The sequence below is a fragment of the Sparus aurata genome, chromosome 16 (genome assembly GCF_900880675.1).
Source record: "Sparus aurata chromosome 16, fSpaAur1.1, whole genome shotgun sequence".
Lineage (NCBI taxonomy): Eukaryota > Metazoa > Chordata > Actinopteri > Spariformes > Sparidae > Sparus > Sparus aurata.
Genome location: NC_044202.1, coordinates 20,841,469 through 20,954,634, shown reverse-complemented (window position 1 = coordinate 20,954,634; position 113,166 = coordinate 20,841,469). Strand labels below are relative to the sequence as shown.

Sequence of the window (113,166 nt, the reverse complement as noted above, 5' to 3'; positions counted from 1 at the left end):
TAAGCGTTTGATTGTTTTTTATATATTGTATTTAGTATTTTATTGTTTCTATATTTGCCCATATATTTGTATTGTATATGTACTGAATGTACCTGCTGCTATGATAACTTTAATAATCCGTGAGGGGAAATTAGGTTATCTATCCATTTATCCATCTATTATCATTATCATAATTCACACCATTTTTACAGAAGACAGTAAAAACAAGGTGAACGACTCTCAAATCACTGCGTGAACATAGTGAGGGGTTTTTAACTATAAATGTAATCCCGACACAATTTAGTGAAAAAAAACAAACAAAAAAAAAAACAGCTCTAAATCAAATGTCACCCTAATTCACATAATCAGACTGGAAAGACTGTGTGCATGTTACACATGGTGTTAAAGATGTGTACACCCTCTGTGGATTTTTAAGGCTGCCTCCTCAAATGACCAAATCCAACGTTGTGCCACATACACACAAACAACTGATTCAAACACAGACCGTTTATTTTCATTTTATTTTCATTTTATTTGATCAGAATAAAAAAAAACATTGGTTAAATACGAGCCCTCTTCGAATAATATGACGCATTCTAGTCTTTCGCACAGTTATTAAAATAGAACTGTATCCTCTTACAAAACAAGCTCACTTCTCATGATGAATACCTCGATCTGAAGCACACTGGCATTTAGGACAGCTTTGCATTACAATTGTACTCACACTGTTCCAGTGACAGCGTCTCTTCTGTGTTTGTCACACATACTGTATCTAAAGAACCAGTTGCGCTCAGGAGATTCAAGTCATTTTATATGTTGCATATAGTATCAATGGAAACACAATAATGTAGGATTTGAGCCAGACGTTGCATAGGCTTCTCTAAAGGGACACATGCATAATAGAAGAGTAGTGCAACAAGCAGCGGAAACATAGATCCTTATCATCGACAGCATGAACACACAGGACAGCACTAAACCTCATATTTAACTGGTTATATAACTGTTACAGTACATTGGCTGAGAGTGCTTACGAAGCTACATACTGACTACATACATGTGGTTATGGCACTGAGTACAGCTCGTTAACTGGATGCTATACATAAAGCTTTAAGGCAACGATTAACTGTATGTCTTTTGTTCTGCTATGTGGTGCTACATGTAGCATATTTACACATTAGAACAGTGGATCATAAAGTCGAGTCCATCCATCAGTAACAGACTCATCTGGTCATGAGTTTCATACACTTTCACTTATAACACATCAGAAATCTAAATACTCATCAGAAGGGGAACTGGGACCAAACCTCATCCAGCAGGGCTCTGTGGTCTAATGTAATGTGTAGGGCCCTTTAACATGATGGAGCTGGAGAACCACAGCATTAGAAGAGATCATCAGCATAAATAATGTTCAGTCATACACACCAGTGGAGTTGTTACAGAAAGCATGTGCAATAGTAACTTTATGGTTCTATTACCGATTGTGTTGTTGTAAAGAGGACTGTATTAGAAGGATGTCTGATATGTAAAGACAGTTTGATTCATCTCTGCCTCGATTCATCTCTCTTTATAGCGTTGACCAGAAGCTGATTTAACAGCCGGCCAGCCAATGGTGGATAAACAAATGCTCATAACATAAGTGGAGTGACATGACGTGGCACTAAAGACTAGCCAATAGGAGATTGAGTTTTCTTCCCTTTCACCAGATGTCATGCTCTCTCCCATCATCTTTGCTGAAGTGACACCTGTTGAACCCTCGGGTGTCTTCACTCGTCCTCTTTTCATCCTCAACAAAAGCTGATCTTAACACTGGATCAGAAACATACGGGAGTACTTTTGAAATCGCAGTAAAAACAGACTGATGACGCAATAGATTAATTTAATTTGTTTACTGTTGCCACGGAAACACGATAAAGTCAATAACACACATGAACTAAGCCAAAAAAGGCAAAGTTACCGTGTGTGTGAGGGTATGTGGAGGTGTTTGGGTATTTTTAGGGCTGTGCGTGGTGTGAAAAGAGAAAGAATTCAGGATACAAAAACTATTTAAAGTTATTTTGGGTTTGGACAGAACGAGTGACTGCCAAGGTTTACAGCTCAGGCGCTGGCACCAAGAGCACACTGTGGGCCAAAAAACTGTCGGGGGAACGGTGCACAGCTCTCTAATTGTTTTCACTGGTGGTTCAGGCTGTGAAAAAGACAGATCAGGGTGTCTAAGCTAAAATAGCACCTCCAGAAAGGAAATATAAGTCAACAGCTCTCATGAGATGACTACAATTAAACACCACTGGAACAAACAGAACAGAATGAACCCGCTTCAACCCTCCCGACTCCTGAACAGACCTGAGGTATGAAGATCAGAGAAACCCTGTATCAATAAACGGAAAAGTATAAAAATGTTAAGCTCACACGCAGGACCACATGAAACAAGGAGGATTTTTGGTACGTTCTTTAAATATCATGGATCCCCCTCCTCATGTACTGTATGAAGCCACGCACTTAAACTCTGATACGTGTCTGACTTGATTTGTTCTGGGAAGAAGCATAACTATGACATTAAGATGTCCGTCTCAATGTGAACTCAGAGCTGTGGATTTGTTTTCTGTGTGTCAAACTACGAGCGGTGATCAGAGTGAGAGGGAGGAACATTGTTTTCTGTTGAGTGCTCATGATACTTCACGCCTTTTGTCACTGAATCAGTGAAGCACGTGTGTGAACAACATGTTCAGTGACTGATAGAGAAGACCTTCAGGATCAGGTGTGAGCCGTCGTGTTGCATGAAGCTACAAGCTGAAGAACCAAAACTTCAACATCACACTGACATCCTGTGACAGAGCTTCACCATCTCCACAGTGTGTCATATAGTTCCCTGCATCAGTGTAGGCATAGCCTTTAAAGAACACCATTTCCCACAAGACCATTCTTCTAGGGGTTAAAGGGTTATTTTACACATTAGTGTGTTCACAGGTCGTCTTGTGGAGTACCACTACACACAGTAGTATGAAGCCTTTTGTGGCTCCAGAGGACACTGCATGAACTCTGATTAATTTCCTCCAATGATGTCACCTGGCTATATAGCATTTTGGGTAATGTAGTAACCAGGATTAGAAAAGGAAGAAGAATGTGTGGAATAAAAAGATGATATCTGTGTTCTGCTGTGTGTTGGAAGAGAGCGGTGCTGGACCAGTGGACTGATTTCAACATCACACTTGCATATGAAAAAACACAATGGGCTTTATATAGCCAGGATGTGAGGCCCATCATTACTGGTGCACAAACTGAGTAACTGCACATGAACATTATGTTAGCTGCTAGCATTGCACTGATGGCTATGCTGATCTGATCGCTAGCTCACTGCTGGCCAGAGCAACGTAACGTCAGGTTGCATTTCTCTACAGTTGGTTCTTCACATCCTTAACCTGACTGTGGGAATATAACCGTAGGAAGAAATATCACAAAAAAACAACAATGACTTTGGTTTACAGATTTTACACCTTCGCTTGGCTCGTTATGATACTCTGAAATCATTAGAATGAGCCTGGGACTGGAGTCCGGTTGATTGTTCATGACAGATTAACAGTTAACATGATTTATAAGGGTTTTTTCACATTAGGTACGATTCTTTGGCACCGTGCTAGAGTACGACTGCCCCCCTCTCTGCCTCTCTCCTGCTGGTCAGTTTCACCTTGGTAACGCCTCTTCACACTCAAGTACACTTCTGTATGCAGTGAGTGAGCTTGCCGTCCACCAACATAAAAAAAAGAAGAGGAAGCAAACACTCGTTTCCAACACACAGTCGCAGCAGTCCACTGCCATGCTTTGGTACAGTTGCTTTCACACCTGAAGCAAACCGTACTCAAGTACTGTTTATGTGTACTCGAGTACGGTTCCTACATGAACTAATCGGAACACTTGTGTTCACACTAATCACACAAACTGGACTTTGGGGTCAAGTGTACTCAGATCCGGACGAGAGTCCCTGATGTGAAAACACCCTGAGCTGTGCGGGATGTGAGGACATTAGTCACAGCAGTCCCAGTGTGTAGAAGCAGAATGAATAGATGATCAGGGGTATGATAGATTTGTTGTTTGCATATCTGAGTACTGCTTTAGGTCTGGTTTTCCTTCATAAACTGTGGTGCTTCCTAGCAGAGATGATTTAAAAAAGAAGTGTTACTGATTCACTGAATGTTTCCTTAAACAGTTAAGTTTTGAGTTAGTTTCTGTAGCTGCACAGCCTTCTGGTCCTGTTTGTGGTCTGTTACAGTCACGCATGATAACAGGGTGAGGCGATGTGGGATCCTACAGAAAGTCAATGTTTCCTACATAACCCAGGGTCCATTACAGTAACATAAAACAGGTATTACTCTCCCTTGTGCCGCCCAGAGAAGGATCCCTATGTAGGTGGAGGTCCGTCGTAACGAAGCATGACGTTGAAGGATCGGGCGAAGTTGTTGGAGAGCGAGCAGCTGTTGCCTTCATCCATGAGAGGCAGCAGGAAGGCGAGCAGCAGCAGAGCGAGGAGGAGGAGCCACAGAGGAAGAGCCAGTCGACAGACCCGCTGCAACAATCCGGGCTTCTGCAACACAGAAAAGACTCATTAATGCACAGACACACACAGTATGTCATTCAAAAATACAACTGTGGAAATGACTAAAGACTTTAAAACTGAAATACGACCCAGTTGAGTTTGCTATTTTCCCAGCTGCTCATGACCTCATCCTAACTGTTTACAGCAGAGTCCTATCACCCATCCTCTCAGCTCCTGCTGTACTTCTGAATCTGGTCCCAACTTCACCTTAATGATGTATTCCCTCATCCTGTACTTCATAGTAACAGGTACTGGTTACATGGTATTCTACCTTAACAGACTGCACACCCACACCTGCCTCTGCTGCTCTTCTGGGTTTCTGCTGCAGATTCCTCAGAGTGTTTGGGATGTTTTAGTTTGTCAGTGTGTGAAATACACTAACAGTGACGGGATCATTGTGTGATAAAATGCTCAGAAATCTAAAATCTAAATGTGAACTCCTCTGAAGACGGAAGCAGAAGCATCTCGCCCACACAGTCAGAAACATCATGTCCCACCGTCCACTGATTCAGCTCAGTCCTCTACACTCAGACAGTTGTTCTGTGACTCACGATTACTGCCCACGCTCATCCCTCACTTTTGAAGCCACCCTCACTGGAAATAATCTAATGAAAAGCACAACACTTGCCTGCGAAGGCCCAGCGTCGAATATGAACAGATGGAGAAATCGTTAATGTGTTTATCTACAGGACTGTTGTGTGAATATTTGTTAAAACTCCTCAGAGTGGCTCGCTGCAGTGCCTCATGCACCACAGTCCTGACACAAGACTCAAGAGTCTCCATCCACTCATTACGAACATGTTCATCATGTCAGTGTTCAGTTGATTCCTACAGCTCTCATGTTTCTGTGATCAAGTGGAACACACACCACTTTGTGACAAAAAACATTCATGAAGTTTGGTTCAGTAATTAATTTATCATAGGTCTTCTGAAAATGTGACCAGATCTGCTAGAATCCTGAGCCTGCTGTGTTGAAGAAGCCTCCTGCAGTGTTCACATACTATTGGATGGATGGTAGTGCAGGGAAACTACTTTAGTTGTAGAGTTTAGAGACGCTTGTTGTTTCTATCATCTTGATCATTTGAGCTCAAGCTCAAGATCTTGACGTTTGTCATTTATTGACACCAAACCCTTCTTCTGTGTAGCCATTTTCATGGTGATGGCGTCTCACAGCAGGGAGGAAACTGTAGAACACATCCAAAGCTAACAGCGTGGTCAAACACTTGAGATGGACAGAGTCTGTGTGCTCTGTTGTGGACACAGGGACAGAGAAGGCATGTGGAGTGTGTTGGACTGTGTGTGTAAAGGTTAATGACTGATGGAAGAGGAAGTGAAACTAGATTACCATACCTCCATGACAAACACTCACTGGGCAAAGGTATGTGTGTGTTTCTAAGAATCAACACACACTCCCTCAGGCTACTGTGACAGAATGAACACGACAGGAAACAGAAGACTCTGGTCGTCAGGCCTGCAGTATGTTAGGCATCTGTGCTGATGGTGACAGGACTGTGACTGTCCTCACTGTAACAACTCACTACTTCAATACATTTCAACTACGTTTTTTGATGGTTGGGTAGTGACCTTTCTTTAATTTGTTTTTTATTTTATTCTCTATTAACATGTAACATGAGCCAAATGAAGAATTACTCAAAATGAATTAATGAATAAATAAAAACTCACTCACTAATTTTTTGTCAGCCATTCTTAGTCTGAAGAGGTCCTTAATATTTTATAAACTCTGTAACTCTGTCATGTGTTTATGGAAATAGTCTAAAGAATGTCTGTTTGACATGAGACAACATCATATAGATCCTGATGAAATAAAGTGCACAGAACAGAACTGGGTGTAAGGTGTTTCCTCCATCACAGACACACAGGAGGTGATGTAGAGTGTGGTGTTTAACTCTGCAGCCATGCAGACGCACATGAACAGTGTGTTAGAGACAGATTTGATCTCATCAGCACTATTCTTTAACCACTCATATATTATATATTTCATTGTGTTGTTAACTTTCGGTGTGATGACAGGTCATTAATAAATGTTAGTAATCTGATTAAGAAATAGACAAAAATGGGAATACTGGCAAATGTTTATATGTATACACACTGTTCAGCACACTGTGCTTTAAATCAAGAGCTGACCAGCAGACAAAGATGTCCGTCATTCCAAACTGAATGTAAATGATGTCTTCATTTAAAGACTCAGCTCTCTACACCTTTAATTCACAAAATGTCCCGCAACATCAGAAATACCATGACATATCATACATAGCTGTGTGTTTGTGCTTCATGGCACTCGAGAGAAAAGCAAATGATGTGAATCAACAAACCATGTCGTCATTAAGCAGTCAACCCCCTCTCCTGAAGATAAAGGCACCCTCAGTCCGTAAAGACCGTGTGAACACAGTCTGAAGAGGAATGTTTGGAGGGCTGTTTGAGCCGGACCGTCTGAGGGGTCAACAGGGAGGCTTTCTTTAATCTGCTGCTCACCACCCGCTGCTCACTACATGAGTGGGGGGTTGGGGGGCTGGTTTCGATCTGCTTGATTTGATGCCAGTCCTGGTTGGTCAGGTCAGGTGTTTGGCTCTCTGCAGCCTGAAGACCTCTGGGAGATTTCAGTGTCAAATGAATGAAGGACAGGCTCGGTTCAGAGGTTTAACACTGACCCCAGGTCATTTTCCTTCACTAATCAAGTACACAGGAAGAACACTTTTTATGTTCCTAGTAGCTTTGGAATAAATAGAAGTGGGGGTTTACCATAGACAGCAACAGGCACCTGTTTATAAAACTAAAGAAAGAGCGCCATCTGCAGGACATGCACCTCTTGAACGCCTCCAACAGGTTCAATCTCCAAAACAAAGCAGATGAACAAACTAACTAATGAAATACCAATCAGCACGCAGCATTACAACAAAGAACCTCAGACCTTCTAGCATCACAAAGAAAGACATTTGTGACTTACATGTCAAAGATGAACGTATCACAGTGTTTGTTAACTTATATCAGAGTGTTTACATCTCTGTCATCTAAAGCACGTTTGATGCTTCATACCTCAATAATGCAGCAACACCAGATAGGTCGGAGCACCGTGTTAAACTACACATCTTCAACACACATTTTACCAGCGTATATCATCACACAGTATGTATGTGCTCCTCCACTGATCTGATATTAGTGATGTCTATGTTCATGCTACATAACTAACAGCATCCAGATCATCATCAGGACTTGATTGGATCTACAGTTTATTGACTTTATCAAACTGTTAATTATAGTTAATATAGTCACTAATCTATTAATTACAGTTAATTATATAGCTTGGTACACCAAACCAAGTATTCAGTTATTCAGTTAATTCTATAAAAACATGTGTCTGTGTGAGGAAAGACTTGTGTAAATGTTCTCAGTGAAAACTATCTTCACCATAATCACGCTCAGTTCTGTTTGTCATAAATACTTCTGTGTTACCTTCTGCACCTTTGCTGCGACGGCTGGCTCCTCCTGTTTGGCTTGGACACTCTGCAGAGTCAAAACAGTTCTGAATCAATTCACAGTGGTAACTGTGATGAAACATGTCAGCCAGATTAACAAACACAAACACTGTGCCCTGTATCATCATACTGAAGTCAAAGCACACTGAGTCCTGCAGGACCACACTGCTGCACAGCCTGCAGAGCTCTGAAGTTTGTGAAAACATCTGGTTTAGTCACATCTGGAGAAGACTCACTCACTGAGTCTACAGGGCAGAAGATACTTTACAGATATGTGACAGGATATCTTTACTGAGCAAGCAGTGTCTTAAAATGTGTTAGACTGCCACCCTGTGGTGAACAACAGCAGGGACCATGACAACTCATCCCACTGAACACGCAGTGAGGAGTTAATGCTACTATCTGGAACACAAGAGCATTTAGAGACATGTTTCCAAATCAAGCTCACTGACTTTGGTAATAATACCTTAATAGTATTTATAAAAGTATTTAGACCTTTAGTAAATCATCTCAAAAGATATTTACATTATTGAATATAAGCCTGTCACATAGTATAGAACAATGTGCAGCCTGCAGCTAGAAGAAAAGGTGAGACCTCCAGACAGGCAGTGACCCAGGTGTTGATGGAGCAGCTGCAGTATGAAGACAGGGTTCTCTACTCTTTGAGCTCCATGTTCTCTTTCTCTACATCCCTTTCCATTAACTCGACTCTGCCAATATCAAATCTAATGCAAATAACACAGAGAGGAAGCGTTATAATGATGATGACACACTGCCCCTGTTAGGCTTGCTCCTCTCACCTTGGCACTGGTCCTGGTCCTGATGTCTCTCAAGTCCTTCAGTTTGGACTTGTGGAGCATCCAGCGGTAGCGAAGTTCCTCCAAAGACACATCCTCTGCTGGGCCTAGGCCAGCCTCGCTGCCCTGACTCTCCTCCAGCAGCAGCTGGAACTGCTCCTGACCCCAGGACACTCCTGCCCTCAGAGCCTGCACCAGGACAGAGGAGAGTTTCAGCTGTAGTGGACTAGTTCAACAAGTTCCTGAGGCTGTTCCTTCTGCTACAGCTCAGAAATGATGAGTAATAGAAGGTGCAACAAAACTGAGCCCTTTATCCACAAAAGCTGCTTTCCAATCAGCAAAACAAGAAAAAAAAAGAAAACATTACAGACTATCAAAGTTGACAATCAAAGCAGATCACGACAGATAATGACTTTTCTCCAGCATAAAGAAAGAAAAACATTCAGCAGAATATTCTACTTTCACAAAACCCTCAGGCAATCAAAACTTTAGTTAACAGTTCAAACAAGCCGATGAGTGAAAAACGTGTTACTAAAAACCAACACAAGCTCTACAGCATGCTCCAGTAATACTGGTATTTTTCTAAGAATGAAGGTTTAGTTCATTTCAGATAGTCTGTTCATATTTCTAGCACCACCTGTGAGGATGGTTGTGTCAGGAAGCACAAACAGAACACATTTCTACAGCAGTACATGTGCAGCTCTGGTGTGGTTTGCATGGATTATACTGTTTACTACTCTGTTAAATCTACTCATACATTTATACATGAGCTCTCTTATCAGTGCCTGACATGTGGCACATTCACACAGACAAACACACAAGTGTAACTGAAGCATGATGACACTCAGTATCTTACGGCAGTACTGTGAGCTGCTGTTAAGTCTCAGTGTACTGCTACAGGTGACTGATCTGAGCAGCAACTGCACATTCACTACCATCAGCTTATCATTTGAGACATTATCATCCATTACATTTTGGTAAAATGGGATCCAGGGTCCTCTACTTGGCCTCATTAATTACTTTAAGTGCGCTCACATTGAAATAATGAGATGTGTCGGGAGAACCGAACATTATCATCCCATTAGTTCTGTCTTAGCGACATAAGTTGGTGGCAGATACTCATCAGCTGCTTCTGGCCAGCAGCATGTTAACAAAGGCCTGTCAGTTCACCCCCCCAAAAAAACTACAGCCATGGACAATAGCATGACTCGTGTGGCCAGAGTGTGGAGGCAGTTCCTGGATGATGAGGGCATTGATGCCATTGACTGGCTCTCTCAGTCTCCTGACCTAAAGCCAATTGAGCACCTATGAGATGTTATGTTATCGGTGAGTCAGATGCCTCCAAGTACCATCACAGACTGTCCAGGAGCTCAGTGATACCCTGACCCAGGTCTGGGAGGAGATCCCCCAGGACACCGTCCACAGACTCATCAGGAGCTGGTTAAAAAGCTGGTTAAAAACGTACAGTCTCCAACAGTGAGAGGTGGAGTCAGTCTACAACTACCCACTGACTGTTAACAGAAACCCACCGTGAGTGTGTCCTGTCGGATCTTGACTTCTTTGGCACTGAGTGTTTCTCCCTTGGTGCTGAGGATCCCTGAGAGGAGTTCATTCTCTTTGGACAGCCAGGCCTCAAACTCCCTCCTCCTGGATGTGTGCTGTCCTGTGCCTCCCTGCAAAACACACAACAACTTAGAAAACTCTTACACAGCGAAACACCACCATTGACATGGCAGCAGTCACTCTGTGTCCTTTTTGTAAGTAAGGATTCATCGGTGATATGGTGTCTGGTAACAAAGCAAACAGTAAGAAATCACCAGCTCCACTGTTGTCATTATGATACATTCATTGGAGAAAAAAGTGAACTTCGGTTTGCTACTTCTCTTCCCAACTCTTTTCATTGACCATACAGTGAATTATCTGTAGTTCCCATTACAGAAAGTTCACCCAGCAGCCTACAAATGACACCTTCACCAGTTTGCCTTCAGGCCCTGCCATCAACCACTAAACATACATTTATTTAGGAAGATGCCCCCAGTATATTAAATCACGTAGAGTTGAGCAGATTCTCTGTCTAAAGTGAGGGGGGCTGTGATGTCTAATGGCTCAGTGATCACTGAGCTGGATCTTGGATGATGGGATGGATTTCTAGCAGGTCAGAAATGTTCACGTCATTCACGTGGCTGCTGTTAAAAGATATGTTCTGAAAGTTTGTGGGCCTGCTTTAATGTTACTGTAGTATTCTAAATGTGGCTGAAACTGTAGTGTGGACTGAGACTGTACTGTGGTAAAAATAAAACATCATCTTTCCAGGGATTTGACTGTGTACGATTTTATCAGGGAGTGAAAACAACAAAGAACTTGAATCTGTCCAGCTTGCCAACAGTCATGTATTGATTTCTGTTTATCTTGAACTGCCACGAGGGAGAGCCCTCCTCTGTCCAGCCAGTGTAAAATCTTCTGCCTGTCAGCAGGGTTGACAGCCCACAGGAGGGACTTGGAACAATGGATGTGTGAACATGGACTCCAAACTAAAGATTGTGGATCAGTGACGAAGTAGAAATACTATAAAATGATCAATTGTACAGAGTGACCCTGCTGTCTGTTTCTCCAACATGGTTGAATTAACTTAACTTGAATATTCAACTGACAACATCAAGTTTAGGTTCAGTGTAAGCAAACATGTTGTGACCAGTCAGCTGGTCAGGTTTGAACATCTTTTATCAACTCTGCTGGAAAATTGGTTTAGTCGTCTTCTCTCGAGTCCTTGTGAGCATTGTTGTGAAAACGTAATAAATACTTCCAGCTGTGTTTTTCAGATCATTAAAGCGTTGCAGTAAGGTGAGGTGTTTTACGACAGCCTGTAATACTCATCAGTAAAGGAGTATATAGTCCTGCATTCAGGAAGGAGAGCCATAACATAACCCTGTAGAGGAGGCTCCTGTCCTGTCTGTGGGAACACTGGCTGCATCACTTTGAAATTAAATGGACAGGTAAATAATAGTGGCCCACTGGACACAGCCCTCTACACAGTGACCTGACAGGCAGGAAACATGAACACTGCACAAAAGTACCATTGTTTGTTCCATTGGTGCTGTCGGTGACGTCTTGGCTTGGTCTCTTCTGAACAACACGCTTCTGAACGCCCCACCTCTTCCTGGACTCAGGCCTTCCCCTGCCTCCATGTGACCTTCTCTGGAGCTCAGTCTTCCTTCTTCACCACCGCTGACCTTTGTGGAAAAAGATGTTGCACCTCTGTCTCCAGCCAGGACGCTGCTGTCGCCCCCTGCTGGTTTATCACTGTGGGGACTTCCTTCAGCAGTCAAGTCTTTGGACACGTTTTGGCCTGTTCTGCTGCGAATGCTCCAATCGAAGGAGTCTACTTCATCTCCTTTAAAGGAGTGCCCACTGTCTCCGTCTGTCCTTGACGGACTGAGATGACCAGCCGGCATCATGTGACCCTCACTATGTCCCTGGAGCCACCCACCCTCCCCCATCATCTCCCCTGCTCCCACCGAGCCTCCTCCTCTCCCAGCCCCAGAACTAGCCGAGGCTCCATACACCTCTGCTGGCTTGTCTTGCTGTTGTCCTCTCTGGCTCCCGGAGCTCCCTGTCCTGGCCTGACTGTCCCCCTCATTCAGACTCAGCTCTGTTATGGACGTGTTGTCTACAGACAGGCCTCCAACTGTCCATAAGGTAGACTCTGCTTGCTCTGTGGAGCCGTTCAGCAGCCTGGGTGAGAGAGAAAGACAAGTTAAGTGGTTCATACCTCACCGTGTATCTCTGATAGGTCTAACACATGACAACCCCAGTAACACACTGTGTTGTTTGGTATGTTGTTCTCTGTTGTTGCACACACACTCATCATCCTAATGTTCCAGGTACCTGTGTAGATTGAGACTCATGTTGTACAGCGCCAACCAGGACTCACGCAGGCGCTTCATGTCTCGCACAATGTGGACCTGTCCCTCTGCTGAGGTCTTCTCCAGAACCCCCTGACCCTGGACCTCCATCTGCTGCAGCTGAAGCTCCTTCTCTGGAAACTCTCCCAGTGCTCTCTGTGGACAGGACGAGACTTTCATATACACGGTGGGCGGTCATATGGAGAAGACTGAACGTCACAAGATCTCCTCTCTCTCATGACCATGACCTTATCATGCAGCAGTCATGGTTTCTGTCAACATCAACATCAGAGACACCGAGAAGTTCACTAGTGTCAATGATATTCACAGAGCGTGACTCTGCATCGCTGCAGAGGGAGCTCCTCCAAACTGATACGTGACTAATCATTTACAGTGATCAGTCACAGGTAGCACACCTACACTGTCATTATCTGCCCAGCTGTTGGCACTCTTGTGAGGTAACCCACTGGCCCATTGACTTAGCATCAAACCACAGCAGATAGACTAGCTCCACAGCCAACCAATAGCAGAGAAGAGATCAGTGTGTGATTTTCACCAGAAGTGTTTAAACTTTACTTAATATTTAAACATTTTCTCGAAATCTCTGCCCAGACAGAAATAACAGCAGAACAAGGATTCAACCCTTAAACTTATTTATACGACCACAACTTGTCTGATCATCCCTCGGCTCGTGTTTTTTTACCTTATCTATCTCAGCAATTCATTCAGTGACAGCAATGTTATTATTAAAATTAATAATAGGATCTAAAGTGTAATTAATCACAACTCTGCAGAGCCTTGGGCTGTTTTATTCACAGACTGGGTGACAGTCGCTGTCTAACCTAAACATAAATATATTATTACTTTTCAGAATACTAAAATGTACTGAGGGACACCATCATTTGGCATGTCAGCTGTATTTTAAGGGATCTATAACATGTTCTATAACCTGTTCTATGACATATAATCTATAATAATGTTCTCATGAAAAATGTTTTGGCAAAATAGATTGTTTGTTGTATCCACCACAAATATGTGTTTCTAAATGTGTGGAGGAGAGCGTCTGTGTTCCAGGTATACAGATGTGATGCCAATGAGACATTCTGTGGATTGCTGGAGAACAGATGTGCAAGAGCACACACACAGACACACACCTCAGCTTCGTGCTGGCGACCCTCTATGCTCCACTTTCCTGCAGGGCTGCGGAAGGACTCCAGCTTCTGCTTCATGATCATCAGCCACTTCTCTATGTTCAGCAGACTGTCGTGGAAGCTCTCGTGGTCATCGATGCTGTCCTCACTCTCATGCAACTTTGCCTGCAAACAGCAGAGAAGGATCAGTGGGATAGTCAGAGGTCAAAGGTCATGATATGCATTGGCAATATGTGCAATAGGTTCAGTCAAGTAAAACGTCTCTTTAAATTCCAATATTGTGATAGATGGTGCACTACAAGTTTTAGCGTGATCAGTTGGTGGTTGAGGTGGTTGGTTGTGGTGCGAAAAGGAGGATGCTTTTAAACCTGACACAGACGTGTCAGTGGTAAAAGGGTGACACCGTTGGAGATTGATTTCAAGGCAACAGTGAGCAACAGCAGCAGCTACAGTGGTGAGCTAATACGCAAATGCTGCCTTAGACAACACTGAGGACATGCTGCCTCAAATCAATAAACAACGATGTCAATGTCCATCACAATGTTTCACTGTAAACATCGTCATATGGCAATTCAGCAGACATCTCCCCATCCTTGAGAGTACTACTGCATCAGTGGCAAAAGTTGTATTTAGCCTCAAGTGTTTCCAAAGGGAGCTATGTGAAGTGTGATGCATGCTCTCAAGTTGGGTCAGATTTGAAATTTGAAAGAAATCTGGCTGTGGAGTATTAGTCACACATCCGACTCTTATCTCAGCCACACTGTCAGAGGTCAAGTTAGATCTTTTGACAGGGTAGAAGAATGAAGAGAACTGGAGGGAGTCCCGTTCAGTCGTATGAAAGCAGATCAGTGGTGCATAAAGCCAACACAGTTAGACTTCCCAGAGATAAAATGACCCAGATCTTCCAGTTGTGGGTCCTGTGGAGCATGCTCACTGAAGACTCCAGCCACGTCGTCTAACTTACAGTTTCGCTCTGGGCAAACTGAAATGGCCATAACTGTAAAACAAGTTAATCATGCAGCCCTTCCAAACTTTTCAAATGTTATCAGACCAAACTGGATCAAATTCGGGCAGTGAATTAATACATTACAAGAGGGTTGTGACGCTCAAAAATTAAATGTTTCAACGATTTTAGAGCCACTTCTTTCACAATGTAAGCTTATCGTCCCGCTGGGGCCCTGTGCATCACATGATGTTGTAACTATATGGTTTGACCACTATGTCTAATTGGCTTCAAAGCCCAGTGCTCTTCCTGGAGGCACTGGAAGAAGAACATGAGGAATAACAAGGACAGCATTGATAAAAAAAAACTGTCCATTCTGAAGCCAAAAATGGTAGAGGAGCGCAATGCTAGACTGGTGGGGTTCTCTCTTAGAGCTCTGTTGATTCAGTCTAATGTAACTGAACAAAGCAGCAGTTCAGCTGCAGGCCGTAAAACCAAAACATGACCTGAAAGACACAGCAAAGGTCAGAGAAGCGGATGCGGGGATGATGTGAGTACCTTAACCCATCACACAGTCATGTTAATATAAAGAAAATGTCTGGTGCCACTTTAATGATGTGTCGACGCTTGTAGGCAAAAAAAAAAAAAAGACTCCATTTAAAACTCTGTCCTTTCTTACCTTCACTGCCGTGTGCAGTTGTTTCCACTCAGCACACAGCCTCTCATACTGAGACCTGTTGCTCTGACTGGATGAGACCAGAGTCTCCAGTGCGATGATGTGGGCTTCACAGTCTTGCAGGTCCTTCTGGATCACCTGAGGACACACAACACACAGCGTGACACAGTGTGGAGGTGGGGAATGATACAACAACACAACACTGTGGTTTAAGAGAAAACTCTCAGTTCAAACTCACACAAAGAGAGTTCATCCACATTAATCAAAAAGATCTGTTCTTTCCTGAATACTACAATTCTCATGATGTCGCAGCAAAATCTCTTATAATGAATACATCTATCAATTTGACAACAATGAATGCAGACACAATAATTACTATAGTTTCAGGGCTCTGCAGTCAGATCCTCACTGTGAACTGTAATGAACTGAAACCAATGACTGCCTGAAGGTAGCAGAACACATTACAACCCAACAACAAGCTGTGAAAATATCTTCTATATATATATATATATAAATATAAATGTAGGAAATCAAACACACAGCATTATTCTTGTTGTTGGTCACTGATCCGACTATGAGAAAGTCATTGAGCCAGTGTCTCTCTGATTGTAAAATACGTATGTTTCACATCACTGAGTCACTGTCTGATGTTTCACTGTGGTCACGGACTGTAGCTTTGGAGCAGCTGCACAACACACTAGAGGCTACGACATGACACAGCGAGCCTCGTGCTCCAGCAGACATTTCGGCTGACTCTGGCTTGGCTCTGCTCTGACCGGGGATTAAACTCACCCTGAACTGGTCAGACTGGCTTTTCTTAGCCAGGATGTCGGGCTGGGGGCCTTCAGCTGCCATCAGTCGGTGCCGGACGCTGGCCAGCTTGGACCGGATCAACTCATAGGTGTCATCAAAGTCCTTGGTTCTGGAGATTAAGCCCTGTGAGTGGACAAAATGTCATTAAATGTCTTGTTACTCAGCCAGTCATGGCAGGATTGTACGTTGAAGCCAGAGTATCTCCTCCCTTGGATTGACTGTTTGCACAAGGAGTTTTACCGCTTCAACCTCTAATGATGTGCAGAATGTAATTCTGAGCTCATGTGCATGTTTCACCTCCCCAACTGCACATGACACATGAAATAAATGAAAAACTACAGCGCATGTGTTGTTTTTTTTTTAGATCCTACCTTCTGCTTGTCTGACGGCCTCAACTCTGCTGTCATATATTTCATTTTAACACAGTAAATCCTCCCTCAGGAGGAATATTGACCTCACTGTGTGCCTAATGACACGTTCTGAAACAAGTTACAATCACACTCTAAAGTTTGATTTAGGGCTGCAAACACCAGATTATGTTCATTAATGATTAATCTGCTGATTGTCTTTGCGAATCATGGATTAATCCTTTAGTCAGAAAATGTCAGAAATAGTGAAAAAGGTTCATCACAATTTCATGGGGTTTACAAGTTTACAGATTTCTAGATTTAAAAAAAAAAATCATACTTGAAGCAGGACAATTGTTTATTTCACACAATTTTAAAGGTTGATTTCTACTCAACAAGGTTTGCTACATGCTCTGGACGGTTCACACTCACATTTATCATATAGCTTAGCCCAATGAATGACAGTCACTGTTTGATACCTGCAGTCTGCTCTTCCTCTGCAGCAGCTGAGTGTGCAGCAGCTCTCTGTTCCTGATGGCAGCACTCAGCTCATTCTGCAGACAGTCGGACCTGTCGGGGCCGAACACAGAGTCCAGCAGGTCTCCCTTCCCCTGCAGCTGACTGAAACGCTCCTGCAGCTGGACACTGTCCTTCAGCAGATGCTAACATAAAGGACAGAAACGGAGGACACATGAAGTCTGCGGTTTTTAAACTTTTGTTCAGGCAACCCCTCTTAAATGCTCCACTGCTGACCAAAGCAACGAGGCTCCTAAATATCAGTGCAGCGATAAAACATCTGTGCATTTTATGATCAAATCCACACAGATGCCCATTCAGATATGTTTTAATAACATCCAGCCCCAGAAAATGTCTCCATACAGAACTTCATACAGAATCTCTATGACTGTACATTGCTGCCACAGTCATGCAACTGTTACATAAGCTTGGTGATCTAATATTAGCAGGATGTTTCTTTGTCTTTCTCTTGGTGACCCTGGGATACAGTCATCCAGATCCCATCAGTGTAGTTAGTCATATTGTTTATCACATTGGTTTTCTGTGGTGGTGTAACTGTAGAGTGAAACAAGACGCTCTGGGAGGAAGCTGAACTGGTTATTTCAACTTAAATAACTGGACCCTAGTGAAAAACCTTTAAAGCTGGGCCGGTCCATTCTGGTCACATGCATTCATGGTGAATTCAAACACTGTTCCCTTAAATATAAAATAATTATAGCCACTTGTTGGAAATGAGTGTGTTTACCTCTATGTTCTGGACCAACATGGCGATGTGGGAGAAGTCAGTGACCTCAGCAGAAGCCTCCAGAACCTGAGAGACCATGTGGCTCCACTGAGCGTAGACCAGCAGAGGGTCCTGGAGAACGTGTCTCAGCCCCGACTCGGACTCTGAACACAACCTCGTCGCTCTACATTTCACGCTGCAACATGAGAGAACGTTCTGTAAAGGACCAGTTCAAAACTGATGCTAAGAAGTTGGAGGGAACTTGCAGAAGTTTGAGACCAGACAGTCAAAAGCAAATGTTTCCAGGAGGTAGTGTGCAGAGGAAAGAACACAAGGTGGCGAGGATACTACACAACTACAAGGGCACCTTGAGAGCACAGACCATCACTCAGGCCAAAGTCTAATCTTGTGTCACATGTGCAGACTTCACCATCAATATCATTGCTTGTTCTCGTGAATCATAAACATTGTAATATCTCTGATGTAGTTCATTTATTTTTCCATAGCCACACCTTCCTTTAAGAAAAGAGCCATCAAACACCTGCTCTGTGAGTGACTACATGTTTTAGGGATCTCAGATGACTGTTTCTACCCGTGTTTCTGATTCTAATAAGGAGTCATCTTATACCTAAATTTGACGATGTATTGTCACTATCGAACTTCACTACCATCTACTGGGTTTTAAGGTGTTAAATTTGGTGCAAATAAGGTGCAATTTTTCCTCCAGGGCCAAATGACTCATCTCTCAGTGTTAACAGTGAAAGTGAAAGACAACAATGGTATCTGCCCTGTGATACAGATCAAACTCAGCTCTTCCTTAGCCAACAAGTTTCCTGAAAATCAGGCCAGTGATTATTCTGTAATCCTGCAACAAGCAAACTAAGGAGAAAATCCATGTCTTCCCTCTCCAAGAGAGCACAACTATTAAAGATTAATGTGTCGGGTGCAAATATTCCTCATAATGTCCATTTAATTTTCTAGGAGGTTTTGTGGGAATGAGCAGATGTGATTTTATATTAATTACTGATAAAACACAGACAGTCAAATGGATACACTAGCAGTTAATGGAAACCAATTAACTGATAAGCTAGCGTAACCAATAGTTTCCAAAAATGGAATGTGAAATGTAGTTACAGGCAAGCATTCGTTTAAATGTTATCAATACATATTCAGATGGGGTTTAAAATGGAGCTGTTAAAGATGCTCTTCTGTAAAAACAAATGATTCTACACCCAATAGAACTAACTAAATTCACTCAAATGTCTCCTTAGTAACTTTACTGAAGACTTTGTAACTAAAACATGATATTACTTCGGTCATCATTACCTCCCAGCTACAGGAACACACATCTCCAAACAGCTAACTCGTGTCTGAGTTTTGAATATCCAAAACTGGAGCACTCCACTCAGCCCCACACATCTCTGAAAGTAGCTTTACAGCTAAGTAGGACAGCCTGCTGCAGGGACTCAGAGTCCACACGTGTGGAATATTTACTTTTTATTTGGCTGGTTTATTCAGTAAAAAGGCAAAAGAGGGAAAACACATTCAGTCATAACCACCAACTGTTGAATCATTGCTAATTCATCATACGCACTACCAGTTAGTCGCAGGCCGCCCACCGCCCACCCCATACCAGCCTCCAGAGGCCCCAGACCCCAGACCAAAGACCTCCAGAGGCCCCAGACCAAAGACCTCCAGAGGCCCCAGATCAGCCCCCAGAGGCCCCATACCTCCCAGGCTCTATTGTTAGTTTGCAGTATTCTGACTGACAGTTATTTGGTTTGGTAAAATGTGAATATGCAGCACTATGGAAGGTGGTACTTTACATTGGGTCATATTGGGGTCACAGTCTCCTCCAGACGTTTTAAGACCTTTACATTTGAAATCCAACACATTGTTGAAGTTTGCAGTACGCACGCACGCGGCTGCAACATGAGCATGACTGTTAATAACATGGCCTCGTCTATGTGTGTAATTAAAGGTATATCCACTAGGTGGCAGATGAGGACAAACTCAACCCGGGCTGACTGTGTTCATAGAAGTTCTTAACATTTTGCATATCGTAAATGTAACTAAACACTGCAACACTAAATGAGCTTAACATGTTGTTAATGGCAGAAAAGCGGCAGCAGTGAAGAGCTACATCAGCTTCTCTTTCTGTCTGTTTGTTTTTTACAGATGAGATTGTGATAAGTGGGACGATCGTTTGTCATAACATGTGTTGGGTCTGTACCAAACAAACACAGACCAGGACATCTCTGCAGCTCCTCAGTACTTCATTATGATGCTGTTTGTCTCACATTTTACCTTCAGCAGAATCCTGCAGCTCTGGATTTGGATTTTAGCACATGGCCGTATTGCCATGTTGATTATTTTGTGACTAATTGTGCCGCGAGGAAAGAGTAAAATTCTTCAACATTCAAATTCCTCCTCCTGCTGCTGCCTTGATTTTCTGCCTACAGCTTTTTATCAAAAACATGTCATCAGATGTGCTAAACATCCAAACTTCTCTAATCTCAGACTACTTCACACACAGCATTAAAACTGCATTTATGAAGCAGCTCACCAACGACCATTATAGACCCATATATAATGGATATAATCTCCTATTTGTATGTATAATCATAGAAAATAACAGCTTTGCATCTCCCTGACTCCATACAATGCTTCATGTTTTCAGGCTGGAAGTCAACAACACCACAGCACTGACAGAGCAAGACTGCTCTGATCTGATCTCAGTGCTGCAGTCAACACGGTCGACCACAAGATACTACATCACAGTGCTACACTGGTTTGAGTCCGGGACCTGTTTTGTGTCGATCTGTAAACAGAGTGGACAAAAACGTCCCCCAAGACTCCATTCAACATCAACACGCTCCCAAGAGCTGCAACCATTAATCAATCAGTTGTCAACCATTTAATTTATCACCAAATACTTTGATAATCAGTTCAGTAACATTTGAAGAAAAAAGTCATAATTGTGAAACTGCAACTATTCTGTGGTGTTGAGTATCTTTGGGTGGAGGACAACAGCAACAGAACATCATCTCGGGCTCCGACAAACACTGACATCTGATATAACAAACAACTAACTGACATAATAGACAGATTAATAGACAATGAAAATAACCAGAGTTACTCTGTGAGTCAAGCATATAGAACGCTACCAGTACCAACGAAGCAAACCAATCAGAGGTGGAGACGGGCGGGTCTTATGAGTCTGTCTTCTGGAGAAGTATGACTTGCCATCTGCTGTTCAAACAGAACAATACAATAACAAGGAGAGAGATACACAGGTGTTTCCTCTGATACCTCTTGTTAGCTTCATGATCTTTAAGACCAAAATAACCATGTGATGTGGTGGTGGTTCTCGTCATTAGGCTCGACTGGGACAGCTGCAGATAATTCACAGCACCATGGCTGAGTCCTCACTGAGACCAGGACAGTGGATCACATCACCTCAGCTCTCAGATTTTCACACTGGCTTTATGTGAGTCAAACATTTACATGGTTCATAAAGCTGTGAATGGTACAAGACTGAACTACATGTCTGATCTGCTGCTCTGTTATAAACCATCTAGTTCTCCCGGATGTCTGACAGTGTGAGGGACAGAAATCAGTCATCTGACCTGAGAAGCTGCATTCGTTTTTTATGCTCCACAAGCTCTGAGAAACCCTCGAGTCTGCTCGACCCCTCAGCCATTATGATCAGGGCTACATTATATTACATTAATATTCCAGACCCTTTTCTTTATCCATCGTCCTGCACTGTAGTCTTTATTGTACTGCTTCACATGCATTTGACTTTATCTATAATGCCTTTGTCTCTCTGTTTCAAGAAAGCAACGCTCAGTAAAATGAGTGGGCTCAGTTTCGAGGCCAATCCAAATAGTTGGTACTGTGACTTAGTCTCCATGTGATCCACAATGTTGACTTTAATGGTTTTAACACAGCAGCAGGCTTCCAGTCACATACCTCTGATGTTCTTTGACAACAGCCAGGACGTCGTCGGAAAGGTGGCGTGAGTCCTCTGAGAACCTGAAGAGCTCTTTGAGTTGAGCCTTGAGAAGTTCCACTTGGGACTCCTCCCCCGCCAGAGTGTTCCTCACACCCTGTAGGAGATAAACACAGAACACAAGCAACGTGAGCTCAAGCCCCAACAGCAGCAGACACAAGGGTGTGGTTTTTCCTACAGATAGCTCTATATTGTTATATACCATGAAGCATAGATACGAGTCAGTCACAGCTCTGTGGTTCTTAGCCGGAGATGTTAACAACTGACAGCTACAAAACATCCAAGTCAGCTGGAAGAACTGAAAGATGACTGTGGAGTGAAATACAGGATTAACACTAATACAGTCATCCAGTTAAACTGAAAGGAGACGGACTCAATGTCCGAAGTAACAGTGACGCTGACTGGTCTTCTGGACCCACAGCTGGTCATCTGAGTGGGTCACCAATAAAACTAAACTAGTGTTTGATGTTCTATAATCATGGTTTTATGTTTGATGAAAATAGATCTCAAAATTAAACAAATCAAATCCCAAATCTGAAAAAAAAAAAAAAAACCAGTGGCACATCTACAGCTGCCCCATAAAAAGTTAATGAGTCAGTCAGCCAGAGACTCATTACAAGTCTATTACAGAAACAGGATAAAACACAGAAGCTTATAAAGTGCTCAGGGATAACTTCTCAGTGAGAGATTATATATTAAGTTAACAATAACTGTATTTTTATATTAGCTGCAGCAGTAGTTAACACAAATCATACTGACAACACGTGATGCTGGTCAGCTGATGAGAGAAGCTGCAATTCAGCAGAATCCTAATCTGGCCTAAGGGCCCCAAAATGTGTGGAGGCAGCCGTGCTGTGACAGAGGAGACACTCCGACAGGAGAGATGCTCTGACAGGAGAGATGCTCTGACAGGAGAGATGCTCTGACAGGAGAGAGGGATTCTATGACTGAACTATGAGCAGTAGTTTCAGGTTTTCTTCACTTTGTGGAAAAGTGATGTTTTCACATCACAGACAGGCACATAGACATATAGACAGACATATGTTGAAATGTGGACCTCTTATTCTGTTTGGCTGACCAGATATGTAGCCTAACTCAGTGTTTCCTCTACATTCATTCCTAAATCCTAGCCGCCGCCCCTTCAAATTTCTATTTTTTTTCTATTTCTTTTTTTTTTTTAATTGTTGCAAAAACACCACTGCCGCATCATATCTCCACCTTCACTGGGTCGGGTGTCGCGAGTGCTGAGGTAAACTAGATAACTATCTTGCTCAGTATCTACTCTTTGGAGTAGATTTTCCGACCCCCCCAAAAGAACACTGGTGCCATTGACGTTAATTACTCGTGAGAGCGCGGCCTTGAAAGCGACATCACGTCAAGCACCCAGGCACCAGGTCGGAGAGTCAGAGGAGTGTCATCTTGAAAATAGGGCAACAACTCACCGGAGAAAAGGAAGACTTATTAGCTTAAGAAAACTTATAATAGATTTTATAAGTTCAATACACATTAGCAAAAATATTGATGGCCAGCTAAGGTTACGTAACATATCGGTAGCTTAATTAATTGGGCCCGGTGCCAACTCAACTCAGTGTCGCTAACGTGAGTAAACTAATTGATAGCATTAAGCGAATATATACACGCCATGATGTAACTGCTGACTGCATTTTCAGATGAGCTTGTTCAAATATTTCTCACAGAAGAGAAAGACACCTGATGAAGATGAAGCTAGTCAGGTATCATTAGCCTTTTACTAACTCAAATGATGATGGTTAGGTAAAAAATTGTGTTCACACTTGTAATCAGATGTGATGTGAGTGTAAATTATCTAACGTTAATGTTTTATGTAATTGTATAAGACAATTAACATTAGACCGGGAGGAGCAGTGGAACAAAGTGAAGGAGAGCAGAGTACAGCAGGGGGAGAGCCGAGTGAAGGAGCAGGAGAGCAAAGTGATGGTGCAGGAGAGAGAGATGAGAGTAGAGGAGAAAAACCCAAAGGGAAGCACAGGCTATCAGGCTGGGACCCTAAATGGGTTAAAAAAAATAGCCATTCCACTCATGGCTCTACCACACTGAATTTTTTATTTTATTTTATTATTATAATCTTTTTTTACATTCAGCCTTTTAAAAGCCATTTTCCATGCCAGCCATTCAATAAAAAGAGGGATTATGCTGGGCATAAAAGTAAAATCTGCCGTAAAGTGTCATTTGTTTACGCCGCCACGGCTCCCCGAAGAGCCTGCCCCCGCTGCTGAAAAAAAATCCTAGAGGAAACACTGTAACTACTTCAAGTACATATTCAGCCGTCACCACAGAGGAGTGAAAACTATTTACTGAGGTCAAAACTTCAAGATGGCTTTTTCCCAGATGTTGAAATGTGCTCCTATGAATTATTAAAATCGTTCTGTTTTCAACAGCACAGGGATGTACTCCGCTTAAGGTTAGAGCCATTAGTGCTTTAAGTCCAATATGTCCTATTACGGCATTTCTTTCCGTTACCTGTCTGAACAGTAAAACATATTTGAACTACAGTGGAATATTTGGGATGCAGATAAATTGAAGCAGTTAACAATCCATTTCACGTCTTCAAGTAAAAGTGAGAAGAGACTGTGTCACAGAGAGGTGACAGTCTGTCTCGACTGCAGCAGATGACAGACAGATGAGTCCACAGCGTCATTATGCATTCCAGTCACACCCAACACAAGCAGCTCCACAGGTCTGCACACAGAGAACTATTCCTCTAAAAGATTCTGTGAACGGTCCCCTGCTGGTTCCTCATGTTCATCAGTCACATGCTGCAAACACTTACATCAAAACATATGAAAGATACATTCTGTGCTACTCAGTGGCAGGGGACAGCTTAATAATCCACAACCAGTCGTGACTTGTGAGAAAAAGAGGTGGATATATTTGGAATGTCACAGTGTGAGGCACCCAGATGGAAATGATAATGACTCTGTGGCTCCACCACGCCTCTCTGAGACACTCAATGGATCCACTAAAGTGATAAGCAGCTTCAATGCCAGGGCCTCTGGATTGTGTTTCCGGTGTGCCAGGCATGTGAGATAGGTTGTAAAATATATTCTGATGAGAGAAACAATGCAGTCAAGAGTCATCATGTCAGGGCACGTAGATTTTATCACCTCTACCGGGGACACGCGCAGGAATGATGTTTGTGTATTAAGAAAAGGCATCCAGAGGAGGCAACAGAAAGTTAAATAAAGTGAAAGAAATACAAAATGAAGTTGTGCAACCTTGGGGGAGAATGGATAACAGAAAGAAGAATATAAGAGATGGGGGAGGATAGATTGAGTGCCAATTGTTTTAGTATGCTGTGAAGGAGCAGAGTGACACTGACGCAAATGGGAGTCAAACCAAAGGCTGCTTTCTTTCTCTCCTGACTAAACTGTGTCGCAGGCCTGAGCACCATCGACTGACAAGTTCTGAATTTGACATAAAGCGTCTGATTAGATTTGCAGTCTTACACTGTTAAACTGTCTTTATGAACAGAGAGATTTGTTTAAATAATAAAAGAGGTTTTGAAGGGTTAAAAAGCAAAAGCAGACTAAATGATGGGTCTTCTCTGTGGCAGGATTGTTTAACAAGGACCAGTAATAACCACAGTTTTAATACCACATATCATTAAGTGTTGATAATAAAACAGATAGTCATGTCATATGTTTGAATCAAGAGAGCTGAGGGTTTGCTGTATGTTTCAGACTGTAAACGTATACATCAGTGCATTTACATGTCGGGTTAGGGTTTTTCTTTCACACCAGGTAAATGAGAAACCTGGTGACAGTCAGAGGCTGGGGAGGGATCAGATTTATGACCTGTGGCATGTAGAAGAGGACGTCGGTAACCAGGCTACAAGTTCATGTATATAAGTTTCAGTGAGTGCATGTAAATTCTCTAATTGTCTGGCAGTATTGTTTCATCGCCCACCAAAACCCAGAAGAGTAGCACAGTTCTGTTGTTCCTGACAGCCACCAGCTCTCTGTCTTCAAGGATCTGACACCATCAAAAGAGGAAATGGCAACAAATTAAAAGAAAACTAGTGATGGGAAAGTTATGGCACATAAATCAAATCAAATATTATCCTCAATGCTGCAATTAAGGTTCTGGTCTCCAGTGTGAGCACTGGGTGAAATCCTGCTGAGCAGCCCTCCAGAAGGAGGACAGAAGGAAAGGTCCACCATGTTGGATTGTACATTGCCTGTATTAACACCATATCAGTCACAGACCACCATCGACCTGTTTGACTGTCCTGTATGGTCGTCAGAGGCTGGCTTACTGAGCCACAGAGCCGGTGTTAGTTTTAACACAGACGTGCTGCAGTGTACGTTCAACATGACAGCTCATCTCTGGAGACCCATGTATGTACAGTATGGCAGCCAAGCCCCAGGAAGGCCCGTAAACAGCAGCATCAATATGAATACATACAGAACATCCACTGCACATTGACCCAATATCTTCTGAAATGATGTTCACCTTCTGTTCAATGGGTCCAGTTTTGTCTGACATAGACCTTTATGATAAAATGCCAGAAATGAAACTTGAATAAACATCCAGGATCACAAGTATCTCCTGCATCTAGACAACATTTCCACAGTCTTAATGATACCATGTTTTAGAAACCTACCATATATTTATTGTACTGGCCCACCATCTGCTCTTCTGTGCCGTCAGTGCGGTCCTCGGCCTCCCGGCTCTCCTCCAGGTCCTGGTCCAGCCCCTGCATTAACAGCCTGAGGCGGCTGATGTTTTCTCCTAGCCGCTGACACCTGGCCATGTACTGACTGTGGGAGTCCAGGCTGGAGCGCAGGCCCTCGTCAGCCTCACAAAAGCCCTGCCTCAGCCTTTGCCAGCCAAGTCTCAACTCCTCAGCCTCCTCCACCACCAGCTCCGCCCCAGCAGGCGAGGTGTTGCCCCTCACCGCCTCCGCCACGCCCTCAATATGCTGCAGCGTCTTCTCCTCACTGGCCACGCAGTCATCCAGAGCCTGACTCAGGGGCAGAGCAAACATTACAATGTGTTACAATCGAAGTGTTAGGACATATCTGTGTCCACTGAACAGCTGATAAAGAAATGTTAATGATGAACAGAGATTTTCCCCGGCACACCTCAGTGAAGACCGCGCTTCATGATTTAATTAGTGCTGACACACAGAATGTTGAATGTGCGTCCTCTCTGTCTCCATCATCATAAGAAACTGGGACTTTGCAGTGAGGTTAGACAGAACTTGGTGTATTGTAATGGTACATAAGCTTTCCATTTCTTTGTGTCTCAACAAGTGATGCTATAATGAGCTGTGAGTCAAACACAAATTTATGATTCTTCCAGGTTCCGTTCATCAGGATAATCTCCACAGATGAACACCGCTCTGTGAAGCTTGAAGCTAAATCAAATGTGTAGCAGTAAAAGCTTATGTTAGGCTATAAACAGACGAAATCACGGTCACATGGTCTTACTACACAATTACTATACAGGTTTTAGGACGGTGGCATTCTGTTTACCACGAGGACAATCATATTCACTGTTTATCTAGTTACAATCTTTAGAGTACAAAAGTTGCACATCTGAGATTATTTATTCAAACTCCAAATAGAATCTTCTCCCGTTTCCACCACTGAAAATAACAGTGACAGCTGTTGAGAATGTGAACATGGCAACATCAAACAGCAGCACCCTAATGCACTTTCAGTGAGTCTCACTTGTAGGGCTTTGAGCTTGTTCTCGGCTGTATCCTCCCTCTCCATCAGATCAGTTAGCTCCTTGGTTTTTGACAGCAGCCAGGATTGGAACCTCTGAACGCAGCCTTGGTATGTCTGGTGCTCCTCAGCAATCTTCTGAAGCAGCGACAGGCGCTCCTAGAACAGCAAGAGACAACAACTTGTGGTAATTTTTAGCATCGCACTGTTCAGAATGACATCACAGACTTCACATCTGAGTATCTGAGCGAGGAGCCCGAATGTGAATTGTTATGTGAGACTCTCTGTTGTCTGTTTCTTCAACTGCACAATTCTTAAGAGCCTGTTCAGAGTTTAAACACCACCACAGAGACTAGAAAGAGCCAGTTCACAGACAGGAGCTGCTAACAGGAGTCATTATCTCATTAAACACACCACTATTCAAACTGTCAACAGACTACTTTCCCCACTTCAACTGCTTATTCTGAAGTAAAACACCGTTTGAACAGTGTGGTGGCTGTACAAAAGTGACACCCTCCACATAAAGTTCACTATAAACTCACTTTCACGGTGACATTCGGCCCACCAAGCATGATTTCTCCTGCAATCCTAAAGTCAGATTACAGCACAAATGAAGCGTGTCTGCCATTGTACAGCCAAAACAGGAGGAGGCATTATTTTCCCCGGTCACTATCCCCAGGTAACTAACTCTACACTGGACAAGAAGAAGAACCTGGCTGATAGAGAAGGCAAAGTGAAGAGGGAGAATGAACGAGACTAGATCACTAGGTAACAAACCAGCATACTTATTTATACAAGCGGCTGTTTTCCTCTGCTTCTCACTGCACTGACTTTTGGGTTTCTACGTCAAACTGGGATTCTGACAGTTGGTTTTGATTTGGACAGTAGCCAAGCTGTCAGCAACAGCCGTGTTGCTAACACTGCCTTTGTGTCTTTGTGACAGTAGGAGGGGGGGGATTGAAAAAGTTGCCTTTTTCCTCTTTAAATCAGAACATTCCCATTTAGTGTCAAAAGGATAGATTTCATGTGAACAAAAGATGTAATGAGACCGATTAAGCGTGTGCATGAATCTGAATGACAGTGTGAAAGAGCTCTCTCTGGTACTGTTGACTAATCCAGCAGCATCTTTACACTGAAAGTAAATCATTCATTTTAGAATTCAGCAAACAGTCGTCTGATTACATACACTGAATAAACATCAGTGTGCTTTACATTAAATCAATCTAAAACTTATGTACAGTTGTGTGCCTGACGGATTTGTTCAAAGAAAGAATGAAGCACAGAAGAACACACACACACACACAGGTATTGTTGATGAAGTTTAAGGGGGGGATGGGGTGTGTGTGCGTGTTGTAAGGAGTCAGAGAACGAGAGCAAAACATCTATTTGAAGCCACAGCTTTTGTAACTGCAAAGTTTCTCAAGGCTTTTCCTTCCTGTTACAAAAAGGCTGTTCCTCGTTCTAACAAAGGAACTCTTTTGTCTGACTTTAGAGGATTAACTTGCTTTCATTTCCTGCTTTAGTTTCATTTGTTGTCTTCAAGCGTTAATTTAGTTTTTCTTTAGTTTTCGGTTACTAGTCTTATCGCATTCTGTGCTTCCTGCTTTTTAGGTATTATACTACACACACACACATTTGTGTGGTGTGCATAAAACCACAAGGTGCTGTACTGTTGTTTCTCCTGCATTAACATAAGCAGAGCTGTCACAGGCTGCACACAGACAAGAGTGCAAGACCCTGATCATGACGTGCATGAGCACAGTGGTGCATTATTGAACAACACATTAAAAGAAAATGAACTGACTGGATTAACACCTGATTTTATATTCTAGGCTGTAAACCCTTCACCATGTTGCAACACAACCAACTGAGCCAGGGATCCAATCTCCTCATGGGCCTCAGGTACCAGAGTGTCAATTCACCAAATATAATTTGATTAAATACAAATGTGCAGAAACAGTCCTGTCTTGTAGAGGGGCTCTATGTCACAATCTACTTTTTGTACTTCATGCATCCTCCTTCATAAAGTGGTGCTGAACAGAATAAACTGACCTGGTAGCATTTCATCACTGATGGGAGGTCTCTGTAAAATAATCACGCTGCTATCTATGTCATTAAGATGTCTTGATGTGCAATTTAGAAACTACATTTTTTTTTTTACCAGTTAATCAAATAAACAAGCACAAGATTAATCAATAATACACATAAGTCTAACTTGCAATAATTTTCACAAATAAGATCTTTGCACTCCAACATGGACACATGTACCCTCAGGCTCTGTCCTGAGGCAGCGATGTGCAGCAGGACCGTGTCACGAACACACTTCAGTCTGAACCACTAATCAGAATGCAACACAGATCATCAGTCAACAAACAGAGCAACACTGCAACAATCACACACTTGAGTATTACATTTCAGAGTGCTGAAAAGTGAGCATGTATAATATTCACCAAAACACAGTTTAGAATTCAGAGTTCAGCAAAAAACAAGATAAAAGATAAAAACACAAATTCAGTCCCTCCAATCTGTCCCTAGTTTAAACTCTTCCCAAACAAAGGGGATGATAGCAATTACCTCCATCTTGGTTTGCCTTTTTTGTCGCCAGCCTCTTGAGAGGAGGGGGGGGGGGATTATTCAGTGGGTGCCAGACATTGTTAGAACAAAGAGGTATGACCAGGCTGTGAGCTGAACGTTATGTTAACAGAATAAACGATATTTGCGGCAGATGCTCAGAAAGATATGAAGTCGTGTGCAGTAACTCTGCGGGTGAGACCTCGGCTCACCTCAGCTCTGTCTCGGACATTGTTGTAGGCCTCCTGCAGCCTCTCCTGGGCCTGGGGATCCACACTGGGGTCCTGGGTTCTGTTGTGCAGGGCAGCGGCCTCGTCCAGCAGCCTCTCCAGCAGCGTGGCCTGGCTGTGGATGTCGCTCGCCACCACCCTCTGCTGGTCCACCTGCCAAAGCTTCTCCTTCACCCCCAGCTGAAGCTCCACCCTGACGTCCAGACCGCGCTGCTGCTTCGTTAGCCACTGCTCAAACTCCTCATAGGCCTTCAGGTACTCGCTCCAGTGGAGCCACACCCACTCGATCCGACTGGGTGTGAAGTAAACACATGAAGAAGAGTTAGGCTGAGCAGTTTGGGTGTGGTTGCTTTCATTGTGTTTGTGAGCATGTTTTCAATTCAGGGATATACCTTATAGTTTAAGATGGATTTATTTTAAAAGCAAGTGTCTAATAACTAAACGGTCTGTCTTAAAGATCATTCTAGTACTTATAAAGTCTGCATGTTACATATCTATATCGCTAAACAGCAGTACTGTATGTGCACAGTCTTTTTGTAAGTGTGGAACAATCCCAGAAGGCACACACCCAAAGAATGTGGCCAGAGCTTCCCACAGAGCGAACAAAATTTAAAAAAATGTCCTCATGAAGTGATGTTAGTGAGGGTGCAGCGGGTGGAGCAGCACCTGTGACAGTGGATGATATAGGTGCTGGTCTCCTCCCACAGGCTCTTCAGTTCTTTGAGTTTAGCGTGGGTGTGGTTCCTGAGCTCCTCATCTCCGCTCTGCAAAAGGTTCTCTGCAGCCACCAGCGCCATGTCCATCTTCACACGACCCTCATGCTCCGACTGATGGATCTTCTACACATTGAGCAGGGTGCAGGGGTTTGTGTGAGCAGCATGTGAACCCATACAAACTACACACAGTGTATGTTAGAGTGAACATGAAGCTAACATGAAGCTAAAATGCAACAAAGTGTTGTTGTAGAGTATTCAAGAAGTCTCCAGGCACATCACTCATTTGGATGTTGGCATTAAACTTGTGGACCAGTTTATCAGTTACATGTTAAAACATGATGTACATGAGTTATACACGCTTGTGTTTGACTACTTTCTCAGAGGCAGTTGTTCCAAACGCCAAGTTAGCTGCACTGCACAGGTGACACCTGTCAAGTGCCCTCACCCTCCTAACTTGTGTTCTTCAAAATAACTCTACATTTTACTGCTGTTCAGTTGCAAAACATTGACATACTGTATGAACCTGTTGGGCCATATGTAGTGAGCCTCAAGTCTGTATTCATTTATGATTTTCAGTAACTTTAAATGTTTTTATAAGGACCAAAATGTGTTTACTGTATGAATGAGGATGTCTCATTTGGTTTGTCTCTTTAAATGACTGTGTGTCTGTGAGCATGTCTCTGCAGCTGTCTCCACTCTGGAGTCTGAAGACTAAAGTAGCAGCAGGGGTCAGAAGTGAAGGGTCAAACAGGAAGTGAAGTAACTCACCTCTGTTTCTTTGAGCCGAGCTTCGAGGGCATCGCGGGGCCCCTGGGTGTTGTCGTTGGCCCTCAGCCTGTCCTGAATGGCACGCATCCAGGAGAGGGCCACCTCCAGGCTCTCCATGAACTCCTGTTGCTCCTGCTGTGTCATGACCAGTCGTGGGCCTGAGAAGACGAACAGCACTCAGAGTCTATCAACAGGCACAAAATGCTCATCGTTTTACAGAAGTGGTCTGTACGGTGGAAACCAGAAGACACACTTCTGGTGACTCGTCATGCAGTTGCTGAGCAACACAGCTACAACACAAAGACAGCTCTGCTGGTTCCAGTGCCGTCAACCTACGCCAGTGCTCCCCACAGGGGTTGAGATGAATCTCAGGGAGATTACAGGGCCAGACGATGAGGAGAAAAACTGTTTCTACACAGAAAATCTTCATTCAACTGCTGAACTGCTCATACCTTCTACAGTCCTGCTCACCATTATTGGCACCCCTTCATTTTTTGCATAACCTCTACAATATCTTCAGAAATAAATGGAAAAGTACCAAATTTATATCATCAGGATCTTTTAATTGGAGGTCCAAAGTAATTCAACAAAGAAAAATGTTTTTTCAACTTATATATTGTCATTTCAAAGAAGAAACAGAAGCCATGTTTGGTTTAGTGTGCAGCGTATGGTACTTGTTGAAACCATGACCCCAGACTGTTCCAGGTTGGCCTTCAGGTCTTTGGATATTTACGTGGTGTTTTTTTTCCACCATTCACACCAACCTTCGAAGACTTCTCACATCAATTTTTCTCTTCCCCCCCCCCATGTCCAGGTTCTTGACAGTTCCATGCCTGGCAAACTTCTTAATAACATCACGCACTGTTGAAACAGGGATACTAAGGTCTTTGGAGATGGCCTTATACCTTTTGGAGGACTTGTGTTCGCTAATTATCGCACTTCTGATGTCCTCAGACAGCTCCTTTGTCTTCACCATTGTGACAAAGGAACAGGGGATAACAGATGGCTTTTCAAAACACGGAAGTCATCATTCATTGGCTGATTCATGTCACATGGGCACAGACAATTTATCACAGGTGATTCTCATTTCAGGTGATTCTCAATCATTTGTGATTTACTACAGGTGAGTCACAATGTGGCTCCATACTGATTCACAGCAAAGGGTGCCAATACCAGTGACACAGCAAGCTTTAAGTTTTTCTATTTTTTCCTCCCATTGTTTATTGTTTTAAATGGTTGTTTATCATTTGCATCAAACACGAGTTCTCTATAGAAAAGAAATGTTTCACTTGATTCATTTTTTTCAGAAGACATTCCACATTATGTACTTAAACTTCATGGGTGCCAATAATGGTGAGCAGGGCTGTAATTACAATGTACACGTCCTATATGCATTTCATACACATGGAACTGGTAAAATTCCATGAATTCCATCAACTGTAGTAAAGTCAGTTCAACCCTGCAGAAGCTGGCCGTGCCCTCAGGAGATGCAGCTGGGAGGGAAACCGTTGAGAGAACACAGTGACAGAGGTAGTCAACAGTGTGATGTGAGGGAGGAGTCCTGGCACCCGGGCAGCACAAAGAGGCACCACAGCTTTTCTTTGAGGGAAAATAAATTGCAGGCGGCATGGGCCATTTTCCTGAATGACTCATTCCTCCCCACCACAACATTCCTTCTACCCAATATATGCTTGTTCTGCCTCAGACTCTTGTTCAGAACTCGGCCCACAGTGGCGGCTAACAAAACATTTCAAACTTTTCTTTAAAGCCTGAACAACGACAACTAAATAAACTGGGAAAAATACTTTCTTTGGGGGGGATTTATGCTCTAAATGTGCGTTTCATGTTATTGTTCGTGTTGTTTAGATGAGACAAAGCACATGAACCTACAATGACACTGTAACAACATTAGAACAGGAGCATGGGGTTAGCTCAACAGCTAATCTGGACCTGCTGCAGCTAATCTGGACATGCTGCTACTGTGCTACATGCTACCACTGTTAGATCATGTAGTGGTTTGAACACAGGACATCTTTAATGTAAAGATGCGTCACAGTAGCTAGAGTTCTGGTAGGGTCACCGGTTGGATACAGTGTAGCAGGCTTGGTTCTGTTGATCACATGTTGGGTTCAGTGTAGCAGGCTTGGTTCTGTTGATCACATGTTGGGTTCAGTGTAGCAGGCTTGGTTCTGTTGATCACATGTTGGGTTCAGTGTAGCAGGCTCGGCTCTGTTGGTCACTGGTTGGGTACAGTGTAGCAGGCTCGGTTCTGTTAGTCACTGGTTTGGTACAGTGTAGCAGCCTCGGTTCTGGTGGTTCCGTGTATACAGTGTGTGGCATCCACGGTGAAGCCCCTCCCCCTGACTTTGACAGCTCGTGGAGTAAACTCGCATTAACTTTAATCCACTTCACCTGCACGTGCCGCTGACTGCGGGGATACGTTCACTGTCTGTGTGTTGTCCTGTAAGAGGTTCGGCTGTAGGACTTTTTGTTCGGTTCGAGGACGTGTATGAATGTTTACAGCACACACCACAGAAGTCTACATCTAACTTCAGTGTGCTGGTTACCACCTGTACGATATGCTAACTTTGAGGTGAAGAGTTAACGCCAGGAACGGACCGGTTTACGGTAATGTCTCGGCTCATACACAGAGGAGGGTACTGTAATATCGGCAGCTCACTGTGGTATCACGGGCTCCAGTAGTCAGAGGCTCGACCCACTACAGGCAGGTCCATTCTGCATGTACATGTAGGCCTATTACTGTACAGCTAGCCGAGCCGCGATGCGGCTTAATTGGTCCGGTCGGGCTCAATGATAATAAAAACACTTACAGCTTTATGTTCATCAGGTGTGAGGGGCTGCTGTCAGTGTGAACGCCGTCCTGTCCCGTCCCGTCCCGTCCAGTCCTGCTGGGTTTGTGTACTGTCAACTTACGGCAGAGAGGCAGGAAGTTGAGCTGAGGCCACCGTCATGCTGCGTTCACTGACTCCCTGTACACTATAACATCACCCGACCATCCGTCACAGTGGTCTAGGATGAGAAGTAGAATATGTGCTGATTCATTTGTAGTATAACCAACATCTATTGAAATACTAAACACGCAGATCATTTGTATTAATATTATATCCAGGGACTTTAATTTCAAAAAAAGCAATTAGAAATGAAAAAAACAGTATATTTATCAAGGGTAACTTTGCAGTTACAAAAGCTGTGGCTTCAAATAGATCTTTAGTTTTGCTCTCGTACTCTGACTCCTTACAACACACACACACACACACACCATCTCACCTTAAACTTCATCAATAATACGTGTGTGTGTGTGTGTGTGTGTGTGTGTGTGTGTGTGTGTGTGTTAAAAATATTGATTGTTGTTTATGAACATGTTTATACATATTATAATTCAACCAACAGAAGTTGACACTAACGTGGGGGAAGAAACAGGAGAACACAAAGCTTTTCATTTGAGTGCAGTCATTTATTAAAAGGGTTATAAGCTGCACAATGTTTTTTTTTTTTTTTTTTCACAAGTTCCATTCCTATTGCGTTTGAGTGTTTCCAGCAGCACTTGAACTCATCAGCAGACCAGCTTGAACCAGCAGAAGAACAAATCCAGAGCAGCTGCTGTCAGGAGCCACAGCCGCTGATTCAAACTGCAGGGCGCGCCTCACAAATGTGCTCCTATTGGCAGAGAGAAGAGCAACAGTTCCCACCCAGTGTCCATGCAGTCTACCACAGCTTCCCATGAGTTTCACTGAAAGTACAGTTTATGAAAACATACTGTACATAACTAAATAACCATTTAAAACATGCTACGCTGATGGGTTTCGTTTGATTTCATATCTGCTAGGTGTACTCAGCATGTTTAAATAAATATAGTAAACATATAAACTGAATCCAAAGAAGTGTGGCTAACAAGAGAAGGATGGATTCCCACACAAGTCTACTAGCAGCACTAAATTACAGCACAGCATTTTACAAAACAGGTAAATAGAATTTAAAGGATAATTTCACCCAATGATGACAATTCGGTCATTATCAACTTGATGCCATGCTAATAGGAAGTCGGGTGAAGTTTTATACACAAAACATAGAAAATAAAACATAAAATGGCTCCATTAGTTTAATGATGCAACATCGAAAGATGTCCTTTGTAAATCAGTGTCCCTCCAAGGAACACCCTGTCACCTGCATTCAGAGAGGGACTCTTTCTTTGGCAGACAGAATCTACGTCTATGACTCATGTGGAGCAAATGTTTCACCAACTGTTGGCAGATAAATACTATTTGCTGCTGTCTGCCACTGGAGGAAAGAAATGCTTTTGTGATACGGGTCCATTGAGCCTTCCAGACAAGTCAGTTTGAAATTGTGTCTCAAAAACAGCAAATGTGGGGAGAGAGAACCAGTTAGTAGAGTATCTGCAGGACACTGTTATCTAATCTTTGTCTATCCCAACATGTGACTGCCTTCCTTCTCTTTCCAGTCACATTTGTCTCCCTCCTTTTCTATCCATGAAAATTACAAACCGTCCACACAGACAACTTATTCAAATAGCAGCCGGCATGCAGCCAAGTTCAGGTTTATTTACTGAATAGAAATGTCTTCTGCGCTGCATTTTCAGCCTGGCTTTACTTAGTTTTGGTTTATTGGAGTTCTATTTAAATGAATTATTAAATCATTTAAAAATGGTTATTATTGTACTATTATGTAATGCAGAGAGTGTATCATTTATTCGTACTCCTTCATCCAATGGCTTTAAAATATGCAACACTTTGAAATTGTGGGGTTTTTTAACGCTGTATATAATACAGTGGGCTATTTCATAAGAGACAAGAGTCTGAGTTTTTTCAGAGTCTCCAAAGAGGAGTTTTCACTCGTGCTCCAGGTTATGTTGGTGCTCTTTGCACTGAGTTTAATCCATTATTGACCACAGCTACAATATTGAAAGGGACTTGGAAACTATAGGAGCAAAGACTGACTGTGAGAGAGAAAAGATGAAGGGGAGAGAAGACTTCCTCCTCAACCTGAAAGATCACCTGCCTGTAACTAAATCCACATGTGCATCAGGGCTCATGGTGATATCCTGCCTCCCTGCAGCGCGACCAAGACAGGGCTTCTTTCACCAAGAGGAATTGACAATGATCAGAATTAAACAGAACTATCAGTTACTGTATGTGAAATGTATTATGCTATGCGATGCTATGCTATTATGACTTAAAGTCGCATTCCATCTCTTTGATATAAGTCTGATTATCAGTGGCGGCTGGCCAATAGGGGGCGCTGGAGCGCCGCCCTCCCTGATGGAAAGTGGTTTTAAAGGAGTCATCACCTGGTTTTTTTACATATCCAGTCCCTCTTGGATCGCTTTGGATCAATTCTTAAAACTTATTAGAAATAAAAAAAAAAATAAAAATCAAACAGAGAGCTTGTTCTGACACTTTTTCATGCCGCGACTTTCTCACGCGAGATTATGCGCGAGGTTTTGACCGGTCCGGATGTGCATTGTATTAATATGTAATGAGGCGCGCGTTGATTGGCCGCAGGAAGGACAGAGCCGGAATGGGGGGCGAGCCTGCATGCTCACAGACTCCAAAACATAAACAGCCCCCTGTCATGGCGCACACACTAAATGACGAACCTTACGGAATTCAGGCATTTATGTACGAGCCGGAGTCAGAAACCGAACGGGAGAGTGAAGAGGCAGAGACGGTGGAAGAGACACGTTTACAGCAGGATGTCTCTGAATGGTAAATTCTTTTTTTTTCCGTCTTACTTTTCACACTTGTGTTTTACATGTAAGACCTGAGTTTTAATGCTGGCAGTGACGATGTATGGCGTGAAAATGACAGAGAAATAAGCAGATTCGGCGTGCTCACTCTGGCTGAGGGCGGTTGTGAGCCGATGCATTATGCAAGTAGCCTCCTGTGGTAACGTCACCACAGGAGCAGAGTCAAAATCTCGTGCTTTAGGAACGCGCACTACTGTGCGCTATTCCTGTTCGGAAAAAGAACCAAAGCGAAAAAAATAAGCCACTTTCAAACTCCAGCTTTTCAGGCAAGTTTCAACAGAGGTCCAACACCAATATACATGATTTAACGAGAGAAATTGCGATTTCCGGGTGATGACTCCTTTAAAAAATATATATATATTTTATTTTTTCCCAAATAATCGTTTAAAATACTGCTTAAATTACCGCTCATTCTACAAATAAATGTGTTTTTAATTATCAAGAAAGAGCCAAATATATACGTAATTTGCGTCCACGGTCATTTCCTCCTCTCCTGGGGCGATAGAGAAGTTGCCCCAGCACTGCAGCAGCTCAGCCAATGGTACACTGTTGCTGAGACAAATAAACACAAAGCAACAGATAATTTAGCCAATTAGCGTCCTCAAATTTGATACGCTTGAGGTGATGAAAATATCGCCCCAAGCCTGTGTTTGAGTATCCTGGCAACCAGAAACAAGTGTGGGAAATTGAGATGGCAGCGTCAAATAGACACGAACAAGACCACACAGGGCTTCAGCTACCCATACATTCTGTAAAATCCCTCTTGCTACACCCCTTTGAAAGGAGAACTTTAACGGAAAAAACTACGTATTGAAGAACTTGGACCTGATAAGCCTGGTCCGAATTTAACACAGCAGACACATGAGAAAGGCAAAGTGCACCAGAGGAGCCTCTCTCTGAAGTGCTACGACAGGACGGCTTGGATGTACTTTTGCAACTGCAGTATTCTGCTTCCTGTGTTTACTTTTTAAAATGCCGGGGACAGATACTACATAAACTGTAACAGGAGTCAGAGACCTAAAAATTCAGTCAGAGTGGATCAAAAAACATGAATGCTACACATGAACAACGGTGTCAAGCTAGCCATGCTAGGCAGGACTAGCATAGCTGCGCAGCTGGATGAAGGACACAGGACTGCGTTGAGAAAACACAATGAAGAGTTGGACATGAACAGACATATTTTATCGAAGATCATTGATTGTGTAAAATTCTGTGGAGCTTTTTGAGCTGGCATTTTTTTTTTTTGGCCTTTTATGGCTTTATTGATAGAACAGCTGAAGATATGACAGGAAACAGGGAGAGAGAGAGAGAGAGGGAGTGACACGCAGCAAAGGGACCCAGGCCGGGAGTCGAACCCGGGTCCACTGCAGAGCCTCGGCACATGGGACGCACCCTCTACCAGCAATTTTGTGTAGCATTTTTCGGGGATTAGTCGATTTTGTGGCGTCCCTGCACTGTGTGTTAGAGGAGCACCTGAAGACCGACACTGTCTCAAAAGGCACCTCAAAGATTATTCAAAACGCACTTTTGGACTGCGTGACAGTTAATCATGGATAATGTGCTTTGTATACAATGTTTGTAATTATTATTACACATGGCCACTGTGAATGAATAAACAGATGTGTTGGTCGACAGGCAGCATGGTGATAACATTATTTCATGTTTCATGTGTCATATCATGACAGCGGTGTTGTCACTGCCCTCTCAGCTTTCAGCCAATCACACGTCCCCGCCTCTTATGCAGCAAAGCTCGACAACAGCTACCAGACGCCAGTCGGCTCCTGTTAGCTGGAGCAGCAACAACGCTGCAGTGTTTGTAGCTCCTGCTGTAAATAATAAGTACACAGACTGAAACAAACCTTGGATTTAGTCAGCTCAGCATGCACATGTTACGTAGCTACGCAGGTAGCCTGATGAGGTTGTGAGCTCTGATCAGCATCAGGCTGATGAGCCGGTGTTGGCTGTGAAGAGCAGCCACAGAGGAACACGCCTGTTAGCTCCTCGCTGAGTTTTGTATCTTTCTCCTTGAAAAACTCAAATCAAGAAATTCAGATTAACCAGTTGAGGGTCCAGTGTGTAGGATTCATTGGCATCTTGTGGTGAACTCCCCTCATCCCACAGCCATCAACCCCCTAAATCTGACACACTGGACTTTAATGTTAGCTGCTGCTATTGACAGTGTTTCCTCACTTTGAGCTGACTGATAATTAATTAATGAAATGGATTCTGATTCTGAATAATTAGCCCGGTGAAGATAGATCAAAGTGGTGCGGTCACTTGCAGCAGCAGGTCGTTGTTTCATTGTGAATCACTTTGTGCTGCAGGCAGTTTTTTCCGAGGACTGGGGCCATGTGAGGTCAGGGCTCAGTGACACTGTCATGACATCATTACCTGTTGATTATACCAATAAAGAAGGCGTATCATTTTTTTTTTTTATGTTTTATGATCTCCTCTCTCTCTGTCTCATCCAGATTAAGACTACTTGGACAGATTTTTGTGGCTAAATTGATTAGCGACAGTGTGAAGGACAGAAGCAGGACAGAAGGTCTATGTGGGTGATATGTCTCCCCGGTAGAAGCTACGCCCCCGACAGCCTTAGTAGTCCTTTCATACATTTATTTTAATCCGTCCATTTGCTTTTCAAGCACAACTTTCAGGACCGTTTCTTGCATTAATATTATTTTGTATGTGTGTGGATGTTCTCTGCTCCTTCAGGCAATTCTTAATGAACCCAGTGAGCAGTCAGAGATTCAGCGGGAGGCACAATAAACCCTTCAGGGCTGCAGAGACACAACCCAGTCCAACTTCTTTTCAAGGGCTCATTCTCAGCAGTTATAGTCCAGGGACTGGTTTGATCTTTAATGAACAGATATCAAGATCAAAACCGAAAAAATAATCTTCTTCCTCTGTGTCGTAGAACACCATTCTTGTCCGAAAACTATTAACAACACATCAGTGGGCTGTTGCATGTGGTGACGTGCTCCCTTAAACCACGAACACACATACACACACACACACACACACACACACTTCTTGCAGTGGCACATGTGGATCCGCCTTTGAAGAGGGACTGCACCCCAACAACGGCACAATGTCTGAGGATGGGAGAGTGACCAGCTGCTTTGGGAAATGACTGAACTGAAACATATAATTATGTTGCTATTAGATTTACTCGTTCAGGTTGGACGACACACAGACACAGACTAACACATAATTGTTTTTGGTGTTTTCACAGAATCGGTTGACAACAAGAAAAAAATGTAAACAGGCTTGTTATCGATGTTTCAGAGGCTGTAATTAAATTGATTTGGCCTCATCCAACGGCCACAATGAAAAAAAAACATCATTCTAGCTCGCAACACTGCAGATTACATTCTGGACTGGAGCTACCTGAAAGTCCTAGTGCACTGTAAATTTGGTTGCAAAACTCACCAAAGAACATATAAATACAGAATGTGACATATGACATATGATATTTTTCTCAACCTAGACACACCATGGTAGTGACCTGTCAATTACGCGGTGCACCACGCCCTGAATCATCCCCTGTTCCATCATCTACTCTACTGCCCATCACTCTGTAGTGAAGAAGACATGAAACTAGACGCTGAGTCCATGAACTCATTAGGAAACTGTTGGTCATATATCACGTGAGCAGTGGGGTGGTCTTCTCATAAATGTACGCACAGTCAGACTTCTTTTTGAAACCAGTGGAGTTGCCCCCTGCTGGTCATTTGAAAGAATGCAGACTTCAGACACAGGGGCGGTTCTATGGGGGGGCCAACAGGGGCCAGTGCCCCCGTAACTCAGAGTCTGGACCCCCCTGTGGCCCCCCGACAGGGAGTCTGCATCAATAATACAATGACAGATTTCTTCCCTGAAGGGAAAGGCAGAAATAAAGTGTCTCAGCAGTTCACTACCCAATGAAAATTGCTGAAATTGTAAACACTGTTTTGTCTGAATGAGGGATTTATTTTTTTTCCGGGTTGTATGTGCCCCCTAACAAAAAAGCCGGCCCCACCCTGGCCCCCCTATTAAAACTGGTCTAGAACCGCCACTGTTCAGACACTTCCACGTTGGCTTTACTTTTCCGAAGCTCGTCCGTATTTGATACAGTCTTCTGTAGCTAGATGTGAGCTTTGAGCGACTGAAGGATGAATAAAGAGCAGCTGGATCTCAGATCTCAGCTGTCTGTGAGGACGATGCACAGAAACAAAGATCAGGAGTAACATGTCATGTATGTTATTACAAACATACATATCTCAACAACTACTGGTCAAGCTGTCATGAGCTTTGCTCTAGATATTAGCTGGATGATTTCTACAAGACTACAAGTTACCTCAACAGATAAGAGATGAATTTCCTTTGACTTCACACTAGATGTTCTTGGTTACACTGTAAGCTGGCTGATATTATCACAGCTCCTCCTCATTGTCTTTCTGCGGTTCCACATTTGGGGAGCTGACAGACACTCAGCAGTGTCCTAATGTGAAGCAGCATCACACTTCTTGTGTCAGGGTGGCATTGTGCTGCCTCAGTGGCTCTGGAGCCTGACACTTCTACACATATTGAACAACCCGGCAGCTTTTTGTCTCTCATAGTTCTGTAAGTTCTCCCTGCCGTCACCGTCAGAAATCCATTTAGCTGTTATTAACAACTCAGATCAGTCTTAAAAGGCGTGTTGGATCAAGCTTGTGAGCCCTTAGCAAAAAGTAGTACACTTGAAGTTAATTTTATTAAGTATGCTTGAGTATAAGTATAAGTATAGCAAGTATACTATGGACCATGTACTTGTAGCATACTAGAAAGTATACTAATTTAATACTTCTTCGGACTTAATTGGAACAATTTAAGTTTATAAAACTATACTTAAAGTATACTTTATAAGGTCATTTTAAGTTTACGGAAGTACACTTTCAAGTATACAAGTACAGTTATCTATGTACTACTAGTGTACTAAGTATATACTTATAGTCCACATTTTAGTTTATTAACATGTAAGTTTATAACAGGGGTAATACCTCAAAGGAAAGACGGGAAGTCTCTCCTGGAAAACACCCCTTCACTCACGGTGCCAACATTTTTATCATCTTTGTTAATTCGACACAATTTAACCACAGAACAAGGATGTGAATTAACCCGCAACCATCTTACACATCATCTTATTCACAAACACATTCACAAACCATAATTACACCAACAACAACAGAATACCCAAGAGTCTTTGCGCCACAGTCCACAGTATACTAAAGTACAAGTATAAGCTTTAGTATTAAAGTATAAGTCTAAGTATTAATGTACTTAGTCTTAGACTATTCTTTATACTTTTCAGTATAAGCCAAGTATACTTCACTATACTTTTCTTAAGTATATAAAATGTAGTATATAAAAAGTACACTTCAAGTATACTACCTCAGTTTTAGTATAAAATAAGTATACTTTTAGTACACTTGAATAAACTACTTTTTGCTAAGGGAGTCTTTCATTGGGCACTACAGATCCAAATAACAAAGGCTTTACTTCACTATTCGTTCACATGCCCTCGACCGTTCCATCAGTCATCCCAGTCTGAATTCCAAGTCAGAAACTCAGACAGGATCCCCCGAGTTCCACTTCACCGGCATAAACACAGATGACATCACAGCAGGATGGCAACACACGCACTGAACAATTTCCTTTGTAGCTTTTCATCACTTTTCTCTTCATGTTGTGTTTGTGTCGTGAAACGTGCTGAAAGCATGATGCACGTCATTTTCATTTGCACTCAGTTGATTTGTGCCTGATGGACGTCAGGTGATTCTCTGAGGCCGCTGCTTTCTGGGCTTAAGAGAAATAAAGAAATACCTCAAAGAATTACATTTCTGATCACGTCATCTAATAAAGAGGTTGTTTAACATTCAAGAAAAAAATCCTTTCCCAGCTCAGGGTTGAAATCTCTGTCATTGTTAGGCTTTTCTCTCTCCCTTCATTTGAGTTCAACCCGGTCAATGACAACCTGTAGCCTGTTTGAGTTTGATCTGTAAAGATATGTAAGAAATAATTTTGACTTTCTTACTCTACACAACACTGAACAACAATTAATTCCTTTTTTTTTTAAATCTTTGTTAACAGTATGTCCATAAAGATCTATCATGTAAAAGGGTTGAACACAGTGTGATGGGGTTGAACATAATAACAGGGTTGAAGGGACAATCAATATTTCAATATGTCAGTGATTTGTTTACTCTATACCGCTTTCTATCATTACTCATTTACCAGTCCAATTTAGTTGAGATGAGGTTTATTAAAACTGATAATGAGCTGTAGAAAACAAAACATACTGAAGTGTTCATCAACAGAATCGGCTTTATATTTTTTAATAACTAAAGAATGATTACCAATGAACAGATTTTTTTTTTAATATGGAAAACATATACATACATACATACATACATACATATACATATATATACTAGGGCTGTCAAACGATTAATTTTTTTAATCACGATTAATCGCATTTTGTCCATAGTTAACTCGCGATTAATCGCAAATTAATCGCAATTTTTTTGGCACATTTTTTTCTGTTCTAAATGTACCTTGATGTATTTTTTAATGTTCTTAATACTTTTAACAACATAAGAAAGGGCAAATATGCTTGCATTATGAACATTTTTGGCGGGGGATCTCTGCATCTGCCCTGTGTTTGGCTTGCAAGTGATATTTGAGACTCAAAGTACTTCGATGGTAAGTCATTTCATGTCGATAGTACATAACACATAACTTTTGTCCTATCGACCGAACCATCTGGCAGTGTTTCGAAAGTAGTTTGCCGTTCATACCGTAAATGACCAAATAATATACGGGTTTCAATTAACCACAGGGTCCCTTTAAACGCCGGTGCAGATGTATATTTTGGTAAATAACCGCCGGTTCCAAATAAATGTCGGGTCTAATTTTTTATTTTTTAAAAAATTAAGGAAGAAGAGGTGTCCACTGACACTGCACATTTTTCTTCTTCGCCTTTTTCACGCAGTGTGCTGCTTTCTGTCAGTCAGTATCACACTGATGATCGCCATGGCTCTGGTGCAGCAAAACAATAAAAAGTACCACTTGAAATTCAAACTTTCTGTTAAAATATGCAGAGGAAAACTCGGGAGAAGCAGCCGCTAGATGTTTCTCTGTCGACCAGAAGAGAGTGAGAGAAACGGAGCTTGAGCGTCTGTCCGAGGAGGACAGCAACAGGGCCAGGCTGCCTGCTGGAGGGAGGAAGAAGGCTAGCGAGGAGCCTGAGATAAACATGCGGGGATGAGTTATCAGCAAACGAGCACGCCACGAGAGAGTGTCCCGCAGAATGATCAGGACGATGGAGAAACAAATGTCCGCCACCGTGAGTGACAGCAGAGATGAGGAGTTTGCAGCGAGTGCTGGTTGGCTGAATCGTTTCCTCCGCCGCAACAACTTCACTTACAGGAGGATGCCAGAGAATTCACCGAGAAGCTGGAGAAGTTTGTAATGTTTTCATCCAGGATTATTGTGAGGAAGGAATTAAACGCCTGTCCCAAATTGCCTTTTGGTCTGTTAAGTGATTGAAACAACTAAACCCCCCGGCTATTATTTGGTATTTTACGGTAAGTCCTTTCTCAATTTCCTCACTTTTCAGTCCACCGTGTTTTTCCCGAACCGCCAACCCTGCTGCATCTTCTTCTGATTCCCTTTCTGCCACCCTCTGGATCAAGACTACAGGTGCCACTGTCGGCCGTAAATCTTTCAATGCGCGTTTTGTTTTTTGTTTTTTTATACCGAGCGTTAATCGCGCGTTAAACAAATTAACGGCGTTAAGAGGATGTTGCGTTAACGCGTTATTAACGCGTTAACTTTGACAGCCCTAATATATACATATATACATATATACACTACTCACAATAAGTTAGGGATATTGTTATTTACATGAGTGCTTTTCCTATTTGGTCTGAATTTTAATGAAATAAGTAAAATTTCCCTTTGATATTACTAATAATGAATGAGAAGAAACACCATTTTCATTAGTTCAATATTTATTACCCCAAAAATTTAGACAATAACAAGGATAGCCCCAAATAACAAAAATTGACAATGTCAGTAGCGGGTGTTTCCACCATTTGCCGCAATGACAGCTTGACAGCGACGTCTCATGCTCCTCACTAGCCTCATGATGTTGTTCTGAGGCAATGCGTTCCACTCCTCCACAAGTGCTACACGCAGTTCTGCCACATCACGTGGGGGTGGGGTACTATCATCCAGTCTCTGCTTCAGCTTGTCCCAGACGTGCTCTATGGGGTTCAGGTCAGGGGACATTGCTGGCCATATGAGGCACTCCGACTTCCTGAAGTCGAGCTGTGACAATTCTGGCACGATGTGGTGGAGCATTATCATCCATGAACAGAAAGTTGGGGGTGTGCTGGCGGAATTGGGGGATGATGATGGGTTCTATGATGTCTCTGAGGTAAGAACGTGCAGTGACTGAGCCATCTACAATAACCAAATCTGTTTTGCGCTGACTGGTGATGCCTGCCCAGACTGTTGCACTTCCTCCACCAAAGGGAACCCTGGGGACCATGTTGACCTCGGCGTATCGCTCACCTCGCCTTCTCCAGCAACGCTGACGACCATCATTTCTGTGCAAGGTGACCCGACACTCAGTGAACAGGACGGTAGACCACTGCTGCATTGTCCAGGTCACATGGTCTTGTGCCCACTGCAAACGTTCACGGCGGTGTCTTGGTGTCAGTGGAGTCACCTGCAACGGTCGTCTGGCATTCAAGCCAAAGCGGTGGAGTCGGTTTCAAATGGTTTGTCTGGAAACCCAAGTACCCCTCACATCTCGTAACTGGGCCTGCAGCTGTGTGGCAGTTGCATAACGATGTCTGAGTGCATAGGTCCTTAGGTACTGGTCATCGTTGCGGTCTGTCACTCGTGGGGCTCCACTCCTGGGTCTGTCACAAACTCTGCCAGTAGTTCTGTGTCTTGATGCAAGTCTGCTGATGACACTTTGAGACACACCAAGTTCACGAGCAACTTCTGACTGCCTGCCACTGACCCGAAGGCGCGCTATGGCCAGGTGGTGCTGCTCGTCCGTTAAGTGACGTCGTGTGTCCATGGCTGTTTGAATGATGAACTTGGAATGACTTACTGACAATACCAGCTTTTTATACCCACAGAATGTTGAAATTGATGCCACATTGAAAAGGGTTGTCTTTTAGTTTTTTGGTATTGGCCCCAATATGTAAGGCACACTGTACACAGTGAGACCATTATGTGGAAAACACAAAATGAGATGTGTCTATCACCCCAATACAATTGCCTCCCTATCCCAAAACTCTCTGAAGTGAAACAAACACTGTATGTATGAAATCCACTGAGTCTCTCACAATATCCCTAACTTATTATGAGTAGTGAGTAGTGTATATATACATATATATATATATATATATATATATATACATATATATATATATATATATATATATATATATATACACATATATATATATATATATATATATATATATATATATATATATATATATATATATATATATATTTTACACACCTTCTCCCCATTCACACCTGAGACCTTGTAACACTCATGAGTCACATGACACCGGGGAGGGAAAATGGCTAATTGTGCCCAATTTGGACATTATCACTCAGGGGTGTACTCACTTTTGTGAGATACTGTATACTTTTTCTTTGTACTGGGTTCAAGGCCCGTCACTGAATAAGTGTATTACAGAGACTTCTGGGTGTGTTGCTTGGAAGTAGTCCAGCACAGGGTTCAGGTGTTCCCATATAGCTGCCGGACCTTTGTTCTTTGATGGGGATATCGTGCTGGAGCAGGTCGGTTCTTGGTTCCCACCAACATACAGAACCACTGTATGAAGTGTAGCCTGCTGGGGAGAAGATCCCATGTCTGCTGCCTGTCACTGTTACGGGGCTGACCACAAACTAGGGGACGCGTAAATACTGCAATATTTACTTTCACAAAAAAACTATATTTCAAGTTAAAGGTAAGCAGACACAGGAGTGTAGAAACACCAAATATTTGCTATTACCATTTATTTCTGTAATCAATGCAAAAGTGATGATGGTCAGCTGGGACATTTGAAAACTCTTGTGTTATAAAGAAACACTACCCATTTTTCTAAGAAAAACAATCATATTTTAATTTATTTTGCAGTACATTGTTACACAGATGAATTCATGAATTAATGGGATTAAAAAGGGGTTTGGGTGGTTTATTTAAATTGAAAAACCTTGAAGGGAGTCTGGGGGACTTAAAGGGCACCAATTTCAAGGAACCACCCAGTCTTTAGGAGCATGTAGACTGAGCCTACTCCTCACCTCACTTTAAGTGTTAAGCAGCTTCTGTAGGTGTTTGTGAAGTTCGGATACCTGCCATACACACATCTGTTTGCTGCAGGCTTTCATGCCATATAAGTGTTGTTTCAGTTTGGTACCCTGTGGACCAATGAATGAGTTTTAAATGTTTCTAAATCAAATGCATACTATGGTCATCATAATCACATTGAATATGCCCTGATAAATACATTGAAACATTCTTTAATGTCAGTAACAACCCTTAGTGCGTACAGTGATCAGCCTCCAAAACATTTCAACGACATCTCAGCCTCATGTTTCTTCATGTCTGCTTCGAAAACACTTTTATACATTGTTATACTGTGACAGTTCATATTAATAAAGCCTTACTGTGAAAAGCAAACATATTACAGTTGAGTTGATCCATAAATGGCTACACTAATATACAAAATCAATTGATTTTTTTTTTTAAAAAGCTTCTAAAGACTTGACATTGTTAACAATATCTTCTTTAGCATGATCAGTATGTTTCAAATGTTACTCTAATAAAATGCATACATTAAATATATACAGCATGTATATATTTTTAGCGGGTCAGAAAGAACTGTGCACATCACTCCTTACAATGTACAGGAATAATCTGCCAGTCTGTAGCACCTGTCCTTTACTTACTTTACTTACTCTCACGGATTTAACTCAGACCTTCAGTGGCCTTGAGTCCTCCACCAGCCTGATGGCCCTACCTTTACCCTGCGGGTGGTAAGTAGCTGATTGATTGATGAATAGAAATAAACCCACAAATATTGTGAAACACACAATATTCTTGACACGACAACATTAAAGTGAACACAACATTTTTAAAAAACCATCACGTTTCAGAAAACATGACACTGGAAGTGGTAGGTACTGTGGCTGCTATCTGTTTGGTTCTTAGAGCTGATAAACTTTGTTTTCAGATCGTTTGATCCGTCTTCATCAGACAGGCTGCTGTAAGGGATCTTAATATTGATGGCAGTGCATTGGCAAAGGGAATAAATAGATAAACTGACTGTTTATTCAGTCATTGGTTGTGGTTAGTTGTTTATTCAGTATGGCTGAAAATGTATTTTTTAGTGCACAACAAATCCTGAATGCACTTTAAACAGCAACAGGTCAATACTATTACCTAATTCTTCCTTCTGCTGGATGATACACATGGACAGGATGAACCTGTTGATGGTGCCAGGTGATGCACAATCTGATGTCGCTGGGTGGATGGATGGATAGATGGATGGATTGGTGGATGGATGGATGGATAGATTGATGGATGGGTGGATGGGTGGATGGAAGGATGGATGGATGGATGGATGGATGGATGAATAGTGTATAGTTTTAGTTTTGAACCCTTTTGTTGGGGCTTTCTGTCCATGATAGTGCATACATGAGTATCTATCACTAATACATTGAACAATGCTGAGTTTGTTGCCTATGCATTTTCCATTAGTCGTAACAAAGCAGTGCTATCAGCCCCTCAAGGGAGTAGGAACAAAATAACTGGTTTTCTATTTTTGCCAAAATCTTTCCAACAGTAAGAGCCCAGTCATGTGTTCCAGATTTCTCTAGTAATTATGCAAAAGAAAAGTGTGGTGCTGTGTTACCACTTTGATTCACTTTGAGATCACCTGGCCAATAATTCATATGCAAACACTCCTAATGCAAAAGACTGGAGTCAAATGGTTTCAGTCACTGTTCATTGTGTCGGCATGTTTGCAAATTATCCAGACTACAGTCAGAAGAGTCAGAAGCTTTTGAAGCAGCCATGGCAGTTATGTGGCGGTTTCTGTACATAAGAGTAACTGCGCAAGATCAAAGTGAATAATAAACAACTTGAAGGGTGAAAGCATGTTTTGCAGACTATGAGAAATGCAAGAAACAGAATACCCTGCAGACATAGTCATTTCTGCAGAGGTTCAAGGAAAACTTAACGTTCTGCCTGGTGAGAGCAACGTGGAAATAAATAAACTGATTCCAGTGTCCCAGATTTACTTTAGCCTTTATTTCAAAGACAAGAGAAATCAACCTGCCTGGACTCAAACTGAGTGATGGCTCCATTCATCAGCAGGGGGAGGTCTGAAGTCATTGTATTCATTCAGCTCTAGATGTTCCACTGGCCAACAAACCTCTGAGATCCTACAGTTTTATTAAGCATGACTACAGTCATCATTAATAGTAGTACATGTCATGTAAAGACATAATGCTGTTGGAAACCGAGCCTGTTTGTCTCAGTGGGTTTCATTTGTTGTGCATTGTTTATTATTTTAGATTTTGCTCTTTGCATTCTGCTCTATTACAGTCATTTTGTATTTATTTCATTCAACCTATGTGAAGCACTTTGTAATCCAGCTTGATTATAGAGATAATTATCAATATAATGAGCCAGTTTCTCAGGAACTCACTGTAGTCTCAACACATCAGTGTCATATCAACACTACAGCAGTCAAGATTGGTCACAGCTGCTCATATTTTTTTTTGACCTGTTATCTCAAGATCATTACTTAATTTCCTCAAGCGATCAATCAGCGCTGTGGTTCTGAAGATAGATATCCGACTTCAAACCGTTGCCTTCATTATCACTCGCTTGATTTAATCCTCAAGTTAGCCGTTTTATGTTATATATCGTCATTTTGCTCTGTTCGCTTGGTTGAACAACAACTTCGTCTGAGCAATACATCTGAGTGGAAACGCTGCAATATAAATCCAGATACTGCAAAGAAAAAAAAAAAAAAAACTGTTTTAGTTGAGGTGGAAAAGTTGAAGTGTCTGTAAAAACAAAATGTGACAGAAACAGAAATAAATTATGAGATGCATGAATCATGAGACTTATACTTCCACTGAAGCTTCTGCTGCAGTAAAGAGATAAAGAATATCAGCAGCAGAAACATCAGATCTGTGCCGAGTCACGAGGAGACCAATCTGCTCCAAATAATACAGGACACAAACACAAATGCCATTCTTCCATATTGTTAGTGGTCTGACCTGCTCTCGTTTAATCATCTTTCATTTTCATCTTGTTCAGACTTCTCTTTAACAACAGTGCCTCAGCAGAACTTGGCTGTTTTTGTTGATTCACCAAACTCCTTATTTTTTTTTTTCTTTTCCAAAACATGCAATGATTTGCATTGTCTTTGCCGATTTCCTGGTAATTTGTGCCACATTTGGATGTAAACCAGACTCATATGTCAAGCGTGGGAAAAAAGAGTCGGTGAAGAAATACCCTCTGACACAGCAGGCACAGAGGCTGCCTGTTGTGTTCAGATAAAGACACACTCAAGTTATCACGGGCACACAGTTGGTATCCATGCTAACAGTGGGGCTGTGGGGATGGTTCAGGGAAACTTACTTTGGTACAGACGCACATATCTTGGCAAGTATTAGGCAGATTTTCATTTACCTTCCCCAGAGGATGAATCCTACTGACTTTAATGATCCTCAGCGTGATCGGCCTCTAGCACCATCATGAAGTTGAACGTTTTTGTTTTTTTATGAAATGTCTTGAAAAAGGGGGGATTGTTTACCCTTAAAGTTGGTACAGACATTCAAGGTCTCCAGAGGATGATGACCCGTGATGACTTCGTTGACGCCCTATCTTTTCATCTGGTGCTATTGATGGAATTGCTGTGAGCCTTGGTGCAGACATTCATGTTCTCCAAAGAATCAATTGTAACCACTTTGCTTAGTTTTTCTCTCGTGCAGTAGTTCAGGTGACACTTTTGTTTTTCAGCATGCTGGTTTATCACCAGACAGCACCAACTGATGCTACCCACCAGTCTCCACTGAACTGGCAAATGCTTGCATGCTAAGCATGAGCATGACAAACAACACCTGCTTAACATTATCAGCATGTTAACATGAGCATGTTAGCATGCCGCAATTAGCATTTAGCTCAGTGCAACACTAAATAAAAAGTCCTAACATGGCTGTACACTCTTGGTCACGTTTACTCCTCAACATCAAGTTATATTACATTTTTTGAGACAACGAGCTCTAAAATATGGTCAAAGTTTGTTAGTTTGACAAAATAGAAAGCTGCTGTTGCTGTTTAGAAATCATGACTGATAGATAATAGGCCTGAAAGAATCACGCCTCAGCTTGATGATCATTACAAATGAATATAAATACATGGCCCCGTCAGCATGAACACTAGCAGAGCACAGCTTGTCGCTATCCATAACTGCTCTGAGTGTGATACAAAAATGTACTTAGGTTCTCAACAAACAGCTGTTTAGCTCAGGAACAGCAGTAAGGAGAACACAGAGCTGTTTAACAGAAGCTGACAGCTGACTGAGAGAATTCACATCCCTAGTTTAGAAACACCATCCAATGATTATTGTCTTTGTTTGAGTTTATAGAGTTAATGAACATTCAAATTGCTGCATGACCAAAGAAACCCAAAAAGGATTGCTCGGACCAATCCCAAAGTCTTAATGCTGTCCAAGGCCTTAAACCTAATGGTCTAAGGTCACCTGACGTACTGTACAGTACAACAGGCATCACGGAGGTGTCCTGTATGGAGCAGCAGTCGGACTGTCTTGATGTCTCCGGTCCTGACCGGGTGTCTTTCAGCAGTAGACAGACCAGTAGATGAGGTTGAAGAAGATGTAGGAACCCGGGAAAATCATCCGGGAGTATTTGTCAATGGCGTGCGTGTTCTGGATGATGTTCAGGGTGCGCAGGCTCTTCTTCTTCTTGGTGGTGGTGGACTCGCTGCTCACCGACAGATGGACCACCATGTGTTCGGGTTTCTCCGACACCTCGCGCAGCTCTTCCTGCTCCTCCTCTGGCACCATGGGCTCCTCAGTGTAGCCGGCCAGGCTGTTGGTGTCGGCCTCGCTGTAGGTACCGTCCAACATGGTCATGGTTCGTGTCTGGGAGATGCCGCAGGTGCAGGGCAGGGACTGACAGGGGAAAAAAACCAACATACAATATAATCATTATTACGTTTGGATTTATATGGGATACACCATTAGGGAGATTATCGGGATCAGGATCTTGTCAGCCTCATCAGTTATAACAAACTTTCTAAAGGCTGAATAATATGCTTGATAGTTTAAAGGTTCAGTAAGTGAACCTCAAGTAACATTTAGATCTTTGTGCTAGCTTCTTTTCTTTCTCCAATCTTGTTTGTTTGTATTGAGAGATTCAGGCAGCAAATGACGTGAGATCCTTCCCTCATCTAAAAGCACAAGCTATTCTACTTCTGTTTCAAACAGGACTGTAGAAGATCTTTCAGGGATGACATGTTAAACTTTCCTAACTTTCCCAGCCCGTGCAGTTAACTGTTTGATACGAGCGCTCATTGCTGTTGCTCTCTTTTCGCTGCTGCTCTTGTTTTTCCTCTGTTTCCTGACAAGCCTGACAAGACGCTCCCGTATAAGAGAAACTGCAGAAAGTCAGTGAGAGTGCCGGAGCTTTTGGAGTCTGGATTCTCTGGGGGACCGGTCCGACCCATGAGCACAGAGAGTAATGCCTCTCACATTAATATTTCATGCCAAGTCTGGGGTCTTTCTCACAGAACCAAACAGCATGCAGCGGAAACAAACCTGAGATCGTGCCCTCTCTCTCATCTTGCGCTCTCGGCGGTCCTGGACAGTGGACAGATAGTTGACAGCTGCGTACTCCAACACGGATAAAAAGACAAAGACGAAGCTGACCCAGAGGTAAATGTCCACCGCCTTGATGTAGGACACCCGCGGCATGGACGCGTTCACTCCGGTGATGATGGTGGACATGGTCAACACTGTGGTGATGCCTGAAAACAGTTGACGGACAGCAAACAGCGGAGTGATAATGTGTTGGAATCTGAGTCGGTCTATTCTTACTTTCACGGTGGAAAACACACTATAGGCGGTTGGGTCAGGAGGGTGACCCAGTTTTGAGTGAGCCAAAGATAGCTAATGAAAGCAATAACTTGACCATTTATACAATATGATGCAATGCAGTCCAACAGCGCTGCAATAATATACAACCCTGTGAAGCTCCCAGTCAGCAACGTGCTGAAGACTCGCAGGTGAGGAGGTGACAGAAATACTCATATTACAAGAAGCTGACCTGGTGATCAAACAGCGTTCATTTACTCGTGATGCCTCTGTACGACCGACAGAAGCAAACAAGACCATAAGACCATCGGTGACAAGATCATCTGTTTCTTTATATTCATCAGCAGGTCAGATTACAACTCGTCTGCGTTGGGCAAGTCATAAAATCCAAACTATTTTTCGTGGTGGAAAAATAGGTTTTCTTGGGATGAGGTGAGGAGTCTTGCAGCGGAAAGAAGCTGCTATATCAAAACTCAAGGTCCATTTAAAGGGACAGTGTGTAACGATTTAAGTAATTTATTAACTCAAATCAACGTCTTCGTTGATAAGTAAGTCCTCATTGGTGTACAGTTACCTCTGCCAACAATCTGACTTATCCTCCTGAGTGAAGAATTACCTATCTGAGTATACATAGGACGGGAAAGCTCTATGGAGGCCGCCATGTCTTTCCAGTTATAATAAACTATGGACTGCCGAGAGGGACAGAAAGCACTACGTGGTACTACGTTGTAAGGCTTACCGCGTTTTCGCTCAGAGCCAGCTTGACTGTGGAACTGAGAGGGAACCTCTAGTTTTAAAGCCTTACTAACTAACTACATCTTCACCTCATTACTTGAATCAGTAGAAATACTCGAAGCTGTTGGGAGAGAGTCCATATTTTGAAAATGAGTTTCTTGTCCGTCAGGGCCACCGTAGCTTCCAGAACGTCTCCAACGTCTTCAGAACGGGAGGGGTGAGCAAAGGAGTGTTGCAATGTAGAACCTCACAGCTAGATGGCGCTAAATCCTTGATATATTCCACACTGTCCCTTTAACGGTTTTTCTGGAGCTTTCAATCAATGAAACGTATGTTTAAATGTATGTTTTCTAAGCACTTAAACAACTTTCTTTCAAGGTCTGTTGGAATTCAATGAACGCCAGGAAACTGTGTCTGCTGAGGAGGTAACGTTCTGATCCAAGCCCAAACCGTGATCTTTTCCCCGAAGAAGTTCTGACACCTAAACCTGACAGACTTTATTGTAAAAGTGGAGGGATAAGTAGAGGGTCATAATAACCAGGCTGCTGGGTTTAAAATGTTGGAGTGAGTACACGCTGCAGTCAGATTACAGACTCTCAAGTATATGCACCAAAAGAAACAAATTGCGGTTGAGATATGAAAACCTTTTTAACATCCCATCCTAACAGCTGCAGTTAATAGGAGCGATGAGATGAGCCATAAAAGGATCTCAGTGACGCCTTTATGACAGCGCAGCAACAGCCCCAATACAGAAAATAATTCAAAAGAAAAGCCAGAGTGGAGCGTGGGAGGTTTGTGTGTTTGCGCAGGCATGTGTGTGTGTTCCCAGTTGCTGGAGTCATGTCACAGCGAGCTTTCATCATTTCACACGCACAGATTTTTCCTCGGGCATGCACAATCTCTTCAAAGGACATGCTTCTTACCCAGGGAGACTCTGGCCGGCACAGCCCGACGGTCGATCCAGAACGACACCCATGACAGCATCACCATGAGTGTGGCAGGAAAGTACGTTTGCAGCAGGAAGAAGAAGATGTGGCGTCGCAACGTGAAGTTGATGTAGAGACGATTGTACCAGCCTGCAAACACAGCAAGAGACCCACTCAGACGGCGCGAAAGCACTGAAAGATTCATCAAGGAAAAAAAGTGCTGACACAAAATGTCAACACTCGCATGGAGGTTAGGAGCACTAATATTCCTCAAAAATGGGAGCAAGGGTAAACAAATCCAATGACACATCAATGTAAGTATGCACAAGTAACATCATTCTGTATTTATTCCATGTTAATCATCTATTCTTATTAGTCCTGAAAACAAATTAAAAATGTTTGAGTCTTTTTTGTCTGATGACCAATCACAGTTTGCTCTCATATGTCCACAGAGGTGCACACACAGACATGTACATAAGTGTTGCTAATTTTAATCTTATGAGAATAATAATAATAATAATCATAGTATTATTATTATTATTATTATTTGGCACCTTCCATCGTCACTCCTTCCAAGAAAACCTCAACAGAATGTTAGAATAACGATCCAGAAGCTTTCCTTGAGGTCAGACGTTCTCGAGTCTTCTCTTACCCACCTTTCTCTTTAAACCACAGGTCACATGATCGCTCCACTAATCTGCCGGCTTTTATTACATTTGCAGGAAAAAGTCTAATGATGTCTGTGTGGAAACATGGTGGACTGTGGAGGACTCCCTCTGTGGATACAAAAGCCACATTCTAAAATGATGAGAACACAACTATCACGATTCCATTTGTGCCTGTAGATCCCCTTTAACCCTACACACTGGACCTCATATTAGATTGTGAAGTATTACTGTATCGTATGAATAATTCAACTGTTTTAAACATAATGTACATTTTTGCGACTTATACTATCATAATTATTGGAACAAAGAGAACAATCATTTGTTGTGCACACCATCAGTTGCCACGCCGTCGGCTGTTTGTATCTGAAGGAGGTGTGTGTGTGTGTGTGTGTGTGTCTGTGTGTGCGTGTGTGTACCCGTGCTGCTGTAGAAGGCCAGGCGAGACGTGGTGTGGAACTTCTGGATGAGGAACTGTGATAAGGAGATGCGATCGTCAGTGCTCAGGGACTCATCGCCGCTCTTCCAATACAGCATCAGGTCCTCATCTGTGTAGGCATCTGCAAGAAGCACACAGCCCAGTCAGATGGAAGCGTGAACTCACTATTAACATCATACTAGAATAATCCTGGCCACCGACCACGGCTTTGGGAAATGTACATTGAAATGTTCATGAAACTGACCTGGATAAGCAGAAGTGCATTATTTTTTCACTGCACTCTGCTCACATGTTTTCCGCACTTGTTATTTATTCATCGGAGAACAGCTTTTGATGGCCAACAACCGAGCAGCAGCCTGAGGCATAAGTCAACAGTCTGCACCGTGCAGCTAGCAGCAGAATAACATGCCGGCGTTAGCTAACAGTGTGAGAACACTAACAGTGACAACTGCCGACACTCACTTACATAATGTGATCGTCATTACACCGGCACACATTTTATGAATCTCACACTTTGCTCATTCCGGATGTTGATGGGAACACGGTTTACTTTTCATTACTTTCCAGCACAGCAGTGATGTGCACAAGGGGGGGGCAGGGGGGGCAGTCGCCCCTCTTCGTGGCCCAATTGTTGAAAAATCTGCGCTAAAGTGCCCTCCTGAGAGCCAAAAAAACGTGCGAAAGTGCCCTCTTGGTTGGCAAAACACACTAAACTGCCCCCTTGGTTGGTTAAAACATGATAAACTCCCCTTTTGGGAGCCAAAACATGCGCTAAAGTGCCCTCTTGGGAGCCAAAACACGCGCTAAAGTGCCCTCTTGGGAGCCAAAACGCATGCTAAAGTGTCCTCTTGGGAGCCAAAACGTGCGCTAAAGTGCCCTTCTTTTCGCCCCTGCCCTTCAAAAAGTCTGCGCACGCCACTGCAGCACAGTCTTTATTATCTTACACTAAGCTGTGAGCAGACCGAAGGAAGGAGAGCGGCTGGCTGTTTTGTGTTTCTGTGTGTGCTACATGGAGGGATACCTCCTGTTTCGTATTTGCCTGCTCGCTTTGCCTAATAAGAAAATGTAGACTGCACTCTATGTCCCACGTGCTTTTCCTTAATGAAGCTGGAGGGGAGATGTACCTGACTTCACAAGTGTAACGTCACAGAGAGGAGACGGGGCAAAGAAGTGAGAGAAGCAGAGTCTCTGAGGGCTGAAGGGAGTGACTGACCTGAATTCAAACACACAGACACGAGTTACATTTACAGAAAAGCTGTTTGTGGTGAACGAAGCCGTATGTGACTGCTCACAGACGAAGGAAAGTTTTATTCTCATTAAGCTCCACCTCGTCTGCCTCCCTGTCGCAGACGTAGCAGTGATCTAATGAGACGCACCGTTACCTTGCGTGAACCCGTGGACTCGTCTGGTTTGAATCTTGTTGGAAACATTTGGGATCATAGGAATATTGACTCTATAAATGAGAAGTCTGAGGCTCACAGACGTATCTACGGGTGTCATAGATATTTAACTCCAGCATGAACTTGCTCTTTGTGTGTAATTGATTAGCTGTCAGCCTGTTTACAAGACAGTCGTGGTAGTTTACCGAGATCGGGTCACGTTGATGCAGATGTGTTTCCCATGACAACGCAGAGGAAATTCACGAGTCCATTATTGCACACGAGGGGGGATGTAATAAACTGAGGCTGTCAGATAGGCCTAATGGCGTAACAGCAAGGAGATGCATGACCGCAGCGGTGATTAATACAAACACCGACTCGGGTAAACTTCCTGCAGCCGCCTTCTTCTGCTTGAGAAACCCATAAAGCCCCACTGTTAGCCGGAAGAGGCTGTGAATTGCTTTTATCTTTACAATCTGTAATTTTTGAAGTGTGCCCAACAGCAACCTTGAATTCCCCAAATGTCTTCCCAGCTAACTGTTGATGTTGTGAGGCTGCACACACACTACACCGCTGAGTCTGAAAACTTCAGAGGGTGTGTGTTTAATCTTAAATGCGTGGGGACTCTTGGTGAACTGGCCCCTGGGGTGCGCTGGATCTTTCCCGAGCATCTTTGATGTCTCACAAATAAAGAAAATCCAAAAGGCAGACACTGCAGCACCTCTCTGTCTGCCTCTCTTCAGGTGTGCCCCGCCTTCTTCCCTTCCGATGGCCTCAGAGTTTACCTGGAAGCGCTACGCTACTTTAAAAGAATAGACCACGTGCAACCGTCATCTGACATGTGAGCCAACAGCAACCCCTTAAATAGAGGACGAGGTCAGCAGTGATGTTACCAGCTGATGAGACTGGTGACACATTGATCCAGCCACCTCTGGCCAGCACACACACTGACCACACACTGCTGGGGCTCCCAAACCAGCCGGCGCTCCTATGCTGGCATACGTCTGCCTGTTTCAACAGTCTTTTGCTAATCTGAGTAAACACAACAGTATATGAGGGGTGGATGTGGTTCAGGAGGTGGAGCAGGGTCAACAGTTCGGTCTGCTGCTCCTCCTGTCCACCTGCCTGGACACTGAAGCCTTGATTAACGTGAGTGGGCGACTTCAAGTTAAATCAGAAAGCGATTCAAGAATAACTTCAGATTCAAACAACTTGGACCATTATGGGTTATTTTCATTTTCCCTCTGTGACGGGTTGACAGCCTGTCTGACTGTCATGTTTCACAGCTCAGTGATATCTAGACTCTCTCTGATCTCAGTGAATACCTTGATGAGCACAGTGTTGCTGCTACAGATGAGCCTGACGGCCCCAAACTGCACAAAGTTGCGACTGCAACTTTTTCTTCTTCTGCTGTTTTAAGTTTAAAATAAAGCACTCTCATTGTTTTCAGATAAATAGTTCTAGTTCCTCTAAAAACTGAAACAATCTCTTGACACCAAGTTCCAGAATAACAGATGAGGGTTGGTTGATTTCTGAGGGAAAAACATGGGAACATGACCGCTTTAACCACAACAGATGAAACATGTACTCACAGCTCTCCAGCTCCAGCGAGCAGGTCTGAGAATCCAGAGGAAAACGGCTGAAGTCCATGTTACAGGCTGCTGTCACTGTCACTCTGTCCAACACAGAAACAACATGTCTTCTTTATTAATATCACTCTGAATCTAACTGGCAACATCTCAGGCACACAACACTCCGCGTGACACCGCCTCCCCGGTACCAGGTCGTCCAAACTCTCACATTATAGCTGAGCACACACGCTTAACGTTCCTGAAAACATCCGTGGTGAGAGATGCAGAAACAGAACCTGACTCATGCATGTTGTTGTTGTTCATCTCGTCCATCATTCCGTCATCCGTCAGAATCTCTAATAAATGCCTGCCAGAAATGATATATTGGGAAAAACTTTTTTGAAGAAAAATGTTGTCATTTCATCTCAGTGAAAGAGTTTGACACACACCAGTGTTTACTTCGGAGCAGGAACATCGCACTGATAGAGATGATTATCTGATATTTTCCCTCGAGAAGAGCAGCCGGTCATTCAGTGGCTCACCAGGACACTGTAGCACTGGAGGAGAATGTCAGTGCAGATGAGGTGGTCCACAGTAATTCAGTTTTGAGATGATTTTTCTTCTCCCCTTGTCAAAATCTGGCACCTACATTACCCACAATGCATCGCCTGAGATCCAGCTGTGTCATGCTAGTAGCAGCTAACGTGGCCTGGAGCAGAGATGAGGACGTCCACAGAGGTGCAGCCCCAGCAGACACTCACTCCAGTGACATCACTTATCATTACTTTTACTATTATCATCATTATTATTACTATTATATCCAACCTATTTGTAACCCTACCATCATTGTTTGTGTGGTCTGTGTTTAAGCACAGAGGAACGTGCACACACACAGTGGAAGGATTACTGAGTGTGGATTAATGGGGGATGTGCATCATTATTCTTGTCCTGGGGCTCCCTGGCATCTTAATCCCGCTCTGGTTTCAAAAGTCTCCCTTTATTCATTCAACTGTTCAGCTGGTGCTCAAGGGAACTAAATACAGGATACAGTGCAGCACAGGGAGCCTGCTGGCCACCACTGAGGCCTGAGTGACTGTCATTCTAGCGGGTAACACATCCGCGTGTTCTGCTCCTGTTCAGTCTGCAGCCACACATCGCTGTGTTTACTCATCGACTCATTCACTCGCGCACTCGTTTGGCTCAGATTCCGCTTTAATGACGTCCTTATTTGTCGTCTTGTCAGGAGATCTTGACGTTAGCACAGTGCAGCGGGGGACACATTAAGGGGGATAGAGAAGTCTGCTGGCAGCGTTTGAAGTTCTGTTTGTAGTTCAGCTCTGCATCTGCACCGCTCCATGGCTTTGGCATGAGCACTCATGAATATCCTTTAGATTTCATCAGTCATATCTCAGTCTAACAGCGCTTTAATAAGCACCTCCGCTCAGTACATACCAACCTGAAGGCTCACTTGGATCAGGAAAATTAGCAGTTTAGAGATTAATGGTATCCTACTCCAGAAACAGGAGCAGGAGGGTGTGTGTGTGTGTGTGGGGGGGGGGAGATCTATGAGAAGGAGGAGGATTTCAAGGGGAGATGATGACACTGTCAGAAAGACAGCAGAATAAATGGATTCATTTAAACACTACGTCAATTAAAATTCAGCAGCATGTTCCTGGAGCCAGTTTGCACTCTGTCATTCTAAACTGTATCATTGAGTGATGTGATGATGACTGTGCAAACAGGTCAGCGAGTCAACAGGATATACTGTAACACCTGTCCGTCTGCCTGCCTGCCTGCCTGCTACATACATTCTGCAGATGTGTGACATGGTGACGTAGTGTGATGTCACAAAGTCACAGAGACTCCCTATCAGGTGCTTTCTGCGGGAGAGGGGCGCTCCTGTTGTTGTGGACTATTACTTCTTTACCTTTCAGGATCTTCCACCTGCACAGGAACACTTAAAACACACTGAAGTCTGTTTTAAAGGGACTGACCTGTTTGATATCATCTATGCCGCCTGGTTGAGGGCGTGAGCGGCTCAGGAGGTCTAAAGGCAGGAACACACCGGCCCAACCGTTGGACGTCTGAAGCGTTTGGAGAGGCTCGGACGAGGTCGGATCCGACTGAGCATGCGAAGTCTGAGGAGGAAGGCCGTCGGACGTCTGAGCCATTGGATTCTCCGATTGGTTGTGTGCCAGCTGAATGGCCGTTCTGATTGGCGTTGCGCTGGCGAATCAGCGCGGTGTGTGGGAGGGGCGGAATACTGTGTGCGCTTTGTTTTTCTATGTACTCCGTTCCGTCATTCCCGTTGTCATGTTTTGCAGTACTGGCACGAAACTAGTTGTTATGTCCGTTCAGGACGAATTAATTCTTGTTCGTCTGGTAATGCCTCGCTGCATGTTTAGTATGCAGCTGTTTTTATCGGAAATTAAGTTTCGTTTTGATCGAAAGTAAAGAGAGTTGCGTGCACAAGCCTCTCGTTTACAACTCACAACACAAGCGCCACCCGCTTATTGCATCTCGCGCAAGCGCAGAACGTACACGCTACTGTGGAGTAGGCAGTACGTCGAAGCGGTGTGTTCAATGCAACTTTTCTGCCGAACGGGTCAGACAAGAGGCAACGGAGTGGTCAGAGAGTGGTCGGATAAGGCAGTTGGACGTCTGGGCGGTGTGTGGGGGCTTTAACACTGGATCTGTGCAGCCCTCGCACCAGCAGAACACCTGAACCCAAACGATGTGCACACTCGAGTGCTGCTAGGTGAAGAGGCTATCTGACGGCAGGTGTGTTGCTCAGTACCAAAGGAAGCACAGTGGAATTGCTATAATTTTCTTTGATTGAGCGTTTTTCAAAAGCTGCAAGCAGCCATGCGGCCAACCGTTTTGAACAGCATGTATCATCGAGCAGTGCGCTAAATATAGAATACGTAGAGAAATTCACATTCTTGAGAAAGTGTCTGGTGTGACATTTTACAGAGACACGTGAAATCAAGCTCAGGTTAATTACATTCCTCTCGGGTTAGCAGCTCTTTCAGGCAGACTGACCCACCTCATCATTCAACACTGGGAGATAAAAAGGCTTCAAAGTGAAAAGTCCTGGCTGATATGATATAAACTGCCATCATGTCACATGTGGTCCAACTCATGGTGGATTTACAGTAGACAGGTTTAGCTTAAGCCTCATGTCTCCAATACTACCCATCACAGATTGTCACACTGCAAACGAGTCTACTGTGTGTAAGACATATCAAATATCATAGACAGTTTCACATATGCAGTAGTACACACCAAGACCTGTGAACACACACATAAGAGTGGCGGAGCGAGCCTTTAACAGCCTTTCTTTCAAGCTGTTAACCACCGGCTCTGACGTCTCACTGAGATTTAAACAAAGTTATTCCTCTGTGGGGATCAGATGATTTTGGGCTTGGAGTCGAACACTGAGATTAGTTTCTATTGGAGTGCTTTGTCTGGGGGGAATCTGACAGACAATGTATAAATAATGGTTTGAGATGACACAGGGTGTTTCAAATCCCAATCTCAACTGAAGTTGTACACAGAAAAGAAGAATGTGGATGTGGCTTTGGCCAGTGGAGAGGCTTACTGTGATTACTGATGTTTCACATGACACGCGTTTTTCAAACAGTTGTTTTTCAAACAATTTCACCAATTGTTTGAAAAACGCGCGCTAAAGTGCCCTCTTGGGAGCCAAACCGTGTGCTAAAGTGCCCTCTTGGGAGCCAAAAAAGCGTGTCAAAGTGCCCTCTTGGTTGGCAAAACACACTAAACTGCCCCCTTGGCTGGTTAAAACATGATAAACGGCCCTTATGGGAGCAAGAACACGCGCTAAAGTGCGTGCCCTTCAAAAAGTCTGTGCACGCCACTGGTACAGAGGGAATTTTAGACAATAATATTGTCAACAGACATAAAGATCCATTCGCTAAATAAATCAAGTTATGAACATATGGTGTATGTGAACACCACTGAAGTGGAGATCTCTGACTCAGACAACAGAGAAGACTTGTTATGGGCGAACAATAACAAAAATGACCAGTGCATGGACACAAGGTGTTCCCACCTGCAGTGTGTGACCTCAATTTAAAAAGTCCACAGCAGAGATGCTGGGAGGCAGATCAAAACCAGCATGAAGCATGACCACAAGTCAGATGGTGAAATGCTACAGATACAGACCTCAAGCTGTAGAGGACGTGTCCATCAGGAAAGACACGCAGCATGATGTTATCTGTGGTGGTGTCGTGGATGAAGGACCTCTTAGAGTGCACAAAGAAGACATCAGGGACCCAGATCTTCTTCACCAGGCGACCATCGAACGTCATGCTCTTGTTGGTGCTGCTGGTGAACGACAGGCGCTCGTCCTTCCAGTAGTGCCTCAGGTACAGAGTCATGGTGAAGTCCTGGTGGAATCAAAGGACGAGTGTATGAGACACGGAGTACTAGAGATCCACTACCAAATAACACAGAGCCATGTTGGAAGATGACCAGTGACCAGTGAGAGAAAACCTTTGAAGACCTCATCATCAGGCAGCTGGCCTGACACTAAGTGGAATGGGACCACGTGTGATAAAACCCCTGAAATGCTACATTCTCTGCTATAATGTAGTTTCACATCACAGCAGTAGAAGAAAAGTCTGAGCGACAGCATAAATGTTTATATAATGTTGTGGAGAATCTACTATGATCTACAATCTTAGGACCGTCTGTCAACACTGAACACATGTCCGCTACAGTGCTACAAACCAATCCCAAGCTAATCAGCTATGAAACAAGCCAAAGCTGAAACCAAATGTAGTTTTGTAGCTACTGTAAGTCACAGTAAGGCTGCACACACACAGGGAGGAAGAATGACTGACAGGAGCTGAGACAGCGGGGACATCTGGTGTCTGAGAATACCATCAAAAAGACGAGGAAACCTGGCCACTGTTCACTGCTGTCTGGTCCTCAACAGTCAACATTTAATTAGCTATTCAGAGTTTCACAGCTCTGCACATCCGCAGGCTCAAAGCCATCGGAGAACCGTTCACTGCTGACGTTGGTTGCCTGCTGTGGAAGTCACCTCAAGGTAGAAAACTGAATTTATTAAAATGTCTTCACCGTTACATCTCCAGCTAAGTCGGCAGTACGCATGAATGTCTGCATATAGATATTATTATTGAACAAATTGTTTTACACTAAATTGGAATATTCAACCATTCCAAAAGATTCCCCTTGACCATCGGGACACATGTACAAATGCCATTCAACATTTATCTGACAGGCATTCTGTCAGAAACATGATGTTGGGTTCTGACCTTTACCATCCTCTCTTGTTGAATCTCTTCAACGATTCCTTTAGAAACAACAAACCCAGCTCATTCTCACTTCCAATGTTCCAAGTAATGTGTCTTATCATGCCTAAACCTCACCAAACCACAACAGTTTCATAATGATATTAACTGTCCTAAAGTCCTGATATCATAATGAGTGAGCTGTTTGTCAGCCAGCCTTATTAGAACGTCTAACTGGACGCTGCACATGTGTGTCACCGTTTGAAGCTGAGGGCCACTGACCAATCTTCTGTGTTTGACGAGCTTGGAGCGAGAACATGTAAAATATGTAAAAAAAAAAAAAAAGTAAGACTCTGTCACACTGTATAAAGTGAGGACATCAACAGGTTTTCTTACCATATCAACCTCGGAGATGCTGTCCAAGCTCTCCACCTGAACATCCACTCCGACAGGAATTGCAGGACCTGCCAAACAGAAGTATATCATGAGCATGAGCATATAGTGTGAAGCGGACAGCAGTTATGTAACAGCACGCCGTGTTGTCCAGCTGATTTATGAGAGAACAGACTGCGTGTTAGCAGTTGGCTTCCTTCCTGTGCTCAGTGTGTTTGTTTCTACGATGACTGACTGCAGCTAACAGGCGAATCAATGTGTTTTCTGCATGCAACCATTGCCAACTCACACCTGATCGGCCAACTCGGGCTGCAAATGGACTAAACGCAGAAAAGAGAATTTTTCCGATGATAAGTCTCTCGCCTACAGATTCTTTTGTTTATTCAGATCAGCCGGCAAACATTTCGATGCATAGCTACGGCATTCACAGGACATCACTGTGGTGCTGCCATCAAAGCATGTTCATTTTCACAAAGAGATGTCTATTTAACAAACTGTTCATAAAAAGAAAATCAACAACATTACCCAACATCGAACATACAAACAAAAATCAACCAAACACACAAAATGCAATTATAAAGTCAGCAAACTGCAACCCATGTTTAAAAACCACAAGCCTATATGATTTAGAAGCCACACTTTGCATGTGAACAAATATCAATTATCTTTTATGATTTAGGAAAAACGTACATAAAAGCAATAATAATAAATGAGAGGGATACTGAAGATATTGAAGGATGGCATCCTGAGAATCGTGCACCATCACAACAGAGGTGGAAATGCTGAGCCGAACTGTGAACTGGGTCAGAGGCCGTCTTCATTCCCACCGGCATCAGCAACAGTTACGCAGCTTTTACGGTCAGTTTAGAATAAAACTTTCTTAAGATCCATGTGAACTTGTGGTGACATCTGGCCCACTTTCTCACTGTGATTTAACTCGTGTGGAATCCAGGAATTAACAGCCGTCTCGCTTAAGCAGTGTATGAACGAGGGATGGCAACACGTAACACCGCAGGACGTGTAAGCCCATCGGAATGCTGCTCATGGAAGAGAGGAAATGTTAACAGCACCTGTTGCAAAGATTTGCAGCCACAGCTTTCAGCTTTTTAATGGAAATGGTTTTGTCCCGTGAGTTGCTGCTGGAATATCTTGTGTTGGTCAGGACAGGTTACGTACACTGTCTCATGCAGTCACAGTACAGGAGCTTTACCTGTATGAAGTGCCTCCATCTCATTCAGTGTTACTGTGCACTGTGTCAGGCGTGTTCGTTTGTTTGAGAGGTGAAAGTAGACAGACTAATAGAGAAGACAGACTGCGACGTACTGTTAACTATCTAATAAGAAGAATTGTATCATTAAGCAAAAGCAAAAAGCTTGATCAAGGACTTTCTCTGTTTGAAAAATCGCAGGCAGCAAAGCCAAGCAACCAATCGCCCAGGAAAAGAGACAGAATTTCAGCATGTAATGCATTATATATTGCTGTTACAATGTATGGGTTGAATTGTCATTGGTCAATCATATAGATAGGATGAATAATATTATTGGACAATCAAGTAAATAAGGTGGGGAGAATCCGTGGTTTAGACTTTAGCCCTCCCATCGGTGGTGCACAAACTGGTCCCAGTTTCTTGGCACACGAACCATGATTCCTGGAGACGTCACCCTGTTGAAGAAAACAAAATGTCCCTGGCCTCATCTGCCTGTCCTCCATATCTGCCTTTGTTTATGGCGTCTTCACTGTCGCATAAGCACAAGGGATTTGGGAGGTGGTATCGCTGGGCCTTCGAGGCCTCTTCATGTGTGAAAAGGATGGGTGAAAGGTGAATGTGTTCTCTCTCATACCCTGGCTTTGCTCTCCATGTATTAGCCCCTCATAAAAGAGACTAAATCTTCAGACCATCTCATTTGTCAACAGGATATGTGCAACTCTTTTAATAATGTGAGATAATAGGAAAAGATGGGAAAAGACAATCTACATGTGTTGTGCAATATTATAGCATCTAAGTGTGGCAGACCTCATAGTTTAATGAGCAATGAACGATGTGCAGGTTCATGAACAGTGTGCTTGTTAAGGGGAGTCATGGGCAGTCATGGGCAGTGTGAGGACCCTGCTGGTGCATGGCAGTGTTAGTATTTAGTAGGCAGGGGTCATAGGGGTCATAGGGGGACATACTAAGTGGTCGGTGGGGCATAAAGGGGCATAATGAAAATGTGTAAATCCTAACAACTGTTTCTCTGTAAATGCTTCATATATCTTTTTCATATCTGTGTGAACTCTGACCTCTCCATAAGGATAACAGCATTACATGTGACCCATACACATAATGCTCACAGGCATTGAGTTGAAGTGGAGGCAAGATTTACAGGCGATTTGAACCACTTTGCATCACTTATCTATACAGTCTGTAATCCAAAGAGATTAGCAGAGACACTAAATGCTAGATTAAAGTCACCAAAGCTCTTCAAATGAGGGGCTGTGGAGGGATCTCTGTGTTTGGGATTATTCTTCACTCACTGGGACGATGGCATCAAGTGTGTCACACTTGAAACGTCCTCATGTTTTACTGGTTTGCTGAAACCAACGAAATCACCAGTGTCTTCCCAGTCAGAGTATCGAGCAGCTAGTTTGTTGGTTTGTGGTGCTGAACCCAGTGTTGTGCCTGAACGCGTTCAGTGAACGATTGTTCATGTTCATGAACTCGTGAACGTGAACTGAACGTACGTATTTCTGCTTGTGAACGTGTTCACTCTGGCACCCGGCTAGCCTTTCAAGGTATGTGCGAGTGAATAAAAAATCAAAAGACACAGTATTGCAGTATATTGTCGGAGAGCTGCAGTTTCAGTGTTAAATCGCCTGTATTTTTATAGCACTTTTCCTGTCTAACGACAGCTCAAAGCGCTGTACAATACATGCCACATGCCCATAATTTTGAAAAATAATAGCTTGCAGCAACATATCGAAAAAAAATAAAGAACTATGAACTCGTTCATTTTTGGAATTGTGAACTTAGCTCAACATTTTGAATTATGAACTATGAACTGAACTAGTTCATTTTAAAATTTGTGAACTGAACTTTGAACTAGTTCATGTAGAAAGGGAACTTTCCCAACACTGCACTGTCCAGCTGGTGGACTGAATCCAAATGTCCAGACTCACAGCGCTGACTTTCAGACTTTAGAGGTTCATCCACAGATGTCTGCAGGTCAAAGAGCCGTCCAAACCCACCAATCAGACACAAAGACTTTGAGGACTACTAGTGAACACTTGAAGATCTCAGAAGAAGAAGCAGAATCCACATCAATATGGAAGTTATAACCCAGTGATGCTCAACCTTCTTACACCATGTAGCACCTCAGAAGATATTATTCTTCCACCAACGTGATCATTTCAAACCTCCCCTTTTTATCAAAAATACTGGAACGTACTGTTGCCACTCAACTCAAAGCCCACCTCATCTCCACCGACCTCTTTGAACCTTTTCAATCCGGCTTCTGTTCCCAACACAGCACAGAAACAGCCCTCCTTAAAGTAACTAATGACCTTCTCCTCTCTGCAGTCTCTGGCCAGCTCAGCATCCTCATCCTCCTGGACCTCACTGCAGCTTTTGACACCATCAACCACTCCATTCTTCTCTCCCGCCTTGAATCTTCCCTCAGCATCACTGGCCACATCACCCCCGTCCTCCAGGAACTCTACTGGCTCACCATCCCTCAAACGGATTCAATTCAAAATACTCCTCCTCACTCACAAAGCCCTCCACAACCAGGTACCCCCCTAACTCACCGATCTGCTCCACCGCCATAACCCGTCCCGCACCCTCCGTTCCTCCGACGCAAATTTCCTCACTCCACCTCATAGAACTAAGCACCGAACCTGGGGTGACAGAGCCTTCTCAGTTGCTGCCCCCTCTGGAACACCCTCCCCAAACACATCAGAGACTGTACAGAACTCAATACTTTCCAAACACTCACCAAAACTCAGCTTTTTAAAATCGCTTTGAATGTATAACCTGTTTCTTTTTTCTTTCTTTTCTATTTTACATGTGTGTTGTTTTATACTTCTGTTTTAACCTGTAAAGCGTCTTTGAGTACCTGAAAAGCGCTATATAAAATAAATGTATTATTATTATTATTATGATCGACATTGTTAAATCAAACCAAACTAAACTGAACACTCTGGGCTTCAGTACATCACTCTGTGACTTCCTCACAAGCAGACTACAGAGAGTTCGGATGGCATTTACACCTCCTCTATGTTAGTGCTCAACAGTGGAGCCCCCCAGGGCTGCGTCCTCATCCCCCTGCTGTTCACACTGTACACCATGACTGCACTCCAGACATCAGGACACCTCTATTGTGCAGTATAAGGAGGCAGCACCATCACTGGCTGGAGGAAACTAACAGAGTGGTGCACAGAGAACGATGATGTCGTCTTCAATCTGATTGTAGATCACCAAGAACTACAATTAATACCTTTGATTAGATTCCATCTAAGTCTTCAGAACATATGACAGATATGGATGTAAACTGCTACTTGACTGGTGCAAGTCTGTCACACTGACGTACACTGTGGACATTACACTTAAACAGACCTCCTTGTGGGGACAATGACTGAGGATGGCTCGCTGTCTTCAAATCAAACTGCTGGCTTACATCAGTTTCGTGAATACTATACATCATTATACCGCTGCACCAGAATCACATACTAGCATTAATTACTAGATCAATGAAAGCCTCATATTATATAAACCTAACCCAAATTGGACTCATGAATCTGATACTGTGCACATATTGATGGCATGTGCCCTGACTCCAGCAGTAACAAACACAAGCATAATAATCTACACCCTAAAAGGAAAGGGAAAGTTCTGCTGTCCAGATGTTTACAGGCTCAGTTTTGATGGATGCAGAGTAGCTCCTGTTTATAAATCCAGATGTGTGCTACTGTTTAACCCTAACCCCAACCACACACACACACACACACACACACACACACACACACACACACACACACTACAGCCAGCAGTTTTAGAGAGGGCCTGTCTAAATCCTGTGTGCCACAACAGATCCACACTGATGTCCCCTGTGGAGTCTATGGGGGACAAGACAAACTATTATGGGACACCACTGAGTGAGGGGAAGCTGTGATGCAGCTTACATTCTGTTAATGCAGAACCATCAGCTGTCACACAGATCCGTAACGCTTCACTCATTCTATGCAGACATGCTGAAGGCTTAGTGTGCTCTGAAAGAATCTGAATAATTTTTTTGGCTCATAAAATATTTACAGATGAAGATCAGATTGTGAAATACCAGACCGAGATGAGTGTGATGTTAAGGTGATAGGCCTCCCTCTTCACAGAGGATCAGTAATGCGATGAGGAATCACACATGATGTGATTAACCAGGCTTCTCATGGTCTTTGTTTCCTGAATATGAGGAACAGTCACGACTAGTGTGCATGTACAGGTTCTCATTAACATGTGTCGACATGGCAAACATCAGATATTGGGACAAACTGAATCAATTTGAATTCTTAAAGATCATTAAATGATTTGGCAAGAAGTCAACCACCACAGGGTGTCTGTCCTGATGCACAAGCATCTTTCTAAATGTCCCCGAGGAGGCCGGACCTAACACTGGGTTCAACCTCCCGCAGTCTGCATCAGGTCCAAGTCTGAATCTTAATGTAAACAGCTGTAACCTGCGACTCATTAGTGAATCTGTCCTTGTGCATATTTTCCCCTCTGTTCACCCGTCCAGTTTTTATGTCTAACACATTCCTTTGTTTGAAACACTTAGTGGAGGTGAGTCACCAGGGACTGACTGAGACTCCCACACACAGTCTGAACCTACATCATGAGCTACTGCGAACGCCTACAGTGGCACCAAGAGCTTTATTGTGTCTTTATAATGTTATTGAAGTGAACTAATTGTGTCACAGTGATAAGTCAGGGGGAACAATTGTATTTTCTACAGGAGGGATGAAGTTGTACAGTCCAACAGGTTTGTCCTCACCGTGTTTCAGAGCTCCATATTGATGAGCAGCGTCCCAGCACATCGTGATGTGAATGTATAACAGACATCAGGGGCTAATTCACCACAGATCAGACGACGAGGTGACATATTGGAATAAACTGACCATTGCTGCCAGGCACAGGGATTAGAAAGAAGAAAGACCTCGAGCAGATGGTGGCGAATGTTTATTACTTGTATGTCAAATCTCCAGAAGGCAGTAACTGTTAATGTCAGATTGTTCCACTGGGTGTGTGCAGCAGTGTGTTGGTGTTATTTATTAGGGCTTTCAGTGTTTGCAAGTCGCTGATGAAACAATGTTCTGACTGATGTCCGTTTGCCATCTGTATTCTCACAAACACAGCCGATGTATTTCTGTCTCCAGCCGCACTGTGATTCTGTGTCTTTAACGCAGCCAATCAAACAATGATGTTATCAACACCGCTGCATCTCTATAAACAGCGTTTGTTTGCGGCTCATAGACGCTGACAGCCCTTCCACTTAGCCTCGCCTTATTAGAGCCAGCAGCACAGCCAGCCCTTATAGTTTACTGTGACAGCATGTCAGCAACACTTATGACTGTCTAAACGCCTTATCAGTGATAATGTTGGACGCATATAAATGACAACTCAAGAGTTTTGTGTGTTCTTACCTGGTCATAAGAGACGATAAGCCTGCTTCCTTTCCTTTTTTTTTTTTTTTACATTTGTGTTTTAAATTGTGGCTTTAAACGTGGCCTAATTAAATGTGCAAATCATGGTAAATTATGTGCAGGACTTGCACATGCCACAAGGCAGACACACTGAAGATCAACACACACAAGTATCAGTCAGCTGCACACAGCGCCTCACGTCCTGCGGCACACACAGGGTTGTGTGACGGGTGCACATTGTCGTCGGCTCGCGCTGAGTTAGTGATTACTGCTGCTTCTGTCTCGGCTGAAACCAAACGTGAATGCTGACTTGTCAATTTAATCCAGAACATCATCTTTTCCAAAACCTAACCTCCAAACTGTCTTACATGGCAGAGTGAGCAGCAGGGCAGTAAAGCTCAACACATGCTGGTCCCTCTGCTCTCAACAGTGTGCCGTATGTGCCCATGTTTGTTAGCAGCCCGTGTATGTTGAGTTGATGTGACTTGTCTATTCTCGATTGTTGACACAACGTTGCCACCATAACCAACGTGCTGCGTATATGATTGTTGTTGGATCTATGTTTCAGGTAGCAACGCGGTGATGTATGTTTTATTAATTTATTTTCTGACACTTGCAGGCCGTGAAACAGGTCAATGCAACAGTGATGTCCTGTAAAGTTTTCAAAAGAGTTTGCACACAGTTGTCTCCGTAACAACACGAGCTGTTGAATGATGTGCAAAACACGTTCATTTTAACAAAGTTCTTAAAGCTGCAGCAATCTTTGTTTCCCTGTTTTTTACGGCGGACCAGGATTATCACGACACACGCTTGACGAATGATGGCCTCGTAAATTTGATGTTGACGTGTTAGCAAACAATTCCCTATTTACATGTCCAGCAACATTATCATTCACCCGACACGTGTTTTGTGTCTAGCTGATGAAGGTAAGAAAAAGGTGTGTTCAGCTGCTGAATGCTCCTCTGCGTATGTTCACCAGCTCATCTCTCTGCTGTCTGGTGAGATGGACAGCAAACAGCTGTGGGCTGTAAGAACAAGACAAAGAGCTCAAAGAGACCAAAAGACTGAGAGGAAATACAGAGTTAACACAAAATCCCTCAACATTTCGTGATATTTTTTGTTTTACGCACTGGGTTAGGGTTAGGGTCTCCATTGGTCAGGATGATGTTTTTACTCACCACCTACTTTGTAGAGATTTGGCAGCTTCCAGCAAGAAGATGAACAACATTTCCATGAATATATAATATTTCCTAAATATACACTATGTAACATTTTCCTCAATAAAATGTCTGTTACATTGTTTTAGGGTTAGGGTTAGGGTACTCCCTTTTATTGCCAGAGGTTCAGACATCAATGGCTGTGTGTTGAGTTATTTTGAGGAGACAGTAAATTTATACAAGCTGTACACTGACTACTTTACATTGTAGCAAACTGTCATTTCTTCAGTGTCGTCCAATGAAAAGATATAATAAAATATTTACAAAAATGTGAGGGCTGTACTCACTTTTGTGAGATACTGTATATTTTGTTGAGCCCTAATCTGCAACTCTATGCAGTGTAAGGGTGTGCTTCATTTGGTCGCCTGGGAGTTTAACTTCCAGGAAAACCCGAGACGAGACGTCAGTGAAGAAGCAAACGTGACTTCATGAATAAATCTTTAACATTTGACATTTATTGCTGATGGCGGCTGTTGAACAATGAGGACGACATTTCCCAGAATTTTATGCTACATTTCACCGTCATCAAACTGCGTCTCTTGTTTTCACACTTCTGATTGTTTTGGCAGAAATCAGCTCAAACTAAATAAACACACTCAATAGTCAAGTAAGTTGTCTGAGGGAGATCATGTACGTACAGTGTGTTCAGTACAAACACAGTGAAAGATCAGGACCAGCTGTCACAATGTAAAAACGCACGAGCGTGACACTGAGTCTATAAATAATATGAATAAGTCTATAAATATCCAGATTTTCTTTTAACACACAATGTCAGAGTACCGGATGTACTTTTACAGCCAGTTTCGGATCTCCACTCATTTCTGTTCTTCAGTTGGGACAAAGTGTCATTTGCAGGGTAACAGCTGTCTGATGGCGTAACAGATTGCTGCCTGTGTTAATCTAAGCTGTAAGCAGGAGGAATCACTGCCAGCTTAATCTGCTCATCACTGCTGAAGTGGGGCCTGCCATGCAGCTAGGCAGAATCAGGCTAGGCTAACACTGCAGGCAGGCTGAATAATGTTGGGCGAGGCTAGCCGCTAAAGCTATACTCCAGTTGCCTCAGATAGAGCCCACATCTCCAGATGGTATCTGGGTGTTACACTGACCAGTCCATCAGTGAGCTCTGCTGAAAGCTTTAGCGGCCCAAAAGGAAACAGATAGCGTAGTGCCCGTGTTGTGTTCCCCTGAGCCCTGGCAGCCTGTCTCTCTGGAACTCACTCCTGCTGTTCATGACATCTAATGCCATGAACCTGCTTCCATGCCAATACACCAGTCACTCAACTGTGCACACATTGAAAAGTGACAGCATTTAAATAAAGCAGCAGTGAGCCTTAATCAATGGATTGTTACAGTTGTCTTTGATGTAGAGCGCTTGACACAATCTTCTAATTGAATCTCCACAGTTCTGCCATCAAACTATGGCAGCAGCAGTCACAGCGCTCATGTTTGGAAGATACCATGCCGTGTCAGTTATTTTAGGATTTGCGGGGGATGGTAGTCAATGATTTGATTCATAGTGTGACTTTTTAAGAGCCTTTAAACGGAAAATAAAAACTGTTTGTGCACATCAATGATGCCTCAATGTTCCTTTAACCTTTTCATCAAGACTAAAAGATTAGAGAGCGCTCAGTGGCAAAGCTCCCAGAATGAGTCTGCAACAGGGAGCCGCTGGAGGAGACCCAGAGCTGTTTACTGTCTTTATATGAATAAAGACATATGAAGTACTGCAGGATGTTCCCCTTTCTGGTCAAAGCCTGTATTCCTCAAGGTCATGTTTGCTGCCAGCTCCACAATCAGCCCAACGGTCCTTTGGCCTCAGTTACATTGAGAGTTAAAGCTGCATTAATCGATCTATATGTACACAGAACATGTTCAAATGTCCTCACATATCAACACATTCAGCAGCTGATATTTCAGCCTCTAAGGATGTATAGAGAGCGGAACTCTTGTTGAGGTCGTGTGGTCCACTCCACAAGTGTTGATAGGTTTCTGAGAATTCTTAAAACATTCTCGTATTGTTTGTATCAGAACCTCAAAACCCGGGATAGGTTTGAGCAGCATTTTATTCAATGAATCACTCAAATTACACCATTTACTCAGCTTTGGTGACCACATAGGTCGACTGTGGAAGCAGCTTGTCACAACTCATGCTCATGTTTCTTGTCACCTCGTGGCCGTTGTAATGATTGCGGCACTAAAAGAGGAAGTAAGGCGAGGTAATAATTCTGCAGGTCTGAACAAGTCAAATTTAACACTTTTTAAGACCTTTTTAAGACCATTTTGAACTAAATTAAAGACCTACGCGAAGTATGAAAAAGTAAGTAGAAATGCAGTCCCTCAATTACTTTCAAAAATAACCAAATTTATTGGCATTCACAGAACAACTCAAACAATGGAGAATGGAGTGAGCGAGTGTGTGTCACAGTTATTACAATTTTTAAATTTCATTAGTTTTTCATTTTAATTTAGTTTTTTGGTTTGTTTTTTATTTCAGTTTAGTTTTAATTTAATTTTCACAAGTGATTAAGAGCTTTAGTTTAGTTTTTATTCTAGGAATTTCATTAAATTTAATCAACTATAATTGGTTCAAAATCTAAAGCACCTCCGCTTTCGTCGTCGGAGTTGAGCCGAGGATGGCTTGAATGTTGCTTGACTGCGAGACAGCAGAGGCGGAGCAGAGTTTGGGTCGAGCAGAACTGGATTAACTTGGACCTTGTACGCCAACAAATTCAGACCCGGCTGTTGGCAAAATGCCACTTACGTTTCTAGACACTTCAGTAAGAAGTATAACACACAGAGCTAACTGAATCTCACCAACGCATTTTCCTAAAACAAAAAAAAAAACAAAAAAGGTGACGACAGAAGCGGTAAATTAACATAGTATATTTAAGACCTAACTAAATATAATTTAAGACCTATGTGCAAATTATGGACGTATCTAAGACTTTTTAAGGCCTAAAATTGAGATTGTCAAATTTGAGACTTTTTAAAACTTTTTGAGACCTTTTTAAGACCTGATGTGGTTCGGATGTGCGACCAGACCACATATCGTGGAGGGTCATACAGTGTTGCGTACAGCTAAGGGCAGCATGACTGTCATTAGCCTCTCGAAGCCCTGTTTTTAAAGTGCTTATAGGCATCATATCTTCAGCGGTACTGTACATAATTGCGCTGGTTATGTCTCTTTATCGCTTCGGTTTGTTCTCATATGGAATAATGGTTTAAAAAGCAGTGGCAATTGTTGGTTTGTCGAAGTGAAGTTTGACTAGTAGAAGCAGCGGGGCTGGTCGGTTGGCTACTTGCGGGGAGGCCGACGCTAACATGACAGCGCAAACCGAATCTCTCCGAGTTCTGTTTGGGTCGGTACCTGTTGAGATGATGGAAGAGTTTAGCGGTGGGCGCTGACACATTTTGCACCTAATGCTGGTCCCTCGTTTGTCAAACTATTTTCAAATAAGCAAAGTGGTGGGAGTGGGAGGGGCCAGAAACATGCATCAACCACATGCATTTGTTCCTCTGCTGTGCGATTGGCTGTCGGTGTAGTGTTTTCTAGGAGGAGGATAACGGACTTAAAAAAAGCTGTATCTAACATAAATGTCATAAATGTATTTCATCATGAAAATGATTGAGATGTTTTTATCGCCAAACCTTAGTGTAAATGGTGAGTTATTTCAAATGACCTGACATAAAACTACAGTTATGCATGCAATGTTGGTATGTATGTATAGAAACATAGTCAGTTTAACCCAAACCAGGATGTTCATCTGTGAACATACGCTGAAGGTCCACTACACCTTTTCCTTGTAACGCAGCAACAGTCATATTGCCTTGAGAACGGTGATAAATATGTAGTTTACAGAGTCACTGGTAACCCTAACCCTTCACTCATTTAGGATTTGTGTTGCATTTTCATAGCCAGAAATTATGAGGATTTTAACATTTCTGACAGTCCTTGAATGAACCGTGTACTACAAACACAGAAGTGTTTGTAGTACACGGTTCGTCTCAGCTAAAAAAATATTTGATAAAAATGTATTTATTAGTCTGTCGTTGTGGACAAAGCATGAAGTCCCTCAGCTGCTGCTTTATTTACTCACGAACAAACAAAATACTTGGAACAAATGTGCAGCAACAACAGAACAATTCTCAGAATGCAAATGACCCGTTCAAATCAAACTCTCTAACCACTCGTAGCTTTCAAAGCACGACAATGTCATTAAAGCAGGACGACTGATGGACAATATGATATAATCATATAATCTGTATCTGTTGTCCTCGGCTGCTTCATTTTGTATCAAAAGCTTTTCCTGCAGTTCATTAAATCCCGACTCATCCCTGGAATAAATGTGGGCAGTGTTCAAACTTTACATATCATCACTTGATTGTGTTGACTGTGCTGTTAAATCCCTGCACGCCATGTGAGGCAGCAGGACAGATGCTGTATATCCACAGGTCTGCAGCCTCTGACAGCAGCACCTCCACACACAGGCCCCCGCTGGTCACTTTCATTAAATCCCATGTAAATGACACCCGGCTCCCGCGCAGTCACCCTAAACGCCTCAACACACAGCCGACAGGTCTCTCATTACTTCTGCTGTGCCTGTGCGTGCAGGAGGCGTTCAGGTCTGTGTCACAGCCTCCTGCCCAACTTTCTTCTTGCAGAGCTGTCTGTTTATGGTATTTTCTTGAAATTCATTGGGGTGCGAACGCTGCAGTCACATCAACGACAATATGAAGTGAACATTTACGAGGTGAGACAGTGGAGATCGCAGCGGCTTGATGCCATCATGCGGGCATTGAACTACAAAAAAAAGACAGACCATGGGCCTCGTCCCTCAGATCTGTGCTGCCTGTGGATCTCCAGCGCGTTGAGCTGCTGTCCTCACGCATCACTGTGATTGGCCTGGAGCTGTGTCACCACACCCTCCTGTCTTTATTCTAGCCCACCATCAGCAGGGTCAGACTCATCTAATCCTCAGTAATATGAAAATATTGATTACTGCAGGCTTTAGGTCAGATGAAAGAAAAAAAAAAAAACACAAACAGTCTGATGATGTTCTGCAGGACTGCGGGATCATGTGAGCTGATGTCAATCACTCACAGTCACAGAAAGATAGATGGATGGATAGATGGATGGATGGATGGATACTTGATTTATCCTGAGGGAACCTGGCTCAGTGACTAGAGCGGTGTAACTTTAACAAAGGGTGGATGATATATTGAAGCGGCAGGCTGCGTGAAACAACCCGTACCTCTGACTCCCTGACCTCCGGTAAATCCCCAACACTGCTAAGCCACCACATTTTGTGAAAAGCACATAGTGGCTTTGGTGTACAGTGAACAGATCATAACATGAGTCGCTCCGAGCCCATACATCAAATGATCTGGCCGATGGCTTTCCCCCTCGCTCCCTTCAGCGTGGATTATCAACGAGCTTAATGTGCTATCTTTCCCAGGATTAAGAGCAATAATACACCCCACACGTTAGCCACACTCCCCCTCTGTCCACTGAAGACACGCAGCATCTGACTCCGTCTACATCTTTTTTAAAGGCGCACCGCACAATTGTGTGATTTGTACTCATCGTTAGGATTTTAACAATAATACCAATCCTATTTATACTACACTGAATATTTTAAATACATGTGTGTTGTTTCTAGAGCAGCATCAGTAATATTTACTACAGCAAAATCATTATATGTCATATAGTATGTCAATGATACTACACCAGAAACAAACCTGATCAAACTAGTGAGTAAAGTTAAGAATGAAGAAAGGCAGCGTGTGTGTGTGTGTGTGTGTATGTGTGTGTTAATGTGTGTTAGTGTGTGTGTGTTTGTAAGGAGCTCAGCAGACGACAGGCTTCAACAACGTGATACCACATGACATCTGATGATGACATCAGTAGTCCTGATCAGTCAGGACATCTTAACCTTTGGACCATTTCTTATAAATCCATATGAAGCTGGTGAGTCCCAAAACTATGCAAGTACCATTACAGGTGGTTTGAGAGAGCCTTTAACTGACGTTGGGTTGTATTGTCCTGAGGATGGAGATATCCATCATACACTGTCAGATGTCTTGGCAGCGACTGGTCAGGTAGAGTCTGAACAGAGACACCCTGCACGAGGAATCTGTCTCAGTGTTCTTACCCTTTTCTTTTCGCATCCTCATTAAAGCACCGTTTACAAAGTGGAACCAACAAGGGGTTCACTCACTGAAAACTGAGCTCCTTCGAGTTTAGTGTTTCAACCATCAAGGTCGCTGTCAGGTAAGCCTTGATGGCCAAGGTGTTGCCTTATTCATCTCCTGGAAGCTCCTGATAGAAAACACTTCACACACTCTGGGCTTGCATGCTTCACATTCTCCACTTTGCCACATGAAATCCAACAGCCGATGACGCAGATTGCCATGATTGCCGGCACTTTCATGCTGCCAGGGAGATAAAGCCGTTCAAGATTCAAGCTCGGAAGATTTAAAATGAGGAGGGTGATGTAACTCACACCTTCAGTTAACCCAGCGCTCTGACTCATTGTGTCGACGACAGTCTCACTCATCTGCACCAGATAACAACTGCTCATTTCAGCTTTTTCTTTACTGTTGGATTTATTTACTGGTAGATCTTATTTTTTAGTGATATCAGTTATGATGACATCATACGCACCAGAAGTAATCGCTGTAACTTCAGAATGCAGCTACATTACTGCGGATAGCTCCAAGACATCAGACAGGTTGTAAACCAGCCCGAGGGTTTCACCTGCTGAGGCAGCTGAACTCACTAGATGATGATGTACCTTTACAAAAATCCATGTTGCCGGGCTTCCGGTTGAGCACCAGTGGCCGACCAATGAGTGCTGTCTGAGGAACTTCTGGCAGACACTGCCGTGGTTCAGAGGAGATGGCCGGTGAGAAAAATGACTGATATTTGAAAACAAAGTGGGGCTCCTTCTGAGCGCGGCTGCTATAGCATCAGCTCTACCAGAAGAGGAGAGAAGAGTGAAGAGCAGCACTGACGGCCTTTCTCCAGGAGAACGTGTCTTCACTCTTCCCTTCACTGACTTCAGTGAGAGTTTAGCGTGAGAGACGATCACCTGCAGAGTATCTTCGTGCTTGCCCTTTTACAAAGAGTTCCCAGCGGCCTCCTCTCTCCACACGGCCTGCGTATCAAACCGTCAGTTAGATTCATTTGAACAGAGGAAACCTGTGAACCTCCATGACAGTCCAGAACTTTGTTGTACTTCAAAGACAGATTTCTAGTGGCTTAACAAACAAGGTTCAGTTTCAGTTCGACCACCCGAATAGAAAAACAGGTTTAGATAATCCCTAATCAACTTTATGCTTATTTAAAAGCTACATGATCACGTGAGTGTATGAGGTGACGGCCGCTACAAGAGCTAGATAGATAGATAGATAGATAGATAGATAGATAGATAGATAGATAGATAGATAGATAGATAGATAGATAGATAGATAGATAGATAGATAGATAGATAGATAGATAGATAGATAGATAGATAGATAGATAGATAGATAGATGGATGGATGGATGGATGGATGGTACTAAGCCAGGAGCCTACTGATCTTTTATGGTGGAAAGGTATTATTCAATACAAAAACAGCTAAGGGTTTAAACACATCTGGAGGGGGCAGCCCTTTGTATCCGACTCTTTATACTAATGCAACTAGAGCCGTGTATCCTCTGCTGGGACTTTGTGCCAGGACCCAGCTATTTTTAGTCCCAGTTCCACTGTGACCTCCGGCTGCATGCGCTGCCTTCCTCTAAATAATCACACTAACAGGGGAGGACTGACATCACTTAACAACAGCTTCATCCCGCGCTCCTAACGAGGCACAGCTTCAGAAGAGGGAGAGTCAGGAGGTCTGTTCATCCTGTTTCAGAGCAGAGGCGCAGGTCTGTCTCGGCTTCTAGATGTCTTGATGGCGGATCGCTCGAGTCCGACGACTTTCATTCAGGGAACTCAAAAGAGGCGCAAGAGGGACACGCTTCTAAGGAACTCAACAAAGACCCAGGCTTGAGCGACTTTCTAAAGTGCTTCAATGAACAACACGAACATCAGATCCAAGCCATGACCTGAAAAAGATATAAAGACATGCAGCTGGTGTATGAAACATCCGGCGAAGGCTTCTAAAAAAAACCTGTTGACCTTTTTCCTTTTGAGATCCAGCAGGAAAAAAAAGCGTCAGTTAACCGCTGAGACAACCTGGTGATGGAGCGAGTCATGCTGCGGGTGGAGGCGGCAGATGCTTCATGCTTTATGATGGTTCCAGGAGGGGATGGATGCTTTAACTGGTTCACATCAAAGAGCATCATCACTGCGACTGACCAATCACCTTGTTCTGGTGTCACGGAGCTGCAGGTGCTGAACGCAGCCATTTCATCTTCCAGTCTTTTCCTTTTCTTTTTTTTTTTTTTTAAACCACATCCGGATGAATGATGGATCTTGATTCACACACGAGGTCTGAGGAAGCCCGTTCAATCAACTTTGATACTATTTTCATTTTTGACCACATCTCATGTTCTTTCAAAGGAAAAATCCAACAGCACCTTCAGTTTGTGTGTCTGTGTGTGTGTGTGTGTGTGTGTGTGTGTGTGTGTGTGATGACGATGAATAAATGCACAACAGGAAAATGATGCAGGAAAATGTGGGGAGCTCTCCACACCTACCTCCGAATGCTGGCCTCATGGTGAAGTCATGGTCGTCCACTTGGAGCAGGTGCTCTGTCTTCATTTTGCGAGACTTGGTCACATCTGGAGGCTTCTTCGCCAGGGAGCTAGAGGAAAGAGGAAGATTCTCTGTCAGAGGAACTGAACACCGACCACTTGACCCAATCTGCTGGGACAGCCGGGGACAAGAACTGAGACTTGATCCTTTCTCCTCGGCAGAATGAGAGTCTTTCTCTTTCATCCGCACCCTGAATGTCTGAAGGAGCAGCTGAGAGCTCAGCCAGACGCTGATCATCATATCACGGAGGAGAAAATGCTAATGTGCTTTAGAGATCAACGCTGTGTTCAACAACACAGTCACCCTGACTGCAGACCCGCTCCTCCAAAAGCTCTATTTGTGTCCTTGGCTGAATAGACTGTCGTGCTGTGATAATTGTCAGAGCTGTTTTGTGGGTCTCGCAGTGATGCGGTGTGTAGAGCACATGCTGTGTTAAATCGCCCGTCTGGACAGACAGATAAACGTTTTCTCTAACAGTCAGGAGAACAGAAGGGACAGACGTGTTGCCCTCCCTGCCCTCGTGTCCATTCAGGGCTTGATATGTTGGCATGTCTCTCTGATTCTGGACTCTGACCGTCCTGATTTCTCTTAGAAAACATTCAACTGAGAGTAGTGAGAATGACTAACAGTGGAGACGCGCTGAGTGGATCCTCCGGTACCAAAAAGTCTGAAGACTCACTGTCGCATGCTGAGCCGGAGTTTCATCTTTTTGTCTAACACACTTTCTGGATTGCAGTTTGTGTTTCAGATGATGATAATTTGAAACAGATATCACTGAGTCAATGATCAGCAGTATTTCAGCTGTCATTATGCTTGTGATCAGCTCACACATGACTCCAGCACGGCTAACACTGTCATTTCAAGCTTTTTGTTGAGCCCTCCAATATCTATCTATCTATCTATCTATCTATCTATCTATCTATATAAAGTCACCATCAGAGGATCAATATATGTATTGATCCTCTGATGGTGTGCTCACTTTGGGTCTGTCCGCTTGTGTTTTGGAAACAACTGATCCAGTTTCAGCCCCCCCCCACCCATTAGGAACCTTTAGTCTGCCCATGACGTGATGCTGAGACGGACCCTCTTCCTTTACATTTACATTACATTTACATTTTGGCAGGCGCTTCTGTCCGAAACGACTTACAATAAGTACATTCATCACAAGAGTGAAACCACAACATCATCGAAAAGAAAAAATAGAAACAATTTTTAAGCCCTCACCTGAGGATCGTAGCTGCTGTTTGTTAAGGATACCTAACCAGGCACCACAACAGGACTCTGCCTACTAAAAGGAGCAGCTCCTGCAGGACCACATTGATTTTCAGCAATTCACAAAGCAACACACGGCCGTTAGAGTCCATGACAAAAACCCGGAGTGTGCAGCTAAAAGTGGGCGTGGCAATCAGAAACTGGAGGTGAGTGTCACAGGGGGCAGCGTCAGTGCTCTGCAACACTGCCAGTGTTGCTCTGTCAGCCACCCAGCCCTCCACCCAGCCCTCCACCCTGAGAGGTTTTGAGGCTCTCTGCCAACATTGTGACAGACAGCAGCTTTAGTGCACACGGCCACTAGAGGTCTTTGTCTGCTATATAGAAATGGGGGCTGTTGTAGGGCAGGTGATGTTGCTGATGCCGTCTGTCTCTGTGAGGAGGGCCAGTGCTCCCCTTCTGAACCCACGCTCGTCCAGATGAGCAGGTCGCCGTCCTGCAGGCATCCTCTCCACCCTCCGTGTGTGGGCGGTGTTTCGGCAAGAGTGCATTGCTCAGATTTAACTGCAGTCCACTCACTGTTTAAGATACAGAGCAGGCAGTTTTTTTTTTTTTTTTTTTTTTTTAAAATCTGCCTCATTTGAACCTTTTCTCATGCTGCCCTCATCATCATCTCCACTGCTCCACTCTCTGTTGTAACGTGCTGACGTACAGATGGCCACTTTCCTACTCACAAGGTTACACTTTCCTGCATCACAAAGAGGAACATTGTGAAGCTACAGATTTCCTCTCCTGACCACAAACACCCACACGGAGCTGAGTTCAGACCTGAGCGTGCACACTGAGGGAAAAGAAAAGGTGTGTGTCTCAGTCACAGCCTGCACTCTGTGGACACACAGTCCTCAGTGCATCACTGACTACCAGCTGATACATCTGCATACACTCTGACTGACTTCACTCACTGTTGTTTTTTAATTCAACATTTTTGGGGGGGGAAATGTAAAAAAAAAAAAAAAAAAAAAAAGATTTGACCAGAAAATGTGATGATCGATTAAACACCGTGTGGTCGCAGCTGCCCCGACGTGACGAAGAGTCTCTGAGTTTAGGACAGTAGGAGCAGTCTGAACACGTCACTTTGCGCTCTCTTCCGACAGTTTAATTGCCTCAATGATTAATGGTGAAATATCCGATGGATTGCCCGATCACGAGATGCAGCCCTGGTGAATTGTGATTAATAAAAGTGAGCCTGAGCTCCAGCTGCCCCTGCTGTCACACTGCCCGTCAGGGACATGCTGCTGTCTAATGACATGATGACAAATCAATCATTACGCTCAATCTCCCGCATGGAGCGACTCTCTGCCACTTACGTGCCATGCTTCTGGGTCTCCACGGTGCCGGTCCATCTCCGCACCCGGTGGCCGTGCCGACGGCATTCGCCGGTAACAACCAGACATAAGAGCAGAACGAGAGGTTTGGTCACATAAGGCATCTTGACGGCGCAGATCTACAGGTGAGTCTCTTGAAAGCTCCTCTCACTCGGTTCATTCCAGCAGCGCGCAGCCGGCAGCGCATGGCTCTTAGCAGAGGAGGCTGCACGCGTCCTTGGTCATGGCATCAGACCCTCTCCCGCGTGAGGCTGCAGGAGTGTATGTGTCTCTGTGTGTGTGTGTGTTTGTGTTATCCCATATACTGTGTGCGCTTATCCTCACGACAGAGAGAGAGAGAGAGAGAGAGAGAGAGAGAGAGAGAGACTGAACATCTGTAGCCTTCATGCTCGGAGGGGGAAAAAAACACACACGCGCGCGCGCACACACACACACACACACACAGGGGGGATTATTTGCAGCCTGACACAACAAGAGAGGCAGATTATTCCTCCCTCTTGTAAATAAAAACCTCATCACAAGAATCATGTTTCAGTCCTCTCAGGGACGTGCTGGAGCAGTTTAAACGCAACCCACAGTTTCACTTACTGCAAGGCCGGAGCCAGGGTTTCTGGGGGCAGGGGCTCAGTCATCCACCATGAGGGGGTAGGATGAGTTCCCACGTGATATTAAATGGTGGCGCTGCTGTTGATGCCGTGGGCACCACGCAGGACAGCTTCATCACAGTGGCCGTACAGATGAATGTCTCTCGTGATGACGTCAGTGTTTTCACACCGCCAACTTGATTTGAGCATATTTCCAGGACTGTCACTCTAGTCACTCTATCTAAATAATCTGTAACGTGTTTGTTAATAAGCATTCAGTTTAAGTTCCCCTGAAGTCACAGCTGAATCTGAAACACTGCTCACTGCCAGTGATGTGCACAAGGGGGGGGCAGTCGCCCCCCCTCGTGGCCCAATTGTTGAAAAACGCGCGCTAAAGTGCCCTCCTGAGAGCCAAAACGCACGCTAAAGTGCCCTCCTGAGAGCCAAAACGCGCGCTAAAGTGCCCTCCTGAGAGCCAAAAAAGCATGCTAAAGTGCCCTCTTGGTTGGCAAAACACACTAAACTGCCCCCTTGGCTGGTTAAAACATGATAAACTGCCCTCTTGGGAGCCAAAACACGCGCTAAAGTGCCCTCTTGGGAGCCAAAACGCGCACTAAAGTGACCTCTTGGGAGCCAACATGTGCACTTAAGTGCCCTTCTTTTCGCCCCTGCCCTTCAAAAAGTCTGCGCACGCCACTGCTCACTGCACATGATGGCTCTCTCTTCTTCCATCTGTCCACCGTCTCCTCGAAGATGACCAGCTCCTACTGCAGACGTCAGCTCTTCAGGAGGGGAGACCGGTCCTGTTTTTCCACAATGTAAACAAAAACTGAAGGAAACACAGCTCTACATCAAGTCCAGAAGGTCAAGATGAAGACGCTGCTGTGGAAACAGGGCAGCCTCTGTGGACACCGGACCAAGCAGCTGTCATTGCTTACAGTGACACGTTTTTTGAGTTTTCACCAGAAGATGTGAAACTGAAACCGATCGGGCTCTACTAGTAGCTCTCCTTCACGGGCCCGGAGCAGCTGGTGGCTGCCCTGAAAATGACAGAGACGTCGGTATGGATCAACTATATAAAGAGTTTTGTTCTAGCTGTGAGGAAATACAGAGAGCCAGACAGGACACCACAAAGTCCACCAGTGAGAAGTGGATGGCAGTTTTCTAAAAACATAGCAAAGCCAACCGGCTGCACTGCGCCGGGCGCAGTCGCCTTTGCTGAAAGGCTTTTCCCTCTGATGACCATCAAACAGTCTGACTCCTGACAGGTGGAGCACAGAGCCGATCCACAAACTATCTGTGAACTGTGACGGAGGATAAAGGTTCACTGAATCATTCAAGAGCAGCAAAAAATAATCATGGAAGAAAATGACTTGGTAAGTCATGTCTTCTTTTCTTCTTAGTTTTTTTTTTTTTTTTTTTGCTGTGAAGGTCCAAATGTGATTTATTTGATCACTTATTTTGAGACTTGTGCACATCAGCTCTCACACACAACCACACACTCACACCGCCGTGGCACAGAGCACCAGTGAAGCCCTTCAGTTCAGATTATACTTCTCACATTTTTGAACCATTACCAGGTGAAAAATAATGTGCTTCAGATGAGGTAGAGGTGTTATTTCAGGGTGCCAGTTAATAAATCAAAAGTCAGGTCGGACTGATTTTGTCAAATCTCCAGCATCATCAGGATCGGGCCGTGAACACATACTGGGACATCCTGGTGAGAATTAATGGCGGCAGCACAGTGTCAGAATGAATGAATTGGAGCTCTGTGGCACAGAAGAATGCCATGGACCGGGCTGTGATACACACAGTGCTTACACAATGCTCAAGACAGATATAGAAACAACAAACAGGACAAAAACTATAACAATAGGGGTGTAAAGATTCACCGATACGAATCGGTGACCGGTTTTACAGTGACTACATCGATACGTGGACCCCTGTATCGATTTAATTTTACCATTAACCGGTTGATGGCCCGCCTCTAAAGTTTTGTATCGGTTGACTGAAGCTTTGCTGCTAATTCTGCAGAGCATCTCTCAACTCTCGTAACAAGTTAAAGGTCATCGCGAGATTCTTGTGAGAGTAACGTTAGCGTATCCGAGGGAAAAACCACAAGAACAACAACAACATGTCCGACCACTCAGACACTGTTTACAATGCACCAGCTTATCCGAAATCTAATGTTTTTCGGAGAGATTTGGATTTTATAAGAAGGAGGGACACTTGGACAAAAGTCTGGCCATATGTAAGGTCAGGAGAACAGCTATTCATTACAGCGGTAGCACGACAAATCTGAAAACTCACCTGGTGAGACGGCATGGAGAAAACTACGCAGGCGACGAGGAGTCTGTGGATGCTAACGTTAGTAACTATACAGCTAGCACAAGCAAGAACATGCAGGACAAACGACATGGCTATTAAAGACTTTTTCCAGCCACAACTTGGCGAGGTCTCAAGGTAATCACTGCATCTTTGTCATGACTGTAAATCTGTCTGTTGTGTTCTTGTCTGGTTTTGTCTTGTGGCTTCTTGTATTTGATTTCCATGTCTTTGTATCTTGTCTTGTGTCTTGTTTTTCCATGCCCTCATGTGTCCTTTAAGTTCTCCTGTGTCTTTTCCTATGTTCCCTCTGGCTCCCTCTGTCTATTGTTTTGTTCCCCTCATGTCCTCGTGTGCTCCTCCCCTTCGTTACCTCACCTGTTGGTCCACCTCACCTGTTCCTCGTCTCGTCATCAGTGTCTGTGTACTTAGTCTGTGTGTTTCCCTTCACTCCCTGTCTGGTCATTGTTCTTGTCAGCGTCCGTCCGTCCATGCTCCATGCTCCATGCTCCATGCTCCAGTTCCTGTTCCTGTTCCTGTGCCTCTGTCTGTTCCTTGTTTCCCCACGGTATGTGTTTTTGGAGTTTTGCATTTTGCATCTTTGATTTGAACTTTGCCTTTTTCTTTGTACTTTGTCTTGTTTTAGGTTGATACTTTGCCTCCTGCCCCGTTTTGTCTGCTCCTGTTTTTGTATTCAGCTTTTGTTAAAATAAAGCTCGCCTTTTGTTTCCCCACGCCTTGCCTCTCGTGCGTTACTGCGTTTGGGTCCACCTTCCCCTTTTCAAAGTCTTCCCTTTAACCCCCCCACCTGACAGAATGACCAGACCTAAAATGGACCCAGCAGTTAATGGGCTGGAAATTATTCGCTGGTACCAGGACTTCAGCTCGATTCCCAGCTCCTATGTTGGCTGCCCAGTCGATGCCAGCTGGGTCATCCCCTTTGACGGCATGGCTGACAACGGTTCCAGCTGGCCTTCAGTCGGCGGCCCGGTCGACACCTGCCAGTGGCCTTCAGTCGGCGGCCCGGTCGACACCTGCCAGTGGCCTTCAGTCGGCGGCCCGGTCGACACCTGCCAGTGGCCTTCAGTCGGCGGCCCGGTCGACACCTGCCAGTGGCCTTCAGTCGGCGGCCCGGTCGACACCTGCCAGTGGCCTTCAGTCGGCGGCCCGGTCGACACCTGCCAGTGGCCTTCAGTTGGCGGCCCGGTCGACACCTGCCAGTGGCCTTCAGTCGGCGGCCCGGTCGACACCTGCCAGTGGCCTTCAGTCGGCGGCTCAAGCCCTGTCCCTGCTCCTCGGTCGGGGGACCGGCCGAGGCCCATGTCAAGCCCTGTCCCTGCTCCTCGGTCGGAGGACCGGCCGAGGCCCATGCCAAGCCCCGTCCCTGCTCCTCGGTCGGGGGACCGGCCGAGGCCCATGCCAAGCCCCGTCCCTGCTCCTCGGTCGGAGGACCGGCCGAGGCCCATGCCAAGTCCCGTCCCAGCGCCTCGGTCGGAGGTCCGGCCGAGGCCCGTTCCTACACCTCGGTCGGAGGACCGGCCGATGCCCATGCCTACGCCTCGGTCGGAGGACCGGCCGAGGCCCATGCCAAGTTCAGACCCTGCACCTCGGTTGGAGGCCCGGCCGAGGCCCGTTCCTGCACCTCGGTCGGAGGACCGGCCGAGGCCCATGCCAAGTCCTGTCCCAGCACCTCTGTCGGAGGACCGTCCGAGGCCCGTCCCTGCTCCTCGGTCGGAGGACCGTCCGAGGCCCATGTCAAGTCCTGTCCCAGCACCTCGGTCGGAGGACCGGCCGAGGCCCGTTCCTGCACCTCGGTCGGAGGACCGGCCGAGGCCCGTTCCTGCACCTCGGTCGGAGGACCGGCCGAGGCCTGTCCCTGCTCCTCGGTCAGAGGCCCGGCCAAGTCCCATGCCAAGGCCAGACCCTGCACCTCGGTTGGAGGCCCGGCCGAGGCCCGTTCCTGCACCTCGGTCGGAGGCCCGGCCGAGTCCCACGCCAAGTCCAGCGCCTGCACCTCGGTCGGAGGCCCAGCCGAGTCCCACGCCAAGTCCAGCGCCTGCTCCTCGGTCGGAGGCCCGGCCGAGGCCCGTTCCTGCACCTCGGTCGGAGGCCCGGCCGAGGCCCGTCCCTGCACCTCGGTCGGAGGACCGGCCGAGGCCCATGCCAAGTCCTGTCCCAGCACCTCTGTCGGAGGACCGTCCGAGGCCCGTCCCTGCTCCTCGGTCAGAGGCCCGGCCGAGTCCCATGCCAAGGCCAGACCCTGCACCTCGGTTGGAGGCCCGGCCGAGGCCCGTTCCTGCACCTCGGTCGGAGGCCCGGCCGAGTCCCACGCCAAGTCCAGCGCCTGCACCTCGGTCGGAGGCCCAGCCGAGTCCCACGCCAAGTCCAGCGCCTGCTCCTCGGTCGGAGGCCCGGCCGAGTCCCACGCCAAGTCCAGCGCCTGCTCCTCGGTCGGAGGCCCGGCCGAGGCCAGTACCAAGTCCCGTGCCAAGTCCAGTGCCAGCTCCTTGGTCGGAGGCCAGGCCGAGGTCATCTGCCGCCAGCGACCCTTTATTGGCTCACAGGCCACCAGCTCCCTGCGAACCTCTGTTGGTGGTCCGGCCAAGGCCCAGGAGGGTTTCCCAGTCAGCGATCCGGCCTCAAGAGGGCTTCAGCCTTCGCCTCCGCCGCCGGCCTCCAGTGGGTCCCAGCCCACGTCTTCGCCGCCGGCCTCCAGTGGGTCCCAGCCCACGTCTTCGCCGCCGGCCTCCAGTGGGTCCCAGCCCACGTCTTCGCCGCCGGCCTCCAGTGGGTCCCAGCCCACGTCTTTGCCTTCGCCGCCGGCCTCCAGTGGGTGCCAGCCCACGCCTTCGCCTTCGCCGCTGGCCTCCAGTGGGTGCCAGCCCACGCCTTCGCCTTCGCCGCCGGCCTCCAGTGGGTGCCAGCCCACGCCTTCGCCTTCGCAGCCGGCCTCCAGAACGCCTTCGTCTTCGTCGCCGGCTTCCAGAGCGCCTTCGCCTTCGTCGCCGGCCTCCAGAACGCCTGCGCCTTCGCCTTCATCGCCGGCCTCCAGAGCGCCTTCGACTTCGTCGCCGGCCTCCAGAGCGCCTTCGCCTTCGACTTCGTCGCTGGCCTCCAGAGCGCCTTCGCCTTCGACTTCGTCGCCGGCCTCCAGAGCGCCTTCGACTTCGTCGCCGGCCTCCAGAACGCCTACGCCTTCGTCGCCGGCCTCTAGGGGGTCCCAGTCCACGTCCCCGGCCTCTAGGGGGTCCCAGTCCACGTCCCCGGCCTCTAGAGGGTCCCAGTCCATGTCCCCGGCCTCCAGTGGGTTCCAGTCCTTGCCTCCATCCTCCTGTTTGTTTGGACCTTGGCCCTCCTCCAGACCCCCTCCACCCTCCCAGGCTCACTTGGACTTATGTTTTGAGGGACATCTTGAAGCTGTCCCTTGAGGGGGGGGGTACTGTCATGACTGTAAATCTGTCTGTTGTGTTCTTGTCTGGTTTTGTCTTGTGGCTTCTTGTATTTGATTTCCATGTCTTTGTATCTTGTCTTTAGTCTTGTTTTTCCATGCCCTCATGTGTCCTTTAAGTTCTCCTGTGTCTTTTCCTATGTTCCCTCTGGCTCCCTCTGTCTATTGTTTTGTTCCCCTCATGTCCTCGTGTGCTCCTCCCCTTCGTTACCTCACCTGTTGGTCCACCTCACCTGTTCCTCGTCTCGTCATCAGTGTCTGTGTACTTAGTCTGTGTGTTTCCCTTCACTCCCTGTCTGGTCATTGTTCTTGTCAGCGTCCGTCCGTCCATGCTCCATGCTCCAGTTCCTGTGCCTCTGTCTGTTCCTTGTTTCCCCACGGTATGTGTTTTTGGAGTTTTGCATTTTGCATCTTTGATTTGAACTTTGCCTTTTTCTTTGTACTTTGTCTTGTTTTTGGTTGATACTTTGCCTCCTGCCCCGTTTTGTCTGCTCCTGTTTTTGTATTCAGCTTTTGCTAAAATAAAGCTCGCCTTTTGTTTCCCCACGCCTTGCCTCTCGTGCGTTACTGCGTTTGGGTCCACCTTCCCCTTTCCAAAGTCTTCCCTTTAACCCCCCCACCTGACAATCTTAAGCCCGTTTTATTGTGAAGGACTTACGACCTTACAGTGTGGTTGAGAGTGATGGCTTTCGAGACAATGCCACTTTTATAGAATTGCTTCTTTTATTTTATAAGTGAAAATGAATGTCTACATCAAAAAAATGCGAAGAACTGTATCAGATTGCATTGTATCGTATCGAATAATATCATAATATCGTATTTAATAACTAGAGGTGGAATAAATAAGGAAGCACAACAATTTAAAACGCTCCAAAAATTAATTTTTTTAATGAGTCTGCCATCACATCTCTGGAGACACACGCACTTCCAGCCTGTGCTCTTTGAAGGGTCAGCTAAAAGAGAGATCAAGTACGGATCATTTTGAAGGCAGCGAGCGCAATGGAGACAAATACAAAATAGGTGGCGTTAGTGCACATCGCCCAAGGTTAGGGTCAGGGCCCTCTCCTCACAGATGAGCAGTGGCTCAAGTCAAAGGGAGCCACTGTGCTGCTCACAGGCTGCAACCAAGAAGGGAGACTGATGAAAAGCTCAGCAGTAACAAACTCAAACGTATTGAGGCAGGTAAGAGTAATAAGTAAGTGAGGTGTGAGAATCGGTGTCGGTGATCCATGGAAGTGTATGAATGAAGTTTCTAATATGAGGTGCGTGATGTCAGTGGCAACCCATCAAAGTGTCGGGAGCCCGGTGAGTGGTGAGGGGATCAGCGGAGAGGTCTGGTTAAAATCACTTAGCAACGCTTTAGCGCCACACATACTGTAAGTATATAGCACACATTTAATCAGCCACATATTCTCATATTGCCAGTGCAGCACAAACTCCCACCACCCACAGGGCAGCAGACGCTCCACCTGCAGGACCGGATGGAGATGCGTTCCCCACGTGATGACTCACCTAAAAATCAGTGACTCAACATCCAATTCCCTTCATCTCCCACTCAGCCAGCACCCACTGTGCAGCCGCAGAGAAATGCAGCTTATCCTGGATTTCCCTGTCCATCAGCAGACACCGCTCCCCCTCAGTCAGACGCTTCACGGTCTGGCCCGTCGCCAACAGTGCCACCGAATGGGATGAATAATGCGCAAACTTTGGTCAAGTATCTTTAGAAATCGGATGAACCCCTTATGCTTAATTTAATTTGTGAAGATCTCACAGGCATTCTCATACTGCTCATAGGTTTTGTCATGGTTGCTGTGGAGCTGTGTACTGGGAGTACTGCCCATGCGTCTCTTCGCTGTAACATATGCGGTTCTTATGAGGCAGGGTATGCAGTCGTATGGTGAGGACTGCGGAATCTGAATCCTGCACACACTTTTTCCTTCTTACCTTTTGCACTATTCTCACCCCGGAAGCTCAGCCCTGCCTAACCCAGCCCGGTTGACTTCCTGTTTGGTGAGGACTGCAGAGTCTGAATTCTGTGCCGAGACGGCACCATGTAATTGCATCCTCTTACTTATCTATTATTTGCACTAAATTGTCCTGTACTTGTGCTGTCTTTTGTTGTACTTTGTTGTTATGTGCGGTGTCCTTGAGTGCTTTGAAAGGCGCCTTCAAATAAAATGCATTATTATTATTATTATTTGACATGCAGCATGCTCATCATCCGGCCTTTACTAAAAGAAAAAAAACAAAAAACAGACAAAGACTGATGAAAAACTTCCGATCTCAAATGAAGATCATTTCTACACGAGGCCTTGTCCACACACCTACTGACATTTAGCAGAACAAACATTTCCTCTGGCCTCTTGCTCACATGCAAAAAGCATTTCAGGTCACTAGAACAGAGATTTTTTACACCTTCTAAAGTGCAGATTTTTCTAAACTCTCCAGGAAATGAATGAGCAGCTGAACTACACAAATGTCAGACTGCTGGTTTGTTCACGTTTGGTCAGTTCTTTGTTTACACTGGGTCATAACCTGGCTCTGGGTCATGACAAATGAATATGACAGGACACGGAGGGCCAAAATGAAAATAAGTGATTTACTATGATAGACTGAGGAAACGGAATAAAAAACTGTGAGATGAGGTGTGTGTGTCATCAGTGGTGGGGATGTGGATGTGTGTGGAGAGCTAAACAGAAGCAAAGAGACGCAGGTGCTGGTGAGGCTGATGAGACAGAGACCGGCCCATTTACAGGCCGGACCTTTCTATCTTTCAGAACACTGGACCCGGCTGCTCCAGACCTGGCTGCTACTGCAATCAGCTTCCACTGACAACCAGAGAGAGAGAGAAGGACAGGTAGAGGATGTCGATAACAAACCCGCACAACACCCATAGACAGCAGCATTACTCAAATTGTACACAGAAAATAAAAATACTCAGCAGGGAAGAATATGCTCTGTGTAGACTTGCAAACAAATAACTTGCTAAGGAAATAAACAACAATTGAATAGAAAAAAAAAGACTCAATATTCTAAATCAAAGCAAGAACAAGTCCAGGCAGCATGGAATGGAATACGGAGGTCATTCAGCAAACACTCAGCGGGCACGTGACAACGCATTAATGATGATATCGACTGTTCCGATAATGTGCCTGATGTCAAAGCACAGAGCTGCTCAGGCAGGAGAACAACACAACACAAAGTTTACACGATCAGAGGCTCGCTAACACTCAGGGGATCTCACAAAGTGGCATTCCACACTTCAGTAGATGACCGAGTGGTTGACCGCAGAAACAGTTTTGCAAAAGCTCGGATAGTTCCTCGCTTAACCCAAACACCACTCCTTCTTTTTTTGGTAGTAGGCTGCTGATACTTATCAACTGCCATAACCTGACCTGGACAGGAGCCACGCTCGAGCCAGATAAGTCACAGTTGTTCTAGCAGATTCACACTGAGCTACACTGACGGTGAGGCCGGCTTCTGTCAGTCGGTCAAAGAGCGCACAGATGTACTGAAGGTGGGAAAGCCAGAAGTCACTGTTAAAGGTCCATGTCATACAAATAAACTGAACAGCCCTCCAGCCACGACACGACCCAGTTCATCAGGCGTGACTGGAGAGTTTCTTAACCTGAGCGGCATCGTGGTGTACGAGTAGGCTACAGGCCAGCAGATATCTCCTGGGATTTCTTTGACTACTGCTGCTGCTAATATAAACGTATATTTATGGTTCCCTTTATATATAATCCCTCACTGAGATGTTATCCCTGAGCATTTTTATAAGCTTCTATATATTATTCTGGTTCTGTAATAAACTTGTAATGAGTCTCTGACTCATCAGCTCTCAGAGGGCCGCCGTGGATGTGCCACTGTTTTGATTCAGATTTGGGATTTGACTTGTTTTTTTATTAGTTTGATCTTCAGATACCTTTTCATCAAACATATAGCCATGATTATAACCATATAACATACGGTAAATGGACTCGTCTTCTGACCACTCGAAGCTGCTTTACAAGACCTGTCAGATTCATGCATTCAAACACAGACACATTCATACACTGATGGCAGACGCTGCCATGCAAGGTGCCAACTGCTCATCAGGAGTAATTTGGGGTTCAGTATCTTGCTCAAGGACACTTTGACATGCAGCTAGGAGGGATTTGAACCAGCGATCTTCCAATTACTAGATAACCGGCTCTACCTCCTGTGCCACAACCGCCCATACATATGAAATTAACTACGGTCGGTCAGAAATCACAGATTTTATTGGGGAGCCACTCAGATGAGCAGCCGTGGGTCACAATCAACATCAGTATGCAGGGAGCGCCATTGTTTGGTGGTGGTAGGAGGGAGGAGTGTGTGTTAACGTCCCTTCATTTGGCTGGAAGAATAACATCTGGCTGTGATGGTCCTGTGTGCGACTGGGCAAGAGACATCTGAGATCGAGCATCTCGGAACATGGCGGACTCAGCCCAGCTAACATCGTGAAACACTTCATGTCGAGAAATAAAAAAACAACAACACTGAGCATAGAAAAAAAAAAACTACAACAACAATAATGACAACACCATTTTTAACGAAATGTCAGTTTGCAGTGTCACCAGCAGTCTTTCAGTCAAACACTACGTTTTCAGTGTTGCATGCTCTAGATTCTAATGGCATGATAACTACAACCAATTTAAACAGAACATACCCTCGTTGACTCGATCAGGGGGCTTATTCTGGCACTTTTGGTGTAAGACGCAGTGAACATCTGGAACATGAACTGAGGTTTCTGTTGAGGACACACATGTTGTTGTTACAGATAAACATGAAAGTCACAGATGACTTGAGATAAAGCGTAGCGTGTGTACCCGTTGTCCTGACCATACATGATTTCAGGCCTGGCTGCTGACGTGGGGAGATTGGACAAGGTAATGTGCACTTGGAGCCTTTTCAAGTTGCCCACCATCAAAGTGAATTGGTTGGACGATGCCATCCTCGTTGCTTACCGGCGGCGCTGTGTTCTCTGTGGGAGAGTGCTGCCGGCGCTCTCATTTTCGTTTTTTTTATTTCAAGTGCATTCACTACGATCCACAGCGGTCTGCTCGCTCCAATCCTGAAAGCTTTCATGATGACAAACTGGACGTGTAATTATCTGTGTGGCAGACCACAATATGTGCGGCTGAATGACACTCCATTCCGTAACAATGTTAATTATATACTGAATGATCAATGAGTGTGTTAGAATAACAGCAACTAATCATAGCTTTCCCCTGATGCTATCTGCATCGTTGATAGCAGCTCATGAATTACCTGAGCCCGTGAACATCATCTACAATAGATTACATCAGAAGATGACGATATGATGTGGAAGTCCACCTCTACTTAAGGTCCGACATTCAGGGCTTAGTTTGACTTAATGAGCACCTTGTACGTTTATATCACAATCTCCTCATACAAGATTGACCATGTGGTGTGTCGTTCATTCATTTAAACCTTTATTAAGGGGTCTTAAGACAAGCCTTTTGTCATAAAACCATCAATCTGTTCATCTTTACTATTCCAGACACTAAAGTCAGCCTCAGTGCTGAAATAAATGTCGAAATTAAAAAACTGAATAGAACGGTGGCCTTAAAAAACAAATCAAGGTGATTCATACCTTTCCTTACACGCTTGCATAACCATCGTCTTACCTCCGCTGATACCTGTGACTCTGAGGAGGAACAAACAGTTTGACACACTCCTTCCTCAAACCATTAGCTGTAATAGTCTACTGGAAGCCGTTGTTTTGCGGAGGGCCTTCCCTGGTGTGTTCTCTCACCTGGCTGAGTGTCTTTGGCCCGTTAGGTGCAGTTCATGAGCCATTTCAAAAGGTTTTGTTTTTCTTTTCAGTCTGACATCATCATCTAATGCTGTAAGGAAGAATCAGGGTATAATCCGTATTAGGGGAGGGATGTAAGCTGATATGTGTCTATATGTAACGTTAATGTTGTACTCTTAACCAGCATGTACGTGACAGTACAGTAATGTCATAGCAGTGTAGCAATTAACTTTCTATAGGGAGCACATCAGTAAAGGATTGTTTTTATGTTCAGTAACAACATGACTTTTTTAGCCTCAGTGGGGGTGACGGCAGAGGTCAACCATGCAGTCACAGGCGGATTTTTGAGTCAAATACTGATGACCGACCAAAGCTACAGTCCCAAAGCTCACTATTTGTCAGTATTTCTTACACGGTGGACCTTTGAGTCACTATTAAGTGGTCATTTCATGTGAACTCGCCCTCTAACACTCGTAGCTCACAGCAGGAGACTGTCCATGTCAGACGTGTTCTCATCGACTGGAAATACTATGTGGCACCTCGGTGCAGTGTGCAGGAGGTGATGATGAGCTGGTTTTCGATTTGATATCAATACAACATGGATTTTGACACACTGCCGTTTCACCGAAGGAGAGAAAGCGATGAAGCACAAACCAGCTTCGCGCGGTGCAATGTGGTCATCAACAACAACATCAAGGAAGTTCTTTTTGACTGCTCTCAGAGTTACGGAAGCTAAATCTGTGTTCATATACAGCACACTGTTATGACAGATGTACTGTTAGTCTGAGTTAACAGAGCTTTACATTAGAATTATATAACATAATGTCAAAGTGAGGTTACATGAACAGCTGCTACTTATGCTTACATTCTGCCTTTTGCACGTACATGGATGAGTCGGTGCAGCACTCGTCTTACAGTACACATTAAGCACATCAGCTTTGCCTTTGATGCAAATGGCTCATAAGTTTGCCTTTATCTCCATAATGTAACACATCAGTCAAGTTGACCTCTGCGTATTGCACAATAAATAACTCATGGCCAAAGTGTTTTAAATTATAGAGCTGTATTAAGGTTTAAGATTAAGCACTTTTTTACATCATGAGCTTAATAAATCGAAAGCATGGACGTGCACGTCGGACACGAGCTGGAACCATGCAGCTTGGCTGCAGCGCTCTGTGCAAAGTGAAGAAACGCAACAGAGCCCTGATCTGAGAGAGCGGATAGACACTCATGACTCACGATGGTTTACGGTCATCCAAATTAAACATGTCACTCAACCGAGGCACGCTGGGCAGAGGGGTGCACCCAGGAGGCAGGGTTTGTAATTAATGTAACTCACATGTCCTTGGAATGTGGTGAAAAACTCAGGAGGGGAATCAGCCAGCAGCTGAAACAGAGATCACTGTGCCTCCCCACAGAAACACTGGCTACCTAAAAGATGAAGCAGCGCGGTATCTCTAAGGTTTACACTCTTACTCTAACAGCCTCTTCTCGCCTTCATTACATTATGATGCCACGGTGCATTTGACCTCTGACCTTTTGAATATCAAATGTCATAACACCGTCTCACACCGAGTGGCAGCTGCCTGAGTGGGACTGAGCACGTGCAGCTCTCAACAGGGATTAGAAAGAGGTTGACGCAAAGGATCAGTTCATGGGAAATCGAAAAAATCTAGATTTTAATGATTTTACCATCTTCTTAAAGTATTCTGGTGAGGGATACAGTCTGCTGCCTTCTGCTGTTCCCTGTTTTTGTGCAAGTTCGTGATGATGAACGTGACACACAAAGAAAAAAAAAAAAAACAGAAAGGCAAACTCGTCCACTGGAAATGTGACCAGAGTTAATTGCCTGTTTTTAATGTGTGGAGGGAGAGCCAAACACATGATCACTTTATGACTCATCCTGCCTGAGCTTCAATTAACAATTAGACTATGCCTTACGACTGTAAAACCTTCCACTTACCTTACCAGTGAAGAAAAATAAAAACTCGAACATAACCTGCGTTTGGCAGGATTCTCCAATATCAACAGTGTGTCGGGGGAGAGAACTCAGATATATACATGTGGGCAAAACAGCGGTAGTGGTAAGTGAGAAGTAGGACAAAAGCTCCTGCACACTGTCAATGCTCGCAGTGGAAAATTTAATATTGATATTTTTAATACGGAGACCTTCTTCAAAGACCTTCTGCCTGACAAAGATCTTTGAAGAAAGAAGGTTTTTTTCAGAGAGGGCTGACAGCATGTGTGAGTTTTTAGGCTATGGAGAGAATAGTACTTAAAATACACAGGGAATACTACACACAGCAGGCTGGAGAACAGCTCACTGGAAGCTAGGAACATGAGCCACTCCTATGTGTTTGTCAGGCCTCATGCCTGCAGCACCCCCCTGCTCCAATATCCTCTTCGTAAGGTATCCTAACAAATGCACTCTGCAATCAGTTTTCTACCGAAAGAGAACAGGACGATAATCATATGCACTTTGACAGACTTTTATTTCTGCGGAGGCTCATTAATATTTACCATCTGTACAGTACAGAATAGCCACATACCAGAAAAGACAAAGGATATATGGGGTCAAGTAAAGAAATGTAACAATAGGACCTCAGGGTGAGACAATATTTAGTTGCCATAGTGACTTACTGTGGCATTAGACTTGCAAAATCGGCAATCAGCAAGAAATGAGTGTCCTGAGGCTTTCTCCACTGAGAGTCAAATTCTTTTCATTATGCTCCATTTTCAGCAGAAGAGTCACTTAGCGTAAAACCGACGCTGATTCAATATGCACATTATCTCCCACATGTTCTGAAACCACAGCCGACCACGGCGACACTCGGATGGAGGTTCTGAAAGAGAGTTAATTAGTGTAATTTTATCTTCAGTAGTAGAGCTACTTATCGCCTGTTATGTAAAATAAAACATATTATTAATTACGAAACAGAAACAGACCCCCAAAAGCCAGAGAGAAGGACATTTTCAATGCTGATATGTCCCCTTTGAGCTCATGGGTTTCAGAATTTATATCAAGTCAAAGGATTCTACCACAATCTAAGACAGAGCAGGACAGAAAAAGGTAAAAAAAATGTTTTCTCGATCTATAAGGTACACCGAGCCTGGCATGAAATAAGTCTACGCGCCAATGAACTACATAGATCAGTTTGAGACTTCAGCACTATAATAACTTTAATCTCCAGCTCACTGGTATGTTATATCACATCTGCATATCAGCAGCAGCATCCGCTCATAGCTGTGTCTTATGAGTCGTGAAATGCATTTTTCAGTGACATCGTCTGGTAAAGAAGAGATCAAAGTTGTGGGTCTTGTGTTTTTAATGCAGCTTCAGTCGACATGTAGAGTCTTTAAATTTTGCAGGTGTTTTGCACGAATCCATCCGGCTCCTGTTGGCTGGGCTTCAGCCTGCAGAACAAAATACTAAAATCACATCGTTAAAGATAGTTGGATGAAAAAGGTAAAAAAAAAAATAAAAAAGTTCAATAAAGTGAAATTGCCTGCTGTCTCTTCTTTTAGTGACAGCAGCTGTAATTCATATTCCGTCACATTATAATGACAGTGTGTAAACTGTGTGACCTGAGCCTCATTATGAGTTTCAGCCCATTGTTACGCTCAACTTCACATTTCTGCTCACTCTCATCAGCTGCAGCAGGAAGCGGCTTTCAGCAATAACTCTTAGAGCCAGCAGTAGACAGGCACACAGGCAACACGATGCTGAACATAGTGTTGAACACTGTGCCGCACTGAGCACCTGAAGAGACGCACAGCCTGAGAATCTTAGAAAGATATATAGGATGACATCTCACTGCAGTTACTATCGGACACAGTCACCTAGACTTTTACATTTCAGTGAGAAACCTGGGACGTCTTCATCTGTTCTGGTCACACCTCCATCTGTGCCTTGGGATCCTGTCCTTCATCACAGACAGGAAGAAACACGGGGAGCAACGCAGTCACAAAACACCATTGATATTGCTGTGATGTAAAGCACTTTGTAACTTGGATTTAGAGTCAAAAGTGCTATACAAGTAAATTGTGTACAGTTGTTAAAATCCTTTGAGGCAGATGTGAGATTTGGACTTATGTGAAGATGACTGGAAATAATGAATTGTCCTGACAGGCCAGCAAATGTCAGAGCACTGCGTCACCTGGTGCTGAGTGGAGCGCTGAGCTCAGTGTCTCCAGCCTGTCCCTGTTTGTCCCCCAGTTCATGTTAAACCATAGCCGATAACCTGTTGCTCATACACTCTGCTTAGTGTGCCCAGATCCGATGCGCTCTCCGCAAATGAGTTATATATTGGTGTATTGGTGTATACCATAGTGATGATAACACACTCAGCAGTCTGTGTGAGTGCTCCAGGGTCCATGAGGCAGCCGAACACCACGTGTTGATGTGCTGATCAGATCACTATGACCAAAACCTCTCCACCTCACAGTACAGCTGGAGGTCAGCTCTCTGGTTCTTCTCGGACATTTGGGCTGAGTTCTGTGGAAGCTAAAGCAGTTCTGTGTTAGACATCATTAGTCGGCAACGTTTAATGAAGTCCAACATTTGTGATGAGGGGCTGTAATTTCCCTCTTCATTTCACCCACTGTCCCTCACCCTCCTTGTATACTTCAGCTTCGGTTAGAGATTTCCTGCTTTTCTCTGAAGACCTCCCAACACGTCCCAGAATTGGCTCTTATGTAGAAAGTTTTCTTCAGCAGGGAGAAAGTGAGGGTAAAATTAGAACTTTGCTGCAGTTTGTGTTGTGGTTTATTTAGGAACCAGCCCCTGTAGCAGACCGCAGAATCCATGTACACCCACCATGTATCTGCCAAGATACAATCTGCACCTGGATGGCACTGTTCATGACAGAGACAGATATTAGTGCAAACATTGGTATTAGTATTGTATTGTCCATCTTCTCCAATTGAATTGTCTCTGATGTTTTATGCATTAGCATCTTGGGGCTCATCTGCACCGAAATTGGCTTTTCAGATAAAACACAGCATAAAGAAATATCCAGCAAGGTTTTAAGAAAAATTCTGGTCTCTTCTTTTTTGGCAGATTAGGTGGATTAGTGGGTGGTTTCTGATACTAACTGTGTTAGTGATGGGGCATTACCATATTCCCTCTGGTGTCGATTGGATGAGCAGTGCCAGGCTGATTATTTTCTCAGATATTTCCACAACCACTGAAGAAAAATTGTTTCCTTCATTCAAATTCGTGTGATGACATGCTGAACATCTGGGAATACTTCCAAAGTTCCTCTGTAAACGTATGAAATAAATGTACGAGTGAAAACTCCTGCACATTTTTGATTAATGTTTGTGGGACTATTGTCAGGTTTGAGAAACGTGTGTCACGTGTGGCCTACAATGCATCACACTTTCACTCTCTCTACAGTAATTGACATACAGCTGCTTGGTCAGTGGTCGTACACTTCTAGGTTTGAAGCTGATGTCACCCCTGTAGTGATGCTTCTTCCTCTGGTGCAGTTGTATAAAGAGCATGAAGCAGTCGGGGTGGTTGAATGGATCATACACTGAATTTCCCCACCGGAGACCAGAGTTTGTGTATCTCCTATGTGACCAAGTTTTTTGTCCATTATAAAGTGAACGTACATGTTTAAATGACATAACTGACGTACATCATTTACATAATGTGACGTGCCTTACATCATTTTATGTAAATAACATTATATTAATTATTACATTATTTTAACCCAAAGCAGGAGGGTTTTACCAAACCTGACCAACTAATGGTTTTGCCTAAACCAAACCATGACTTCTAAAAGTTTGAAATTGACAGTATGTCATGGTGTGTGAACTCATCATCAGCAATTATTTTATTCCTTATTTTGAAAGTCTAATTGGATGTTGCATAGATGTTGGCCGTAGCCCTTCACGTGCAAAACTCACACTAGAAGGGTCGGTACGTAGTTAGAAGCTTTGCATTTGATGAGTTAGGGGTCAAACCTTGTTGCCACACCGTCTGATTGATATCACATATCAATAAAAGGCAGAACTACTTTCAGTATTTCACAAAATTAAAATATCAAAACAATTTGAACATATAAGCTCATGCAAGTTCAGCATCACACAGTGCCAGCCTGTCCTGTGATCGATGAATGAAATGAAAATGTAAATAAAACATTCTGAGTCAGCCAACCCTGAAAGGTGTATACTCTGCACTGTGTCTTTGAGGGAACACATCCCCTTCTCCTCTCCTTGCGCCATCCACGTCACAGACGCTGTAATAACAGTGATGGAGGTCAGACATGCACAGATCCCCTCCTAAGTGAAGGGGAGATTTGGTGCTGCAGCAGGATTTGGTACAGTGTGATACTTCTCCTACAGTCAGAAAGTAGGACAAGAAATAGAGCAACAACCTTGGCATCCATATCTTTGTATCTACAGCTTTCAGAGAAAAACTCCAATTTCTTTTGAAGACCTTTATAATGTGACTCTGATTTGGCTGTTTTGCTATTCAAACAGTTGACAAAGACAGACAGCTGCCAAAGCCGGAACAGCTGTATCTGAGCGTGCTGTAGCTCAAAGTCACTTATCAAATGGTAAATGTTATGTATCCCATTCTGTACCTCTTATAATTGCACATTGAAAATATGCAACCCCCATTAGTTGTGACAGACTCACTACTACTAGTTTCTGCTCCCTCAAACAGACCAAACACAACGCACCATTGTAAACGCACATGACAGATGAACTAACCCAAAGCACAGATTCTGTTGGACTGTTGAAACACGTGGAAGTTGATTTTTGACCTTGCGCACCACCCCTCTCTTCTTACTACCGTCATCAACAAAATGATCCTAGAATATAAACTGTATCATATTGGGACTCACCCAATCCAAAAATGGGTTCAGAGCCTCTTCCACACAATTTGCAAGCTTTACAATCAAACGACTGTAATCAAGTAGATTTATTGTAACTCTAGTTGTTTAGTTGCTAAATGCTCCACTATGCTCAGCAGATAGTCCCTTACGTTGTCTTTATGCTGAATTTGGTGCTATAGGCAGAAATGTAAACCAATACAATGAACTGAAAAATGTTATAAAGTTCCAAAGATCTTATCTGAACTTCAGAGCTGGGTTGGCTCTATGTGTTCATCATTAAGGATATCTCCTTTCACATTATTTAAAATCCCCAAAGAAGCTGCAAGACAGACAGACTCTGTTTAAGGGCAGAAAACGCCTTTTGTTAAATGGTGCACTGTACAGAGGTGAAGTGAAAAGTAAACAATTCTCTGTGCCCTCTGGACTGTCTTCAGGCTGTGGATAGATGGATGCCTCAGTCAGTAACAGTTGGGTCCCAGCAGCAGAGTTAGAATTAGACACCTGCAATGATGGAGGAGGGTTGCAATGTAAAGGATATGAGAGCTACGAAAGTACAAACCAAGGACGGAGTGTGAAACAAATCAAGGCAAGAACAGAAGATGTGTGTGTGTGTGTTCTATTACATTCACATTATTCCGCTGCTTCTTCTGATCTCCACTAATTGCAAGCAGGGAGCCTCTTTATGCTGTTTTGTACAAATTTCACTCAAACTATTTTAAATGTTCTGTTTTTGTTCAAAGCACGTCTTTTCACTCACAGATATAATTCCCGATTAGTGTTGCTGTTTCATTATGAAGTATAAGAGTTTGACCTGCAGACACCTGCTGCATTAAAAAAACAACATGGCCAACCTTCTCCTGCTTGTAGCTGGAGTCATTTAGTAAAAAAAAAAAAAAAAACTGTGAAAATATAAAAAGCACTTGTTTTATATAAAGTAAAGGATCAAACCATATTGACTTGAAGCTTACTTGAACCTGCAGTTGACAGGATAGTGTTGTGCTGAAGAAAAATCTCCTCCTCCCCAACCCGAACATGTGTTTGGATGTTAAATGTGGAAATTAGAATAGACAGACGGCGGTCTCAGAGCAGCAGAGCAATAATAAAGACAAAAACCAATCACACAGTCTAAACCTGAGAGGCTCCAGGTTTGGAAGTGACTCCACTGCAAAATAAGAGGATTTAATAGCAACATAGATCTGTTCGGCCTCTCGGGACATCTATATAAGACCGTTAAGGTGTTCCTGCATCCGTGGAGAAATGATTTGTGATAATCAGGAAACTTGTTTGGTGCCTTTTTTAGCACAAAGCCAGGTAAATGGAGCCAGGTGCTTCACGGACATGGACTGGTGACACACATAGGAAATAAAAAATGCACTGCTCAACATGACACAAGCAAAGAATGTAATGTCAAAGTCTGATTGCTTTACTGACCAGGTGACAGCAGAAGCATGACAAACTATGTCTAGCTTTCTCCTTATTAAGGTGGTACTGATAACAGTCTGACACTTTTTCAATTCAATTCAATTCAATTCAAAATACTTTATTTGTAAAGCAATAGAGGGCGAGGAATTGAGAAATGCAGTGACCACCAACAGGTTACCACAGTGTGGGGGTGCCAGTTTGTAATAGCTAATGTTGCTCATACGAGGACAGTCCAGTATGCAAATTAAACATTGGGGTTAAAGCAGCGCTGTGCCTCAGTACAATTACACAGCGCTGCTAGCATGGCTGTGTTATAATCATTATAATCAAGCCGCAATCTTGGAGTCTGAGATTTGAAGCCCGGCAGCGGTTCTGCATTGCAGTTCGTCGAACGGGTAGCTGAGGCTCCAAAATCCCAATAAGAGCCCACGCTGTAATGCCCAACCCCACGGCAGAAATAAACATGTTGTACATCAAAAAGTTTGTCTCTGTAGCTAATGTCCACGCTCTTGAATACTGTACAGGGAACATTTTTATATGGCTCACTTGTTTAAATTTCAGACTAAAGTGAGGCACAATTAGGGGCGAGGCCTCTTTGAGCGACAGCTACCCATGAGCTGTCTGCTCGGCTTCACCTCAGCTACTTCAGTCACTTGATCTCCCTGTTATATTGGTGGTGTTGGTGCCTTTTGGATAATTCACATGTCTATGTGTGCAGTTAAGTGGACTAGCAGACCAGAGTGGAGGGTCAGAGGCTGCTGTTTGAATTACCCAGCAGCTCTGTTAGCGTTGTCCGGCAGACAGCTGCTGGAGCCGGAGAGATCTGGGGGAAAACAGCGGGAGTGGAAGAGAACACAGTTTTATTTTTTAAACTTTTGGGATTAAAAACTGGATTTATCTCCACTGTCGCTGCCATAATGAGCCACAGAGGAGCTCAGATCCTCTGCAGCTCTCTGATTTGACTGCTGAACGGAGAAGTGTGACGTCACTGTACTTCATCAGTGTACAGGGAGGGGATGGAGGGAGAGACCGCAGGATAACAGAAAGAAACAGACTTCTGTTGAGGGTAAACTTGCTCAGCACAAACACACTCAAACACACACACACACACACACACACACACACACACAGGTAGGTATTGTGGCTCGTTGGGCTTGTTTAGGTAACTAGGCTTGCATCAGCTCCACCCACGCTCCACCTCTTTGCCCATTTTTTATAAGCCGTGAGTTAGGCAATGTAAAAAATGTCAATTACAACAGTACAACACACATGTGAGTACATATCGCTGGTTAATGATGACCCAACTTCAGGAAAGTAGCTCTATTTTGAGATTGTTGTCTGGATGGACGGCAGTGTTTTTGCTCTTCCTTGGAAATGTCCGTCAAAGTCACATGAAGTGAAGATTTTACAATTCAAAGTTTGTCTAGAATAGACACAACGAGAATGTAGTAGTTAGCATAAATAAAGAAAATAAACTTCACTATGTGGGAACATCAGTTTCCTCAGCCCGGTGAGAGCTGCAGTCTAAAAACCATGGCAACAGCGCGCATCTGGTCAAAAAGACAAAAACAGAGTGTGTGAGAACGCCCCAGCTCCCCATGTGCTGAGATGTCTCTAAAGACAGGAGGAGATTATCTCCCACACAGAGGCTTTTCCTGGTTTCTTTATTTAATTCATCGTTTTAATATCATCTGGCAAAGACGAACAATGCAGAGATTGTGTCCTTGTACAAGGACTGAAACAACTGTGTTAGAATGAGGTTTATTTTGTATGAATGGAAGTAAAAGCCCTTTATGGAAGCTATATTGTTCCCATTGTTAAAGAAGAAGCACGCCTCAGTAGTAGCCTTGCTGTCAGGTGAGTGAGTGGGTGGGTGGGTCTCTGATGTGATTGGATGGTGAATGCTCAATGAAATGCTGATTGAGATAAACACTGAATGGTGCGGCTCTCCTGCAGTACAGTCTACGTGAGTGGATTGGGAAGAATGTTTTTTGGGGAGCGTCACTAAGCGTTTCCAGCTGAATGGTGAACACTAAGATTTACTCTCTGTCTGTCTTGAGTAGCGTGATACGTGAGACAGCAGGCAACACGTTGATTGCCACCTCACGCGGCTGCTTATGGTACTTATTTATCTTGAGGACAGAAAAGGGAGTTTTCTACCTACCCACCTCCCATCATTCCTTTCATCCACCGATGCTCCAAACCGAGCACTCCCACAGTCTCCATCAACCGCATTTCTGCTTTGTATTGTCACTGCAGATGGAAATACAAGTGAAGTGAGGACTAGGGATGAGCAGGTCCACCATGATGTGTATCTGTTCAGCCAACTGAATGTTCTGTATCTCTAACCCTAGTCTGGATGGGCTCAGACCTGGTGGAGGCAGTGCTGACCTAAAACCTTTGTTTGAGCCTGAAATAGATGTGGGCGGATCCAAAGTCTTTATTTATGAGTTATTAGAAAACTGTTTGCAGGACATCCTCCTGGTTAATCATCAGATCAATGTTCAATGTTTATGATCATAAGAGTATTGAGACTATTTATAGAACTAGTTGTTGTTGTAAACTTGGCTGAATAAACTTGTCAGCTACCAATCAGGACTTTGTTCATCAGGAGGACGTTCACTGATACATTTTACTGGAATTGTTCTGCAAAAAGTATATAATCTGTACCAGAGACTCGTTTCAGACTCTCGTTTCACTTTCTAACAGGAACAGGATATTAGACACAAGCTCCACTGGATCTCACGGTCCCTCTCTTATCTCATGGTCTGCTAAGAAAAGATGAGTTTCAAGTTTTAAGTCAGTGCTGTTGGCCCTCTCTGAGGCTCTAAAATACTGTCGTCATCACAAGTTCAATCTGACTTAGGAAATAATTCCAAATGATTTCAATTAAACAACAGTCTGATTTGTGCGTATTCACATAACGCTTCGCTCTACATTGGAAATGACCTCATCCACAAGTCTAGGGCGGCTGTGGCTCAGGAGTAGCATCAGCTTCTTGTTATCAGAAGGTCACTGGTTCGATTCCCCTTGTCTGCATGTCAAAGTGTCCTTGGGAAAGATACCTTGCATGGCAGCCACCGCCATCAGTGTATGAATCTAGGTATGAATTACTGTAAGTCACTTTGGACAGAAGTCTGCTAAATGTAAGTCTGTCTTCTCAGGGGCCGTCCACACGGACAAAAACAATCTTTTTTTCCTCTGTCTTTCTCGCATCGTTTCAAGAATATTTGTGTCAATACGGATCCACTGAAAACGCTGTAGTTCATATCCCAGGCCTATAGGTGATGCTTGAAATTCACCAAAAACGGAGAAGAAGAGACAGACCATGCGCAAAAAGCTTGTGCGCTGTAAACAAACAGACAGTAGAAGGAGAAACCGAACACAACAAGAAGAAGACGAAAATGGCTAGTGCAAGGAAACCAGAATCGTTTGCGTGGACCGTTAATGAGGCCGAACTGCTGCTGCGACTCACACTCAACTACAAGGCGAGTAAGTTGCAAGAAAGGCTCGATATCTTCTGCGGCACTAACACAAGCATGTAGTCCGCCATTGTTGTTGTTGTTGTTATGAGACGTTGCGGGGTTCAGAGGTCGGCGGCAAGAGGTCGAGGGGTGGGGCGATGGCGTCATCGTTTCGGAAAAAAGTATGCGGATTCGCCGTCCACACGGAAACGGGAGGGCTGCGTTCGGATTTTTCCACCCTGAGACCCGTTTTCAAAAAGGGGCGTTTTCAGGATCCATGTGGACGGCTGGCCAAAACGATGCAATACATGTGCGTTTACGCAAAAGAGCGTTCTCGTCTGGACGGCCCCTCAGAGTCCTGACTGGTGATAGAGAGCTGAGGGACAGTCAGTACAGAGCTGTAGCAATGAGTCACATTTATTTGTTTGCAGTAAAGGTCTATATTTTTACTGTCTCTGCAGTTTCAAAGAAATAAACACGTTGAATAATAACAACAAAGACACAAAACGTTCTTGTAAAAATATTATTTTTATGTTTTGCTGATGATCTTTTTTTATTTGCCTTTGGCTGACTCTCTGGACTGACTGCAGTGGGTTCAGATCGGCTGTGTGCGAGGTGGAGACTGTGGAAGCCGCTTTTAAAAATGATCATTCTGGAGGTTGTTGGAGCACATTTCAGTTTGATTATCCCGGAAGAGGGTTTTGTTTATTGGTTTACTGTCCAAGCAGCTGTCACTAGACATCCCCTCTAGATTTACATGTTCTCTGTTTCTGGTTGGATGCAGGTCGGGCTGCCTGAGGCATGTTACTGCCAGAACCACCACCGTTTCTTTTCGCTGTTCGCAACTCCTGCATTTGCTTTGCACACAACATTGTGTGAGAACAGTGTTCATCAGCAGCACACTCAACTCACTGCATGGAGGATATATTTCACTTTTTCAGTATGAAACCACTGCAGACTACAACTTGCTTTAAATCTCCTGTGGTGGTGTAGAGCCATGGTTTGAGCTCAGTGAGGCTGAACCTCACTGTTCACATAGACAGATGCAGAGTGGTGGGCAGCTGTCTATGTGCTGCACTGACCATGTGATGGACACACTGAGCTCTGACTGAGCAGCTGTTTCTCACATATCTTCCACACATTGAGATAGATTGTTCATTTTGTCTGCCGCCTCACAATTGTCCCAGTTGTTGGTCTTTTTGACCCTGTTTGTCCCGTATGGAGCGAGCAGTAACATCGGTCCTGTGGCTGCTTGTTCTCACTCCAAAATGTCTAAAGCAGCAGCTTGGTCAGTGGCCCTACACTTCAAAGTACCACACTGCACTGACCCTCTATCATCATTTCTGGAGGCCCTCCTCAAGCGCAGCAGTACAAAGAGTAAGAGAAGTATGAGTCTGAGTCTGTGGATAGATGGATTGGTCATTCAAAGGTCTTTCGACCCAGCAGAGCATGTTTGAATCTAAAGTTTGTGGCCAAGTGTCAAGGTAATGTATCTAATAAGAAAATGTACTTAAAATGGAAAAAGAAACTGTTTCTAACTATCCCCGCCACGTAGCGTTAGCATCATGGCTAGTGCTAGCAGCCTGGCTAATGCTACCAAAAACAACTGAATCCAAATTTGATGTGGAAGCCTGGAAACAGCCAGTTGTATTAACAAGTACGAAGGCCTTGTCACTTACTGATAACTAGGACGGATGTCAGTTTTTGAAACGTACTTTTTAAAAATATTTTGAGGGTGCCGTAACTCAACATTCCTTTCTTTTATGACCAGCCACCAGCTGCTGAAAGACCGCAAACACAATGAAAGTGAAACTTACATGGACCCGATTACTCTGATTTCTACAGACATCACACTGTGACATTGGTATTTACAAAAGTCCATGGCCAGTTTAAACTACACTACGTAAGTCATGAAAGCGATATGACTGACCTCCCATATTGTGGTTATATTGTTAACCCAACAATTCTTTCTGCAACGTTACTTATGTATCGTTGTTAACTTGACCATGGAGCCCTGAAGACTCACATTTCTACAGTCTACTGAAGGCTCATAGTACTTCACAATATGCACTAGTATGTCACATTCATCCATTCACACAGTTCATCTGTTCAGTAACTGTGGACATATTTAACTTGATAACATTTAGACCTGATAGTGGCCCTTGCAGTAATCCTGTGTGGACAATGAATGTCTGTGTCGACCTCCATCTCAGTCCATCTCATGCTGTTGACGCCATGTCACCAGCCCTGACCTGTGTAATTAACCAAGTCAACGGTGAAAAAAGGTTTATGTGGAATCGAGAGATGTTGCCAGTTAAACCCTGCATGTGTGGACCTCACACAGTATGTTGGTTTTTGATCCATGTTTCCTAACATCTGCTGATGACTTCACCACAGCATGGCCTTTTTAATCTGTGGTTAGATGACAGGCCTGATGGAGCTGGACCACAGCGGGAGGCTGGAAGGTGCTAAAAATGGCAAACTAAGGAGCTTTGTGATCTGAATGGAAAAGAATATGAATCTGTGCAGAAAATCTGTGGAGAGATTATCAACACATCTTCTTACACTGTACTTATATTACACAAGAGTGTAATGATGGATAAACTCTGTCCACCAGCTGGACTCTTTTCAAACCAAATCTATAAGTATGGGCTGTAGACTGTGTGTAGAATACAGTACAGCATATAGAGCTGTAGAAAGATGCAACTGTGTCTGTGGCTATGGAGAGGCTTTGTTGAGAACACCGCCTAAACCATGCTGTGTTCACCACACAAGAGGGGTCAAGGGTCATTTATCATGTCAGCATGCAAAATGATCATTTCACAACCTGATGGGGTAAAAGTCAAGTGTGTGTGTGTGTGTGTGTGTGTGTGTATGTGTGTGTTAGTTTGGCAAATATTGTATTGATGTAGGAAAACGTGTGCACACAGATACAATTAGCATGTTTAATAAAGTTTTGCAGCTGTATGAATACTTTGTGTACATGTCATTAGAATGTGTGCAGGAGTAAGTTCAACTGTGATGTCCTATAAGCTCTTAGCCAATCAGAACATCATATTCATTTACTTTTACATCTCCTAAACTTAATAAAACATTCACAAACTCAATATTTTGAGATTTTGAAAAAGCTACATTTACACATTCAGAAAAGTGTGCACACAAAAGGCGGTGGAATTAATTGTGAGCTCAGATTATTACTGACCCTTATGAACTTCTGAAAACTCAGATCTTAAAAATGGCTCATGAATGTTTAGTTTGATTATTGAAAAAGGATCAACACTTTCCTCAAACAAATACATTTCTCAAATACAACATGACATTTGCAGCACTTTCTGTGCAAGAGTGAACATCAGTCACACCGGAGGACGTAGAGCATTTTTTAAAGGACGGTGTTCAGCGCCAGATAAATCCACATTTTCTCCTGCAGAGTATTCTTGGCAGCAGGGTGTGAGGTTTACTTGTGACAACCAGAACTTTATGGAAGTGCCATGATCAGTGACTGGACCAGCACTTTACAGTGCACTGTTGGAACTTGATGCCTTTCCATCACAAGAATTGATTTCTTGAACTTCAGCTGAGCACTTTGAGACAAACACACACCAAATGGCTTTGTTTATGTCAAAAGTTTATGTTGTGTGTGTGTGTGTGTGTGAGAGAGAGAGAGGTAGGATTCAAAACACCTTCATCCTCTCTGTCAGCAACCTAAACACCCTGGTGAATTTACATGGCTGCAGGTGACACACACACACACACACACACACACACACACACAGCCCTCCCACAGTGATTGTCAGAAGTGATCTTCAAAAGCTGCTGGTGGAGATTCACTCTGACATCCTCTTCATCTCTCAGATCACAGACAGCCTCCCCAGAGACACCTGCACTATATTCTGGGTTTATTTTTATTGGGCTCATTTTATGTGCTGGGACTTTTGGGTTTGTCACACCAACGCTACACGACACTCACGCGGGATTGTGTTAAACACGTTCCCACACAGAACGTCCCGTCCCAGTTGTCAGGAGGAGCCAGGGCTGGCGGAGGATCGGGTTGTTCATCTCAAAATGAAAATATCTGCGTTCAGCGAAAGTGACGTACATCTCCAAAACAAGGCAAAGGTGGAGGACACGCAGATAGAAACAGATGTGGTTGGTGGTACAGGGGATGTAAATAAAAACTCCATCCTCTCTCTGTGTACAAAAACAGAACAAAAACACATTGCTATGCCAAATGCACCCACGCTGTCTTAATACGACAGATGTTATCCATGACAACCATCTTAAGCCGCAGGATGATTCCTACCTTTCTCATTGGGCCAGTAGCTGCTGCTAGCTGTGTGTGTGTGTGTGTGTGTGTGTGTGTGTGTGTGTGTGTGTGAGAAGTGAAAACATAAAGCAGTATAAGAACACCAGGAGTCGACTGTAGGTCAGCACAGTGCGTAGGAACAACAGCGCTGTGAAAAGGATGGCGGATGATTGGCCACCAGCTGACCATATGGCTTGCTGTGAGTGGCTACGATCTGCATGTTGCTAAAGTCATCCAGGTCGTGGTACATCAAAGTGCTACATGTTGAGTTTCAGGGGTAAGGTCACATGAGTCGGCCATGATGTGAGTTGTGGCGGGTCAACCGCACCACCCTCGGACCCAGTTGACCCCAGTGACTCACACACGCAGGTGTATTTGTGTATGCGAGATGAAATCCACATCGAGTTAACAGGTTCGCATGGAGTCCACATGAGTTTAAAGTCCT

General features: G+C 44.1%; 2 protein-coding genes across 2 annotated transcripts; both read right to left on the bottom strand.

Annotated features, from left to right (window-relative positions):
- Positions 1 to 471: 471 nt before the first annotated feature.
- Positions 472 to 34,924, bottom strand: syne3 (spectrin repeat containing, nuclear envelope family member 3). The gene is made up of 18 exons (XM_030391524.1): positions 34,773 to 34,924; positions 31,942 to 32,099; positions 31,124 to 31,296; positions 30,440 to 30,749; positions 27,660 to 27,815; positions 26,588 to 26,947; positions 21,906 to 22,042; positions 17,952 to 18,126; positions 17,170 to 17,352; positions 16,323 to 16,466; positions 15,534 to 15,668; positions 13,915 to 14,076; positions 12,744 to 12,916; positions 11,933 to 12,590; positions 10,388 to 10,531; positions 8,862 to 9,047; positions 8,039 to 8,089; positions 472 to 4,555 (listed from the first exon to the last, which is right to left on the bottom strand). Exons 2-18 carry the CDS (start codon positions 32,083 to 32,085, stop codon positions 4,373 to 4,375), a joined length of 3,474 nt encoding a protein of 1,157 aa, XP_030247384.1. The 5' UTR covers positions 32,086 to 32,099; positions 34,773 to 34,924; the 3' UTR covers positions 472 to 4,372.
- Positions 34,925 to 50,076: 15,152 nt separating this feature from the next.
- gabrr2a (gamma-aminobutyric acid type A receptor subunit rho2a) lies at positions 50,077 to 84,913 on the bottom strand. Its single transcript, XM_030392236.1, is given in 10 exon segments — positions 50,077 to 52,995; positions 53,641 to 53,849; positions 55,575 to 55,727; positions 56,662 to 56,802; positions 59,653 to 59,735; positions 63,820 to 64,043; positions 65,310 to 65,377; positions 81,876 to 81,982; positions 84,510 to 84,633; positions 84,636 to 84,913. Coding segments are annotated over 10 exon segments (1,524 nt in total). The 5' UTR covers positions 84,715 to 84,913; the 3' UTR covers positions 50,077 to 52,659.
- Positions 84,914 to 113,166: the final 28,253 nt, after the last annotated feature.

Excerpts from the sequence above, each read along its gene's own strand:
- syne3 (XM_030391524.1), bottom strand. The coding sequence starts at position 32,085 with ATGACACAGCAGGAGCAACAGGAGTTCATGGAGAGCCTGGAGGTGGCC. Across the intron at positions 31,297-31,941 it reads CTCGGCTCAAAGAAACAGAG|AAGATCCATCAGTCGGAGCA; the intron begins GTGAGTTACTTC and ends CTCAATGTGTAG. Across the intron at positions 14,077-15,533 it reads AACTGCACACGGCAGTGAAG|GCAAAGTTGCATGAGAGTGA; the intron begins GTAAGAAAGGAC and ends TGCTGTTTGCAG.